The 121,896-nt window shown below is 38.7% G+C and overlaps 1 protein-coding gene and 1 pseudogene across 1 annotated transcript; both read left to right on the top strand.

Annotated features, from left to right (window-relative positions):
* Positions 1 to 693: 693 nt before the first annotated feature.
* On the top strand, positions 694 to 91,030 carry LOC101603562 (BRCA2 and CDKN1A-interacting protein-like). The gene is made up of 2 exons (XM_045154128.1): positions 694 to 775; positions 90,049 to 91,030. Exons 1-2 carry the CDS (start codon positions 694 to 696, stop codon positions 90,966 to 90,968), a joined length of 1,002 nt encoding a protein of 333 aa, XP_045010063.1. The 3' UTR covers positions 90,969 to 91,030.
* A 23,179-nt stretch (positions 91,031 to 114,209) lies between these two features.
* Positions 114,210 to 115,553, top strand: LOC101598650 (annotated as a pseudogene).
* The last annotated feature ends 6,343 nt before the right edge of the window (positions 115,554 to 121,896 follow it).

The raw sequence follows: 121,896 nt of genomic DNA, 5'->3' as shown, positions 1-121,896 counted from the left end.
AAATGTTCTAAGTAAAAATTAATGTTCTTATATTTTGGAAGAAGTTAATGAAAGCCAAGATGCTATAGTAGCTGATGGACAGGGCAGCTGTCATCATCTCCCAGACCTGAGCAGACACTGCATGGTCACTGGCACACTGTTGTGTTCATAGACCATCCCTGCAGTACCACACTTTTTCCAAAACACACATGAATCACCCATTGTCTGGCCTTCTCCTAGGGAGCAGCTTTCCATTATGGATGGCAAAACCTGTGTGCTTGTCAACAGTGAGAAGGGAAGTGGCAGGAATCAAGTGGCTTTGAATATTTCAGACTTGCAGCAATGCTCAAAACATTGCAAGAAGACAAAAGCACTTTTGCTTGTGGGGAAGGGGGAAATGCTGTAGCCGTTGGGAGTCAAGCAAATAGTCACAGACCTCACTAACGATAACTAAAAGCTTTTATTTCTCATCATCTGTTCCTTATAGTTTACTTAGTGGCCAGATAATGTTTTTCCTTAGTTTTAAAATGTATCTCAAGGATTTCTTGAGCATAATGACTATATGACAAGTGTATTCCACATTTTATAGAATTAATTTACAAGAACATTGCACTATAGTATAGAAGCTGGGTGTTTGAGATTGTTTCAGTTGCTTGTAATGTTTATTTCTGTCTCTTTGGCACTAGCCCTGGGGGATCTGCAGGTTATGGGAGCATGTGGCTCTGCACAGCCCAAGGTGCCCAGGATAAGACCACCTTGCTGGAGGTGGGCCATGGCTGTTTGTTGCAGCACGAAGGTGATAATATGTAGATACGTCTAATGTTTAATCCAAAATCAAAACTGCTACTGCTTTGGCTGACTTCAGTGCCTTTTGTGAGCCATTTTTAATTTTCCTCTATTTAGTTTTGTGGAATATTCAATGATACTAAATAGGTATAACAATTGTTTTCATTAGTAAGAATTCTGAATTGACATGTGAAAAGAAGAGGTGAAAAAAAGCTTTGTTCATATGATAAGAAATGGGTCAGAATATTGGAATTGATCTGAGGCCTTATCATATTATCCTGTATGTTTTTGTCAATACTCAAATAAAAACTAAAGTACTATATTTTCCCTTAAACTAAAAGAAAATCATCTCATAAAAGGTTCAGTTACACACATCTGCCAAGTGACTGACTGCCTGATGATTTCAAAGTATCTGAACAGCAGACAGAATAATAGTGTCAAGTAACCTGACTTTATGGAATGCCATGAGAAATCTGTTTCCATTTGTATGAGAGCCTCTTTCTTTTCCCCACCCACCAAACATGGTTGCTTCAGTGTATTCTGAAATCCATGTTCCTGTGATTGTTTTTGTCTTGCTTCAGTGGCTCTGGGTCATTTATCCATGTAATAGTGTGGCCTTCTGCTCCACTGCTTAGGCAGCCCTCACGCACCAGTGAATCTGCTTGATGGGATGCAGGCAGAATGCCACTTTATATGCTTTTGTGTTTTTAAATGAATATTTATAGCAAACAAAGGAGCAGACAGTTAAAGAAAGATGTAATCATTTTGAGTCAAATAGCTAATTAAGTTTTTATCATATATAATAACTTGCCTTCTGGAAGGCAGCTATACTTACCACTATGCCACAACACAGATTCACTTACATTCCATACTCCCATCATTTGCCTTATAGAACAATGTGTTGAGCTATATTTGAATAGGCTATGCATCTTTACATACTTGTTTATTAGTAAACCAAACCACACTCTCAAATATGGTTTTCAATTCTTATCTTGAAAGCAGTATTTGCACAAAGATGTAGGTTTAAATATATTCTGAACAAGAAATTTTCAGCTGAGGAACATTGTCACAAAGAGTATCATATAAAGATATTCTGAAGAAATTTTTGATGGGGTATTGGGGAAATTGGGCAAAAAAATGCATCAAAAGTCTATATTATGTGCAGACTCATAATGATGATAAGAGAGTTTCCTAGTAAGGAATAAAACTGATCTATGCTGGCTGACCAGGAAGCACTTGTAACCACAAGGACATATTCATAGAAGGTATATGTGATGTGAATCCAATGCCATTAAAATACTAATAGTGAAAATAGGGATAAATTTTTACTCTCATAAAACAGTGGAAGAAATTATATCAAATTATTATCATAAGCAGTAAGATAACAACACATTTCTTTCTAGAAAGATTTCAAAATAATTTTGTTTTAAGATTTATTTTACTATGATAACAACTGTGTTTATTTTTTCATAAGAGATACCAACTTGTCATGCATACAAATAATTCTAACCTCTCATGAATACATGGCCACCAAAAAGTGAGTTGTAAGTAGAACAAAGCAATTTTTACCAATGGAATGAAGGAATAGAACCTTCATTATGATAGAAATATTTGAACTTGTGGCTTGGAGGAATTCTTAAGAGAGACAATGAAGCCAACTTATTATATCAAAGATGGAGAAAATGAAAGATTGGTTGGGTTAAAGTATTTCAGCAGCTCCTACAGTCAGTTCATGAATGGATGTCAAAAGAAGTTGGTCAGGACTCATTAACTTAAAAACCCTAAACAACTGTTTTCATTGTTTATATTTTATGACTGTACTGTGTGATCCTGGAATAGGGTGTTGGAAATGAGTCATGATTGCTCCTTATATCCCTGTGAAAAGGGAGGCCTTTCAGGGTACCTTTATTTGCTCCTGATGAAGAGCTGCTGCCTCAAGAAGGCAAGCAGTGTGTCCCAGGCCACATGTCAGGTCAGTGCAATGTGGCCAATTGTCAAGTCTGTGTTGGGAAATTTTTAGCATAGATGAATAAAATTTTTCCTCAATGAAATAAAACCTTGAAATAACAGTTGACAGTCAACACAGATTCTGCTATTTTGGGATGTTAAAGATTTGACTTTTGAGATTGAAAATATAGACTAGATTATAAAGTTAGGAAACCATAAAACAGAAACATAAAAAACACAGTTAATCTGCTCTGCATAGAGCCTAGCTTTGTCCACCTATGAAAACTATACTCAATTGCCTATTGATATGCCATATACCATTTTATGAGAAAGATACATAAAGGCTGTTCTGCTTGCGTTATTAGTATGAAAAAGCACAGAGATCCACAGAAATCTCACATTTGCATGATGTAGCAGTGACCACTCTGTGTAGAAGAATATTTTACTTATATGTTCAAAAGTCAAAAGTAGGGCTGGAGAAATGATGCAACAGTTAAGGTACTTGTCTGCAAAGCCTAAGAATCCAGGTTTCACAAACTGAAAGCTAGATTTACAAAGTGGCACATGCATCTGGAGTTGGTTTGTAGTAGCTAGAGGTCCTGCTGTGCCCATTCTCATTTTTTTCTCTCTCTCTCTTTCTCTCTCTCTTCCCTTACAAATAAATGAATAAATAAAATATTTTCTTCCATTAATTCAATAAGAACCATTTAATAAGCTAAATCACATTATTCAGACTATTTCTGAGATAATCTAACCCTGGATGAACTTAATGGGACTTGTGTGTTTTTTCTTAATATATATATATTTTTTTATTTATTACAGAGAATGTGAGATAGAAAGAAAATGGGCACACCAGAGTCTCTAGAAACTGTAAACAAACTCCAGATACATGTGCCACCATGTGCATCTATCTGGCCTATGTGGTACTGTGGAATCCCACTTATGTCCTTTGATTTCACAGGCAAGTGCCTTAGCCACTAAGCAATTTCTCCAGCCCTTGTGATTCTTTAACAGATCTTGGTATGATTCACAAGGAGGAATTTTGCTTTGTTTTGTTTTGTCTCCTCTAAACATCTTTTGAGACACTTTGGCTATAGGGCAATGGATTTTGGTGAGGGAGTCTCTTACAAAAACACACATTCATACTTATAGCTGTCCTCCTTGGTGGGCTGGCTTGAAGTTCTTACTTTATACCAGGGAAGAAACTTGGCACTCTGAGGAGATTCTCTTATCATCTTAGTCATTTCCAGGATTGTATACACATTTCTAGCAGATGTGAATGGAGCCAGGAAGCAATCAGCATCCTTTAAGCATAGCACTGCCCAGGGTAGTTGTTTATATTCCACCTTGAAGTGAGCTTGTAAGATAGTCTCTGAGCTGCTCTATAGCCTGGGTGTGGGCTGGGAGGACAGGCTAGATGTACCAGACCCGAGAGTTGCCTTTACAAAGTTACTTATAAAGGATAACAGCTATGTTTCCTCCTGAGTTATTTAGGGAAAAATAAAGCACCTCTCTAGTAATGCTGGTGAAGAGATGAGTGAGAGTTACATTAACCCTCCCCTCAAGGAGAATCCACTGTTCCTGTCAGATTGTCTGTAGAAGCCATTATTAGTACCAACCCGAGACAAGGTAATACCTTAAGAGAACGTGGGGTGAATTTCTCTTAATCTCTAGTGTTTTGTGGATGCACAAGACTGGGGTTCATTTGATGTGTCCTGACAGAAGGCTAATGTTACTCATGATGAAGACTGAAAGAAGATGCTCCAAGACAGGCTCAGAAAGGACTTGAGGAGTGAGGAAGCATCCAGGGACTGTGTGTCAGAGGAGCAGGGGTGTCTTCCAGGGAGCTTGTGATATACTTCTTGCAAGCAAGCAGTCTAGGCAGAAACTAGAATGAATCAATTCAGGAAATATGCAGTTGTGGAACAACAGCTAGTGGTGACTAGAAAGCTTGAGGGACTGACTCTAGAAGATAAATTGAGACAGATTATAAAATTCATTTAGTGACTGTTCTTAACAAGCAAAATCTAATAAGCATGAGCTAAACTGATTTAGAGTGGCTCATTTGTCTTTTGACCAGGATTATCTTCCACATTACTTAAGGAATATGTGACCAAATTATAATTACAAATGGAGATATGGACAGTTTTCTTTTGGTGAACATTGCTTAGTAGGATATAGCTATCTACACAGAATTATCCATGGATCTTTTTATGACTATTATCTGTATGCATTGGAAATAAACAGATTAGACATTATTAATTTTGCTGGTAAGAAAACAGAGGCCCATAAAACTTCTGACATTCCTAAAGCCATGGGAAAAAATGATTGGTGAAAGCAGAGGAGAACCAAGGCTTCTCAGTCCAAGAGCAGTATCATTTCTAATTAAGCTGTGCCCTCTGATATTACTTTAGCAAGAGTTCTTTCTTAAGCAAGCATTTTCTTTCTCATTCTTTTCCCAACAAAGAAGGAGAATAGAGACAAGTTGAGTAACAGGGTCACTTGGTACTAACTACTAAAAAGAAATGTTTGGATAATTTCTCCATTTATAGTAGGCTGGATTTCCCCCCTTCTGTCCTTCACTACCACTCTTACTAACTAGTCTGTATGTAGGGCAACCCTCTCTAGTTTACTGAGTACTGCTGAGCCTACCTTTTAATAGTATATATTGCAAAAAGTCTATATTAGTTTAGTATTAGCATTTAGAGAAAAAAAATTATCACAGAAGAGTATTTGTTTTCATTTAAGGTCTGGCTTGTCACATCTATCCCAAGAAGCACTAACTGAAATTTATTGTGTCTTTTATGAGACCTACAAGAAACAAATTAGTTTTGAAACCTTGAGTATGGTATTTTTTTGGTGGGGAGTTCTCATTAATTTATGCAGTTTTCAGGGCTGGCAGCAAGCTGCTTTATATATGAGTGTGCATAGTGTAGAGTGAGTTCTTCTATGGTATTATAAGAGGGTAGGTTTTAGAAATTCATGATGACAGAGATGATATGCTCTTGTACTTATTTTCTCTCTTTTCAGAGATTTATTTTGTTAAAAAGGAAGTCTGCAGTGTGATCTCATTCTGTTTAATGGCAGCTTTCCCTGATACAACACATCAATTTTGAATGATTCAGAATCCCTTTCCCTACAATGCATAAACCCATTAAGCTTACAAATTCTGGCAGATGGCTGACAAAGCCTTAACTCTACTACACATTATGCTGTAATTAAGGAACTATGGACACTAGAGGTAATCATTAGTTTTTCCTGACTCACATCTAGCTGGGACTTAGCTGCCTACTACATTTGGTTCTTAATGACAATGTTGGGAAGTTTCCATGTAATTGAAATTTTTCCCTTTGAAAAAAAGGATGTGCTAAGTGATCCTGTGTTCTCACAATGAGCTGGTAAGGGAGAGATGAAAAGTTATACACTGACACAAAGAAGAAATAAATAGACAATTATATAGCATATTTCTGTGCTACTCTGCAACTTTGTACTATAGAACTAAAGTAGACAGTTCTTGAACACCATAGCATGAAGTTAGCAAGAGGCCTGTGACTATTTTGTTAAGGTATATTCCTTAATAAATCTATGAAAACATCTATGCTTTTGCTACTCTCAAAGCTTATTCATAAGTCTCTAAGTCTGGAGGACTTTGATGGGGCAAGGCTGCTCTCTGGGCTCCAGGGTGCAGGCTACACCACAGGTTGGATTTGGAAGATTGTTTATGGATACATAAAATTAGACTAGATGAAATATTTATATTTTATCTTAGTCGATAATTACCATTTAGAATAGGTAAGCTTTAGAGCTTCTAGCAACCACAAAGCCAGTGAGGACTGCGTCAGGGAAGTACTTCTACTGGGCCAGCTGTGCCTCAGCCAGCAAGCATAGCATGACAGAGAAGGCATTCCCCCAATACTGGCCTTCCGTAAACCTAAATCAAAAAATAATGACAAAAAAAAAAAAATCAGAAGGAGGGGGTAAGTGAATGGAAATGGCAACCCAGCTCTAGCTTCAGGTGGAAACTGGGAACAGAGATCAACCCAAAGTCCCAGGCACTGCCATAACCCACTAGGAGGGTTGTAAAGCTGATTCAAAAGACCAGCTAGCAGAAGAGAATATTGGGAAGATTCAGGATTCATCAATACAACAAGAAAAGATATCCCAGTGCCTACTATAAGCCATGTCACTTCTACCACATCTGCCACGGGCAGGAGTCATTGAAGAAAAACTAAATACATAAATACTGTACTCAATGCTAGACTGACAACCAGCTCCAGGGAGATGATGACTGACACTATGATCACTCAAAATGCATCAAAGCCGAAATTCTGAGGCTATAGAGAACTCAACACTAAATCAGACTTATAACATGCCTGCCAAAGTTTGGGGAATGTTGCTAAAGAAGTTGTGGAAAGATTGTAAGAGATACAGGGTGGATAGGAATATCCCGAGGAATGGTCCTTCCACCAGGAAGTACTACTGAGGTCTTCAGGACCCCACAGTGTAAATCCTAATGCTGAAAATATAGTCAGAAGCCTATATCTAGGAAGAACTTAGGTCCTAGAGGGAAAGCTACTGTTGCAGGTTGACTAAATGTATATGTTGTGCCCATCAAATTTCCTCTAAATATTTATGTTTATTACTATAGATTAGTAAGTAGGTTAGTGCTACTCTCACCTTTGGTCAGAGATTTGTTTTTATTTATTTTATTGTATTTGCCAAGGATAATGACTACTAAGGAAAAACAACTCATTAAAGTTCTGAGACCAGGTAAATGTTGAGCTCTCCGCTGCAAATGAAACATTCTATCATGTCCTCTGAAGCCCAGGGAAGATTAGGGAAGAGGGATTGGAAATAATGTAAGATGGAGAGGGTGGAAAAGAACACTTTGAAATTCTGTCTTCCAGATATAAAGTAGATATTGAACTTATGACTTCTCAGTGACTATTTGAGAACTTCTTTGGAGGTTCTAGCAGTAGAGTACAGCTACTGGTATATCCTTGACCAAAGACCCATCGTCCTCTATTTGGAGAAGGTTGTCCTCTTCCACTGAGCATGCAACTTCAGGAGGGACATACATGGAGTGGTAGGGAGGGATAGGACAGCCACCTAGACAGCCAGATCAGCCAAATCAATCCTGGCAATCAATTTGGTGGCAGATGTCACAGCAAGATCACCCTTGCATCCACTATAATGATTTGAACAAGATATGAGTAATTTCTAGTCCATCAAAATATTGGCATGGATGACAAGGGAAGGCAAAAAAGACATCAAAGTAGAAGAGAGACTAGTAGGAAAGAAGAAAGGGTCTAGTAGGAGGGAGATGGTATGACAGGGGAGTGAGATTATGACCAAATTTATTATGAACATGTAGAGAAATTGTCAATTAAAAATCCAATAAAATGTTTTAAACTCTGATAATAGAGATTTAATCCACATTATTACTCTAAAGCATCTGGCATATAAGCATCTGGCAAATGTTTGGATTTTGGAATAATTTTTACTCAAATGCTTGCATGCAGAGACATAGAAAGGAAGATGGCTACTCCTTGATTTTCTTCTGCATTACCATCCTTAAAATTTTTTTTCTGTTGCCTCCATTTTATTGCCATCCATTGCTCCTGCTCTCTTTTCTAGAACAGATTTTTTTGGCTATGTCGTGCCTAGTTTCTACCCCATTCTTTTGTATTTTACTAAAACATCTAGTATTTTTATTATAACTTAGGAATAGGAATGTTTATTCATCTTATTGAGGTAGTTCATTTGGCAGTGTCATTTCTTTCCTTGGTATGTCATGCTTTGAATCCAGTGCATTGTGTGTCAAGATCTGAGATATTGCCTTGGAATCTGGTCACCTTCCTGGTTTAGAAAGTTTGTCAGTCACAGTTCTTAAAAACACCCTGTAAAACCATAGTAGAATATACAATTCTAACATGCCTAATAACTTTAGAATAAAGTACATTTGAGTGTTTTTTCCTCTCATAGACATTATAGAAACCACATGTAAAATTCATGTCAAGCAGCAATCAATGCTTTGGCAATGTAAGCATTATAATGGTTTTCCTACAAATTACTGAAATTTTGACTCCAGGTTTTTTAGATTCTCTTATTCCCTAAAGACTATTAGAGAACAATCATAGCAAATGAACTTTTAAAGTAGTCCTAGTGCTAAAAGATTTACCCGAGAAACAAAATGCTGCCTCTTGTTCTAAGTGCTCCTTCAGATAACATTACATCAGTGTTTGGGACTTCAACTATTACAGTCTGTTTAATGCTTACAAAGTTTTGGTAGTTTGAATGTTAAATGTGCCCCATAGCCTCATATGTTGATGATTAAGCCTAGTACTTACTCCCCAGATGGTGGACCTTTGCAAGGGGAAGTCTTGATTGAGGAGGTATGTTCATGAGGGTCAGTCTTGGGGTGTTATAGCCCAGCACCATTTGTCATACTCAACTCTCCCTACTGTCTTTCTGTTGTAGTGGAGATATTATACCCAGCTGTCTGCTCCTGCAATGTGTTCCCTGTCATTAAGCAATGTACCCTCAAAACTATAAGCTGGCAATAAACTCTTTCCTTCCATAGACTGCTTTTTATCAATTATTTCTTCCAACCAATAAGAAGGTGACTACTAAAAAATTTATTTAATGGACTTTAATTCTCAAATATGAACAGCATTTTATTACTCCTGTTGTAATCAGTTTCATGTTGCTGCCAGAAAACAGCAAGCTGATCAAGAGCAGCTTGTGGGAGGAAAGGGCTCATAGTGGCTTACAGACTTGAGAGAAAGCTTCATGATGACAGGGGGAAATAATGGCATGGACAGAGGGTGGGCATTACTTCATGGCCAACATCAGGTGGACCATAGCACCAGGAGAGTGTGCTAAACACTGGCAAGGGGAAGCTGGGTATAATATACACTATCCATCCCCAACAATATGTCACCTCAGGGATGCTCTGGTTCCCAAATTGCCATCAGATGGGGACCTAGCATTCAGAGCACATAAGTTTATGGTGGACAACTGAATCAAACCACCATAAATCTCAATTGCCAAAGTTGATGAAATACAGCTGGACTTGTGTGTTGGAAGATCTTACCTTTAAATGTGACTAACCATGAATGTAAAATGCTGTCTTCATGATGAAACTATCTGAATGGCCTTTCAGTTTTTAATTAGGGGATGTTTTCTCTACCACTGATTATCTGGGACTGGGGTAATAAAGAATAAGCCTAGTTCATAGGGGACCTGAGAAAACCAGCATCAATCAAAGTGTTAGAAATGAAAGAGTAAAGAAAAGATGAACAAAACCCCTAGGACTGTCTTTGCAAATGAACTTCAGGAGAAAATGAAGTTTTGCTGTAAATACGGCAAGTCTTCAAATGTAGCCTAATAAAATTAAAGGCAAGGCCAGGTAATATAAACCACTGTTGAATCTTTCTTTTATTAAAACTGGGCTAGAAGAAGTAATGGCAATTTATCAGTTGCAATAGTTACTTTGGTCATTTACTGATGAAAGCACTTTTAGGAAAAGCCAATGTTTCATCTATTTTCCATTTCCTCCAAGTTCTTCCACTTGCAGCTGCTAGAGAAGAATAAATACAAGCTGTGGAGAGGATAAATCCATAGCCTATCTATTTATGGATTCAGTTGCTCTGAATTATTGCCATGAGAAAAATTTTAGATTATTAGAGCCTTAAGAGAACATAGAAACAAACATGTTTATGATTATATGAACTGGAAAAAAAGAATTTGATGAGATAACAATGACTGCATGAAAACACTTTGTAGCCCAGATGTAAGAGATAGAAGGATACTAAGTAATTCATAGTTGGAAACAATAAACTGGTAAGGAAGAAATGACGAAAATCTTGGGTTATCGCTATTCACATTGGTCTTTAAATCAGTATAAGAAGCTCTCAAAAGGTTTTCATAACTTCAGAATTTCAGGCCCCAGAGATACTAAATCAAATTTTAAAATATAATGAGATTTTCAGTGGGCCATTTAGAATTTAAGAAGTTCTGGTGTTTAATTAGCCATTAAACTGGGATAGGACCAAAGGTTGAAGATCTATAAAGCCCAGAGGCCACTCGCAATTCCTCAATGGGAGTTGACAGAGACTATCCATGTGAAGAAACTCTATGTTCTTGTTGGTGAATATAGAACCATTTGGACTAACAGATATTCATACAAATTTAACTTACGTAAAATAGTTCTCTCTTTCAAAAGCTAACATTTATGTACAACAGAATAAAGGCGTTAGTATTATTTGTCATTAAAATGCTGTTTATAAAATATAGGTTGTCTAAGGAAAGGCAACATTAATGAACACTAGGCATAGAGTCCCTGAAAGATGAGATACAGTCTTTCCCAAGCAAGTCACAAAAATATCACCAGGATACAGATCTGCTTGTAATCAATGTTATTAATAGCTGTAATATAAGCCTATTGAAGTGAGTTAATAAAACCAGAACCTATTCATTGCAAATCATAGTTGACTGTGAATCCTAATCCACTTATGTGTTCATATAAAATAATTGCATTAAATTCTATTTCATTCATAAATAAGTTTTTATTTCTGCAAAAGTATGGACTCTATTTTTGTAGAATGGAAAACTTTGGCAATATGTATATTAACTCCTCTCTCCTCATTTCCTTCAGCTGTATAATGTAATAACTATAGTACTTACACTTGCAATGTTTTAAGAACTATATAAACTAGTATATGCTACTGCCTCAGAAGAGTATTTCTTTTTCTTATTTTCTCTTTGTTTGTTTGTTTGGGGTTGGGTCTTGTTCTAGCCCAGGCTGACCTGAAACTTACAATATAGTCTCAGGTGACCTTGAACTCATGGCAGTCCCCTACCTTTGCCTCCTAAGTGCTGGAACTAAAGCTGTGTGCCACCATGCCTAGCCTTCAGAAGAGTATTTCAAGGAGAAGAATTACAGATAAGAGGATGTATCCAGAAATCACATTCAGGTACTGACCTTATGGGACAGAGAGTATAGGTCACATGGGGGTAGTGAGGTACACTAGAAGTCACTCAGAGGCCAAAGAAAGAGATCACCTTGGGGATGATTACTGGCTGTCACTCTGGTGCCATCTGTGTGTGTGTGTGGTGGGAGTTTGTGTATTGATATTCACTCTGGAACAGAGAAAAATATCACATTGGGAGGAAAGCACTAGCTGCCACTAAGAGAATAGAGAAAACACTGAAGGGCTTTTGGACTGGCATCCACTCTGGAATAGAGAGCAGAGGCCACAGTAGTTTGGGTGCACTGGAAATTACTCTGGCAAAGAGAGTAGAAATCACCAGAGGTTCACTGGGAGTCAACATGGCTCATAGAGCAGAAGTCACATTGCAGATGTACACTAGGCGTCACTCTGGGGTCACCTGGGGTGGGGGGATTGTGCACTGTCATCCATACTGTGACAGATAGCAGAGGTCACATTTGGGGGAAAGAATGGTGTTTATCCACTGACAGACAGCAGATGTCCCACTGAAGGGGATTTGTCTGTATTCACCCCTGGAGGGTGATGTGTATTGGTATTCACAATGGCACACAAAGAAAAGGTTGCACTGGGGATGTGTGTACTGGCAGTAATTCTGAAATTACAGCAGGGTGTGGTGTACAGGCATTCACTGTAGAAAGATTTCTGTTGCAGTCAGCTCCATATTTCTGGAATGAACATACAAACCAGAGCCAGTTTATGGGATAAAGGGATTTATTGCAGCCTTACAGATCCAGGGGAAGCTCCACAATGGCAGAAAAAGCTACCTCCCTTAAAAAGATCCAAGCAGAGAGAAGAACCACTACCCAGCATCATAAGCAAACACAAATGGGCAGCAAACAGCAAGGAATTCCAGGAAGAGCTTAAGCTCTGTATACCTTTAGGATGGGAATCATATCTGCCCCTAGTGAAACCTCCTCCAGTCAGGAGGCTGAAGACAAGCTTTTATTAGTCTATTGGGAGACATACATACAAATTACCACATTCTTTCCCTGGCTCCCAATAGATCCACAACCATCTCACATTGTAAATTGCACTTAGTCCAACTTAAAAGGTCCCTATAGTCTTTACCAATTTTAAGACTGTTCCGAAGTCCCAAGTTTCATCTGAGATTTAAAACTATCTCTTATGTGAGTCCTGTAAAATAAGAGCAAATTACATGCTTTCAGTATATAAGGGCACAGAATAAACATTTTTATTACTATAATGTATAACAAGGAGAGACTGCACCAACACAAAATCAATAACAATCAGGTAAACATCAAATATCTGCAATTCAAGTTCAATATCTGTAAACATTGACTGGCATCAATCTCTGGATTTTCCAACTTTTCCCCTCCAAATGGGTTGATTTGCCAGGGAAACCTTCCATCTGAAGCCAACAGTGCCCCATGGTAGCACTTACATAGTCCAAGTAGGTCCAACACATCTTTAGCTCTCACTACAAACCAAGTTCATTGTCCAATGGCTTTGCTGGTCTCTATCAGGGTCCCTGCATCCTACCTAACATGCTGCATGTCAGCAGCAGCTTCTGGAACCATATGCACATCATAACCCAATCCAGAGCATTTTCCATACTAGATGTGCAAGACACAGCCATGTTATTAATCCATGTACAAAATAAAATGTGACGTTGAAGAGCAGGTTCCTTCCTTTCAGTCATCTCCGTTCAAAAGAGTTTTCATTTCTACCCTTCAATATTTCCTCACGCATCAATGAAAAGTAGTTGGGGGATCCTGAATGGTGGTAATATACTTAACAATAGTAGCTTTAGCAACCAGTCTTAGTGCCAGTAATTTAAACTTGCTTGAATTTTTTTCCAACTTTAAATCTTAAATTTCTCAAATCTATATCTTCCGCCAAGCAAGTTATTATTTTCAGATTCAACCTTAGTCAAACTCTCTGGGCATGGGTACCAGAACACAGCCAGCCCTTATACCAGTAGCCCAGTTCCAACAAAGTTCTCTGCAGACTTTCTTTCCCCTTTGAAAAATCATAAGCAAAACCTTCAAATACAATTGTCTCTTTACCTATTATTTTAAAATTCTCATCAGAATAACCCATAAAATGAGGCTTACCACTTTAGAAGTCAACTTCAGTTTCAAGTACAAAGTTCTTTCCAATTCCTCTAGCCAAGCCCCAAAGTTCCAAAAGACTAAAATCCACGTGGTCAGATTCATCACAGTCACAACCCCACTCTTGGTACCTACTTCTATAGTAGTCAACTCCACCTTGCTGGAATGAACTTCTAAACCAGAACAGTTTATAGGAGAAAGGAATTCATTTCAGGCTTACTGATCCAGAGGGAGTTCCATAATGGCATAGGAAGCTGCCTTTCTTTCACAGATCCAAGCAAAGAGAGAAACCACCACCAGCACTACAATCAAGCACAAACAACAAATAGCAGAGAACTCCAGACAGAGCTCAAGCTCTCTGTAACTTTAGGTTGGAAATCAGATCTGCCCCCAGTGACACTTCCTTCAGCCAGGTGGCTGGATACAAGCATTTTTAAAACCTTGTCTATTGGGGACATACATTAAAACTAGCATATTAGCTTAGGCCAAATGGGAAGTGTGAACTTTCAGTCTCTCTGCAATAGAGATCAGAGTTCCACTGGTGGAGATTCACAGGCAGTCACACGAGGACACAGAGCAGAAGTCACACAGGGATGTGTACTAGATGTCACACTGGGACGGACAGAAAACAGACAAAACAGTGGGGGAGTACTCACTGGCTGTCACTCAAGCAGAAAGTAGACATCACAATGGAGCAAACACTGCCAGTGACTTTGGTATAGACTGCAGAACCATACAAAATGGGAGTGTGCTTACAGTCCTTCTCAGTTAGAGAACAGAAGTCACACTGGTGGTGGGGGAGGTGTGTGCATTGGCCATCACTGTAGGCCAGAAAGCAGTATTCACACAATTTGTACATTATCCACACTGGGTAGCATTTTAAGTCATTATAAATAAAGTTGAGGCAGGATAGAAAGATAGGGAAAATTTTACAAACATGAGAAGAAAGAGGAGCCTCTCACCCTGGAGTCTGGTAAAAGCCTTTCATCAGATGAGAAACAAGACTTCCAGCAGAATCAATAGGTGCCTAAGGACTTTTTCCCTTTCCCAGATATAAACCTATGACTTTCCAAGAATCTCATCTAAAACCACATTGGTAGTAAAAGCAATGCCTTAGATCCCTTATGCAAAGTAGTTGCTCCATTCCTGCTTTTACTTTTTCAGATTATGGCACCTCTAGAGTTACCTCATAGTCTCAATTATGGAAGAAGGAAACACAGAGAGAAGAAGAAAGATTTCCTTTGAGAATAAGACCAATAGAATTTCAAAAGGTTTTTAAAATCTTATATATAGTCACCACTAAGGCACTTAAATGTAAACCAGGAAAGTAACTCTTTGGAAATAGAAAAGCTATTAGTTATCTTTGCTTCCAGGAATCATATCCATTTTCTTGGATCCTTTTCATTCTCACTCACATTTTAAGTGAAGACTATATCCACATTAGTTCCTGAATCAATAGCAATAGTCACAATAGTATGGCTAAATTTCATTCTTTAAAAATTGATTGAATATTAATTTGTAGTTTTATGTATCTCATTCTATACAACAAAAATCCTGGGTTGCAATTTAAGTTTAGTAAAGTTGCAAATATTTCAAATCAGCTAGAACTTATTAACAGCAAAAGCATATTGTTAAAACTAGCTTTCATTCATTTTTTCCTATTCACTTTACAGTGTTTTCAGTGTGCATTTTTCTTTTGATACTTTTTTCTCTTTTATTGATGGAATTTCTATAAGAAAATGTCACAAAAGATACAATTTGTAATAGACAATGGTGATAATCTTCAAAAACAAGGTATTTTAATAGATCTCCTTGATGAGGCATCACAAACAATAAATAATAAATTTTATTCACTCTATTGGCTGGGTATCTAAAAAATTTCATTCTAAGATTTTTCTGTTTTAATGTGTTGCCTAAAAACCAGTCATGTCCTTTTCATCTTCTGTATCCTACCTGTGAAATTTGAACCAAAACATAAAATCACAAGTCCTACAAAATTCCCACCTCTAGGTTCTGTAATTACTACCCTGCAGGATAAACATTTCTGACCCATTAATTTAGTTTCATTGGAATTAGTTGGGAAAATTAATGAGAACTGGGGTCATGAAGCATAATGAGACCACTATAGATAGAATGTTTTGTCTTTCCCTGAATATAAGAATAGGTGAATGCATTTCCTGATTTCTCCTCAGCCTAGAATCATGCTAGTCAGCCTTTTAGCACTATGAAATTTAGTTCAAAAGTGATTTTCATTCTGGAGCTGTCTCGGTTGGCAAGTCATAAAAAATTAGTGGAAAGAAGTGTTGGGTAGAAGAATGATTTCTACTTATGGATTCTTGGCCTATGCAGCCTATGTTTGGTAAGAACAGCATGACAAAGTCTCAATTAAGTCTGGGACCAGGAGGGTGTAACTGTACTAAATTCCTGCATGCTTCCTCTGCTGTTTTCTTTTTCATTAATTGCTCTCTGGCTTCCATAATAATCTGAAAAGTAGACAACTGGCATCCTGAAAATCAATGGCTCTTATATCTTCCCTAAGCACTCAGTGTCAAGTTCTCAGAAGACATTTGTATAAAATAAGCTAATTCTTTGTCAATGACAAAACAAAGGTTCAGAGTGGAACAAGCAGGCAAAATTATATAACTGACTATGTCCTCTTTCTTTGGTTTATATCTCCATTAAGGAAAATAGTTATTCAAATAGTTCACTATTATTTGTATAAATAATACTTATATTTTAATGAGTTTTGGTCTCAAACTCATAATTCTTCTCTGTCTGAGCCCTGAATGCTGGATTATAGGTATGTGCCACCACATCCAGTTGTCTAATATATTAATTATCTATAATACTATCTATACTTTTATTATTATTTATTATATGATGTCATAAGAAAACAGAAAAGAGGGATGGTAACATGAAAGGAAACATCATAAGATCTACAAGCATTTACATATGAAAAGCAGGAGGACAGTAGGCACATGTTTTGTGCTCAAGAAATGTTTGATATATGAGTAGAAATTTTAAAAGTAGGCCTGATTGATGTTTCTATTCTCCAGGAGTTAACAAGACAAAACATTGGTGTTATAATTAAATGCCAATGTCATTTAAGTCTTTCCATTTTGTAAACTATAGGTAACACTCTTGTTGCCTACCATTATTATATCTTCTACTGAGGATGAATAAAACACTCAAATATTAAGTGCTGCTAAGGATGTAGGAAAACTGGAATTCTCATCTATTGCTGGTAAAAATGTAAAATTATGTGGCAACCCTGGAAAACATTTTATCAGTTTCATGTAAAAGTGAAAAACTACATTGATCATACCTAGGAAGAACACTTATAATTACCTTACCAAAAGAAATGAAATTTTGTGTTTCCAGAAAAACCTGTATGCAAATGTTCACAGCAGCTCTATTCATGACACATCCAAGATGTCAAATAGCCTGAATGTCCTTCAGGGAATGCATGGATAAGTAAACTGCTACCTCCATAGGAAGGAAGACTATACTAAACTGAAAAAGAACAAACTACTGGCCTATGAAACTGAAGGGTTAATAGCCTTCTCTGAAAACTAAAGGGAACTAAAGAGTTAACTATCCCTAAAGCTCAAGGGCAATAAAAATGGAAAAGAGGCATTTGGCCTCATTAAGTTTGGCATCTTTCCCTGATTGATGTACTCCCCTTAGCCTAGATGGCCTTGAAGGACCAGAGACCACCTGAATATTCTTGACTGAAGAAGCCTATTCTGAACAAGGACACAAACAACTACAATTTTCTTATCAACTGCACCTGGTACCATCTGCTTTTCTTAGGATCCTCCTTATAAGCTTGCACCCTGGCCTGGCTCAGTGCTTCAGCCTTCATCCTATGGGAAAGCTGCTGTCCCTCTCTGTTTTCTCTAAATAAACAGTCTGTACAGACCAAGTATGGTGTTCTCCTTTCCTTTTCTCTTACACTTTTCTTACAGAAACTACTTGAATAGATCTCAAGGGTGTTATGTTGAGTGAAATAAGACAGCCTCAAAAAAATAATTAACCTATATAAGATGATACTCTCAAAAAGCATAGTGCTTGCCAAAAGTTTGGCAGTAGGGGGCTACATGTGACTTTAAAGTAATATATAATAAAAGAGATTTTTTGAGCATAAAGAAACTGTCCTGTATCTTGATTGTACTGTAAGTGAAATGAGTGGCAGTTTATATTGCCTATATGGTAGGTTGATCTTATGCTATGATCATTTAAAAAAATGCAAAAAGATCCATTCTTATTGGTGACTAGTAGATGAAAGGGAAATGTAAAAATGAAATTGGCTATGCCTGATGGCTAGTGCCTATAATCCCAGCACACTAGAAGCAGAGAGGAGAGATCTTTGTGAACTCAAGAGCAGCCTGGGTTACAGAATGATGTATAGGTCAGCAGGGCTAGAGTGAGACGTAGCCCCAAAAACAAGCAAACAAACAACAACAACAACAAACCAACCAACCAACAACAACAGCAGAACAAAGAAAATGGAATTGTCACCCCTGCCCTCCATAGGGCACATCTTAGTATGTGTGCTTTTGGGGCTATTTATGCTATAGGAACAGGGCAATTCAATAGTCAGACATCCTTGCTTTATGTGCCAGGTACTACAGGTAGGTATATATCTTGAGTTTGGTTTTCTGCATTTTGAGCCCCATGACACCCAGAGAGAATATTCTCTTTCAGAGAACCCTTAGAAATCTTTAGATATTTTATGTGTTCCTGGAGCTAGCAAAGTGATGCAAGAAGCAGATAGCCAGTATCATTTTATTTCTTACCTTTCTACAAATATTGGAAAATTTTATATACAGAGTCACCAAGTACATTGCTCATTATGAGAGGTAATTTGGGATCATCAAATACATCTATCTCACACAAATACTTCACATCATTGGTTATCAGTGCTTGCCTTCCTACCAGGACAGTCTTTAACAGACTTGGAGATTGAAAGCTTGCTCCAGATAACACCAAGCTCATGAGAGATATACCCTTCCAATTCAGTTTCTCTGGAACCATTCCTGGTACCACAATTTGTATTAGTCAAGGTTTTTCTAGAGAAACAGAAACAAAGACTGATTATGTATTGTAAATGGGATGTTTTGGATTATTTTACAGGATGTGGGCTGGCTAATCCTAAAATGTTTGTCTATAGGCTGGAAAGTCCATGAGGTTAGATGTCTCAGCAGTCCCAATCTGGCACTAACACCCGGGGAATTCCTGGAGAGCCATTGGTTTCACTCCACGTTGAAAGATGAGTTCCAAAGTCCATGAAGGATAGAAGCACCAGGGTAGATGCAGACATCAGTGAGCAGCATGGGTAGCCAGGCAGAAGGCCTCCTGTTCTCCCTGTGTTGGGGAGTTTCTTTATAGATAGTCCAACATCAGAAGAGCTGCCCAGTCTAGGGGAACGATTTCTCTCTCTCTCTTTCTCTCTGTCTCATTTTTTTTCTTGGAGGGGGGGTGGGTCTCAAGATAGAGTCTCACTCTATCCCAGGCTAACTGGGAATTCACTCTGTAGTTTCAGGGTGGTTTTGAACTCATGGGGTTCCTCTTATCTCTGCCTCCCAAGTGCTAGAATTAAAGGTGTGCACTACCACACTTGGTTAAGGCTTCTTCTTTCTATCAGTCCTCCCTGGAAATGCTCTTACAGACCCACTGGAGGGGCACATCTCTTATTTAATTTCTAACCTGCTTTAGTTGACAATAGAATTAAATACATGCAATCAAATTCTCACATCACCAAATGCTCAAACATAAGTGGCGAGAAAATCAATCTAATAAACACATGTACTTTAAATCCATTGAAAAACATTCTTCAACATGATCATTATCAGTTTGACTAGGATTTTAGTTTCTTGGACTACAATTTGTACCTTTCACTGTTTGTCCTCTGTATTATAGCCTAATACTTTTGCTCTACTTTTCCACCTTGTAGTTTGTCACATTCCCCTAGTTGTCATGTCATTATATGATCTGACCAATTCTTTATGAGTTCAGTCATTCTTGAGTCTGACTGCACATTGAATCACTTGGAAATATAAATTGAGTTTGTTGGACTCTACATAAGTATGTATTTAAAGGTACTCCAAATGATTTAAGTAGGTAAAGGATCATACAAAATGCTCCACGTTTATAAATGGGATCAATCTCTTCCATTTTCTAGCCAGCTAATTCTATTTCTAATTTTCTATCCAATAATTCTCAGAGAAGAAATAGAATGTCCCAGGCAAGAAGCTACTGGCTTTGGAGTCTGATCTGGTAATGCTTTGTCACCCTATCTGGGAGTGGTCTGCTCTATGAGTTCAAATGCATTATAGGTCATAGGATAAACATGAGGTTCAATAGATTTTTCCTTTTAAAAAATAATAGCTTTATTAATACATAATTTATATGTAAAATTGAATGTATTTAATGATAATTTAGTGACTTTGGACATAGGTATGCCTTGTTAAAACCCTTACCATCATCAAGGTAATAGACATATCTATCAATTATAAAATTTTTTGTGATTTTGTTATTTTTTTTTGTGTTGTGCTTATTTTCTATGTAGGAAGAACATTAAACAAGAGATTTTTTGCTTTTTTAAGGAGTCTTTTTGATTTGGTGTATGTGTGGTATCTGCATAGTGCATATATGTGTGTATGTCCTGTGGACATGTGTGCAGAGGCCAGAGGAGGACAACGGGTGACCTCCTTTATTGTATTTTTAAAATTTTTCTTTTAATGAAAGAAAGAGAGATAAGGGCAGATAGCTGCAAACGAGCTCCAGATGCATGTGCCATCTTGTGTATTTGCTTTATTATTATAATAATGGTTCCTGGAGAATTGAAGCTGGGTCCTTTGGCTTTTCAGGCAAGCGCCTTAACTGCTAAACCATTTCTCCAGCTCCTTTATTATACTTTTACCTTATTTCCTTGATATAAAATCTCTCACTGCACCTGAACCTTCCATACTTTGATCAGACTACCTGACCAATAAGTGCCAGCAATTCTATTTCCACCTCCCTCAGCACTGTGATTAAAGGCATGCAGTGTTGATCAGCTTTATACATAAGTGTTGGGGATCAAAATTATGTACACTTACCTTCCATGTTATCTTTCCAGCCTTCATTAACACGTTTTTAAGTGTACAGCATGATATTAACTCTAGGTTCCATGCTCTATAAGCAGATCTCCAGAACTGACTCACCATAAAAAATGGAAACTCTTCACAATCTGTGGGTTTAAATGTCCCCTGGCTGATAGCATTATTGGGGGATGGTGCTACTTTTAGGATTTTGGGCCTAATAGATGGTAGTTAGGCCACTAAAGGTGTGGCCTTAACAGCATCTCTCTTTCCTACTTTTTACTTTGTTTATCCTTGCATTTATCATAGCAACAGAAAGCTGACCAGCACACTATTTAAACAATATTTCCCCATATCTTTCATACTTCTACAAAGAAGAGAAAGATTATGTGAGAATTTAGGCTTCTGGTGAACTGGAGAAATGGAGAATGTATTCTAGCTGCATACATTTGCATAGAAGAAAGATTTACATTAGTCACTGTACATTTCAGTACCAACAGTATCACTATCTGAGGTGTCTATGGATCAGACAATAAAATATGGGCATTCTGGCTATGAAGATTCTGGCATTTTGCACAGGTTATATGTTTTATGCACATGGAAAGAAAGTCATAAACTATATTTACCATGTCTACCGTCTGTCGTGTGTTGAGAAAACTCTTCTTTTTGACTAAGCACCCTTGTTTGGGCTGATTTAGCAGTAATTAATCTCCAGGCTAATTATGAGCACTGTTGTCATTTTGCTAGATGTAATTAAACTGCATAGCTGGAGAAAGGTTGGAAACTATGGTTTCCAAGAAAATTCTTCCCTGCAACTTGGCAAAAGCTCAAGAGTAGCAACATAATCAGCCCATTAAATAAAAGCTGGAAGCCCGGTGTCCTTCAGGATGCATTTACAGGAAGAAGACAAATGTATGTTCACAAGAGACACCTGGTGTTTTGCTGCTGCCTTGTTGGAAAGACTTTGGAGTCTTCTAGAGGTTTTCTTTCATTAATCCTTTTGATGGCTTTATTAAACCGAAAGCAATGAAAGCAATTAGGTCCCTTTCAAATAGATGAAGTTATTATCATCATCATAAAGGTCAAATGCCTTGTCAAAGGACATAGTGACCATGAGTCAAAAGAGACTTTAACAATATATTTCCTTACAAGACATGAACTTTACCTATATAGACTCTTATAACAACTCTAAATAAGTCTGATAGCTGTACTAGCAGATTTTCCTATATCCTTTGGTATATAAATTCTTTATGTTTTGAGAGGGCAGAATTATATTTCAGATTTTTAGTTCAAAATGAACAAAGGCACCCTCCAAAACATACCAGACTATGCTCTTTGGTAGAAGAAAATGGTGAAAGGAGTTGGGGGGGGGGGCGTTAACAACAAAAGTGTGAGCAGAGCAATGCTAGCCTGCCCTATTAAAATGACATTATACAAAGATGGACTAGGTATAGAGATATAGAGAGCTGGGTGTAGATATATGATGTAAAATTTTTACTTGATGTTACCTCCAGTCTGGACTTTCTTAGGTTCCTTCCCTGGCTCCTGCAACCATGTTCTTGAATTTGGTTTGCAAATATTTGTTTTTGTCTGAATTTTTGCACCTATGTTCAAAAAAGAAGTTGGTCTATGATTTTCATTTTCTCTTGTAGCTATGTTTAGTTTGGGTAGCAGGATGAGACTTGACTTTGTCAAAAGAATTTGATCATGTTTCTTAAGTTTTTATTTTATTTTATCGAATCATTTAGGAAACATTAGTGTTAGTTCCTCTTTGGGTGTCTGATACAATTCAATAATAATAACCTGGGCCTTAATTTATTTTAGTGGTTTTTTTATTACTACATCAATCCACTGTTTGTTATATGTCTGTTTATATAATTTTCTTATCTTAGTTTAAGTTTTGTATGTCATGCACACCTAGAAATATATCCATTTCTTTTGAATAGTTAAAAATACTCGAATATAAATTAATGTATCATTACTGAATTTCATTAATATCTGTATAGCTATTTTTTCTCATCTCAAATTTTATTAAGTTGGGTCTTTCTCCTCTTTTGTTTAGTTAGTTTGGCTAATGGCTTTTCATTTTTGGCTATCTTTACAGAGAACCAAGTCTTTGTTTCATCAATTCTTTGTAATTAAATATATATATATATATATATATGTTAATTGTTTGAGAAAGAGAAAGAGCAAGGGGGGAAGGAGAGAATGGGTTAATGGGCACACTATAGCCTTTAGCCACTAAAAACAAACTCCAGATACACACACCACCTTGTGCATCTGATTTATGTGGGTACTGGGAAATTGAACCTGGGTCCTTCGGCTTCGCAGGCAAGCACCTTAACCATTAAGAAATCCCTCCAGCCCTCATTCTTTGTAATTTTTCAAGTTTTAATTTTATTAATTGCTGTCCTAACTTATTCATTTATTTCTATTAATTTGGGGTTTGGTTGGTTCTTTTTTCTTCAGCGTTCTGAGGGGTATCATTAGGCTACTCATTTGAGATCCCTCTGATTTCTTTTTTTATCTTTTTCTATCTTACTCTTTCTTTCTTTATTTCTTTGAGGTAGGGTCTAATTTTAGGCCAGGGTGGTCTGGAATTCACTATGTAGTACCAGGCTAACCAAAATATGGTTTTGCTTTTTATCTTTCAGAATGACTTGTCTATTGGTGACAGTCAGGGATTAAAGTCAGCCACTATTGTTGTTCTGGATTAATCTGTGCTGTTTTTGAAAATAGGTACTCCCATAGTCAGTGTAAAAAGTAACGTCCTTTTTCACTTCTGATTAATTTTGAAGTATATTTTTTCCATACATTAGAACAGAGACTCTTGCTTATTTCCTAGGATTTTTTTTTTTTTTTTTATGTAGTGTATCACTGTAGCCCAGGCTGATCTAGAACTCACTCTGTAGCCCCAAACTGGCTTTGAATTCACAGTGATTCTATTTCTCCAGCTTCCCAAGTGCTGAGATTAAAGATGTGCACCACCATGCCTGGTCTAGTTCTAGCTGTTAGTTGTTACCCTTTTGCATCAGTTTACCTTAACATAGCATCTGTCTTTTTGTTGGAGACAACATATAGTTGAATCCTTTTAATCCAATCTGCTAGCCTGTGTCTTTTGATTGGAATATTGACCATTAATATCCACAGTTATAACTGACAGGTGTATATAATATCCTATTACTTTGTTTGATTTTATAGTGTTATAATTTTTTATTCTTGTCTCACACTGCTTATTTTTACCTATGGACTCATGTATATGTTTGTCTTTCTCTTCAGTCTAAAAAGTCCCTTACTGGAAATTGATCCTAAAAGCTCCACATCTCAGTTCAGAGGCTCAACATGTTTATAGCTGCTCAATTCATAATAGCTAATAACTGGAATAAACCCAGGTGCACATCATTGGACAAATGGATAACCAAGATGTGGTAAATCTACATGATATAATTCTACACGGCAGTAAGAAAAGGTAACATAATGGTATTTGAAGACAAATGGTTGAACATGGAACAAATCATACTCACAGAACTCATACAATCAAAGAAGGACCATTGTCCCATAGTCTTACTCATCTGCAGTTCCCAACCTGGATCAACCCGAGTTGCTGACATACCTGATAGGCATCTCAAGGCCTGGGTAATAGAGAGGGTAGGATTTTAGGGGAGGGGAAAGGTAAGCTGGACACAAAACAACTCCATTTGAATTGGTATCATAAAACTCTATATCCTGAAAAATAGACTAAAAGTTTGAACCCTCAATAGGATCTGAGGGGGAGCATCTGAAAAGAAGGGCCCTGGAAAGGCTGAGATGAAGCCTAACCATAAATTTCCCCTGTTTCTTTTTTTCTTTCTTTTTCTTTTTCTTTTCCCTTGGTGCTTGCTTATAACTTTGAGTACCCGGATGTGGTTAACACCCACAATGAGCTGTTGGTAAGAGAGATCTACAAGGTCTCCCAAAACAAGGCAGACCTGTCAGAGCACTTGATTACCCACTAGAGGTTAATGGTAAAGCCTTACTGCTAAAGACACCATATGCTGTTGGCATGGACATAGAAAGACCAGGCTGGAATCCAGAAGACAGCCAGAACCCAGAGAGTGAATCTGTCTAGTGCTGGAAGGCACTGCATGAGCTACTGGGGGAAAGTGGCTAACATCTGCCTGAACAACTCGAGGTCTAAGCTACTCATATGCAAATAACCTGACATAATGCTCACACAAGTACAATAGAGACACACAGCCATGGTGGGTAACTGCTCTTGAATTGGCTAATAGATCTGCTCAATGGAAAGGAACCCATATCTGGAACTGGGAAACAAGTTAGAATTATATCCAGATAATGATTTTTCTCTCCAATGTCAAGCTCCCACTAATCTTGGGCTATAAGAGGTGCTATATCCACTAAATTCTTTCTAAATTAATAATGCTTACCACATTTAACCTGTGCTGACTTCACTTTCCACTGGAGAATCTGTTTCTCTTTATCAGACAGGAATAAGACCTGAGGAGATAAACAATCCAGCACACTGCACCCCAGCCTCAGCTGAATCCACAGAAGAATTGGGGAAATGAGCAAGAGTGCTGTTTTCTTGGTGAACCTGATATCAGGACAAGGGTAAAGGAGAAAGACACTAAGGGTACTCAACACCTACCAAAACAGAGATCCAGAGGCTCTTAAGAGCCCATAACAGTATATTTAAAACACATCCAACATGTCTCAGGAAATTTTGTGGAAGAGGGAGTGGAAAGATTGTTAGAGCCATAAATTGGGACATTATGCACAAAGGAATTGCCTCTCCTCCATAATGTACTGCTGCACCGACAATGCCTGACCTACAATCTCTATGTGGATGACCTGCATCCTCAACAAGGGGGCCCCCCTTGGCAAAGGAGTAGGGATGAGGGAAACAACGGTACCAAATTATGTTGTTTCCATAACAAGTATGTCCATATCTAATAAAAATAAATTAAAAAATAAAAGGCCATAAAATAGTAAAATGGCAATATTATTTTCCACTTTGTCACCTGTCCTGCCCCATGGAGACTTGACTGAAGCATTCATGACCCCATGGTGAATAGCAACTAACCTAATGAAGAGGGGACATAATGGAGTGGAGACAGAGGAGATAAAAGAAGATTACCCAAGGGGAATATAACTACCATGCAATTTATTCATACAGTAAGTACCCAATTAATAAAAAAGAGATTCTGTATCACACATTGGATGCCAATTCAGATCATATGCAGTCTTCTTTAGAATCCTGACCCAAACATCTAGGCTATTCCCACTTAACTAGCACTATAATTGTGTCCTAAAAAAGAGTATTCCACCAATTTTTTAGTCACTTGCTTCAGACTTGTGGGATACATGGTAAAATAAGTGAATTTGGTTAGTCCACTGCTAAACTTTTTCACTCTGAAGTGAGTTCCTTCATCAGAATAAAGACTGTGGAATATCATGGTATTAGATAAGATATTCTGTAAATCCACAGATGATAGTTTGGACAGAAGCACTTAGAGTAGGTAAATTAAAACCATAAACTGAGTAAGTATATATTCTAGTAAAGACACTTCCCTTTCCATGATGGAAGTGGTCCAGTGTAGTCAACTTGCCACCAGGTTCCTGACTAGTCACTCTAAGACACGGTGCTGCATTGGAGGCTCACTGTTGATCTCTCTTGCTCACAGATTTGTAATTTAGTAGCAGCCATCCCCAGGTCAGCACTGTTGAATGGAAATACATATTGTTGAGGCCATGCATTACTTCCATCCCTGCCACCATGGCTACTTTTTTCACTAGTTGTGGTCCTTTGAATGTGATAGTTTGAATGTATGAACCTATAGACTCAGTCATTTTTTTTTGATTAAACTTAATACATGAGCCCCTAGAAGGCAGATCCTTACTAAAAGGGGGTTTGTCACTAAGATGTGTTTGGGGGGGCAGATCTGAGTCCAGCCCTACTAGGTGTGTTCAGCACAATTGGAGACCTGGCAATTCACGCCTATTGTTACTGTCTTTCTGCATGGATCTATGAAAGGGACCAAGCTTCTTTAGCCACTCACAGTGTTCACCTGGACTCTATATGCCTGAAATAAAACCCTTCCTCCAATAAACATAGTCTGGTTGGATGTTTGTCCTAGCGAGTTGGAGCTTACTGCAACACTGATCCATCATGAAATAACAAGGATGGTTGGGCAAAGGTGGTGACTACTGTGCACAGAATAATTCATTATGTCTACTTAATTACTGAAATTCCTCTCTCTACTGAGGTTCCCCCTTAAACAATTGGTTTTATAAAATTAATTAATTAGTTAATTATGTGTATATGGATGTCAATATATTTTGCTGCATGTATGGAGGTCAGAAAATAATGTCAAGGCGTTAGTCTTCCTCTTTGTGAGACAGGGTCTCTCTTGTTATTGCATTACTGCTGGATAGGCCAATCTAGCTGGCACAAGATCTCAAGATTCTCTTGGCTCTATCTCCCATTGGCATAGGTGCATTGGGCTTACAGACACATGCACCCCTTTGCATTTGACTTTATGTGGGTGCTGGGAAATTTAATTCAGAGTGGTAGGCTTGCAAAGAAACACTTATAACCATAGATCAATCTCATTAGCCTTGAGGCTACTTTTTGGTGAGAATTAATATGGAACATGTAGTGGTTTGGAAGTAAAATATCTTGTATAGCCCCTTGTGTTTGTAATTAAACCTAATACTTAATCTCTAGCTGATGCTATTGTTTGGGAAGTTTATGGAGCCTTTGGGAGTTGGAGTCTTTCAGATGGAAATGTGGTCACAGGAAGGGAAACTCGGGATATTATAGCCCAGCTGTGCTTGCTGCATTCAGCCCATTCTTTCTACAACTTCCCTGCTGATGTGCAGATGTAATGCTTAGCTTTCTGTTACTCCTATGCCTTTTCTGGCACAATGAAATGTACCCTTGAAACTGAATGCTTATAATAAGACCTTCCCTTCTATATGTTTCTTTTGCTCAGGTGCCTTGTCCCTGATATGAGAAGGTAATTACTACAGAACATAGGAATCTTTCTATCCTTTGCTCACTTGGTGGAATATATGAACATATGCTTTCCCCTCATATTTTCTCACTAATTTTCCAATGTTATTCTTCCAAATCTTCAACTCTTGAGCCACATAGTTGGCCATATTCTCTGCCTTAGTAAATGACTTGTCTGATCATTTTCATTTCCAAGCAAAATGCACAAGCAATGCACTGCCTGAAGTTCTGTCATTGTGAAGACTTTTTTTTTTTTTCTTTCACTACTGTGGTGGTTTGATTCAGGTGCCCCCCATAAACATAGGTGTTCTGAATGCTAGCATCCCAGCTGTTGGAGATTTGGGAATTAATGCCTCCTGGAGGTAGTGTCTCATTGGGGGCAGACTTATGGGTATTATAGCCAGTTTTCCTTTGCCAGTGTTTGGCACACTACCCTGTTATTATTGTCCACCTGATGTTGGCCAGGGGCTGATATTCACTCTCTGCTCATGCCATCCTTTCCCCCTGCTATCATGAAGCTTCCCCTTGAGTGTGTAAGCCAAAATAAACCTTTCTTTTCCCCCAAGCTGCTGTTGGTCAGGTGTTTTCTGCTAGAAATGCAAAACATTGTCCCAGAAAGCAATTATAATGTTCAATATGTCAACTTTTGGATAGTGTCTGCGTAGCATGAAACATTTAATCCTCCCCCCAAATCACTAAAATTTGAGTCAGTTAATCATTATTGTGGAATATTTGATAGATGTAGGTGTAGCTACTTTCTACCTATTGGGGCCTGCTAAAGGATCCAGATCTGCCACTGACACCTCTAATGCCATCAGGTTCATTGGGTCATATGGCACAAATGTCAGAGCAGCCTACGTAGCTGTCTGGACCTGTTAAAGGGACTTCTCCTGTTTTGTGCCTAATTCAAAACTAGCAATTTTCAGAGTCAATTAGGATATGGGCCAGAGTAGCACACACAAGTAACAAATACACTGTTCCCCAAATCCAAATGTATTCACTAGGTGTTGTGCTTCTTTATTGATGGTAGTGGGGTCAGATGCAACTGTTCTTCACCTTAGAAGGAATATATCTTCATACCACACACTGTTGGACTCCTAGAAATTTTATTGATACAGAAGTCCCTTGAATGTTGGTTGAATTTATTTTGGCTCTTATGATGTATATGCTCTACAAACAAATCCAGAATGCTGATACTCCTCTAAGTAATCTGTATTTTATAATATTAATGATGACTAGACATTCATTTTATAGGTTTTTCATGGCAAATCCACTCCAGTTTCCCAATGTCTCAGAGCATTTGAGTCAATTCATCACCTTTGAAGCAAGAGATATCAGGTAGCTCTAGCTCATTCAGTATTATATCAAAGGTATTTCTGTTTTACAGATCTGGTCACAGCCTGCAGCAGCAGCCTCTCTCTACTTCTTACTGCTGCTTTACAGAGCTATCAGGCACCTGCTGTGACTCTGTAGTGTTTCCATACAGCTTTCAGAAGGCTTTTCTGTAGAGCTTTTTCATCTTCTAAAAGCTTTCAGCATCTTTTTTGCCTGTATGTGTGTTGGGGTGGGGGTTCCATTCATGAGTGTGCATGTGTGTAGAATTCAGAGGTTGACTACAGGTGTCTTCCTCCATCATACTTTATTTCATGTACTGCCTCTCCTAGTTGAACGCAGTGCTTTACCACTACCCCCATGCTCCCCTGTCGCTGCTTCCTGAGTGCAGGTCACCATGGTCACTTGGAAATTCTGTGGGTGCTGGGGGCCTGAACATAGATCTTCATGCTTGCATGACAAACAGTTTATCACTGAGCATCTCCCCAGCCCCAGCTTCTAGTTTTCCTCAAAGCTTTTTTCTTTTCCAAAACCTTCAGCTGTTTTATTTGTTCAGTGTTCTGAGAATCCTAGCACTCTATGGTGAGTATGTGAACTGAAGTCCCAGAAAGTAGCTACACCTACATCTATCAAATACTCCACAATAATGATTAACTGACTCAAATTTTAGTGATTTGGGGGGAGGATTAAATGTTACATGTCCAAAGCCAAATTATCTTGGGCTATCTTAGGCACTTTCATGGCCATTTATTACTCATCTCTGTATGTGCTAACATCCCATGACTATTATGTAAATCCTTTTTGGAATATAGATTTTAGTTTGCACTAATCTAAAAGCTAAGAATATCAGATAGCATCTGAGACTCATAGCAGAGATTTCCCCTCTTGATGTTTCTGCCAGTGTATTTGAAGATGCCTCGATTTTATGATCTTTTTTGTTCTGTGACAATAAAAGCTTCATCAAAGTTTTCACATGTTGGAATATGGGATTTGGGGAACTTGAGTCTGTTTCTGGGCCATGTTCCTTCATGTTTGGTTTCAGCATAAACTAACTCTTAATTCCTTTGAGGTGAAATGTGTACTTTTCCCCCATTATTGTTACACTTTGGTCTGTTTCAATTAGTCAGACTTATGGAGTTTTGGGACATCTATACAGTATCAGTCTTCATGGCTGGTCCATACCTTGGATAACAATATTACTATGTTACTTGTGAAATAATGATAGCTTATATGTAATAATTACCTTATAAGATCTAGTTAAATAGATAAATATGCTTTCCATCAATGATGACAATCCTCTAGTCTCCACCCTTTCTCACTCCCATGCATTGACTGGATATTACAGATGTATGTGGCCATCCTCAGCTTTTTATGTGGATTCTGAAAAATTGAGCTTGGAAGTCTTGGGTCAAAGAGGTCTTCATGCTCAAGGAGAAAGTGCCTCTGACTGGTCAACTATCTCCCAGCCCAAGACAGAACTTTTAAGAGGGGCCAATTTTCAGTTGTTAGGCCACTGACATTTGGCCTCTGAAGAAGACTTTGGGACCCTTGCCCCATTCTCTCTCTCTTTGCTCCATGATGTGTGATGTAGACAATTTTTTCCCACTTGCACACTCCCCAAATTAATGTCAGCTGGTTACTATACCAGAACCACTAAAATTTTGAGTAAAAAAATCTTTTCTTTTTTATTTTAATTATTTCAGGTAATTTGTTAGTGATGTAAAACTGAGCCAACTCACTCCATATCACCACTTTCTATATCTCTACATTGGAGTCAAACCGCTTACTTTTTAAATTCGTTTCCACATCTGTTCCTCATGAAGTCTTGGTGAAAAAGATTAAATAAAGCCAAATGCAAAATTGTATACTAGCACTTGTCGTGGTTAAGAATTATCAAGCATGATTATTTGGACATGAACTTTTTCTTATTTCTGTTCTAGAAAACACTATGTAAGGGCAATTCCATTCTCCCCTCCCACCAGAGTTGATTGGAGCATATGAACAGGCAGGCCACCACTTTTCTTTATATTCCACATGTGATTTTCCAAGGATGTAACTGTAATTGAACAGGAATTTACTTCCAAGAAAACAATTCATAATTATAGAGTATAATATATTTGCAGGGAATATGAAAATGAAAAATAGAAGAAAGCTGTAAGACTATATCTAACATTTGTTTTCATGTAAATGATTTTATTTTGTTAGAGTTACAAATTCCAATGAAACTTTTTGTTCAAAGACATTGACCCTGTTTTTTTTGAATACATAAGAATGTTGCTAAAAGTTAAGCAGTTTATTGCTAGAAAAATACAGACCATAAGAGGAATCTACCCCATAGAGCAGTACCTAGAACAAAAGAGTCACTAAACAATTATGAAATGGATGAAAGAATAACTAAGCTTGATGTGAATTTCAGCATGACAAATATGGTCTTATGAAATAAGTTGAATACATAAAGGTAGCCAGTTTCTTTCAAAATTGGTAAATGTGGGCTGGAGAGATGGCTTAGCAGTTAAGCGTTTGCCTGTGAAGCCTAAGGACCCTGGTTCGAGGCTCGGTTCCCCAGGTCCCACATTAGCCAGATGCACAAGGGGGCGCACGCGTCTGGAATTCGTTTGCAGAGGCTGGAAGCCCTGGCGCGCCCATTCTCTCTCTCTCCCTCTATCTGCTTTTCTCTCTGTGTCTGTCGCTCTCAAATAAAAAAATAAAATAAAATTAGTAAATGTAAGCTTTATTCTTTTGTCTGCAAGAGGTAAGACCAAGTTCATTCTGAAGTTTTAAGGTTCTAAACCACTGATTGGAAGCTCCACATTTGAGGACAAGAACTCTTCTTGCCTTGAGACTTGGCAAGCTTTGACAAATATTACTAAATATTTAGCCATGATTCATCTACTTCCACTCATGTTTGAGACACATTTTTTTGCTACAAGTCCATACTTCTGCTTATACCCTTTTGTGTAAGCTACCTGTCATCTGGTTGGGTAGAGAAAAATGACCAGAGTGCCCTTATTCATAGGTCATAGGATCAGTTCCTTTACTTAGTCCATAAGTAAAGAGATGAATGACATTATTGCTTTCCATACACAAGCAAATGGAGGAGTCTTTCTGCTTGTTTGGTTTTTTTGTCCCATGCTATCTTCAGAACCAAGATATCATAAACATTATATTTCTAACTTCCTTTTAAAAATAGTGTAATAAATCAAAATACCTGTTTATTCCTCCCAGGTAATGTTTTATTCATTTGAACTTTTCATCTGAGATAAGAATATTTTCTAAATAATACTTTGGAAATTTGGGGGCAGAAAATATCACTTACTTTATGACTGACTTGAAATCAAGTAATATTTTAAGAAAGAATGTTATAATGTTTATGTAATCATAAATTTATAATGAAAAGGTAGCTACATTAATAACTAAGTGTGCTATATTTTTATGCCAGTGACCTGTATATATTAGTTTCATGCCAAGTTTAGAATTGAATGCTGTTCTTAGGTCACTAAATAATTATAACACCAGATAGTAACCACAGGCCAAAAGCCTCCATCATCCTTATAATATATCACAGGAAAGCACAACTAGAAGGTAGAGGTGAACTAATAAAACTCACAGATGAAAATGATACTCAATCCAGGTGTGGTGGCATACATCTTTAAACCCAGCACTTGGAAAACAGAGGCAGGAGGATTTCCATGAGTTTGAAGCCAAAATGAGACTACATAGTGAATTCCAGGTCAGCCTGAGGAAGGCCCTACCTCAAAAAAACAAAAGAAAGCTACTCAATAAAATTTAAAAATGAAACATTATCAAAACAACCCCATAATAATGCTGATGAAAGGACACAATTAAAAAAAATCTAGTCACATTACATATCTAAATAAAAGCCAGTGTATTTAGGAAAATTATGATGAAACTAAGAGAAGACATCCAGTACTCCCTGATTCACCTTGAATGTATAATTTAGGAAGTTAACTATGGATCGTATGTATACAAATGACAGCATTTCTTTTATGTATTATACATCCACACACATGTGCATATTTGGTTGTGTGTACAAGTGAGTGTACATGCTTGTAGAAGCCAGAAGACAACCTTTATTAAATTTTTGTTTATTTATTTATTTACTTGAGAGCCACAGACAGAGAGAGAAAGAGGCAGATAGAGATAGAGAGAGAGAGAGAGAGAGAGAGAGAGAGAGAGAAGGGGTGCAACATGGCCTCCAGCCACTGCAAACGACCTCCAGATGTGTGTGCCCCTTTGTGCATCTGGCTAACATGGGTCCTGGAGAATCGAGCCTTGAACCAAGGTTCTTAGGCTTCACAGGCAAGCATTTAACCACTAAGCCATCTCTCCAGTCCAGAAGACAACCTTTTTTGAGACAAGGTTTCTCACTGGACTGGAACTTGCCAAGTAGACTAGATTGGCTAACCAGTGAGTCTAAGAAATCTGGCTGTCTCTACCTGTCCAGCACAGGGATGATAAGCATATATACCATCATGCCAGGTGTTAGAAACTTCTTGTTGATGGAACAAACTACCTGACAAAAATCCTATTAAGGGAAGAATGGTTCTTTTTACCTTACAGTTTCCAGTTATATTCTTTCATGGCAGGGAGGCAGAGTGAGTGGCAGGACCTTCAGGCATTTGGTCACCTCCAACACCATGAGGAAGCAGAGAGGGGTAAGTGCTGCTGCTGGAGCAGCTCTCCTCTTTTTTGTAGTCCAAGACTCCAGCCCATGGAAATGATGCTACCCACCGTTAAGATGGTACTTCTTATCCTAATTAGTTTACTGAAGAGACACAGACATGCACAGAGGTTAATGTACATAAACCTTCATAAATGATTCTAGATCCTGTCAAGTTGAGAATCAATATAAACCATCACAAGTCTATCCTTTGTCAACTTGACACTCAAACATATAATGGTTTAGTCACAACCCTCCATTTTTATCTGTGTATGTTCATGGCCATTTCACAATGCAAAATAGATTCAGTCCAGCTTCAAAAGTTCTTACATTCGTTAACAGTTTCAATACTGTTCAAAAGTTACAAGGCAGTTTCTCATGTGTGAATTCTGTAAAATGAAAACAGGAGTTATGTACTTCCAACCTATCATAGTCCAGAATAACATTGCCATTCCAATAAGGAGGAATATGGGAGTAGGGGCATAGCAAGTAAAGATTGGACTATAAGAAGACTGAATCCTAGAAAGGGGGGGAAATCCTAAAACTCTATGTCTACTATCTGGGACCCATCATGAAATCATCTGGGCTCTAAAAGTCTTGGATAGCTTTGTCCCTTCAGCTGTGCAGCTTGTAGATTCCTTCATGGGCCTCAGTGGCTCTCTGGAACTGTAGCAAAATTTTTCATAATTCCATATGTCTTTTATCATTCATTCTTCTAAGACTAGTACCACATGGGAAATACTACCAACTTCTGCTATCATCTTGGGATGAAGCCTGGAACATGGAGCACATCTATAGCAGCATCCATATGATGACTTTGGGAAACACACCTCCTGTAGCATTCTTCTTCCCAAGCCCTTTTCTGTCATGAGAATTCACATTCTGTCTGGAGCTTTCAATGTATTGGGTCTTTCCCTCGGAGCACATTTCTCTATAGTGTCAATGCAGAACAGTAAGTTTCTTTTCAATGGTTGTATGGTGAATTTGAATATAAAATGTCCTTCAATTTGTTTGTGATTAAGTCCCATTATAATTTCCAGCTGGTTGAGCCTTGTTGAAGAAGGTGTGTCACAGGGGGAGAGCTTGGGATTTATTAGTCCAGGCCTAGTGGGTGTTCGCTAACTAGCTACTCTGGATGCTTCTTCTCAGTTGATGTGATATTCAGCTGCCTGGCACACTTTCCCCATTATGAAGAAACTTCCTTTCATAAGCTGCTTCAGGTTGGATATTTTAGCCTTTAAAAAAAGTAATAGATGGATGTATTGTCAGAGGAAAATATACAGCAGAAGGATAAGAAACATGTTATGCATAGCACAGAAAAAAGTTTTGCATTCTGAACAGTGAGCCTGTGGTTGCTTCAGATGCAGTTATTTAAATGATTATCAGTTTGAGGATGAGTCAAATTCTCTGCACTGGGTTGATGGAAGAGTACTGATTATTTTTGAAGGGAGGGGACTTGAAGGAAGAATGATGAAGGAGTTTTCTCCTCAAAGTTGCATACTCCCTGAATTAACATATTTGGAAGTGTCACTCACCTTGTACTCATTTTTGGACTTATAACAAATGCAGGAAAAAAAAAAATGGACCATTGAATTGCAACTTGGTCCTGGAAATGGCCACTAGGTGATGTCAAAGCAGGGTAAAGGCCGCTGCATGGAAACCATGGGGGGCATGGCATAGAGCAGTGAGGATAAACTGTAAATTACAGTGGAGACACCATGTTGTTGGAGATGCCAGAACTATGGGGTGTTCATTGGGGAAACCTCCTGGCTCAAGTTGATCTACTTAGTCTGCAAGAAGCACAACTGGAAAGGTGAAGTTGCCTGAGCCTATTGTAGCCCAGAGGCTTTTACCAGATGCCAGACATGTAGACATGGAGCTGCAGGATTTGATGTTTTCTCTGCTGACTTTTGATCTTGCAGTGGTCCAGTCTTACTTTGTTACATTTTTGTTTGTTTGTTTGTTTTTTCAATGTAGGGTCTCACTATAGATCAGGCTGACCTGGAATTTACTATGTAGTCTCCGGGTGACCTTGAACATGTAGAGATCCCTCTACCTCTGCTTCCCAAGTGCTGGGATTGAAGGCATGCACCACAATGCTTGGCTGTTTTTTTTTTTTCTCTCTCTTGATACCTTTTGATGTAGGAAGTTTTCTCTTTGTCAATATGTGTTTGAAGTATGTGATCTGTGTTTGGATTTTACAAGGCTGACAGGTAAGAGACTGTCTTGAGCTCAGAAGAGACTTTGGACTTTTGAATAGAACTGGTAAAGGCTATGGGTATTTTTCAAAATTGGTCTATGATATGGCTATGAATCTATGGAGGTCAGGGGCAGAATGTGGTTTGAATGTAAATTTTCCCCAAGTGTCATGCATTTTATATTAAATTTCTTACTTAATCCCTAACTGATGAGGCCTTTAGATGGTCTAGCACTAATGGAGAAGGTGTGTCACTGAGGAGAGACTGAGATTTATTAGTCCATCCCTACTGAATGTTCACTAGCCAGCTCACTTTGACTGCTTCTGCTTAGCTGATGTGAAATCCAGCTGCTTTTCATGCATGCTTTCCTACTTAATGAATTGTCACCTGGAAACTATATGCCAAAGCTTCAGTAAGCTGCTTCCAGAAGTGAGAGAATAACTTATATGTAGCAATTTCTTTAAAAATTGTATTCAACGCAGCTGCAGTGTCTAAGACTGATATTTTAAATTTGCTTGCTTTTATTTCATGTCTAACTTTATAGTTTTTATGTCTTTTTGCTCTGTATTTTCCTTTCTTTCATTACAAATCTGAATCAGGGTGGCCAAGAGAAACCATGCTACATATGCAATGCTTTTCCATTGTGAAATTTCCTCTGTTCCTTAGTTTTAAGTTCAACTTTGTTTAAGTTTTCAGAACATGGGCAAGATATAGCCAATTTCTTTTCTACAATATCACCTGAACTGCCTATTCTAGCTCCCTAATAAAATCTCTTTTCCCCTCTGGAATCTCATAAGACAAACCTCCAAAATCCACATTTCTTTCAGCTTTCTGGTCTTTCATGCTTCCAACAGAATGAACCATTAAATTCTGTTTACAGCATTCCACGGGTTTTCTAGCTCAAAATTCCAAATACTTTCACATTCCTCTCATGAAATGGTTCCCAAAGACTATATGGTCAGATTCACTACAGTAACAGATGCAGTTCTCAGTATCAATTTCCTCTATTAGTTGCTTTCTTATTATGGGGCAAACATCAGTTTAAGGTAAGATGGGTTGCAGCTTGCACTTCCAGGTTTTAGTCCATCAATGCAGGGAGGGAACTTGAAGCAGCTGGTCACTTTCTGTACAATGAGTAAACAGAGAATGATGAATGCTACTACCTGGCAAAATCTCTCTGTTTTATATAATCCAGAACCCCAGCCCATGGAATGATGCTTTTTCAATCAAAGTAGGTCTGGCTTCCCATCTTAAGTAATTAATCAAGATAATCACTCACAGACATGTATAGAGGCTAACATAGCCTTTATAACCCCTCACTGGTGACTTTAGATACTATTGTGTTTACAATCAATATAAACTATCACACCCAGCTTTTTTGTAGGTTCTGGAAATTGAACCTATGTCCACATGTTTTCAAAACAAGCATTTCAATAACTGAGCTATCTCCCCAGCCCATTTTTGGAATTATATTCTTACTCTATGGAGTAATGGATGATAATGTCTAAAATATCCCTCATAAATAATTTCATTAATTAATGAAGTACATCATTCCAATAATAATTGCTGACTGTTTCCTTGGGGCTAAAAGTAGAGGATTTATAAGCAATTGACTCAGGTTATTCAGAACATTCTTTTTCTGTTCATAAATGATCCAGGTTAGTTATGTACCTTTGAGAGAGGAATAACATTTCAAGGGCCAACTTAACATTGCCATAAGGAGTCACTTTTAAGTAACATGTTTCTTTTTTGATTGATGATGAACTTTCCACACTTAATTCTGGTATGTCAAACTCATACTGCATACTTCTTAGCTGATGGCAGTGTATGGTTTCCTGCTTTCTTGTCTTTGAATATTTCCCAGATCTTATCATTTCCCATGAAATCATGAGAATACAAAACTTAGGCTGGCTTGTTAGTACTTTTGTGTCCCACTCACCAATGAGAAATATGTATTAGTAGAAGAAAGGACAATGCAATGTGCAATAGAAGAGCCAGGTTGACTGATACTTGGACTTTAGAATTAGTCTAAAGGTTATTCTCTCCCTTAATGCCACAAAATTACCAAACAGTATTTCTGCAATACTTATCACAATCATTTTCTGAGATTCCGTTGGAATAATATGAGCAGACATGTTTTGGTAGTTGTAAAAATCTGTAATTGTGAAGTGGGGCTATTATTATTCTCTAATGGAAAGCTCCCTGAGGGCTTATACTTTTCATAAACCTCTTCCAGCTGCCGACTTCATTTCCCAAACTCTCTCCTTTGGCTCTCCCTCCTTTTTGTTCTAATTACATCCAGAAGGAAGCCTCCAGTAGGAATTAAGGAGCTTTAGTACCTTAATATACCATCTGCTTCATCCTCCCTCCCCTCTCCAACAAATGAAGGTGTGTCACAGCCTCAAAACCTTATGTTGTTAGTACACAGGCAGATGGGAATGATTCAGAAGAGAGATTCTTTTGTATGGCACCAAGGTCATCTGGACTTGGTGCTGCTGCTTTTTGGGAGCCAGATAGTGACTAGAAGGTGAAAAGTCCTTATGTTTAGAGCCTTTGCTATGGACCCCACTGGCTCTCATTCATCCAGGCATGCATTAATTAATTGTGTTTCATGTGTTACCCTCAATGTTAGATGTTATAAAATTTTGCAAATACAAACAAGTCTTTTCCTTTAAATGCTCACAATCTAGCAGAGGAGAAAAATACAAGTAGTTGGGTAAGTAGGGTGGCTTATTGTGCAATAATAGTGATATAGCACTGGACCCAGTTTTCATCAGGAAGAGTATTAGAAGAAATGAGCTACCCTCCAAATGTGGGTTTCTCAGAGAGTGGAATGTACTCTCAGCTCTCTCTGTGTTTACCAGCAAAGGGAGATGGCATGTGGAGCATTATTTGACTGATATACCCAATTCTACATCTTTTTTTCTTTTCAACTTATATATGCTATGTATAGCTTAGGATTTACTTATGATAGCATGACTAGTATATATGTTTATATATGTTCATATATGTTTGTATATCTATATCTATATCTATAAACATATATGGCATATATATTCTGTCCTCCTATTCTGTGTGTATGTGTATATATATATATATATATATATATATATATATATATATATGGCAATCATTGTCTCTGTATTTATAGTACATATATAAAACTTGTTTAACTTAGAGGATAGTGGATCAGGAGTAAGTCACACATTACACACACAACTTTTTGAAGATGTGAGTACAAGTCTCACACAAGGGATTGTGCATGAATCAGTTCTATCAATTGAGCTAAAACCTGTGTGTCCAAAGGGATTTAAGAGCCTTCAGTAGGTTGCTTAATTATGTTCTTGTAATTCTGAAGAAGAGGGTCTTATGAAATAGCCCCCTTGAGCAATATAAAATAGCTTTCCAATATAGAGGCTCTCTAGCAGTAGATAGCTAAGGATTGAATGAACTATTCTCTTCCCTCCCTTGTGATCTCCTGTCTACTATGCTCCATTGTTCAACCATTGTGCAGAGGCCAAGGATCTTGTAGATCAGAGCACCTGGCAAGGATAGAGAATATGGAAAGTAAAGTTGACTTACTGTTTGTTGCTGCTATAACAAAATACCTGAGGCTAGGTACTTTATGAAGAAAAGAGGATATTTGACTCAACTTTTGACATGGGAGCATCCCAACAGCATGACAAAATCATTGTTTTAAGATTCCCCTTGGCTGAGTTTCAACATGATGGAGAAGCAGAAAGGGCAACTATTGTGCAGAAGGGGTTGGTTGCATGAAACTTTTCCCTAGGGAAATGCAAACACATGACTACCCAGATAGGGCTCATGAGACAGACCAAAGTATGATTGCACCAGAACTAGTTTTGCAGAACCAATTAGTTTATTGGGTTTACTTAAAATAGAGAGCAGGGTGATGGGTTGCACTCAGTAGCAAGAATGACAGAAAAGCAGCTCTATCACTGAAAAGACCACTCCAGCAAAGCCCAACCCAGCATAGCCCGCCCAAGTGATGAATCATGAAGCTCATGTCTGGAGCACACTGCAGGATTTGCAAACACCTGGGCTGGTGGGAGAGTTTCCTTCCCAGCAGTTATCTAACCTTCATATAACCTTAGTGAGAGGGTCTTTCAATCTTTCTCCAAGGCTCATTGATCTCCTGACTCCCTCCTTCCTTCAAATAACATTGCTACAAACAGAGTTTGTCCTTCAACAGTTTCTGACTAATGTTAATCTTGGGGAGTGGTTGTGTAACCTTTTAAATTTCAGCTTTCCCTGAAACCTTGACCTCTTGACACTCTTCACCCATTGGGAGGAAGTATTTCAATTTGGAAGAATTTGCTAGCCAAAGGGCCCCATTGAGACATAGGGCACAGAAGACTTGGAAGGCATACCAGGTTTTCTCTTTCTTTATAACCTGTTCTTGTGGAACCTAGTCTACTTCTATCAGACTCAACCCATTCTTCAATGCTGACAGTAATCCACTTGAGGACTGAGCTTCTAGGATACAATTACCTCCACATAGGATGAGCCTCTGAGAGATCCCAGAATTGAAGTCAATGCTACCATATGAGGGAAAGAGATTAAGCCTCAAATATGCAACATTTGTAGGAAAAACCACTTTCAAGTCACAATACAGGGGATCACCATTACTGAGAAATTAGGGGAAGTCAGCAGAAAATGAAGATGTGAAAATATTTTTGTATATTCCAAAAGGTCATGATATGCACAACCTTGTACATTTCCTGAAAATACAAGCTTATAAGAGTTTTTGATTTTGGTTCTAAATATCAAACCCTAGTCTTTGTGTTTGCTACATAAGTGCTCTTCCACTGGATTTTACCCAAACCAACAGCACATTAATTTTGTAGAACTGTTTCTTTCCTACCTGCGATTCTTGGAGAGACATTTAAACCAAACATTTTGATCAACTGTTGTAGTGTATCAAAACTTTTGCTGCTTTTCTTTCTTTTTTACTTTTATATTTCTTTTTCATGGGAAGTTTGGCACACATCTCAGCAAAGAGCAGAATAATAAGCTCCTAGCTTATCTTGTATCATCACTTGCCAACTCATGACCAGTCTTCTTTAGCATTTTTCTTTATCTGAGCTCCCAATTCTATTATTTTGAAATATATCTCCAAAGCCATACTTCATGCATTAAGTTTTGTATTGGGCCAAATATATGCTAAAATAGGAATTTAAAGTTGTTGACAAATTTTACAAATGCACATAATTAATTTTGATAATAATTGCCCCCCATTAACCTTGCTTTCATTCCTTTCTCTGTCTCCCTTATGCTAAACACCTTCTTCTTCACAACTAATCTCTCTTCTATTTAATCACTCTCTCTTTTTCCCTCCCTCCATTCATCTCTTTCTCTCCTCCTCCTCCCTGTCTCTCTCTGTCACTTTCTGTGTCCAACTGAGTGTAATTAGGGTTGTTCGCATGTATACAAGTGAGGGATTATTTACCAGAGCATGTCCATCCTATCAGTGAAAGTGAAGTGAGGCCACAGCTTCAGTAAGCCAGACCATATTGTTTTTAGGTTTGGGAACTCATTGTGGGAGAGAATATGGAATAACTTGAAAATTTGGACTAGCGAAGCTTTACAGTGTTGTAAATAGAGCTTAACTGGCCATTTTGGCAAAAGTTTGAAAGGCCAAAAATTCAGTGAAAAGTGTGGATTGTAGAAGCTCAAATAATTAGGTTTCAGAGAGAAGAAATAACTTATGAGGCACTGGGCAAGAAGCAGTTCTTGTGATATTTTGGCAAGGAGCCTGGCCGTATTCTTCCCATGTCCTGAGAATCTGTGCAAAGTGGAATTTATAAGTAATGGACTGGTGTTGTTGGCAAAGGAAAATGCAGAGTAGAATTTTGTGTAAAATGTAAAGCTTGGAACAGAAGGAAGTATGAATGAGCTTTAGAGAACATACAGTGGAGCTATTTAAGCTTTAATTATTACAGAGTTACAACCTTTGAGAATGGGCCAGCTGCTCTATACTGGGACAATAGGAAGAATGCTGATTCTTTTTAAAGTTGGGAGCTTGAAGAAAGAAAGCTGAAGAAGTTGCCTATTCCTCAAAGTTGGGCCCTCTTCCCCTCTTCCCCAGATGACAAATTTGGTGGCATCCCCACATGGTACTGGTCTTGGAAGTATGACAAATGCAGGAGGTTATGAACTGAAACCTAATTCTGGAGATTGTTGCTCACATATGAAGATGTTAAGAAGGGTTACGGTTCCTATATACTATGGTGGGTTTTGGAATGAAACCGTGAATATGAAGTGTAGGTTGTGGAGGAGATTTTAGCTGTGTGGTGGATCCTGCCAAGGAAGAAAACAACTGGAGGGGCCCAAGCCTTTTGGATCCCAGACAATTTTATCAAAAAGCCCAGGGGCTCCAAATTTGGTGGGTTCTCTGCTGGTTTTTGATCTTTATTCACTTGCCATGTATCCATTCTTCCTTTTTGGCATGGGAACACTTACTCTGTGCCATTATGTGTTGAAAGTATGTAACTTGTGATTTGATTTCACAGGGCTCACAGATAAGAGACTTAATATGGCCCCTTCATTCTGAGTCTTTCTGAGTTTTGATTATGAAAGGATATTGGATTTTGTTGTAGGCTTTTCTGAATCTATTGAGATAAACATGTGAATTCTGTACTTGAGTCCATTATACATTGTATTGCATTTATTGATTTATGTAGATTGAACCATACCTGCATATTTCAGTTAAAGCCAACTAGACATACATGGGGGATATTTTTGAAATGTTTTGAATTTGTTTTGCAAGTATTTTATTGAGAATTTTTGTTTCTATGTCTATCAGTCATATTGGTCTATGGTTTTCTTTTTTGTTGTGTATTTTTGCTTTTTCTATTAGCTTCATGCTAGCTTCATAAAAGGTGATAGGGATTGTTCTTATTTCTATTTTATGAAATAAAAATGAAGCATTGGTTTCAGTTCCTTTTTATTGGTCTGGTAGAATTCTGCAATGAATCCATCTGGATATGGAGTTTTTTAAACTGGGAAATTTGTTATTGCCATTTCAATTCAATTGCTTGTTAAAGGTCTTTTAAGTAATTTATCTCATCTTGATTTAACTTTGGTATATTATATACATTTAATTTTTTTCATTTCTTTGAAATGTTCCCACTTGGTGGAATATTGGTTTTTATAGTATGTTCTTATTATTATGTCAATTTTGTGATATCTGCTGTAATATCTCCTTTACCATCTCTGCTTTGCAAGCAAGTACCTTTAATCACTGTGTCATATTCCCAGTCTATGAATTGGACTTTTGAGTGATGTTAGGACTGTTAAGAGTATGAGGAGTCCTGGAGACAGACTTAATACATTTGGAATTATATTAAAGCTTGAAACTCTTAGGATCAGAGATATTGTTTTATTTCAGGTCTTAAATGACCCTGAAAGGCTTCTTCACTAAAATCTTGACTGGTGAGAACTGTAGAATATTTTGAGGTCTGGGGGTAGGAAGTGAGGCTATTGGGGATGTGATCTTTAATGCACTATTGAGACCCCTGTCCTTTTTTTTTTTTTTCTTTCTTTTTTTCTGGCAGCTATCACATAAGAGTCTTCCTCTGGCATGTTCCTCTACGGTACTGTGTTGCCATAAACCCACAGCTACAGGGCCAAGAGGTCATGAACTGAAACTATGAAACTATAAAAATCTTTCTTCTTATCTGGTATTTTGTTAGGCAACAGGAATCTAACACATTTATATAACTATTGATTGTCCTATAGTTTAAAGATTCTGGAATATATTTTTTTACCTCTCTTTTAAAATATTTTATCTATTTTTTCTTTATTAGTTATGTACATACTCAGTGTATATACAGCCATGTTGGTAACATCCTTAGCCTCCTTCTGTCCTTCCCCTCCACAGGGGCCCTCCTCATTGGGGAATGTGGGTCATTCATTGTGGGTGTAACCATCAATTATGGGGAAGAGGCAATGTCTCTGTGCATAATGTCTCAACTTATGGCTCTAACAATCTTTCCGCCTCCTCTTACCTCTCTTTTATAAAGTTTATTTATTTACTGAGGTAGGGTCTCACTCTAGCTCAGCTGACCTGGAACTCACTCTGTAGTCCCAGGCTGGCCTTAAACCCAAGGTGACCCTGCTATCACTTGCCTCTCAAATACTGGGATTCAATATGTGTACCACCATGCCTGGCACCTCCATTTTTTTCCTAAATTTTTAAATTAAATTTTTTAAAATTCTGTTAATTATTCACCTTCTGCTTCCTCTTGAGAGAACATCAGGAAGCTACTATGGGCACCACTGGTGATGTAGAACATTGTGTCCTTATGATGGATGTCATACTTTCCATATATAATATTCCAACACAGGAATGGGCCTGGGTTGGGTATCTATTTTCGTTTTGTTGGCTCATATTTTAATCATTAGTCACTATTATGTTGCCTTGATTTATATAATCTTGTAATAATTCTTCATATCCACTGATTGCAATTGTTGCAGTTAGCTTCATGGTACTGGCACCAAGTACCCAGCCAAAAGCAGCTAATTGGAGGAAAAAAATCCATTTTCCCTTACAGGCTGATGAGGATACTCCATTATGGCAGGGAAAACAATGGCATGAGCAGAGGCTGGACATCACCTCCTGGCCAACAACAGGTGGAAAAAGCAGCAGGAAAGTATGACAAACACTGGCAAGGGGAAGCTGGTTATAATACCCATAAACCCTCCATAGTAATACCCCTCCTCCAGTAGGGATCCAATTCCCAAATTGCCATCAGCTGGAGATCAAGAACTCAGAACACATAGTTTATGGGGGACATCTGGATCAAACTACCATAGCAGTACTACAAAAATATATGTCTATTCTTGGCCTGATTTTTATATAACTTTTAATTTATTTTGTCAATTTTCATGAGAGAAACAAAGAACGGAACATACTATTGTATATGGGAGTTAAGAAAGATCCTAAACTGTAAGGTATATTTGTTGAGAATTTTGAAAAAATTCTGGAAGTTTGTGACCTGAAGATTACATAAGGCTAAAGCTTAAAGCAAACAGTAATAAAATATGGTTTTCTCTTTATTTCTGCATGCAGAATTTAGAGCACTTGGTTTAAAATAAACGGAACATATATTTCTCCAATATTTGATGTATCAAGCATAGGACCATATTTGTCTCTTTGATGTAGTTTTATATTTATTTTTAGAATTTCCTTTGCAGTATCAGGTACTTGCATGACAAGGCAATGTTAAGAAGAAATGAAAATTCCTGTCAGAGTATATCTCAAAAATTTGCATCATGAACTCAAAAGTTACTTCACTGATGGACTAGAATCAATGGCTAATGACTTAGATATTGCTGATGAGGGATATGGCACCACTTTTGCTGAATCACTATCTGTTCAAAAATAAGAGGATATAAATGCTTAGGGGTGGTTATCTGCTATATGTCTCTGTGCAACAAATTACCTCAGACTTGTATTAGCTTAAAATACAGCTTTGTGGTACAGTTGCACAGATCCCGTGAGTCAGGAGTCCAGGCATTTTACTAGGTTTATTCTACTCAAGCATTACTAGGTTTTTATGGAAATGTTGGTCAGACAGCATTTTCATGTTGACCCTCAGCTACAAAAGAATTTACCTTCAAATTCACTAAGGTTGTTGGCAGATTTGTTTCTTTGTTTCTGCATGACTGAGGACACCTATTTTTTTGCTGTCAGTTGGAAGCTACCCTGCGTCCTAGAGGTTAGTAGTGATTCTTTTCCGCATGGGCTTCCTTATTAAGTCATCAAGGACAAGCTCTGATTTCCACACTGCCTAATCCTTTGAAATTTTCTTGCCGGATTCAACCAATGCCATCTAGTATAACCAGCTTTTTTATTTACTCAAAATCCACTGACTTACATCTGTGCAGAAACCCTTCACCTTTGGCATACCTGATTTGTTTAAACAAAGTTCTATTCTTCCCATATTCAAAGGGAAGGGGTAGTATACTGTGACTGCCAGAGGGCAGGAATCATAGGGTCATCTTGCATCTTTTAGCCATGGAGCTGGAATAAAATGGAAAGATAATTATCCGTGTTTACAGTTCGACTCACCTATTTCCTTCCAAAGCAAAGGGCACACTCTTTACCTGGTTGTATTTCTGAGAAGCAGTAACATTACCACTGAAGGAACAGAGGTTGGGAATTTGAATCTGAATTTCATCCCTTTAAAAGAATTAGATATGAGGGATGTAGATATCTGGCTCCTATAAGCAGTCAGCAAGGGTCTTGCAATCCGCAGCCCAGAGAATGAGCCCTGATTTTCTTTTTCAAACCATGACTTAATTGTGATTAGAAGCTTATGTTTAGGGTCCAGGCTTAGTGACTTGAAACATTAAGAAGATACATTTAGTACCTACACTTAAGCCTGCTCCTCAGAACGTGAATAAAAGGAGTTGTGGGGCACACTGTTGGCACAAGCACTGGGCAAATAATTGTCATTCTGGCCATGCTACAATTCACCAACACAGGTAATTCTGTTTGTGGCCTTTGTACTGAATGTCTCCCTTCACCTTTGTGGCTCCTGCCCTAAAGTAGGGGGGGGACCCATCCCTCACAGCAGGGATGAATGCCTAATGGCAAGAGAAAGACCAATTAATACTTCCTCACAGCTAACCAAACATTAAAGCAGCCTTCAGCCTGGGATAGAACACCTTTTACCATTCACTGCTCCTCTGCTGGAAAGCCAAACACCTTACAATTTGTGTTTAATTATACAGGAAAGAGAAATCTGTGTCTCCAGGAGAGCCTCTGAGAACCTGTTGGGAAAGCTTTCAATTTTAATTACAGAAGAATACTGGCTGAGGCTATGTTGAAAGGGAATTACCTTTGCTTTTCTTCTGAGTTTGCAAAAACAGCTGGCCAAACAGAGCACCACTACTGCTCTGTTTAGGCAACCTGTGCAGGGTCGCTGCAAGGCTGTGCTGGGGTTCATTTTGCAAATCAGCTTGAAAGATTTCTTTTGAGCATAAGAAAGCTAATTTAAACATTGCCTGTGTACGGAAATGCTAATCCCTTTCATATGTCAGCTGTGTCATCAGAAAAGCAGACCTCTTGTGCTGGTGTGCTTGAGATGAAAACCAATACTCTCTTTATTATTCAAACTGCCAGCCCAGAGACAACAGGGAAGAAGCAAGAAACAAATCATCCTAGTGACACCCTAATCTTTCCTATTTATTTTTCCTGACAGGACTTTGTCTCAATGCTGAGTTCCATCCTCCTGTCCCCTTTTCCTAGGAATTGCCTCCTGTTACTCTTTATGCTAATTGAAGCTGGGCCCAAAGCCCTCAGAGGCTTGTATCTTCTCACTTGAGTGATGCTTCAGTGATACACATGGACTTAATGTTACTGAGGCAGAACTGAAACTTCATTTGATAGCTAGTGGTTTTCAGCAGTTCTGTGGGCTTTAGGGATGCAGCATGAGGTAGCTTGCTAATGTCCTGTGAGGGAAAACAATAACACATTTCATCACTGCATTCATGTGTGAAGCATCCATTAGTGCACTGAAGGTATTAATGACATTATGCTTTAAGCTGACTTGTGGAGCATGACAGGAATTGCAAGGTCAGATGGGAACAGATGACATGATGAACAAATATTTCAATGGCCTCATTTGCCTGCAGGTCAAACAGTGGGTTCAAGGAATGAAGGGGGTGGAGCATGGAAAGAAAGCCTATTGTGATAGCAAAAGAAGAAATTGCATGTGTGTGCATTTATGCTCAGTTTTAAAGAACTACAAGGACTGGAGAGATGTACAGAGAGAATAGCCTAGACAAATAGAAAACTATAGGTAGAATGATAGTTTGATGTGGATAAAAACTGTATAGATTCCAGTCAGATAATACTATAGGCAAAATTTCCACCAGAGAATCTCACTATCAAACCAGGATGGAGACTAGGTTTTGCATCTTTGCCTAGTTTGATCATAAAGAACATGAAGTTTATAAACAAGATTTTTTTTAAAATTTTTTATTTATTTATTTGAGAGCGACAGTCACAGAGAGAAAGACAGATAGAGGGAGAGAGAGAATGGGCACGCCAGGGCTTCCAGCCTCTGCAAACGAACTCCAAACGCGTACGCCCCCTTGTGCATCTGGCTAACGTGGGACCTGGAGAACCGAGCCTCGAACCGGGGTCCTTAGGCTTCACAGGCAAGGGCTTAACCGCTAAGCCATCTCTCCAGCCCTAAACAAGATTTTTGAAAGTGGTGCAGCCATCATTTACTACCTAGTGGCCTGTGGCATAGAGATTCAGGTTCATTCAGATAAACTTCCAGACCAGACACAGTTATGGAGGAAGGGATTTATTGAAGCTTACAGATCCAGGGGAAGTTCCATAATGGCAGAAGAAGCTGGCCTGCCTTCACAAGCCCAAGCAGAGAGCGAGAGAAGCACGATCCAAAAACCACACAGCACAGCACACTTCAGGAACTCCAGCTAGGCACACTTTGCATATCATTAGATTGGAATCTCAAACCCACCACCACACCTGAGGGCTGGACCCTAAGATCCACCCAGTGACACTGGCTCCAGCCAGGTGGCTGAAGATCCAAACCATAAGCTAATAAAACACTGAATATATTGGGGGCCATAGATTTTAAACTACCACATGGACAAAGATAGTTATGGATTTGTTGTTGTTTATGTCTATTATCCTAGCATAATGCCTGATGCTTTAACAAAATAAATACTTTATTTAAAGATATTATTTGCAAAATGAATGGGCTTCACTGTGATATTTTCATACATATCCATAATGTTCTTTAATCATATTCACCCTCTTATTGTTCTCTTTTTTCCCCCTCCTTCCTTCATTGGGACTTTAATTTGAGTTGGAGGAATAGGTAGCATTAAAAGTTAGAATAGGGCTGGAGAGATGGCTTAGTGGTTAAGCGCTTGCCTGTGAAGCCTAAGGACCCCGGTTCGAGGCTCGGTTCCCCAGGTCCCACGTTAGCCAGATGCACAAGGGGGCGCAGGCGTCTGGAGTTTGTTTGCAGAGGCTGGAAGCCCTGGCGCACCCATTCTCTCTCTCTCCCTCTATCTGTCTTTCTCTCTGTGTCTGTCGCTCTCAAATAAATAAATAAAAATTAAAAAAAAAAAACTCAAAAAATAAAAAAAAGTTAGAATAGGGCTGGAGAGATGGCTTAGCGGTTAAGCACTTGCCTGTGAAGCCTAAGGACCCCGGTTCGAGGCTCGGTTTCCCAGGTCCCACGTTAGCCAGATGCACAAGGGGGCGCACGTTCGTTTGCAGTGGCTGGAAGCCCTGGTGCGCCCATTCTCTCTCTCTCCCTCTATCTGTCTTTCTCTCTGTGTCTGTCGCTCTCAAATAAATAAACAAAAAATTTAAAAAAAAGTTAGAATAGTGGTTCTCATATTTTTCTTTCTTGATACTGGTTACACATGTGTAAAGTTAGTACCCTTGTTTCTATGTGTTATTTTTCAAAGAAAAGATTGAGTTATCCCTGTTTACATATCCTTGCTATGAAACACCCTAGTACTATGTTCTTCATTCCCTCAAATATTTTTCTCTTCTTTAGATGAAAGGAGCAATTCATGAATTCCCTAGCATATAACATCTGAGCTCAGTTTAACTCAAATGGAAGAACCAATCATTCCTTAATCAAGGTCCCAAACACTGAAAATGTGACTAGAGGAACCATGTCAGTGAATTAGCAGCAAATTTGGTTGCTCCTCTTATGCATGACCACTCAGACTAAGAAAGTGCACACACTATAATTCATAGTGACATGAATCATTAAATTGGTCCTAGAAGCTGAATGGTAGAGTTACTGTTTAGGTTTTACTTTGACAATAAAGCATACACAATGCATATGCTATTTTTTTTTTTTTTTTCTGCAGCAGCTGAAGGCTCAATGTGGACACTGAGTTTTGTAAGGTTGACAGCTGGGTGTCATGAATGAAATGTCAGCTATCTAGATCTCAGGGTGAAAAGTAGACTACAGTTGTTTTCCTTACTAACATTTGTATCTTCTTTCAGAGCCAGAGAAGACATTATCACTGTTCAAAGGCAAAGTGAGGGCTGACGTCTAGCTAAATTAGCAAGGGAGATAGCTTGACATGCTGAGAGACTCAAATGTCAATTTGGAGTATCTCAAATGGAAAACTACACACAAGAAGGCTATTGCAATATTGGGCAGGTTTTATTTTTTGGTTTTGTTTGAGAAGTGGCTGACATATGCTGTACATTACTCTTACTGACTAGGCATTAAGTAAATTTTGAAAGTAAAATAATTAAAATATTGTCAGAAATCTCAGGCTCCCTAAGTACTTGGCTAGTCAGTTAATATGACATTAGTCTCAAGACTAAATAGAAAACACCTATGAAGCTTGAAGACTTTTTTTTGCCCCAATTAGCTATAAAGTACGATGGAACTTTTCCAGTGGTATTTTAACATTGCTATTTATTTATTGTAGCCCCTGGCTCCAATTAATGTTGGAAAAACAGGAAGATAATGAATCAGGATAGCAAGAAAAAGCCAGGGATGCTATGAATGCAAAATTTTCATGCCAAACTTTGTTGGAACCAGGACTACTTAGAACTTGATCCTGCCTTCATCAGTCCCTTCCCTGTATCTATGGATCTTCCTTCATGTCTTTGAAAACCAGGCTATCTTCTCCAACTAGCTGCCTGACCCTTTAGCCATGAGGAACTCTTGAATACTTATGAAACCTGTGTCAATTCCACTGGAATATAGGTCTTACTGGAAACCCATGGCAGAACTTGACATGAGTATTTAATAAATGGATGCTTAAATGCAAAAGAATGGAAATATGTAATGTAGAAGTATATTTACTTTCTTAAGGAAAACAAAAGGTTTCTGAAATAAGATCTCTTTCCTTATTTATGGATATGAGTAAGATTTAGCCAAATGGGCACTATCATCTGAGTGCTTTTTGATACACATCAAGCAATGAAGTTGAGTTATTGCCATCTCTGATTGATAACACTTGGCTATCTGACATGGACAGTGAAGCTGATACAGCCAGTGGTTTAAATGGATTAAAATACGGGTACTGGGGTTGCTTCAGAAAAGGTGAATGGCTTCAAGGGGGGGAAGCTTGGATTTATCCTGTCCCCAACCTGCCCACACCCTATCCATAGGATGTCCTTTTGATGCTCTATCATGACCTTTCTATGAGGGAGATGGCTGATGAGATGGCAGTGAGCTAATGAGTATGGATGGCATTCATTAAGTTAAAAACTATCTCTGAATAATTTGTGGAGGGAATATTATCATGTTCCTTTCTGTGGCAAAGTGGTTTTTGGTTTTGTGCAGATCTTTGATTTTGTGGAATTCCTATCGTTGTATAATTTGTTGACAGCAGAGACATTTTTGCATGTTAGAAAGGGATCCTCTTTGTGGTGAATATAGACATAAGGGGCTAATGCGACTCTCAAAGAGCAATATTATTGAGTAAGTGCCAGTGGAAGATAGCAGAACAGGAGCTCAGGAAGTCATGGATCTTGCATTATCCTGGGTACAACAGTAACAGCATAATCAATAAGTTGTGAAATGATCTTCTTTGAATTAACTGACTCCAGAATGGGGTGGGATGATAGGAATGATATTTGCACAACAACATCATCTACTGAAAGTTTTTTTAAACAAAGATGTACATAGGAACAGCCATACACCCTCCCAGTCAGGCAAAACTAGCCAAGGGGAGCTTTCCTTCCTGTTGAGTTCAAGGTCAGACATGACCTTTGTAGAGGTTTTCTTAACATAGAACTTTAAACCATTATAGGAGGAAATCTACTTAACATTCCCACCAATATTCTGAGCAGACAAACCCTAAAAATAAATTGTAGCATACCAATAAATTGATGGCTTTAATTTCTGAATAGCTTAATAAAAATTGAAATTAGGGGTTGAGAGGTTGTTTCAGCTCTTAAAGACACTTATTTGCAAGCCTGCTGGTCTAAGTTCAATTCTGCAGTACTCATGCAAGCTAGATGCCAATGGAGCACATGTCCGTGATCCAAATATGCCTATGTCAATGAGCGGCATACCCAGGAAAACCTTGAAGCTTGTGGGCTAGCTATACTGCCACACATGAGGTGATTCAAACAACAAGGGAGACTATCTTCAGAAAAAGTGGAAGGGGAGGACAAAGACCTCAACAGTATGCTCTGATCTCCATGTATATATCCTGTGATTCATGTCCTCCCACATGAATAATAATCATAATAAAAATAAAACTGCAGTAAATTACAAATAGCTCTTTTTCTTCTAATGTTTCCTTACAAGTTCTACATGGATATCTTCTATAATCTAGCATTTCCAATTTATTTCTATCTAATTTTATATGATCTTAAGAATTTTTGAAGAGTGTAAAAATTCATTTGGATTATAAAATATTCTTGACTTTTGTCTTCAGTATCAGATATTTCCTAAATGAACACCTATTTCATCTGAATTGTGAAAACTTAAAGGAATCCTGTGCATATTTTGTTGGCTATTTCGTTATGAGAATCTCTTCATAATTCTTTAGAATTGGCTGAAATACGTATTTAAAGCACATTGAAATTCAAAAAAATTAATTCTACATTTGTAGATTTCTCTACATTTATTTTTCACAAAATACTATATGTTGGACTGAAAAATGAGATTTTCTTCTTATTTATTACTAAAATTTTCCTGATCGACCCTCTTGATTCTAGATCTCAACAATTATTATCACTTCCAGGTCCCCTTGCTGCTTTCATAGAAAACAAAGCTACATTAAATACTATAAAGTAGGTTCATATTGTAATGAAAACATTTTTCTTTTTCTCTCCAATACATCACAGAACTAGCATTACATACATATATTATAAGTAGCCATGGCTTTCACAGCTTATTTACTGACTATTGCTTAAATTCAGGTGGCTAAGCACAAAAAATTAACCATATTCTTAAATTGAGAAGCAGCTGGCTTTTTAGCCTCAGGATCTAAGGCCAAAACTACATTGTTACTATATTCTACTTGCTTCTGGTCCAGACACTTCAGAAGTGTCTATGCAGCCCAACGTGAAGCTTAATCCCCAGTCCCAGCCAACAGGGAAGAAAACAATTCTCCCTAGGCTGCTTCTCATCTTTCTACATGCTTCTTTAGAACTGAGCATGTGACTTTTTTTTCCCTAACTCTGATGTATGAAGCAGATGTCTTTTCATCCACACAGTCGGTAGAATGTGTTGCAGTGACTGAAGATTTTGGTAGCCTATTAATGTTTGGTTCAAATGATATCTTACAATTATTTAAGAAGGATTTGCAAGAGCTGGAGCAAGTCCTGGACTCATGGGCACTTTGCTGAGGTTCATTTTCATTATTTCGGTTGTGATTTTATTCCCAGAAATTCTAAAACAAACATACAACTAACCTCACTGGGATGGTTTAAACTCTGATAATATGATACCTGAACTAGAGAGGACCTCATTAATGGACACCCTTGGTTTGCACTGAATGGACACTATTGGATGTAGGTGGGGAACTAGTGGAGACCTCTGCTTTAAATTAGAAACAATGGGTTCTGGTCTAGGAAGCACTTCTAAGGATGCTTAGAAAGGAAAAAATAGCTACCTGTGCATTGGAACAACTAAGTGCAGGGTAAATGGCTACATGAGACACAGGCCAGTGATGCCTGAAGAGACAGGCCCACATTCCCTGATCTAGGAAAGGAACATTTGCCAGGTTGTAGCTGAATGAACCCAGACTATGGCTCTGATTAAGGGTGGAAAGTCATAAGTAGAGTCAATATCCCAGGTATGTTTCTCTTCTTCTTCTTCTTCTTCTTCTTCTTCTTCTTTTTCTTCTTCTTCTTCTCCTCCTCCTCCTCCTCCTCCTCCTCCTCCTCCTCCTCCTCCTCCTCCTCCTCCTCCTCCTTCTTCTTCTTCTTCTTCTTCTCAGAAATATGGTTTATTTTAAGGATTAATTAAAGGACTAAAAAAGCTTTGGCCTAAAATTATGTTGAGGAAGGCACTTCTGTCTTGAAAGACACCTCTCTTTCTGTTGTTTAACTCCTAAAAACAAAAGGGAAAGTTACTGTGTAAGGTCTGCATGACTAGTTTTTCAGCTTTTGATGTTTTGTGTCATTAACCTGTTTAACAACTCAGAGAAAGGAATATAAACATTCTACTTGATTTCTTTTCTTAGGGTATACTCAGATTTTGTATACTTATGTAATGTTCATAATCCCTTTGTCTGTTAATATATGTTGTTTTGTCAAAAGAGACAACATATAACTCATATATATCGAAGTGACAAAAACTCATGGTCACATGAATGTTTTAATTCATTTTTTATGCTAACAGCTTCTTTTTTCCCCTTTTTTCTTTTTTACTATTTGTTGTGCAGCAAATTAGAATGTGTGAATATATGAGTGTTGGAGGTATATTAGAAGGTCTGAAAAGTATATACGTATAAACTTGGATTAATTAAGTTCTCGTCTGTTACTGGAAGAAAAAATAGAAAGAACTCTCTACAACTTAGGAGTGAGAAAAGATTTCCTGAACAAAACCCCAGTAAGCCCAGGAAATTAAACAATCATTCAACTAATGGAATTTCATGAAGTTAAACAGCTATTGCAAAGAAAACATACCATAAGCAGAGCCAAAAGATTAACCACTGAATGGGAAAAAATCTTTGCCAGCTATACCACTGACAGAAGCCTAAGATCTAGAATCTAAAAAGAACTCAAAAAAATTAACTAACTAAATAAATAAAAACACTCCAAAATCGGGGCAGAGAACTGAATAGGGAGTTGTCAGAGGAAGAATTACAAATGGCTAACACACACTTAAGAAAATGTTCAACATCCCTAACCATCAGGGAAATGCAAATTAAAGCAACTAGGAGATTCCACCTTACTCCAGGATGGCAATCATTAAAAAAATGTGAACAGGCTGGAGAGGTGTCTTAGCTGTTAAGAGCTTGCCTGTGAAGCCTAAGGACCCTTGTTCTAGACTTGATTCCCCAGGACCCACGTTAGCCAGATGCATAAGGAGGTGCCCATGTCTGGAGTTTGTTTGCAGCGGCTGGAGGCACTGGCACACCCATTTTTTTCTCTCTCTCTGCCTTTTTCTCTGTCACTCTCAAATAAATAAATAAAAGTAGACAAAAATAATTAGAAAAAAAGGGTGGTGGAAAGTTCGTTAGCGCCAGAAGTTTGGACATTATGCCCAGAGGCATTAACTGACTGCACTTTCCTCAATGCACAATCCACAATCCACAATCCACAATCCCCATGGGGATAAACGGCCACCCCAATGAGGACAGCCCCTTAGGAGAAGGGGCAGGAATGAGGGAAAGGATGGTAACATGTGTTGTTTCTATATTAAGTATGTCCACAACTAATAAAATAATAAATCTATTAAAAAATCTAACAGCTAGAAATGTTGGCTAGGATATCCTTACGCCTCACAGGCAAGCACTTTAACTGCTAACCCCTCTCTCCAACCTTTGATGTCATTTTGAGAGTTTTTTTTTTCTCCCAAATTATGCAGATCTTGTACAGGTAGAAACAGTCACTGTCAGATCATATATACAATGGCGATTTTGTGTTTGGAAGACAGTGTTCCAAAACACTCTTTCCTATTCTTTAGCTCTTACATGATTTCCATAGCCTCTTCTGCAATGGTCCCTGAGCCTTGGAGGGTGTGAGAAAGATGTTCAATTTAGTGCAGAACACTTATTTGTCAGTTCTCACTATTTTGATGAGTTTTGAGTTTTCATTGTAATTAAGAGAAGTTTCTCTCATCAAAAGTGAAATCAACATTAATATATGGACATGAACATAAATATTTAGAGGGGAATTTGGTGAACATAATATATTCATTCCAAAACAGTAACAGCTTCCATCCTAGGGCTTCTGACCTTCCCATCTATATCTTTTGACTAGGTCTTCAATATCAGTCTTGAATTCTTGCCCATGGAGTGGGTCTCAATTCTAATCACATAGCAGTTGGTTTCCTTCATAACAGACTTGCTACTATTGTACTACTGGGCACACCCTTCCTGGCTGGCCACGTGTGCAGCATGTAAGGCCCCAAGCAGGCTATATAATATTTTCCAGCACTATGATAGCTAGTTGGTAGAAAGAAGTGTCCACTTCAGCTCTAGCTTGACTCCTATGTCCTACAAACAAAGCATTGCTGTCTTTAGCAATTCGGTAGACTTAAAATCTTTAACATAGTTAATTTAAGTTTATTTTTAAAGACAGCAGACTATTAATATATTTTACCTGTCATAATTGCTGGATACAATATGCATGGTGTGGTGGTTTGAATGTGAAAGTATGTCCCCTATAGCTTCAGGGATTTTTTTTTTTTAATTAAGATTAAGCTTCCTGCTTACCTCCAGAAGAGGAGGTGACACTAGGGAGCAATCGTGTAGTTCAGCCCTAAGATGTGTTCAGAACCAGTTTGAGCTCTAGCTCTTCTTGTTTTCTGCCTGTTTGTGTTTGCTAGTTATAGGATTTCCTCTCACTCAATCTCTCCTCTCTCGCTTTCCTGTGGATACTAGAATAAGTCAGCTTCTTTTGTTGTGATAGAACTTCCCCTGGAACCTGTAAGCCATAAATAAACCTGTTCCTCACATAAGCTGTCTCTGATTGGGTGTTTGCCCCAGCAACAAGAAAGTAACTGCAGCATATGCTTTCTGTCTTTCAAATACAGCTTCCTGAATTTTAATTTTAAAAAGCTTCTTAATGTTTTAGGACAATACATACAATAACAGAGGTATGAAGAGCAAGTGTGATTTTAGCAAAGCAGGTTAAGAGAGAAACTATCCATTTTTAGATAAGAGAGGAATTTGTAAAATAGAGACTTGTTCCAGATTGAGATAGAGATGGAAGTAAACTATAAAGTTAAAGTATGTTTTCAAAAGGTTATGAGAGGTGAACCAAAAAAACTATAACATTGTTAATTACTATTAAATGTTACTAAATTTCAGAGGTCAAAATACCAATACTCTAAAATAAAACTAATGCCTGGTTTTCTGCTTACAATAATAAGATTTTGCTTAAATATAGTTTTGTTCTTAGTAATGTTAACAAAATGGCTTAAAACAAATATTTTATGCCTTATATTTTTATTAAATGATGGTTTTTAAACCTGTTATTAGATTTTATCCAAATGCTAAGCTTGTGTGTTTTCCCAGTAAGTAAAGCCTTCTTTTTTTAAATCTTTTTTTTTTTTATTAATTAGTTTTGTATTCAGCAAATACAGTCTGCTTGGTACCATTATTAGGCTCATCTGTGACCCCCCCCTTGGCCCCTCCTGGTTGAGGTATATGGGTCATGCATTATGGAGTTAGCCCACAGTTATGGGTAAGATAAATGTCTCTGCATATCATGATCCAACATGTGGCTCTGACATTTATTCTGACCCCTCTTCAACAAAATTTCCCTGAGCCATGTTGGGTTCATTTTTGGTCTGTTCATGGCTAGAAGTTGGAAGAGTCAGTCCCCAGATAGTCAGCGGGTCTAGTGCCAGAAGGTGCTATATGGGCGACTGGGGGAAATAACCAATATCTACCCAAGCAACTCATGGTTTAACCTACTTAGTAGCAAATAACTTGTTGTGATGCCCACACAAGTGCAATAGTGGCACACAGCCATGGTGGGGAACCAACTGCTCTTGATTCAGTTAACTGATCCCCTCAGTGGTACGGGTCCCATAGCTGGAGCTGGAAAACAAGTCAGAACCATATCCAAACATAAGTCCACTCTCCATTATCAAGCTACCACCATTCATGGGCTACAAGAGGGCCTACACCTATGAAATTCTCTATAAAAAAAGTAAAGCCTTCTTTATTTGCATAGAAAACTTAATTTAGTGGCTAGAATTTTAAATTTTTTAATAAGATTTGACCCATTATACAAAAAGTTATTAGTTATTCTAAATCTAAAATATATCCTTTTGGAAAAGATATGATATCATCTCATAAAATAAATACAGATGACCCTATAAAACTATATACTTCTCTCTACTATCTATCTAGTTAGCTAGCTACATTATGTCTCACTTTAAAGGAGATGGCTCTAGTTGTAATCTTTCTACAATGAGTAACTGGGAAATGAAGAAAAAATAAAGCCAGAAGAAAAAGGTTCAGGTAATTTCATCAAAAGAATAAGATAAGTGTAGCAGACAGCTTCAGGTTCACTGAGATGAACATCCAGACCAGTCACAGTTATGGAGGAAGGGATATTTTTTGAAGCCTACATATCCAGGGAAAGTTCCATAAATGGCAGAAGAAGCTGGCCTGCCTTCACAGGACCAAGCAGAGAGAGAAGTACAAGCCTAAAGGTCAAAAGCCAAAAGCCACAACACACTTCAGGAACTCCAGCTAGGTGCACTTTGCATATCTTTAGATTGAAATCTGAAACCCACCACCACACCTTAAGGTCCACCCAGTGACACTTCCTCCAGCAAGGTGGCAAACAAATAAAATACTGAATATATTGAGGGCCATCTATTCAAACCACCACAATATAAGATATCATTTCAAACACTTCCTTGTGTTTGGAAAGGTCCTTCTAAGCAGCTGCTATGCTATAAACGTCCATAGATAGTCTCTTGGATTCATATTTCCCACATCAAATTTCTGAGCACACATTTCTGAGCTTTCAAAATACTAGGTGATACTCATCTTTAACTGTATCAACAATTACGTGCTCCAAGTACCTGAACATTTCAACACTTATTTTTATTTCATAAATCCTTTTAAATTTAGATATTTTTAAAAGTCATTGAAAATATTTAAAAATTCCTTGATATATTTCTAAGTGATAAAATAATGATGATTAATATTGGCTTTAGTGAAGCAACAAATGATATTCTTTCATTCATCATTTCTGTTTCTATTATGACTGCTTATCCAGATCCCCTACCTTACTCGAACTAACACTTCATCTTTAAAGATTCAAGTTTTTTCTAATTATTCATTATAATTTGGATACAAAAATTTTAGTTTTAAATTGCAAAGACTAATTTTAACTCCAAAGGAACTCCATTCTGGGGTACCTCTATTTTAAATCTAAAATTTTAAACCTGACAACAAATAAACATTCCCACTCATAAGAAAAAAATATTAGCTAACTCCAACCAATTAGATTGCTTTGTTTATAAATATTAAAAGACAACATGTTTAAAAAACAGAAAAAATATATAAAGGACTGGAGAGATAGCTTATCAGTTAGGGCCCTTGCCTGCAAAGCTTAAGAACAGATGTTTGAATCTCCAAGGCCCACATAGCCACATGTAAAGTGATGCAAGTGAGCAATGCTGCACATGTGCACAAGGGGGCGCACACATCTGGAGTTCATTCACAGCTGCCGAAAGGCCCTAAAGCACCCATTCTCTCTCTCTGCCTCTCTCTTTCTCTCTCGAAAATAAAATAATAAAAAGTAAAAAAGACAACAAATTAAAGGTTCAAACGTGATAAAGTTACTTTGCTATAATTTTAATCCAATTTATTCTTATTAGAGATAATTAAAAATTTGGGCTAATGCTTCTCACCAAAATTATACAAAATACATTAATCTAACAATAACAATATTTATGGTGTTTTATAACTTGAGAGCTGATATGTTTCAAATGTGTATTTAACAATTTCTATGGTAAATTTATCTGGGAATTAAAACATCTTAAACAATATTCATATTCTAGTGCTAAAAAGAAATAGACAATATTACAATGACTCCTACTAAAGTCTGTTTTTATCTTTTCTGACTACAAACTTAAAAAATACTTTTTTATTAATGCAGAACCTAAAAATCATAATTTCTACAGTGTTTGAACTTTTGTTTATATCACTGTCACTAAAAATATTTGGTATATGAGAAGAGACAAGTTGTTTTTAAAGACACTGTTATATGATTTCTTCCATAATGTGACTGCCCATTTACTTCCTCAGGCAAGAATTTGGTGATACTAAGATAATGAAATGGAAATTTGCTATCTACAAATAAGCTTTATAATAATTTATATATTAAAGATTAATCTTTCCTAGAATCAGAGCTAGTGACTCTATAGGAAGTTGTGACCACAGATACAAATCAGGATGAAAAGTAATAATTTCTTTTAAATATTTTAAACATCAAATAAAGTATTTAATAAAGTAAAATAACTATAGTTACAGGGGGAAACATATTGTCAGTTTAGTTTAAATTACATATATATATATATATATATGTATATATATATATATATATATATAATTTAATATATATGCAACATATATTTAATGTAAGATTTTAGTTGATTAAAATATCTACTTCCTTCATCTTTTAATGTAACTGTTAGATTAGATTGGGTTGTTAATTATATTTCACTTTAAATATGACATTCCTACTATTATTTGTCACAAGTAAATGTTATGTCATATACATAGAATGGAGAAAGAAAAATATTCAAATCTGGATCATAATGGCTGATAGATTTTTTTAATGACTAATTGATTTGACATGATCCAGAAGTTTATTCTTTAATGGATTTACTAGCAGTTCCTCTCCACTGAAGATTGCTTTCCTGCATAACACCCAGCCTTGTCTAGATCCTAGGACTGACTGTTCCTAGCATTATGGTACATAAAATAATATTTATATTTTGCCTCTGCATGCACAAAAATATGATAGTTGACCAAAAGGTAGAACTGTGAACTAAAGTTCTAATAGTCCTTCAAGGCAGATTGACTGGTAGGACTTCTGTGACTGTGGAGAGATGCAATGTTGCAAATGCAGAACCAAATTATCTTTGCTATCTTTCTTTAAAAGATTTTGTTTAAAACTTTTATAAATATGGACAAGATACCATGACCATACCTTCCACCACTCCCTTTTCCTCCCTCCCGAATTTCCCCTTCATTGAATCCCTTCTTTCCAACTAGTCTCTTTTATTTTGATGTCATCATTTTTTCCTCCTATTATGCAGGTCTTCTGTAGGTAGTGTCAGCCACTGTGAGGTCATTAATATGAAGACCCCCTTTGTGTTTGGATGACAGCCATTGTACAGTCTTAGTCTTTCCTTTGGCACTTAATTCCTCTCACCATAAATTTTGCAATGGTCCCTAAGCCTTAGTGAGTGTGATAGAGACATCTCATAATACTCCACTCTTATTTGTTCTCAGAACTTTGGCCAGTTTTTGACTCATTCCAGTGGTCACTGCCATCAGAAAAGAAAAGCTTCCCTAACCAAAAGTGAGAGTAAAATTAATATATCCGCAAATCTAAGTCTTTAGAGGACAATTTGTTGGATGGGCATAACATATCCATTTAGCCAGTCAATGGTAGTAGGTACCCCTAGGGCTTATGACCCCTTCAGCCACAGGCTTTTGACTAGGTTTTCAGTACCAGCTATGAGTTCCCTCTAGGGGAGGAGCCTTTAATCCCATGAGAGAGAAATTGTTTTCCCTAAAACAGGCATGCCACCACTGTACCGGCTGGAACATTTGGCCTGGATAGACTGGCCAGATGTAAAATTTGCAGTGTTCACTGCTGATTAAGACCAGTGATGACTTTTCTCCTCCCAAAGGCTGCATGCTACATAGCTATTCCAAGAGCCTGACAGCTAATTAACAGGAAAGAGGCTTCCAACTCAGCTCCAGCTTGATTTTTCAGTGACTTGCAGTCTAACCACATGATGTCAGCAATAGGGTCCCACCATATACTTCTGGGGGGCAAACAAACTTTGGCAATTGCCTGTAATATTTTGGGGGCATCAGAGGCCTCCTTAGCCAACTTGTTATAAAATATATCTTGAATAATCTTCATTTGTTGCTCATCTCTGTGATTAACCTAATATCCTTGTGACTATCCAGTGATCACATGAAAACCCTTTTGAATGTACTAATAGACTATCAGCTTTTCTTTATTCCATTAAGGAGATGAATATTCCTCCTACCCCTTCCTCAGCATTTCTTCAGGTAAGGAAGGGGTGGTCTCCTTGGCAAAGTGATTGACAGGCTTACTTGGATTAATGGATTAACTGTTTTTAATTTTTTCAAGTATGTTATTTTTTTTAAAAAAATTAAGAACAAACTTTGTATGGATACACTATGTGTTGGTACCATCATTTCCTTTCTCCCTGCCTCATTCCACTGGGGTGCCCTCCTCAGTGGGGTTGCTTGCATTCCTCATGGTATAGTGGGTTAAGCCTTGTGAGACCAGCAGTCTTTTATTAGCAGAGGTGGGGAGCTGGGGACAGGGGGTTGTCAATGCCTGTGAGCATGAATTCCCAACCTGTGGCTCTTACAATCTCTCCACTCCCTCTTCCACAACATTCTTAGCCTTGGTGAGTGTGATTTAAATCTAATTCAGTGATGAGCTCTCAGGAACCTCTGGCTTTCTGCTTTGGTAGGTGTTGCAAATCCTTAGCATCTGTTTCCTCTACCCTGGTGCTGATTAAGGCTCTCCATAGAAGCAGCACTCCTGCTCATTTCCCCAGTTCCTTTGTGGTTTCACCTGGGCCTTGGCTGAAGAGTGAGAGATAGTTTACCTCCTCTGGACTTGCTACCTTCTGAAAAAGAGAAACAGATTCTGGAAGAATGAGGTCAGCATAGGTTAAATGGGTTAAGCATTGTTAATTTAGGGAGATTTTGATTGAACTTTTTATTTATTATTTATTTGCAAACAGAGAGAGAGAGAGAGAGAGAGAGAGAGAGACTGGAACCAAACTTGAGATGCATGTGTCATTTTGTGCATCTAGCTTTATGTTAGTACTGGGAGAGATAGATAGATAGAGAGAGAGAGAGACTGGAACCAAGCTTGAGATGCATGTGTCATTTTGTGCATCTAGCTTTATGTTAGTACTGGGCAATCTAACTCTGGTGAGCAAGTGCCCTAAACTGCTAAGCCATCTCTTCAAGTCTGGACTAACTCTTAAAGGGAGGAGACTATAGTCTTATATTTTGGGTAGTTTAGAATGTTTTCTCTCTGCTCAGGGCCAGAGGTAAAACTATTATATTATATTATAAAAATTCTATTATTTTGATGAAGAAGTAGCCTTCCCTCAACAAAACTGTAATATATCCACCCTCCTCCCTTAACAAAGGAAAGGGGAGATAGGGACCAAAGCTGATCATGAGGAAGCACTGTATCCTCACTGGTCTTTAAACTAGGTCAGGAGTAGAATACTATATCACAGTACAGATACAGAAGTAACACCTGCAAATGTCAGAGATATTTCTCTGAAGAAATTACACTTTTACTGTTTGATTCTTTTGTATCTCTTAGCTTGTCTCCAATAAACATTTATAGAAAGCTTTGCTATGGGTGACAATGATATATAGGAAAGAGAGACCTTAAAATTTAAAAGGTCATGTCTTAAAGAACAAAGGAAAAGTCCTTTAGCAAACATTACTGAGTACTTAGTCTGCAAAGAACCTTATATGGCATTTTAGAGCCAAGCACCTAATTTTGCTGAAGGAAACTCTGAATCATTTTGTGATAAAAAGATGTTTCAGTTGAGATAATCACTAGCATATATTTCAAAATGATGCTCTACCTAAGATATTTCTGCAGGTCTCTGGAGGTTTCCTGTGGCAAAACTTAGAGTGCCTTTTTAGGAGGCATGTTAAAGGTAGAAACACCAGAGAAATGTAACTGGAACCTTGCTGCATCTATCTTGGGTGGCTCTGGTGTATAGATGTTTCTGGGGGAGGTTATGTTACCAAGTCCCTTAATTGCAGTCCTACTTCATAATAGGTATTAATTGTCCAGATTTCTAACAGTTAGGAAATGAACTGAGTTTGGATTATGGTCCATACGCATGATATATTTTTTTAATAGATTTAAATCAAAACGAGGGTAGGCATACACATTGGAATCTGAGACAAAATATGAACTTTTGAGTTTTGAATTAGCTTATTTTCACTGCAATTAGAACTGAAATTTGTTAGGCAGAAAATTCCACTCACTCTCTCAGGCTGTCATAGCCCCGCCAGCTGCACTAGGTGTCACTATATGAACTTCTACTGGATGAAAGAAACAAGGAACTAAATCCATTTTCATCTGTGGGTATAGTCATATTCAGAACCCTTCTCCTTATGCATTTCTTTTATTATCTGCTATTTTTTAAGATTATGGGACACACATGTGCATTTCATTGAATGACTGGGTTATTTAAAGACTAATTCTCTGATTTGGAGAAACATGTCCTTTCAAGATAGCTAAAAGAATTCTCTTTGGACATGCTTTTAAGATAACAGTAGAAAGATAAAATTTTATTTCCACCAAACTAGGCCTTGAATGTCTTACACTGAGTCTTACAGCAAAATTTAGATCAAGTTTCATCCCAAAGATTCCTTCCTAGAGAAAAAAAAAGGAATTATCCTATCAGATACTAATGACACAATGCAAAATATTTTGGCTATAAGATTGCAAAAATACTACTCAATTTAAATTTTTTCATTGTAAATTTTCTTATACTCTATCCCATCCCATGCTAATGCAGTTGAAACTTTGTTGCCCCCCATAGATGTTGTGACATTTGTAACACAAGATGTCATATACACAAGACTAAGACTGCAAAGCGATCTTTATTTTATGTAATAATTAGTCACATTATTGGGGGATGTGTTTGCTTTATAAAAAGATCAGCACTGGGCTGAAGAGATAACTTAGTGGTTAAGCACTTGCCTGTGAAGCCTGAGGACCCTGGTTCGAGGTTCGATTCCCCAGGACCCATGTTAGCCAGATGCACAAGGGGGCAGTGTCTGGAGGTCGTTTGCAGTGGCTAGAAGCCCTGGTGCACCCATTCTCCCCCCTCCCCACTCTTTCTCTCTCTCTCTGCCTCTTTCTCTCTCTGACTGTACCTCTCAAATAAATAAATAAAAATAAGCAAAAAAAAAAATGATAAAAAAAATCAGCACAACACATACTTTGTATAAAGTTCTGAAAAATTTAGAAGTGGTATTATAGAAAGAATTCATACAGAACCCCTAAAAACAACACCAATCATTGCTATCCCTTAAGATTATGATTTTCCTAGCCCTAAAGTCCATGTCAAGTAAGTTTGTATTAAATAACTCATTAGCTTCTTGTCTTAAAAATATATGACCCACAATCAGTAATATAGTATGTGTTATAGAGAACCTTTATTTTCTGGCAAATGGTGAAAATGTAGTTTAAGTTTTGGATTGTTGTGATGTGTATATTCATTACCATAAGAAATCATAAGATCTGGGTGTCTGCAAATATTTTTTGAGTCAAATGAGTCCCTTAGAGCTAAATACAATATGGATGATTTAAATCTATCAAATTAGCAGGAAGCTATCAGGGATGGAAAACTTTAATTTAGAAAATGCAACTGTCAACTTTCATAGCAATTAGTATTACAATATAATTATAATTATTATAACAACAATAACATTAGCAATGTTAATTATAATTATTATAATAATCATTATTAGAGCAAATGCTTAAATATTATTACCTATATATTATTCTATGTGCTTTCCAGATATTGCTCCATAAAACCTCACAACAAACCATTGTCTTGATGTAGAAGCACGTTTCCAAGATACTAGTAGGAAGATAAGAATTTTACTTTCACAAAATTAGCCCTTGAATGTCTTGTACTTAGTCTTATAGCAAAATGGCAATGGCAGTACCAAGAAGTTACATTATTAGTCAGTAGGTGGCAAAGCATTGTGGCTCCACAGTCTCTGAATTTCCTTTTTTTAAAAAATATTTATTAGAGACAGAGAGAAAGAGAGAGTGTGTGTGAGAATGGGTGTGCTAGGGCCTCTAGCCACTGCAAATGAACTTCAGATGCATGTACCACCATGTGCATCTGGCTTACATGGGACCTGGAGAATCGAACCTGGGTCCTTAGGCTTCACAGGCAAGCACCTTAACTGCTAAGCCATCTCTCCAGCCCCTTGTTTTGTTTTTCATGAAGGGTCTCACTCTAGCCTAGGCTGATCAGGAATGCACTCTGTAACTCACATAGCCTTTGAACTTACCTCCAACCTCAGTCGTACAAAAGCCAGGATTAAAGATGTGAGCCACCTTACCTTGACTAACACCTGTTTTATGAATTCCTTGCCACCTTTTTACTCCTGCTGTCAAAAGTATCCTCAAGCTTTCTAGCTTCTGATATATCCCCTCTGTGTTGCAAGATCCTGAGAGTGATGTTATGGGTAGAATATGAATTAGATCCTCTCTCTCCACAATACTTAGAATATTTAATCCATCAAAAGTGTCTTAGAGGGTATCAATACAACCTAAATGTGGACTGTAATCTGGAATCAGTGGAACAATGGGTGGAGCTCAAGGTATCCTTTTGGATACCAACAAGCATGGTATTGATATGCAGGGAAAAAGAAACAAGCATCTGACAAGGCTAGGTTTGAATTTACTCAAGTTTATTTTTGCATGGTGGTGAAACACTTCAACAACCATCTGGTCTATAAGGTAATAGGGTCCAGAACAGCATTTCTCAAGAAATCTGAATGGCTTAGATGCTTGCAAAATAAAGCTTCCTATATTCTTAACCAGAGGCACCAAAAACTCAGAGGGACCCAAGAACAGCAATTTAATGGCCCTTACTTTTGGTATGCATGAACCACTAATTAAGAAGCACTGACTAAAAACTTGAGGGACACCAGTTTGACATACCAATTGAAGTGCAAGAAAGCTTTTGAGTTTGAGTGGGAAGAGAATGCTAAGAGTTTGGAGATGCAAATTTACTCTGAAAGGCAGGCTAGTGAGGAACCTTGAGGGATGGAAGAGCAGCATTCAGAAACAGGGAATGTGGTAGTTTGAATATAAAATATCTCTCATAGCCCCAGTGTTTGGATACTTAATCCCCATCTGGTGGCTCTATTTGGGAACATTATGGAACATTTAGGAGGTGGAGCCTTTGTGGAGAAAGTGTCACTGATTGTGGGACTTGAGGTTATGGCTCGGTCCTAATTAGTGTTCTCACTCTTGCTACTTTCTCTTTGCTGATGTGACAGTGTGATTCTGGTTATCTGTCCTGTCATGCTCTCTCTCCTATGACAAAACTTCTTCTCAACACTGTAAGTCAAAATAAACCTCTTTCATTCATTAAGCTGCTCTGGTTGGGCTTTTTATCTCAACATTGAAAAAATAATTGATATAGGAAATTGCTGCTTAGATTGGGGCTATTGCTGTGATAAAACTGACCATATAATTACTGGAGTTTTGGCCTTGGTTTGAAGGATGACTGAAAATCTTTGGAACTTTGGACTAAAGAAGCCTTACTACACATCAAGCAAAGCTTAATATGTAATTCTGATGAAAGTTTAAAAGACCACAAGGCTGAGAGAAATGTGAATTATGGTGGCATGGTTTATTATGTTTCAGAAGGGAAAATCACTCATTGGATACTGGGCTATAGGTAGTTCATGTGATATTTTGGCAAAGACACTGGTTGGATTTTGCCCATGTCCTGAGAATTTGAACAAGTTACATTTGAAGGTAATGTACTAATGTGTTTGGTGGAGGAAATTTCAAGGAAGAAATAAGGTTGTCTCTGTAGCATGGTACCTCTTCACTGCTCTAACTCATACCTACTAGGAAAGAGACAAAAACACAAAACATATATAAAAATTAAATATATATATACATATATATATATATATATATATATATATATATATATATATATATATGTATGTATAAAGTTTGGCACAGAAAGAAATTTAACCACACTGAAAATGTCAGGCCTGGAAACTTAAGTCACTTCAACTCTAATTGCTGAAAAGTTTCCCAGGACTAAGGGTGAGCCTAATTCTCTATACTGGGGCAACTGGAGGCATTCACTAGTGTAAGACTCAACCACTGAAGGCTCAAGCTGTTAGGAATGTGAATTCTTTTGAAAGAAAAAGTCCCAAAGAAAGAGTGCTGCAGGAAGTATGATTTCCTTGGTCTGTATACAGAGGCTACAGCAGCTGTGTTTCATGAACACCAGGCTTCATCCCAAGCAGACAGCAGAACTGGCCAGCATTACCCACGTGTTTCTGTTGTTATAAGCATGAAAAAGATAAGCTAAAGAGGCTCATAGATTGCAACACAGCTCCAGAGAACCATTTAGCCCAAACAATGTGAGGCAAGGTCAAATTTCCTGCAAGGAGACCTTGCGAGGCCACTCCATAAAGCTAAGATGCTGAACCACAGGTTACAATAGAGACCCCACAATGTTGGAGATGCCAAGACATTAAGCTATCTACCAGGAAGAGCTGTAGACTCCAAGCAGATTTTTCTCAGGAGAGGAAACATTGTTGATGAGGGTTCTCCAGCATTTGGAATCCAAGGGATTTCCTCACAAGTCCCAGGTAGCAGACATGGATTTTCACGAGTTGGTGTTTGCCATTCTGGATTTTAGTCTTGCACTGGTCTAGTCTTGCTTTGCTGTGCCTGTATTCTTCTCTTTCAGAAATGGAATGCTTATTCTGTGCCATTATATGTTGGAAGTATGTAACTTGTTTTAATTTTATAGGGTTCACAATTTAGTGACTTCCTTGAGACTCAGATGATAACTTAGGCTTTTGTGCAGTGTGAGACCGGTAAGAACTATGTGGTCTTTTTAAATTAAACTGAAAATATTTTGTATTATGAGGTGGCTAGAGGTCAATAGGGTCAGTACTGAAGTGTGGTGGTTTGGCTGTGGAATGTCCTCTATAGCCTCAATATTTGGATAGCCATTCTCCAGCTGGTGGCACTGTTCTGGAAGATTTTGAAACCTTTAGGAGGCTGGAGCAGTGTGGCATGGAGGTTGGGCCTTGACGTGCCATAGCTCAGCCCCAGTTGTTGTTCTCACCTACTGATGGGACACAAGCTCGTGCTCCTCCTCTGCTTTCCCCACCATAATGAAACTTCCCCTTGAGACTGTAAATTGAAATACTCCCCTTTCCTTTCTAATCTGCTATTAGTTTGGTATTTGGTCCCAGCACTGAGAAAGTAATTGATACAAGGAAGAATCAGAACTATAGAAAGAAGGGTGGGAAAAGAACTGTCACTCTATTTTGATGGCATAAAGACAACTATTTTAGCAGAGCTATGAAGAAAAGTGAAAGATGCATTTGGAAAATTAGGCATGAATGAGCGGTAATATAATGCAAACGCAAAGAATGAGTATTAAAATAAAATGATGATGTAAAGGGTCATTGTTGCAAGAAATTGGCTCTACATTGGGCAGAAAAGGGCAACAACACAGAATGGGAAAGAACATAGATTTATAATCTCTTCCATGTTATCTTTTTAATAAAAGTAGTATGGCTTGGTATAAGGGGAGCATTCTCCAGTTTTTCTTTAATATATTGGTTATGATAAGTAGAAACTGACTTTAAGATAACCTATTTTCACTTAATTCTGATGATGTCTCTGTAGGCTAAAATATGTGGCCCAACTCCTCTGAAGTTTTTCACATCCAAATACTGTAAGTCAAATCCTGCATGGCAAAAAAAAAAAAAAAAAAAAAAAAGAAAGAAAGAAAAAGAAAAGAAACGAAAAGAAAAAAAATGTTTTTGCAAGTAGGATTCATCTAAGGATTTTGAGATAGAAGATTGTTCTGCATCAACCAAGTAAGTAAGAAATATAATAACAGATGTGCACATAAGACAGACTTCATATGTTTATACCCTTATACACAGAGGATCTTTATTATAGTCCTATATGACTTGTTACAAACTGAAGGCCTCAGAAGTGTCAGAGAATCAGAAAGTGTTCTTTTTTAAATTTTTTTTGTTCATTTTTATTTATTTATTTGAGAGTGACAGAGAGAGAAAGAGGCAGATAGAGGGAGAGAGAGTGAGTGAGAATGGGTGCGCCAGGGCTTCCAGCCACTGCACATGAACTCCGATCACGTAAGCCCCCTTGTGCATCTGGCTAACATGGGTCCTGGAGAATCAAGCCTTGAACCTGGGTCCTTAGGCTTCATAGGCAAGCACTTAATCATTAAGCTATCTCTCCAGCCCCAGAAAGTGTTCTTTTAAATCTCCAGGTGTGTGGCAATTTGTTATAACAGCCATAGGAAGCTAATCTATCATCTGTATGCATGGCAATGGAAAGAAAGGATTTTTTTCATGTCTCCTGGGCCTAACCCTCCCTTTCACTGTGTGGGTTAACAGTCAAATCCTTGAGAGATGTACTTTCTTTCAATAGCTCCATTCCTAACTATCTTGACAGTTTGGAAGGAATTAAAGCACTTTTCTTCCCCCACAGACACTAATGGGGCTTACTGTGTGATTATAGCAGTGTTTTACTGTACTTTTTTGGGTAAATTGTGGAACTCATTACTGTAATATTTGAACAAATTTAAACCCCTAATTCATAGTCCTCTTTTATTCCTTTGTCCCTGGGTGACTAACTGTAGACATTGTATAATGAAGCCAAATAAACTCCATGAAGTGTGTAATGCCTACTTAATTCCATTCTTCTTCTCTAAATCAAACACTCTACTTTTCTTTCTAACAAGAGTCAGTCATTTCACACATCTGATAATAGCCATTTGTCCACATCTAGTTATCTGGAGCTGATGTTAGTAGAGCTCAATTCAGTTAGATTGCCCAGCCTTTAGTGATTAATGGAAACAAACCTTTACCTTTGAGTAAAGATCCAAAGTAGAATTTATAATGTCCCCTGTTCATAGTGATGCATCCCAAATTTCTTGGAGACTTTAAGAAGAAAACATGAAAATAAGTAGAGATATTTGCTACACACACACACACACACACACACACACACACACACACACACACACAGTCTCACATAAGCATATGTCATCAGAAAATAAGAGATGGAAATAAATTATGTTGAAACATTTCTTTCTTAGGATACCAATAACTGAACTCATTGTTTTCTGGAAGTGTGGATGATTTAGACTGAGTTTGAATTTGCTTGAAACCTCAAGTTGGAGAGTTAGAGATTTGCACAGTTAGCAGATGGCTTTCCTAGCATAAATGGCATTGTGATACATTCACATAATCCCAGCACTCCAGACATGGAGCCAGGAATGTTAAAAGTTTTAGTTAGTATTTAGCCCCATCAACAAGAAAGTAACTAATAAAAGGAAGGACTTGAACTGTAAAAAAAGAATAGTAGAAGAACTGTCACTCTACTTTGATGGTATAAATATTTCAGCAGAGGTACGAAGAATCCTTTGTCATACAGCAAGTTGTGGGCCAGATTGATATATATGCCACTTTGTTTTAGAAAAAAAAAAAAAAACTTACTCAAGTTAACATTTAAATAGATATATATTCCTCACTGTGCTTGACCTTTGCTTTACTTTAATTCACATGAAACTTGAAAGAAAGAGAAAAATATTGACTAAAAATAGAGCAATATTTTCCTTGTTCTATAGTAAATAGTTTCCAGATCATAATTACTTCTACTTGTTAGATATTAACAGCCATATTTTAAAAATCATTAACCAAGAATCTTAACTAAGTGTTGATTTTTTCTGCTGTCTTTATATTTTGCTCTATAATATACCTGGCATAACCAAAATTGGGCTGAAATCTCAATTATGTTTTATACAAGTCACTGATATGATAGTGGCCAGGAAAACTGGAATTATGAGTTCAGAAGAAAATGCCAATTGTCTGAGTATTCATGAATTCAGCCCCAAACCCTTTTAAATCTACTCATCACTATTCAGGAAGCATAATTCATGTCTCCATCAAGAAAGCAATTGCTAGGATAAATTTTCCAAAAACGTGTGTCTGTGTAGGGGGCTCCCTAAATGGATGTATGTCTCCAGACTCCATGTGCTTAAATCACCAGGGATCCTTTCTCTGAATTACCGTTATATCCCTAAAGTCAAAATAACTCACTGAGTGAAAATGGCTCTTAAGCTTTCTCAGTCAAATTCAGACAGCTCTTTTTCATTTTACTTTGCTTAAGTGTTTTCTGTAGCATCACACGCTTCTGATGTTCCTACCTTCCAACTCCAGTCTGAGGAGTTCTGCAGTATGTTAATAACTGTGAGTGGACTCGGATACACTCTCTGATTATGATTTCAAGCTCACAAGCCAGAGATGCCTTCTGGTCTGCCTCACCTCTTCCTTATAAACTCAGCAAGAACAGTGATGAAAGAAATAAGGTAGGGTGTCTCCATATCCTATCTAATTAGGTATTCATTATACAGAAAGTAACCTAAATATCAGAATGACCCAGCCACAAAACAATATTGCCAGAAAGCCAAATGCAGTGTGTGTTCACCCACTGTATTAGCAGAATATCATTCTTGAATGAATTGATTGCTTTACATAGGAAAACCCACACCAGTGTGCCCCTGGAATGAGAAGATGTATTGCAGGACATGGAGCCTGGGCTCAGTTTTCCTTGTCGCCTCTTACCTTTGAATCCTGTGAACACTCTAAGGAATTTTGAGGAACACTTCAGCCTTCACTTTCCAAGCTTTCATTGCATTCTTCCAATCACCTGCTCTTGAGAACCCCTCAAGTGCTCCAGTGCATTGTCACAAGTGTAACATGAAAAGTGTCCTCATATATCCCATAGGTGAGAGAAGTCCTGTGTATGCACAGTGCTGTCCAGAAGAAGGAGCACGGGATCCAGGGCACTGCCTTCCTAGACTGGTGCATTCTCCTACCTCAGCTCTTCACAAGGAAGCTGCATTTGGAGGAGAGACAGGCTAGAGGTCTTCTAAGCAAGGCTTAGAGCTGGTCTCCAAAGTGTTGAATAACAACACTGAAAGATAATAGTTTTCTTGAGAGCTTATCTGCTTTATAACTCAAAATGCCTCTGCCTCTGCTCTTTTTTTCACTCTTTGTCAGGAGCCACAGAGCAAAAGCCTCTCCATTTTGCCTGGGCCTACTCATAAGTTGACTCATTACTCAGAAAGCTGGATGGACTCTGAAGCCTTGACAAACATCTAGCGTGGTCTCCTTCTTGTGTCTGTTTGCCTTTTCACATTCAGGTTACCTTCCCCTAGGGTCCATGTTCAACTCCCCGCTGGCCGGGGCAACTCTTGTTCCCCTTTCCTTTCCTCTTTTTTCTTATTCTTTGTCACTGTTATGTAAGTTCCCTTTCCTCTCTGGTTAGCAGTCCTGGAATCTTGTGCTTAGATGCATACATATGTTTAGCTCGAGCTCTTCATCTCTATGGAGTGCAGCACTAGAACCTTGAATTCATTCCCTGACCCAGGTAAACCATACAGCATTTGAAGATTTTTTTTTCTAATTTTCCTCCTATAAATAAGCTTTTGGGACTTGAGTTTCCAACTCTGCCATTTGCCTTATTGTGAATGTAATTTTTTCCTTTTATGAATATAAGGTCTCTTTTATTGGTTCTGGTAGCACGGGACCTATTTGACAACATATCATCATTTGACCTGCATATTTTTAGGAGATGGAAGGTTTAAAACGCACAATAATAGAAATGTAAAACCTTTTTCTTTATGTAGATGATAAAAAGTGATAAGGGAGAGACAGAATTACTATCTCACAAAATGAGAAAAGATCTAATTTTAAAATCCTCTATGGCATTCAATTATAGATAGCACAAGACAAAGATATATTGGTAGAAGCAAAAATATGTACACTCATTGTATATTTTGATATTTTTGTTTCATTTCCTAAATGGAAGGCAGATGGCCAATTTAATTTTTCTACTTTTAAATGAAACATGTGGGTTTTCAGAGGTTTCCAAAGAATGGGTGACCTGAATCTGGGCAACTCATTGGCCTGTCTGATTCTCAGATCTCTCTCTATGAGGTTTTGTTTGTCTATCCTCATGCTGATCAAAACACTACCCAAGCTCTTTATTCAGCTTTGCTGAATACCTGACTCAGTGCTGCCCCTACTCTGCTGCTGAGCTCCATCTCTTATACTTCATTTTTATAATACTTATAGTTATCTGCAATTATGTTGCTTATTCTCTTTCCCTCTGCCCTACTAGATTCTAAGCCTACAATAATAGTGTTGAATCGTCACTCTACCCCAAGACACCCTAGACAGTGACCATGAGTGTAAAGATGATCATAAAACCACAATATGCAGGTCTTGTGGTTGACTTTGTAACTTCCTTCATGCTATATTGTCACTTCTCATTTGATGTTATCAAAAAAGCCAAATCCAAAGACCATTTAAAGTTTTTAATATTTTACTCTTTTAAGTGCTATAAAGATTTGAAAATTTAGTGCTGGAGAGATGCTTAGTGGTTGAGGGGCCTGCCTATAAGCCAAAGGACTCAAGTTCAATTCCCTAGTACCCATGTAAGCCAAATGCACAAGGGGGCACAGACACCTGGAGTTCATTTGCAGTGTCTAGAGGCCTTGGCATGCCCATTCTCCCTCTCTTTTCTCACAAGTAAATAAATATTTTTAAAAAGATTTGACAATTTAATACTAAGGCTGATAAATTATTTAATAACCCAAGTACTGAGGCTGTCTTACCTGCTTGGATTTGACAGAGCCAAACAGTTACCTATGTATGTAGGTGTATATTTTCTTTTATTGTTCCTTTTCCTTGCCTTTTCTATTATATCACAATATTTGTTTTTCTTGGCATACAGAGAAAGAATAGGAGAGATAAAGAGTTACCTTTAATTTAAATAAAGGGCTAAACAAGACATGGTAGGAAATGCAGGGAAGACATTTAGAAGAGAAAAAAAGTGAAACACTAAAGACAAAGCAGTGAGTCTTTGAGCTACTCAGCTGTACAGAGCTGTGAAGAGTATGTGCAAGAGTCCTTTGAAAAGTATAATTTCTCTCCACTTGCTCACACATAAACCTAGGCTTCAGGTTTGGGCACCAGGTGGTCTTCTCAGTGTTTCAATCTGATTTTATAGCTACATCCTGATGAAGACCTTTCTCTTTTCTTCATTGCTTATAATGGGGTATTCAAGTGTGTGAAAACATAGTGCCTAGGCATCTAAATATGCAATACTCTTAATAATTTTTACACAAATCTTCTGATCTTATATCACAGCCATTAAAAGGGGAGCAAGAATATTCTTGGTTTGAAGAAGATGGGATGGGATAGGGTCAATGGGAGGCTGATCATTGAAATGGCTAGTAAGAGTAAACTTTTCAAGATTTTCATTTATCTTGTTTTCCAGCTTCAGTTCTTGAAGAGTTCAGGTACAATCACAGCCGTCTGTTATGACAGGAAGTACCATCTGCTGGAGCAGTCTGTAAGCAATATAACATCTCTCCAGAGAGAGCTTAGCATTCAATTCACTAAGAAAGATGGCAGGAACTTGTAAACAAAGGACAAAACTGAAGCAGTGAGGAGGGGCTGTGCTCTAAACATTCAATATGTTTCTTTATAGCTGAGAAACCCGGAATGCTACACAACCCTGGCAGAATTCTGTAATGTATTGCTTCTCTTTTTCTCTTTTTCTCCACCCCCCTTCTAGTTTCTTTCATGACAAGGCACTTCCCAGGGGCCATGAGGACTCCTAGTGAAAAAAAAAGTTTCAAGTAATAATTTAAAATATTTTATAAGTTCTGCACTTTGAATATAGCAATGTGTTTTTTGTTATTTTATTTATTTTTTATTATTAGATATGAACATATACTGTATGTAAACATCACATGTTTGTACCATCCTTTCCCTCCTCCCTGCCCTTTTCTTAAGAGACCTTACTCATGGGGGATACAGATAAACCCCATGGGTATTGTGGGTCATGCATTATGGGGCAGCAGTCAGTTGTGGAGGAGAGGCAGTGTCTCTGTGCAAAATGTCCCAACTTGTGGCTCTAACAATCTTTCTGTGCCCTCTTCCACAAAATTCCCTGAGCCATGCTGGGAGCATTTTAAGTCTACTTCAGTGATGGGCACTTATGAACATCTAGATTTCTGGTTTGGTAGGTGTTGAGTGTCCTCAATATCTTTCTCCACCACCCTCATGCTGATATCAGATTAATGGAGAGAGTGACATCCTTGCTCATTTCCCCAGTTCCTCTGTGGTTTCACCTGGGGCTGGGGTGCACTACACGGGGTCATTTATCTCCTCAAGTCCAGTTCCCACCTGAAAAAGAGAAGCAGCTTCTCCAACTGAGAGTGAAGTCCGTACCAGTTAAATGGGACAACTGTAACAAGCAGCTTCAGGTTCACTTAGATGAACTTCCAGACCAGGCACAGTTATGGAGGAAGGGATTTATTGAAGCTTATAGATCTAGGGGAAATTCCATAATGTCAGAAGAAGCTGGCCTGCCTTTATAGGTCCAAGCAGAGAGAGAGAGAAGCACAAGCCAAAAGCCACACAGCATAGCACACTTCAAGAACTCCAGCTAGGCACTCTGTATATTTTTAGATTGAAATCTCAAACCCACCATGACACCTCAAGATCCACCCAGTGAACCCTCCTCCAGTCAGGTGACTACAGATGCAAACTACAAAGTAATAAAAAACTGAATATATTGAGGGCCATCTATTAAAACCACCACAATAACCATTATTAATTCAGACAGAATTATAAGGCTTTAGACACTTATATAGTGTTAGGTTACTGGAAGCTTGGCAATGGAAAGCAGAATCATTATCTGGATATGATTCTGATTTGTTTCCTAGTTGCAGATATGGTTTCTTTTCTACTGAGCAGATATGTTAGCAAATCCAAGAGTAGTTGGTTACCCACCATAGCTGCATGCCACTATTGCACTTGTGTGAGCATCATGTCAGGTTGTTTGCTTCTGAGTCTCTTAGACTTTGAGTGGCTTGGACAGATGTTTGCCACTTGCCCCTGGCAGCTCATGTTGTGCCTTCCAGCACTAGATGGGCTAATTATCTGAGGACTGGCTCTCCTCTGGATTCCAATCAGGTCTCTCCATGGTCCATGTTGACAGCAATTGTTATCTTCAGCAGTAGGGATTTACTATTAACCTCTGGTGGGTAATCAAATGCTCTGATAGAAGTGTGTCAGTGTGTCTTGTTTGTTTTGGGAGATCTAGTAAGTCTCTCTGATCAACAGCTCATTGTGGATGTAAACCACATCCTGGTACAGGGAATTACAGACCAGCACCATGGGAAAATAAAAAAGCAATATCCAGAGAAGAAAGAGAAACAGGAGAAATTTGAGGTTAGGTTTTGTCTCACTCCAGGTCCCTACAATTCAGGTGCTCCCTCTAAGGTTTGCTTGAGGATTCCACTTTTTAGTCTGATTTCCAGGATATAGGATTCTATGGTACTAATTCAATTTGGGTTCAGATTTTGTGCCCCCTTCCTTGCCCTTCCCCCAAGCCCTACCCTCCATATTGTCTAAGCCTCAAGATGATGTTTTGAGGAAGAAAAACCCAATAACAGATCAAATACTGTGAAAAGCAAGACATTGCAATGTGAAATGGGATCTCAAGAGAAGAACTTACATTTTTTTAAGTTTTGCTATTTTGTCAGAATGGAAACAACTAACAGCCCCACAAATTTATGCACATCTTAAATTATTTGAAAATGTCTCAGTGTACCCTGCAGATAGTCCTCAAGAAGCAAATCTGCATTATTGCAAGATCAAAAGCTTAAAAAATGTGATCTCTGTTTTTCTGTAGTCCAAATTGTCACTGATTTAAAAAAAAATAATGGAGAAAACAGCTATTACTGTAGAGTGGAGAGACAGCAATATTTTGATTTAATTCAATTCCTTAAGCAACATAGGAGTTCAAAGACTTCCAATGAATAAATAATTTGGGGTCAAATTCATATTAATTAAAGTTTTTAGCTTCCTACTCCATTACATACATAGAATGCATAGTCCTAGGAGATTGTATTTTTTAGCTATATACTTTACAAATTATTCCGTGTGCAATTTTATGATTTTTATAGGCTAGCAAAGCAGTGACGCTGACTGTTGTCTAAGCCCTTAGCCTGAAGATTTAGACTGTACTGTCCTGAGTTATAAAATTATAGGGAAACCCTTCCCCATTACCAGCATCTCTGCCCTCAAAAGACAAAAGTATAACTCTTTGTGTCTTTGAACAAATGAGTAATGCTGTGAATATGTATAGACATGTGTGCATGGGCTACCCTTTGATAATTGTTTTAACAGAAAGTCTTTGTTACGTCATCAAAATAATATTATCATAATTAAAGCAAGTGTGATGATTTCTATTGATTGTCAGGTTGTCAGGACCTGAAATCACCTGAGGTATTATGTAAATTATGTAAGCCTCTAGGCATGTCTCTGAGGGATTACCTTAATTAGGTTAATTTAGGTGAAAATGCCCACCCTGATTATAGTCAGCACCATTTTATGTGCTGGTTTCACAGATTGTGTTTAAAAATAGAGAGATGGCTAGTATCAGTATTTATTCCTCACTGTGTTGAATGTGACTGGCTGTCTTAGGCTCCTACTGTTATGCTTTCCCTGTTAGGATGGACCATAAATCTAGAACTGTTAGCTGCAATGAACTCTTTCTTCTTTAAACTGATTTTTGTCATGTATTTTGTTCTAGCAACCAGAAGTTGACTACTACAAATTTCATTATTTAAGATTTCTGCCAATTCATTAGAGGACCATTTAGCAATACATAGTGAATGGTATTCCACTAGATTTGTCTGTTTTCTGATCTTAAAAGAACTAGTCATCTGATGTATAGCTTTTCTTGTAACTCTAATGGCTTTCACTTGGGAGGAATGCTTACTTTACAAATCAGAGCGTGTCTGGGAAAGAATGCACACTAAATCCTTCCTGAACTAGAGCAAGGAAACTGTGGTATTGTCAGTACAACCCCTGCAGGAGTTTTGACTATTTTAGTTTGCTAGAAGAGTGCTTGAAATGGTTATTTACCCTTTTAACAAACTTATGAAATAAATATTTCTAGAGACCAGCTTGACCCTGGTTACCCAGTAATCAGTAGATAATTTTGCTTTCCACCTGCCTGACTTTGTGTGTCTGTCTGTTTTCTATAAGTGTAATTTAAAGCCTTCTTAAAAAATATTGTAGATATGGTTATAGCAATATATAGTAGAATGGTATTCAGGAATTCTTTGGTTCCTGATAATGATTCTATAAAACAATATGTACACACACACACACACACACACACACACACACACACACAGTTGCATGATGACAACGTAGAACATTCTTGGTATCTAGAACATAATTTGTTACATGACACTGCTTTTCATTATAAGTCAAATTTCCATTTAAAAAGTTAAAAATAGCATACACAAACAATTGTGAGAAAATGACTCTAGAATAGCATTCATTCATTCACTGGATTTTTCTGTAACAACCTATGGCTGCTGAAAGCAGCATTAACTATTCCAAGTGGAAGTGTCTACCTGAACTAGAACTCTCTTTTTTACCACTTAATCATGTATTTAAACTAACAAAGAAGTTGGTTTATCTAATTTTGGTTGACCCACTGACAGCCCTTCCTTTCTAGCCTTCCTTTGCCTAACCCCACTTTAATTTTTCTGTCTCCAATATCCTGCCCTTCTACTTATATATCCATTGTCCTCTCTCCTTAAGCATTTTCCCCTTACATTCATCATAGTTCCTTTCTACCTTGCTGACCTCTACTGACTCTTACTCCATATATATACAAATCTAATGTTTAGGATCTGCATATATGAGAGAACGTGCAATGTTTGTTTCTCTGAGCCAGGATTACCCCACTAAGTATAATCTTTTCCAGATCTATCCATTTTCCTGCAAATTTCATAATTTCCTTTTTCTTTACAGGTGAATAAAACTCCATTGTGTATGTGCACCACCACATCATTATTCATTTATCAGTTGATGGGCTGATTCCATTTCCTAGTTATTGTGAATAGAGCAGCTATAAACATGAGAGAAGTATTTCTATATTAATAGACAGTCCTTGGGGTATATGCCCAGGAATAGTATAGTTTTAGGCCATATGGTAGTTTAATTTTTAGCTTTTAGAGAAACTTCCACACTAATTTCCATAATGGCTAAACCATGTTACATTCCCCCAAACAGTAAATAAAGGCTGTTCTTTCTCTGTATCTTTGCCAGCACTTATTGTCAGAGTAGTTTTAATTTGCATTTCCTTGGTGGGCAAGGATGTTGAACATTTTTAAGAAATATGTATTGGCCACTTATATTTCTTTTCAACACTCTCTATTTAGTTCCTGCGGTGGTTTGAATGTAAATGTATGTCCCCCATAGCTTTAGGTATTTTTAATAAAATAATTTAATTACTTATTTGCAAGCAGAGAGAGACAGAGAAAAAGAGACTAAGAGGCATAGAATTGGCACATCAGGGTCTCCAGCTACTACATACAAAGTTCAGATGCATGTACCACTATATTTCTGGCTTTATGTGGGTACTGGAGAATGTAACCTAGATTGTTAAGCTTTGCAGACAAGCACTTTAACCATTAATCCATCTTTCCAGCCTAGTCTTAGGTATTTTTGATTCCTCTTCCTATTTAGTCTTCAGCAGATAAAACCCTGCTGTCAGGGGTATGTATAGAAAGCCAGTTTGAGATCAGATTCTTTGTGCTTGCTGATGTCAGTTCTGTCCATTTGCTGTGAATATATGATGGAGTGAGCCATCTTCCTCTGTCATGATGATGCATTCCCTGGAATGTGTTGTAAGCCTGAAATAAATTCTCCCTTCCCATAAGCTGCTTCTGGTCAGGTATTATCCCAGCAACAAAAAGTAACTGCAACAGTAAAATTGGTACCAGGAGTGGATTCATTATTGTGACAAATATGACCATGTGGGTTTTGATCTTTAGAAATGTGTTTATTGGAGGAATGTGGAAGGACTTGTTACACTGTTCTGGAGAAGCCTTGCAGAATTGTAAGCAGAGGTTGAGGGGCTGTTCTGGTGAGAGTTTGAAATGCTAAATGCAGATAATTGAGGACTATGAAGACTTGGCTTATTAAGATTCAAATGTGAATGAGAGAACTTTCTTGGGACTATGATACTGGTGGAAATGCTGGCTGTATCCCAGCCTTTCCCTGAGAATTTGCGCAGGTTGAACTTAATAGTAATGTACTGGTATGTCTGACAGAAGGTATAGGACAGAAAGACACAAAAGATGTATGGCACATCACAGGAAAAATTCAAACAATTTTGAGTTATAGGCAAAGAAACTAGATTTATATTACCTAAGCTGCAATTGTTAAGTAGATTACTGTCAGACACTGCCAGGCACAGGCTGGAGCCTTCAGAACACGGGTCTGAGTTGCCAGACATGGCTGAAGACCCCCGGGATACAGGAGGCCACTCACTCTCCAAGCCCAGCACATCTGAACTTGCTTTGCCCATAGCCCTGTGACCTTTGGCCAGTTGCCTAGGAAACTCCTTATCAGCCAGCAGCCTTCACACAGCCCATCCCCCTGCAGCCCTCTACCCACCACTATGTAGATCACCTGACTCTCTTCCTTTGTGCTGGAATGAATGTCCCTAGGCATTGGCTAGCAACCTTTGAACCCAACAGTCCCCTTAGGATCCTCTTCCCAATCTCAACTGCTTATAAACCCATTTCCCTATTGAATAAAGGGAGCTGTTCACAGAGACTGCAGCTATAAAGATGAACCATGGTTTTCTGTGGAGACCTGAAGATATTTTCGACATATGAGGACTGTATAACAACTACTATGGAGAGCTGCTGGTTCAGAATGGAATTTTTCTTGGGCTGTGAGTATATCAGCTGGTGGGGGCGGGGAGTAGAATTCAAAACTCAGAGACTTCTTTATCACTGGTTATGGCAGTTGGAACTACAGATGTTTGATGTTTACTTACTGGTTATTTATACTGGACCACTGCAAATTAGTATCAACTTTTTGAAATGGAAATATTTACTCTGTGCCATTATGCGCTGGAAACATCTAACTTGTGTTTGGATATTACAGGACTTACAGTTAAGTGAAAGACTTGAATCTCAGATGAGACTTTGGAGATTTAGTCTATTCTATTGTTTTATGTATGAGGTTTTGTGCTAGTACCATTCTTTTCTTATTATAATGAGTGTGTAATATACCATGAAATCAGGAATATTGCCATTTGTGGCATTATTTCAATGTTTTTAGGATAGTTTTAGCTGTCTAGGGACTTTTGTAGTTCCATTTGATTTTTTTTTTTAATTTTTAGAAAACTTTATTAACTAAAACTTTGTATGGACACATCATATGTTGGTACCATCATTTCACTCCTCACTGTCACCACTCATTTTAGGGCTTTCTTTTAGTAGGATTGCTGGTATTTCTCATGGAATTGTGTGTTATTACTTAGCAGTCAGTCATTGTGTAGGTGGGTGGGGGAGGGAGGAAAATATGTCCGTATATTCCCTACCAACCTGTAGTTCTTAAATTCTTCTGCTCCTTCTTTAGCAAAGTTCCCTGAGACTTGGTGAGTGTGTTTTAAGTCTACACCAGTATTGAGTTCTCAGCAAATTCTGGATTTCTGCTTTGGTATGTTTTGAGTGTCTGTCTCCATCACCCTGGCTCAGGTTGTCAGGCTTGCCATGGAAGCAGCACTCTTTCTCATCTATCCCATTCCACTGTAGTTTTATCTGGGCCTCGGCTGTTGTGTGTCAGGTGATTCATTTCCTCCCACAGGGAATTAGCGATCTTTGTTTTGTTGATAGATTTTTGTTGTCCTCAGTTCTCACTATTTTCTTCTTTTTAAATATTTTGTTATTTATTTATTTGAGAGAGAGAGAGAGAAAGGGAATTGGCATGCCAGGGCCTCCAGCTGCTGCAAATGAACTCCAGATGCATGTGCCACCATGTGCATCTGGCTTATGTGGTTCCTGGGAAATCAAACATGGTCCTTTGGCTCTGCAGGCAAGCATCTTATCCACTAAGCCATCTCTCCAGCCCGTCACTATTTTCTGAAAAAGGAAACTGATTCTCCAATGGAGAATGAGATCAGGATAGGTTAAAGGGGATAAGTATTGGTATTTTAGATGGATTTTGATTGGTGTAGCCTCATGTTTGGACACAGACTAGGAGGAGCTTCTTAATGGAGTCCATATTCATGGTCTCCATAGGATTTTGACTTGGTTCACAGTTCCAATTATGGGTTCCACTGAGTGGATCTCATAGCCAGAGAGCTGTTGTTTACCAACCTAGGCTGTGTGCAACTGTTGTACAGTTGTGTACATCTTGTCATATAGCACTGCCCCCTGCTTGCTCTCAACATTATAGGTCACTTTCCTCCAACAGCTCATATAGCATTTTTCAGCATTATATGGGCTAACTATCTGGGTATTACTTCTTCCAAACAGATAGATCTGTTGATGTTGTGCATCAGAAGCATGTGGCATCTTCAGCAACAGAGTCTCTTACCTTTTACCACAGGAGGGTAATCAAGTGCTTTGACAGAAACCAGTCTTGTTTTGGGGCTCTTGTAGGTCTCTCCAATCAACAACTCAACATGGGTTGTAACCAATTTCTGGTACTAGGAGTTACAAGCCAGAGCCAAATGTATTAGGGTTATGCTTCATCCCACCCTCTCCAAAGCCCTGCCTACCAGATGATTCCTCCATGCTTCTATTGAGGGTTATATCTTTTAGTCCACTATCCAGCAAGAAGGTTCTATGATAGTAATTCATTTTGGATATGGGTTTGTTTTTGCATATATTTCCCCACCCTTCAGTTCCCCTCTCCCCAAGCACTTCCATCCCTCTTATCTGCCCTTTGAGTTGTTTATCAGGTATGCTTTCAACTCAGTCTGTTCCAGTTTAGGAATCACAGATTAGTGAGAGCATGTGGAATTTGTCTTACTGTGCTATGTGAGTTCACTTAGCATAATATGCTCTAAGTCTTTACATTTTCCTACAAATTTCATTATATTTTTTTCCTTCCATCTGAGTAGAATTTCACTTAGTATATATGTACTACCTCTTCATTATCCATTTGTCAAATGATAGGCATTTGGGCTAATTTCAGTCATTAGCTATTGTAAACTGAGCAGCTATAAACATGGTTAAACAAAGATCACTGCAGTGAAGAGTGGAGCCTTTAGAATAGGTGCCCAGTATAGAAGAGCTGGCTCAGTTGGTGGCTCTATTTTCATCTTTTTCCATATTTATTTTCATAGTGGTCGTACAACTTTGCACTCCAACCAGCAGTGAATGAAGTTTCTTCTTTCCCTGCATCCTTGCCAATATTTATGTCATTTGATTTTTTTAATGACTTGTATCCTGACTGGAGTAAGGTGGAAACTCATAGTTGTTTTAATTTGAATTTCCCTCACAGTTAAAGATGCTAAACATTTTTTAAGGTATTAGCCATTTGTATTTCTTCCTCTGAAAATTCACTATTTAGGTCTCTGTCTCATTGTGTTGATGGGTTATTTGATATTTTATTGCTTAGTTTTTTTGTAGATTTTACATATTAAGCCTTTGTTAGTGGTATTTTGACTATTTTTCTCTTTTTTAAAGGATGGTTCTGAAATTTTAATTGAGATTGCAATGAATATTAATATTCCGTATAAAATCAGATATTCTGAAAATAATTAAGTTTTCTCCTGCCACTAAGACTTCAAACACTGTATTCAATAGCAGTGGAGAGACTGGACATCTTTGTCTTATTCTAGAACTTAGTGTACATGCTTAGAGATTTTATCCATGTAGGATGATGTTGGCTTTAGGTTTGTTATATATAACCCTTTATTATGGTGAGGTATGTTGCTTCTATTCCTAATTTACCTCTTTATTTATTTATTTTTTGTTTTTTCGAGGTAGGGTCTCACTTTAGCTCAGGCTGAACTGGAATTCACTCTGAATTGTCAGGGTGGCCTCGAACTCATGGCAATCGTCCTACCTCTGCTTCCCGAGTACTGGGATTAAAGGTGTGTGCCACCGTGCCAGGCTTGTCTTTTGTATTTTTTTATGAAGGACTGTTGAGTTTTGTCACATACTTTTTTTTTTTTTTTTTGTATATTGAGGTGATCATAGGATTTCTGTCCTTGAGTTTATTTACATGACCAGAAGCACCTGATGGGAGAAAGGAATTTATTTTGGCTTAGAGTCTTGAGGGCAAACTTCATTATAGCAAGAAAAACGATAGCATAAACAGAGCCTGTACATCACCTTGTCATGACAGGTGGAGAGATGGCTTAGCAATTAAGCGCTTGCCTGTGAAGCCTAAGGACGCTGGTTTGAGGCTCGATTCCACAGGACCCACGTTAGCCAGATGCACAAAGGAGCACACACGTCTGGAGTTCGTTTGCAGTGGCTGGAGGCCCTGGTGTGCCCATTCTCGTTCTCTCTCTCCCTCTGCCTCTCTTTCTCTCTCTGTCACTCTCAAATAAATGAATAAAAATAAACAAAAAAAATATTTTTAGGGATGAATAGATGGCTTACTGGCTAAGACATTTGTCTGCAAAGCCAAAGGACCCAGGTTCAATTTCCCAGGACCCACATAAGCCAGATGCTCAAGGGGGTGCATGTGTCTGGAGTTCATTTGCAGTGGCTAGAGGCCCTAATGTGCATTCTCTATATGCCTCTTTTTCTTTCCTTCTCTCTCTCTCTCAAATAAATAAATGAAAACATTTTTAAAAAATATATTTTAAATTTTTATTTATTTGCAAGGATAAAGAGAAGGATAGAAAAGAGACGGAGAAAAAATGGAAGAGAAAAAAATGAATGTGTGCACCAAGGCTTCTAGAACCTACAAATGAACTCCAGATTCATGAACCACTTTGTGCATATGGATTTATTTGGGAACTTAGGAATCAAACCCAGGTTGTTAGGCTCTGCAGGAAAGATCCTTAACCTTTCTGCCATCTTCTCAGCCTATCTTGCTATTAATTTCAAGCCTTAAGGTATTGTGGTTGAATAAAGTAAAAGAGTTATTTCAATTTTCCTGAAGTTGTTGAGGTCTGAGAGTGTTCTGTTATATGATCTATTTTTATAGAAAATTCCATGGGCTACTGAGAAGTGTGCATATTTTGTAGAGCCTGTATTAACTGTTCTGTAAATCTCTGATAGGTCCATTTGATCTATTGTTTAATTTAGCGCCTATGTTTATCTACATTTTTATTTTATTTTTGAGTTGACATGTCTATTGGTGAATTTGAGTGTTGAAATAATCTCCTGTTCCTCTGTTGGTATACCTCTGACTTTATATCTAATAGAATTTGTTTTATAAAATTAAGTACACCTATGCTTGATACATTTATATTTAGAAATGTAACATCCTCTTGGTGGATTGTTCCCCTAAGCAGTATGAAATGACATTTTTTAAATCTTTTTAGTTATTTTGTTTTGAAATATATTTTGTTGCATGTTAAAATAGCACTGCCTGCTTGTTCCCTCTTGCATTTTCATGGAATATCCTTTTCTGTCCTTCTTTCTTCCCTGTAAGTCTCTTTTTGATGTTGAAGTGAGTTTTTTGATGATAACAAATAGATGGATCCAGTTTTCTAATCCAGTCTGTTAGTCTGTGTATTTTATCTTAATACTTTTGTTGTATTTGGTGTCTTATTAGTTTTCATTTGGTTTTCTTCCCCTTTCACACATAGACTCTTGAATTTCCTTCTCTTTTCACATAGAAGAAAATTAGCCTTCTCTTCTATGTGAAATACTCCATCTGATATTCTCTGAAATGCTGGCTTAGTGCTTATGTATTTTTTTAAGCTTAATTTTGTCATGAAAAGTTTTTCTTTTTCTTTTTACTGCTAATTGTGTTGAAAATAATAGTTTTGCTTGCTAGATGTGATCTTTCAATAATTTAAATATATGATTCTAAGCCCTTATGGATTATAGAATTTACATTGAAAAATTAGCTGTTATTCTGTTATGCCTGCCTTTATATTTGACCTGTTGTTTTTCTCTTGCTCCTTTCAGTACCTTTTCGGTGTTCTGAGTTTTTTAATGTATTGAACATAATATGAGAGTGAGTTTCTTTTTTGATCATCTGGTGTCCTTTTTGTCTCTTGTGCCCAGATGGTCATCTCTTTCCCCATACTTGGTCAATTTTCTTCTGCAATTTTATTAAGAATTATAAATAAGCCATTAATCTGAGGGTATTCTTCCCTTTGCTCAAACATTGGCTATATTCATGGTATCTCAAATGTCTCTCATGTTCTGTTTATGTTTTTAAACAATATTTTTATTTGTTTATTGGAGAGAGAAATAGACAGAGAGAAATAGGAAGATGAAAAGAGATTTTGTATGGGTATAAAAGGGCCTCCAGATACTGCAAATGAACTCCAGACACATGTACCATGTTCTGCATCTGGATTTATGTGGGTACTGGGGAACTGAACCCAAGCTTTTCAGTTTTGCAAGCAATGCCCTTATCCACAAAGACATATGTCCAGTCCTCATATGTCTTTTGAACATGTAATTGGTTTTGACTAAGAATTATGAATTTCATCCTGTCTTCAATGCCTAGTAGTTTGTCTTCTACTTGAATAATTCTTTTGGCCTAAGTTTACATGAAGCTTTTTGCTAGCCAGTGCTTTTAACTTCTGAGATACATGGAACTTTTTTTTTTCCATTTTTTATTTATTTATTTGAGAGCAACAGACACAGAGAGAAAGACAGATAGAGAGAGAGAATGGGCGCGCCAGGGCTTCCAGCCTCTGCAAACGAACTCCAGACGTGTGCGCCCCCTTGTGCATCTGGCTAACGTGGGACCTGGGGAACCGAGCCTCGAACCAGGGTCCTTAGACTTCACAGGCAAGCGCTTAACTGCTAAGCCATCTCTCCAGCCCACATGGAACTTTTTATTTGACTCATTATGCGTTTTATTTATAGCTTAATTTTATTTTTGTGTTTCTTTAGAATTTATATCACTTTATTGAATTCCATTTTCATATCCAGGTATGATTTCTTCACATCGAGCAAATAGACAGATTGTAAACATCAGACTCAGGGGTACAGAGGGTTTCTGGGGATAAACTGCTACCTGAACTCACCAATGCCCTGTTGGTGGGAAGTAGGTAGGTAGGGAACAGACAGGATGTGTTTGTGTGTGCATGCTTGTAAGAATGTATTCTTAGAAGTCATTTAGGCATTTATTTGTGTCTTCTTTGAATTTATTCAGGGTTTCATCCAAGTATTTATGTTTGTCTAATTTGAGTTCTTTGCATATATTTGTAATCTTTCTTTTTTCTTGAGTTGTCAGGAATTTCCTTTTGCAGCTACAATGGGGACCCTGTACCATGGGATTGATAGTTCTTAGGGGAGATATATTTGCTTAATTTTTAAGTTAATCTTTTTGAGTTGAGATTTACCCATATAGATATATTACTTGGTCATATTTTTCTGGCATACCTGTTTTATGTGAGTATTTGGAGTGGTTCTTGGTGCTGTGTGTGTGTTCATTTGTCTTTGTTTTTGTGTGTGCTGCTTTGAGTTTAGTCTTGTAGATACTTGGTTGTGCTTCTTAGATGGGTTAGGTGGGGTGTTTTCTTATCAGCTGCAACTACACCCAGTGTCTTATAGGAGTTCCCATGTCATTACTGAATTGTCAGCAGACTCAGGGAAACAGAGAGGTCATTGGGAAGAAACTGGTACCTGAATTCACCAATGGCCTATTGATGGGAAGTGGACAGGTGGGGAAAAAAAAAGGATGATGGTATAAAGCTGACACCTGAATTCACCGACTGATGATCTACAGGAGCTGGGCGATAAAGAGGCTATCAAAGGAAACCTGGCACTCAACTCACTAATGTGTGATCTATGGGAGCCTGGGTAACAGAGAGGATTTTGAAACAAAGGTAGCACCTGAAATCACTAATGGCTGTTCTGCAGAAGGACAGAGGAGCCCTCTCATTGTTATTTACATTAATCAACAAAAGTAGCCATTCACAGATTCCCCTGAATAACATGAGCCATCAAGAATCACAGTCCCTCATATATTAGTGAGATAAATAGATTTATGACTTCCATGTTAAAAATCTATCCATACTATCCAAATTTATGAGCAACAATTAAAAAAAATTGTTATATGAATTTATGGAGCTGTCCTCACACTTCGAGCTCAGATTGTCTGTGATTCTTTCTATTATGCCATGGCCTAAATACTATGGAGAAGGTGTCTTCAGTGCTATTGTGAAATATGCTTGAGCTCTGGCTTACACATTCCTTCCACATTAATGATTCCTTCATTCAGAGAAATTACAGGTTTTTTTTTTTTTTGTTGTTGTTGTTGTTACCTTTGCCTATTTGCAGGGTTCTTCTAAGAGGATGTTATGATATTTATTTTATAGTAAATATTTCTCATGCCTTATTGAGGCACAATATCTGGAAGCTCCTGAAATAAAATTTTTCTCATAGCTCCCTCTTTAACACTCTGTTCACCCATAATTCTCACTCATTTTTGACATGTACTCCATAAAGACTTAAATAAAATAAGGCTGAAATAGGCTAGTGATTTTACCTAGCATGTATATGCAATGCAATTTTTTTCTAACTTTGTATAAAGGAATTCCAAAACGATATTGGCTTTTCTAAACCAACTTCCACATGCCTTAATTCTTAAGAAAGTGAGTAATTGTGATCTCAAATGCTAGTACTTCCTGCAGCATTATTTAACTTTGGGCATTGAAATATAGGGAAACTAAGAGGATTTTCCATGCACCCTAAATAACTCGTGTGTTAGCATCCTATTGCAGAGGTTCTGGCACTGAAGTCCACATTATTTTATAGAGTTACTTGGCAGTAGATTTGATGAAGGAATTTTCCTTGGTAATCCTTAGATAACATTAGAAGCAACATCAGAATTACCTGATTTTATAGCAGTTTATGAATTAGAGAGAATTTATGGTGGTTGAAAATATCTAATAAAACTTTTAACACTGCACTTCACTCAATATACTTGAATACAACATTACTATATTGTGATGGTCTAAGCCAGTTGTTTGTTACCTACTCCAGTATTGTGATGCCTTCAGGATATTTGCAAAAGAGGCTCAGTCAAATATTTTGTAGAGAGGCATACAACTTTAAAAGGGGTAACTTCAATAAGCATGTGCATTTGAATACAAAATCTAGAGAGTTAAATCAAATCAAGAAAAAGGCAAACATAAGAATGTTCTTGGCGGCCGCCGGCGGCGCGGACGGCGAGCGAGGAGGAGGAGGAGGAGGAGGAGGAGGAGGATGACGTCGAGGACGAGGACAGTGACGAGGAAGACAGTGACGAGGACGAGGACGACGAGGTCATTGACGAGGAAGTGAATATCGAATTTGAAGCTTATTCCATCTCAGATCAAGATCATGATGGAATTAAGAAGTTATTGCAGCAGCTTTTCCTTAAGAGTCCTGTGAACGCAGCAGAACTAACAGATCTCTTGATTCAACAGAACCATATTGGGAGTGTGATCAAGCAATCAAATGTTTCAGAAGACAGTGATGATGATGTGGATGAAGATGAGATTTTTGGCTTCATAAGCCTTTTAAACTTAACTGAAAGAAAGGGTACCCCGTGTGCTGAACAAATTAAAGAGTTGGTTCTAAGCTTCTGTGAGAAGAACTGTGACAAGAGCACAGTTGAACAGCTGGACAAGCTTTTAAACGACACTGTCAAGCCTGTGGGCTTTCTCCTTAGCGAAAGATTCATTAACGTCCCTCCGCAGATTGCTCTGCCCATGCACCAGCAACTCCAGAAAGAACTAGCAGAGGCACACAGAACGAACAAGCCTTGTGGGAAGTGCCACTCCTACCTGCTGATTAGTAAGACATTTGTGGAAGCAGGAAAATCCAGTGCCAAGAAGGGGCACAACAGCCCAAAGCAGAGTGTGCTGATGTTCGCAAATGCCGAGGAAGAGTTTTTCTATGAGAAGGCCGTCCTGACGTTCAGCTACTCAGTGCAGGAGGAGAGTGACACGTGTCTGGGAGGCCGATGGTCTTTTGATGACGTCCCAATGAAGCCCTTGCGGACCGTGATGCTAATTCCAGGTGAAAAGATGAATGAAATCATGGAAAAACTGAAAGAACATCTATCCATCTAGTCCATTTCCCCTGGACAGTGATGGGTTTGTTTTTACAGAATTACAAGAAAAGTCAGTGGAGATTTATCAAAAAAAACCTCATGACTTTATTCAGATTCAAGTCCTCTACAAAACGTAGGGTTCTGTTCCATGTGTCTATGACACATTTATGAGATACTTTTTTAAAAATTTTTGGTCAAATAATGATTAAAAACTTAAGAAAAAAAAGAATGTTCTTTAATATTTTATTATTTTAATATACATATATACATCTATCTATCTATCTATCTACCTATCTATTCTTCCAGATTTTATTATAGGTTAAAATTTTAATTTTAAGAAGTTGAACAGTAATCTCCATGTGGTATAAAAGAAATATCAAAGGCTATCCTGTCAGTTTCTCCAATTATTTAGTTTGCCATTTTACATTCTGTTGGGGAAATAAGAATAAGCAATTCATTTTTGAAAGAGAGTAATCTTGCTTTGATGGGGCTGAAGAACTATTTGAAGTCAAGTAGTAGTAGCAGAAAATTTATATTCATAGATTGTGTTGTGGTTTCTAAGTGATTTTTCCATATGTAGCAGACAGCTTCAGGTTCACTGAGATGAACTTTCAGACCAGGCACAGTTATGGAGGAAGGGATTTATTGAAGCTTACAGATCCAGGGGAAGTTCCACAATGGCAGAAGCTAGCCTGCATTCACAGGCCAAAGCAGAGAGAAGCACAAGCCTAAAAGTCAAAAGCCAGAGCACACTTCAGGAACTCCAGCTAGGCACACTTTGCATATCTTTAGATTGAAATTGGAAACCCACCACTACAACTTAAGATCACCCAGTGACATTGCCTCCAGCCAGGTAGCCAGCAGATGCAAACTACAAACAATAAAGAACTGAATATATTGGGGGCCATCTATTCTATTCAAACCACCACACCATATATTTTATTTACACCCATAGAAATCTTGTGACATAGGAATTCTCTTTCTGTGAAATTCACAAAACTCAGGCACATTGAGATTCAGAGTTGTGGGCAGTCACAACAATTGAACATGCCATCTGGGCCTCAAACTAGGACTGTGCATGCTAAGTCCATGGCTCCTTTTCTGGTATAGCTGATTCTTCTCATTTAATCCTCATGATAAAGTGATCATAGAAAATTTGCTCCAGTCTTCTACTTTCTACAGGTAGAAGAATGCAGTACTGTTTGTTTTGTCCTTGACCATAGACCCAACCTACATGAATCATAACAGTTGTACTTACCTTCTTGTTGATGAGACAAAGCACCCAATAAAATGGAACTGATGGGAGGAAAGTTTTTACTTTGGCTTACAGTCTCAGGAGAAAGCATGACATGGGCAGACACTGGACATTACCATCTTGTGAAAAGCAGATGGAAAGTGGTAGCAGGAAAGTCAGATATACTCTGGCAAGGGAAAGCTGGCAATAACATCTTTAATAAAATAAAATCTATCCCCAAAGCACACCTCCTCCTTCAAGGCTCCACCTCCCAAAATGCCATAAGCTGGGGACCAAAAATTAAAAACACATGAGTTTATGGGGGACATATGATTCAAACCACCACAATGACATATAATCAATTTGAAGATGTTCTTGGCTGTTGGGACCAGTGACTAATTTACAGGGTTTTGTGGTTGTTTTTCTTTTGCAATGCTGTCTATCTCTTATTGTGGTGGAACTGCAGGCTCACTTAAGATTTCTGTTAACTTACTTTGAACTGGCTTAAAATAATATTGGTGTCAGGGCAGTATAAAATAATTGAAATTCATCCTCCTGATATTCTTATTGAAGGAATATTGTGGGGTTTCAAGTATCATAATACACTATGGCATTGGGGACTAACTACAACAATCTTATTTAATTGATAGTCCTTTGAATTCTCATTGTTTCTTGTGCCATTGGTGCTAGATAAGAGAACAATGGTGAGATGCAGATATGTTTTTATCAAAAACCTGTCTCAAAGAGAATATTATAGTTCAAGTCATGTAGAATTAATACCAAATTTATGACCAAGAATTGATCTCATATTTATGCTTCTTATTGTGATGATCAGAGTTTGTTTTTTTCTTTTTTGTTCCTTGTATTAATCAGCTTTTAGCTTTCTATGGTTTTAAGAAAATACCCAAGGTAATTAACATGTAAGGTGTAGAGGTTTACTTTGGCTAGTGATTGTGAAGTTTTAAGACCAAGATTTGGGGTGGGAATTCATAATGCTTAAGGCTTCTTATGATGCAGCTCATCATGATGGGAGATGATAAAACAGATGTATTGCTCACTTTATCAGCCAGAAAGTAAAGAGTAAGAGTGAGAGCAGGGGCCACAGTCCCTTTCACCACCATACCCCAAATGATCAAATGAACTGCCTTCTAAATATCGCTCACATCTGACCATCAGGTCCTTGAGGACCAAGCCTTTTAATATATGAGCCTTTTGAGGACATGTGTGCAAGTCATAGAGCCCCCTTTATGCCCTTTCTCTCCCTCTCTCTCTCTCAATCTTTCTCTTTTTTTTTTTTTTTTTTTTTTTTAGGTAGGGTTTCACTCTAGCTCAAGCTGACCTGTAATTCACTGTGTAGTCTCAGTGTGGCCTCAAACTCATGGCGATCTTTCCTATCTCTGCCTCCCGAGTGCTGGAGTTAAAGGTGTGCACCACCATGCCTGGCTTCCTCTGCTTTTTGCCATGGTACTAACATTGACTTGTTGGTTCTTTAAGATCTGTTGAAACATGCTTTTTAATGAATTTGTCCTTTAGAAAATAAATATTAAGGTATTGTTTCTTGTGCCTTCCTTCATGCTGGTCTGTATTTCTCTTAATGTTAAATGTTTCACTTTATTTTTGACTAAATCTCTTGCTGGTGGCCCAATCTTAAAGATACAGCTTTGTTTTTATCTAGGTTTCTAAACTTTGTTTATATATATAATATTATATAAATATATATAAATATAAATATTATATATTATACATATTATAATATTATATATATAAATATAAATATTATAAATATATATAAATATATATAATTTCCTTCTTATTTATTTAAGAGAGAAAGAGAGAGAGAGATTGAGAGAGAGAGAGAGAGAGAGAGAGAGAGAGAGAGAATGGGTGTGCCAGGGACTCTAGGCATAGCAAAAGAACTCCAGATGCTTGCCCAACTTTGTACATCTGGCTTACATGGGTACTTAGGCTTATAAGCCAAACAGTTTAATAGTTAAGCTGTGGCTGAAGCATGTGAACTTTTTATTTATTTTATTTTATTTTATTCATTTATTTGAAAGAGGGAAAGAGGGAGGAAGGGAGAGAGAGAGAGAAAGGTAGAGAATGGGCTCACTAGGGCCTCCTGTCATTGCAAATGGACTCCAGACATATGCACTACCTTGTACATCTGGTATATGTAGGTACTGCCAAACCTGGGCCCTTAAGCTTTGCAGGCAAGTACCATAACTACCAGGCCTCCTCTCCAGCCCCTGAGTTCTTTTTTTTTTTAATTATTTGCAAGAAGAGAGGGAGATAAAAGAGAGACCAGTAGAGAGAATAGACTCACCAGGGCCTCTAGCAACTACAAACAGACTCCAGATTTGTGTTTCACTTTGTGATACCTGGCTTTATATGGGTACTGGGAATTGAATGCTGACAATTAGGCTTTTCAGGCAAGCACCTTAACCACTAAGCCTTCTCTGAAGCTCAGTTTATGAACTATCTCCAATATTCTTCCTCTTACTGTTTTCGCCTTTATAACACTGCATTACCACTTGATGTCTTTCTGTAACCTTGTAAGAGCATTAGTCACCGTGGCCCCTGTCTTAGGTTGTCCCCCTCTGGGGATCTTACCCATCATTGAGTACCAGGTGTTTAGCTCACTGAGCCACTCCACGGCCTGTCTTAGGTTGTCCTCCTCTGGGGATCTTACCCGTCATTGGTCACATGGAGGGCAGGGGAGGTGGCAGTGGGTCATCTGAGGAACTTAATTTCTGAGTTGTCAGCCTGTGATATCTCGACCTGATGAGGTTTTATTACCTCTAGCCGCTGGTGAATAAATTGTGTAATTTTGTTAATTACACAAGGCCTGACAGTGAGGTTAAGGAGGAGGGACAGGAGAAGGAGAAGAAGGAGAAGAAGGAGGAGAAGGATGGGGAGGGGTTCAGGTAGAGGGAGGATGTAAGGTAAGAAGTCATGTAAGCCCGTCTGTAGCAGGTTGTCTTGGGGGTCCCGTCGCCTCCTCTCCATGTCTTCCTGGAGCCTCTTAATCTTGTCCTGGACGATTCCCAATTTACTGGCAAAAAAGCAGCATTTTTCCTGTAAAAACAAACATATGCCTCTCCTTTTGGCTGTTAGTAGGTCTAGTCCTCTCCTGTTTTGTAGGACTACCTTAGCCAAGGAATCTAGCTTCCAGGAATGATATCTACATCTGGGATTAAGGTGGCTGGGGCACAAGGGCCCATCCAATTGCTGGGCAGAAAGTTACAGGCCATTTTGCCTCCACAAACATAAGCCATTCCAGAAGGCGGGCAGCGTTGAGCACTGGGCTCAGTTTTGTTAAAATTACAGAAGGAAATATGAATGTATCTCACATCTATACTGGAATTATTAGGAGAAGGAAGGGCCCAAATGCCCAGAGGAAACATTGGGAAAAGCTGGACGGAGATGGGGAAGGTGGCTGAGCAGCTTTTTAAGGTCGTATGGACAACTGTACTGCAATCAACCAGAGAGGCCCAGATTGGAGGCAAAGCCAGCAATCCTCCACAAGGGAGGGAGTTATTTAATTTAGCAGGGTAAAGGACCATTTTAGGAACAGTCCTCAGGGGTGGGACACTCCCTAGAGAAGTGATTGTCAGTGTCCCCTTGTTCAGACAAATATTTTAGGTTCCTCACTGGTACCCAAATGGGTCTTTTTTCATCTTGAGGGAAGACACATCCAAACCCTCTCCCTGCTGTGAGGAGCGGATCAGGCCCTCTCCAGGCCCCAGTCAATGGGTCCCTCCATCTTACCTAGATAGAACTGTAGGTAACAGATGAGGACCAATGTTTTTGAAAAGGGGATAATTGTTTATTTTCTTTAGAAAAGTTTAAAATGTTTAGGGTAAATAATGCCTTTTTTAGTTGGTCATGTGGGGGTAAGGATTCCCCCTTTTGTTTTTGTAATTTGAGACTTGAGAGTTTGATTATATCTTTTAACTATAGCTTGGCCCTGGGGTTGTATGGGATGCCTGTGGAATGTGAAATTTTCCAGGTCTGGAGAAAATCTATAAAGGCCTTGCTTATGAAGCAGGGGCCATTATCTGTTTTTATTTGATCAGGTAGCCCAAGAGTGGCAAAACATTGAAGCACATGACTAATGGCATGTTTAGATTTTTTCCCGGCATGTGCTGATGCCCAGCAGGCACGGGAGAAGGTATCGACTGAAAGAAAGATATATTTAAGCTTTCCAAATGGAGAATAATGTGTGACATCAATTTGCCAAAGATGATTAGGGCGGAGCCCTCGAGGATTGCTTCCTGTATTTTGAAGGGGGGGTACTTGGAGGAAAGGCTGACAGGACTTACAAGTCTGGACAATTTTTTTAAGGTTCTTGACTGGTACCTGTGGAAACCTGTGCTTGAGACCTCTCCAGTTGACATGGGTCAATAGTGGAAGCATGTAGCTTCTGTAATAGTATTACATTGAGGCATAGAAGCCATTTTATCAACCAAATTGTTTCCTTGAGAGAGAAATCCCGGTAAGTTTTGATGACCCCTGAGATGTTGAAGAAAAATGGGATTGATTCTTTGTTTGAGTAGGGAACGAGCTTGAATCATCAGAGGAGATATAGGGTTGGAGTCCAATCTAATATGGGCCTCAACCAGGTTGGGTAATAAATTAACAACATAAAGGCTATCAGAAAATAAGTTAAATGGCTCTTGAATAGTGTCTAAAGCTAGAACGACAGCAAATAGTTCTTTGAATTGTGCTGACCCCTCAACCTCATGGGAGAGTGACTTTATGGGGATAGGCTCTTTTTTCTGTTTTAAAGGAGGGTAAATGACTAGGGAAGCCCCCAGGCACCCTCCATCGGTAAACACGGTAAGAAAGTCAGGGTTAGGTTGAGACAGAAAAAGCCTGGGGGGCTTCCATTCTAACCTGGAGAAAGAACTCATCCATTTGTGGGGGCCATAATGGCAATCAATTTTACCTAGAAATCCCTCGAGAGCCATAGCAACTCTGTTATTATTTCTCTGAAGCCAGGTGAAATCAGTTATCTTAAAGGGAGTGACAATAAGGTGAGGTTCTGTGCCAAACAACCGGACAGAGGTGTCTCTGCCTTTGATAATGCAATCAGCAACCTGGTTGGTTTTAGAATAAACTCTGGATATCCCACCGATTGAGAGGTGGATCCATTGGATGAGCTCACCTTTCTGGGCCAACAGTGCAGTACATAATGTTTCCCCAGAGAAAATGTAGAGGGAGATGGGCAAATTAGGATTGAACCTCTTTAAGGTCGCAGTATTTATAGCCTGTTGTACCTTATAAAAAATTTGTTGATGACAAGGGGACAAAATTACCTGAGAGGAGAAGTTAAGATCCTTTAGGGGGTCAAACAAAGGGGACAGCTCTTCAGTAGTTATGGGTATCCAAGGCCTCATCCAGTTAATTTCTCCCAAGAGCTTCTGGAGTTGAGGCAAGGTGTAAGAATCCTGAATATAAAGTTGTGGTTTAACAGGTGAAACTGTATCTAGAGTAAGGGTCAAGCCCAAGATCTTAAAGGGAGGCACAGTTTGAACTTTTTCAGGAGCTACTTTAAAGCCATGAGTATGAAGGATAGTTAGACATTGATGGGTAAGGTCCTGGAGTATGGAGGAATCTAGGCACCCAAGAATAATATCATCCATGTAGATATAAAACGGGGTATTGGGGAGATTGAAAAGAGAAGAGAAAATGGATGACAGGTAATATTGACAAATGGGTGGGCTATTAGTCATGCCTTGAGGTAAGACAGTCCATTCAAATCTCCTATCTGGGCCACAAAAGTTAATAGTGGGTACAGAGAATGCAAATTTTTCCATGTCTCCTGGATGGAGAGGGATAGAGAAGAAGCAATCTTTAATGTCAATGATAGTAATATGGTATATATTGGGAATAGCTGGGATCCATGGGAGTCCCCTCTGGGGGGTTCCGAAGGGGATCATGCGTTCATCGATCTTTCTTAAATCATGTAAAAATCTCCAGGACCCATTAGGCTTTTTTATGACAAAGACAGGAGAGTTCCAGGGACTAGTGGAGGGACGGATATGTCCGGCCTCCAACTGTTGATCAATAAGTATGTGGAGTTGGTGTAATTTAGAAGAAGGGAGAGGCCACTGCTCAACCCATATAGGGTCCCCCAGTCTCCACTGGATTTTAAATGGGGGGGGCTGGGCAGTGGCCCTTAGAATTGGGGGTATTCATTGGAGTAATTAGGATGACATTCCCTCCCTTCCTTAAACCATTGTTGATATATTTTTTTTTTTATTTAACAAATCATTATAAAAGGCCTTATGGTCAGTAGTGATGAAAGCCTCGGCATCTCCAAGGATGTCTTGCCCTAGTAAGTTAGCGGTGAGCCCAGTCACCACGAGAGGGCGGACGTCTCCCCTGTCCCCATCTGGGTCAGTCCAAGGGAGCCACGTGGCAGTCTCCCAGGAGGTGGATTGTCTGCCAACTCCCAGTAGGGGAGGGCCAGGCACAAGCTGCCAGGAGGGGGCACTTCTACTTAAATTACCAAATTTCGCCCCTGGCTCCCAATAGATTTATAACTATCATATATTATAAACTGTACTTAGTTTAATTTTAAAGGTCTCCACAGTCTTGACCAATATAAGATATTGAGATTTGTAAAATTAAACAAGTTAAACACTTAACATATAAAGGCACAGAGTAAACATTTTTATCTGGTATAAGGCATAGCAAAGAGACTAAAACAATGTAAATTGAACCGTCATAACCTAAAATTTGTCTCAGTGCCTGTAACTTGCTTGAGGTGTTTTAGATTAAAATCTTAAATCTCAGCCGGGCGTGGTGGTGTACGCCTTTAATCCCAGCACTCAGGAGGTGGAGGTAGGAGGATTACCATGAGTTTTAGGCCACCCTGAGGCTTCTTAGGGAATTTCAGGTCAGCCTGGGCTAGAGTGAAATGCTACCTCGGAAAACCAAAACAAAGAAAAAACAAATCTTTATTTTTTTTAAATCCAATATCTCTAGCTAAGCAAATCAGTCTATTACAAATTTAACCTTGATTAAACTCTTTTTGGGTCTGGGCAGCAGGCCATAGCCAGCCCTTATGCCAGTAGCCCAGTTCCAACGAAGTTCCCTGTAGTCTTTCTTTCCTCTTAGAAAGCTTATAAGGCAAGCCTTGAAGTTTAGTGCTGTCTGCACTTAGTATTTTTAAATTTTTATCTGAATAGTCCATAAAATTTGGCTTATCACTCCAGAAGACACCTTTACTTGTAAGTATCAAGTCCATGTCTATTTTTTTAAAGCAAAGTTTGCAAAAGATTAACATCCACATGCTCAGGTTCATCTCAGCTTATCAGACAGTTTTAAGTTTGCTGAGATAAACTTCCAGACCAGGTACAGTTATGGAGGAAGGAATATTTACTGAAGCTTACAGATCCAGGGGAAGTTCCATAATGGCAGAAAAAGCTGGCCTGCCTTTACAGGCCCAAGCAGAGAGAGAGAGAGAGAGAAGCACGAGCCTTTAGAAATACAAAAGCCACCGGTGAACTGAAGGTGAAGGGAAGAGAAATGGAACGAAGAGATGTCGACAAGTAAGTACAGGTTGTAGAAGCAAAGTTTAGTGCACTAAATAGGAAGACTACCTCATAACTTATGAGGGTACACTCACCTCCTCAACGACTGCCTCTCACGGGGTGCACTAGTCTGTCGAGGTCCCAGAGCCCCACGTTGGGTGCCAGATGCGGGGCTCCTTCCCGCACAGGTAGTGCAGAGGGAAGGACCAGGCCTGCTGGTTCCTCCCTAGGGGTTGAGGGGATGATGAGCATCGGACGACTCAGAAACCTTTCCTGGCCACTGGTGATAAACCACACTGAGTCGAGAGTCTTTGCAATGCAGGAACAACTCGCTTTATTACTCTGAGCAGTTGCTTATATCATGTTGGGGAGGAAGGCAGGGATTTTAGGGTGGGAGAAGAGGTAAGGGCCAATAGTAAACTTTAACTATTGAAATGGTAATTACAATTACCATGAGGAAGTAGCAGGCCAGAAGCCCTTAGGCATCCTGCTGAGTCATAGCTGGCCAGAGACAGGTCACCAAACTTCAGCTAGGCTCAGGAAGTTCCACTAGACCTCATGCCTGGGCCTTTCAGGGCCCAACATAACCCTGCATACCTTTTGTGTACATATTCTTTCATTAAATTTTTCTTGATTACTTCATTTGAGAGCCAGAAAATAAGTTCAAATAAGATAATCAAGGAATGTCCTTCACAACTCTTTATGTTCTGGCCGTAAATTTCTAACTTATCCACATATAAATGCAGTTGCATCACAATATCTACCATCTCTTCCAACCCACTGACATCCTCTTCAATCAAGGACAGAGATGGTAGTCTGTGCACCAGACTCATGGTTACTCCAGAGTCCAACTTAAACCCACCTTTTCTCTGCTCTCAATATCAAATTAAATGGTAAAAGTTTAACCAATTTTATTTGAACTTATCTTCTCCTGTTTAGATTTTTGTTTGTTTGTTTTTGTTTTTCGAAGTAGGCTCTCACTCTAGCCTAGGGTAACCAGGAACTCGCTATGTTGTCTCATAGATTTTGTTTTTTATTCTGGCCATTTGCTCCCTGAGTACAGGCTGTTTATAGTTATTGGATCTAGAAATCATTTCCTTCCAGGTCTTTTGGTCTGGTCCTATATAACCCAAGTATACCTCTGAGGCAGTAGATTGCCATGAAGTTCAAGACCAGCCTGGTGTATGCAGTAAATCCAGGAACATCCAGGGCTACACAGTGAGACCTTTTCTCAGAGAAAGAGAATGAGAAAGGAAAAGATAAGAAGGAGAGGAAGAGGGAGAAATAACTATTTTAAAGACAGTTAAGCAATGACTATGCCTCCTGCCTCCAGTTGATAAATGCGCTGGTAATCTGAACATGGCATCAATTGCTGATCAATAATATAATGTGGGAATAAGACTATCTGGTTTTGCCATTTTAATTTTATTTATTTTAATTTTTATTTATTTATTTGAGAGAGGGAAAGAGGGGAAGAAAGAGAGAGAGAGAGAGAAGGAGAGAGAAAATGGGCATGCCGGGCCTTCCAGCCACTGCAAACAAACTCCAGATGCATACACCACCTTGTGCATCTGGCTTACGTGGGCCCTGGGGAGTTGAACTGAGGTCTTTTGACTTTGGAGGCAACTGCCTTAACTGCTAAACCATCTCTCCAGCCTGGGTTTTGCCATTTTTACCCACTCTTTTGCTATGAATGGAAGACTGCGCCAGATTTGAAATGAATTGCTATCATTTATCTTTTTAAAAAATATTTTAATTTAATTAATTTATTTGACAGAGATAAAGAGGGAGAAAGAGGGAATGGGAGAGAGAGAGAATGGATGTGCAAGGGCTCCAGCCACTGCAAATGAACTTCAGATGCGTGTGCTCCCTTGTGCATCTAGCTTACGTGGGTCCTGGGGAATTGACCTGGGTTCTTTGGCTTTGCAGACAAACACCTTACCCGCTAAGCCATCCATCCAGCCCATGATTGCATGTATTTTAAGCGATTCTGATGAAAGCTTATATGGAAGATAAAACCAAAACTTTTCAAGGATGACCCATATTTCAACTCAATATGAAAATGAAGAGATATTGTTTCCATTGACATTGATTTTTCAAGCAGTATTTGTATGAACTCCATTAGAACATTTGTTGTGTTGATGGGAAATTTGGACAGTTTTCAATTGGTGGAAATAAAAATAGGCTAAATGGAACTCTTATAAAGTCTGTCACACTGTCCAGAAAGCTTCAGAATAGGAGATGATTGCTATGGGGTTGAAGAGGTCTATTTCTTAAGTCAGTCAAATGTGGTGAGTTAGAGTGTATTTGCTTTTTTCCTTCTTAATTTTTATTTATTTTTATTCATTTATGAGAGAGAGAGAGTGGGGGGAGAGAGAGAGGGAGAGAGAGAGAGGGAGAGGGAGAGAATGGGCATGCCAGGGCCTCTAGCCACTGCAAATGAACCCTTGTGCATCTGGCTTATTTGGGTTCTAAGGAATTGAACCTGGGTCATTTGGCTTTTCAGGATAATGCCTTAACCACTGAGAGATCTCTCCAGCCCTTGCCTTTTTTTGCATGCTAAGCAGGGGTTTGTTCCTTCATACAAAGGAAGTGCCTTGTTTTGTTGAAAAGTCAAACCTATCCTAACAATTTTTTAGCAATTAGATCTGTTCTCCCTTCTCTATCAATGCATTGCATGCAAGTAAACCTTAACTGTTTTACTGCCAGCACAGGTTCCCCACATGTGAATGAGAGACCAGCTGTTTACACCTAGAGCCTATAGACCCAAGGATCTATATTGGCTTTCTTTATTATTTGAACAGCACTGTTACTAATGCAAATATATCCCCCCGTGTGGAGCAGCATTAATTTTATGTTGTTTATGTACTTCTGCCATAAGGTTAAGCAATTCCTACTATTAAGCTTGATGAAATTGCATTACCTTAATGAAATGCACTTTACTGATAAAGAAGAATGTCACTTTCACAAGTGGAAGCACTGTTAGCAAATTTTTATGAGAGAATTCCCAAAATCATATCTTAATTGCTTGGACAGCTGTGTAGTTTACATAATGAGCAAACAATGCCAAGGTTTTCTATTTCTGTTGTCAGCTGTACTGGATGTTAGTATGCATGGTGGACCTTTTTGGGGCCTTTTATTACTTGATTGCAAATCATTCTTCATTGTTGCCCAAATTTATGGAAGGACATTGCTCCCTGAGGTGCCATTTCCTTTCAGGTCTGTAACTGAACATGACTGATGGCACCAGAGTAACAGTTGCTCATTACTGCGTTCACTGAGCTGTGATTGCTCCAATACTTTATGTTGGCAGACGTGTTTCCCTAGGAACAGCATCTCTGAGACAGAGGTCATTGATCAAACCCCCTCTGGCTGTTCCATTATGTGCAAATTATTGCTAAAAGCATAGCGCCTGCAAGAGAGGTGGTGTGCACTCATGGAAGATATTGGGAGGGAAGTACAAGGGGGGATGAAATGCAAGTTCATTGAAGCAGAGAAAAATTCCACCTAAATGAGAACAATGTTTTTATAATGTGATTAATAGGGAAAAGGAAGAAACCAAGTGACTTTGAAAAGAACATAATAGGAGAAGAGTTGGGTTTTTATCAAATTCTAGGATAACCTCTAAATTGGGTTGGCTAACAAAACCTTTACCTACTGCTAAGGCTAGAGAAGGAATGTATATGAGCTCTACTAAGAGCACTGATGTCTTAATCAGGTTATGATTAAGGCAATTATGGGCAATATACAGCACTGTCTTTGATCCATTTTTTGCCAAGTATTTATGAGGTGTTAGAGACATACAAGTTATACATCAGGTAAGGTTCCTTGACAATAGCTTCTCACAGCTCTGATGGAATTCTTGGTGGTCCTTTTCCCAAGCTGCAAAGAATGAGACCTGGTTTCCTGCTTAGTTGCAGTAGTAACTCTCTCCAACTGATTTCTGTTTTAGAAGAGATGGGTGGTCCCCAGTGTGGGTGTTTATTTCCTTTGCTAGTTTCAGCAAGGCTGAGATGGACATGTAGAATAGGTGGGATGGACACCAGTGCTGGGCCTTTCCAGACACAGGATACTACCCAATTTCTCCCACTGTCTTGCTTTTCGATATTATCAAGGCTCATCTTTCCATTATTAAAATTTTCATTGTGCAAACTTTCATTGTTTGGACCAGCTTCCCTTAGGAAGTGTAGCAGAGACTCCATGAACAACATGTTAATTCTTAGGTCATTGATATAGCCATTATTTCATTCTGGGGTCCTTCCTAAATAGTGAATTTACCCCTGAGTAAATTGATGTAACCTCTCATACCCCCCCAAAGACAGATGGAGAGGACAAAATCTTCAGTTGCGCATGTGGAAGGCACTGGGAGGCTAGGCAGAGTTCATGTTGAAGAGATCACTAACTTCTCTAGTGGTGGCAGAGTTGGCATCCCCTTTCTCTGGTGACAAATAATGAAAAAAGCATTTTTTAAACAAAAGAATGATTTTTCAAAGAGCTTTGCTCTTATACATATGTAAAATACAACACAAATATTTTGTTTACTTTAGTAATTAAATGAGGGAACTAGGAAGACATTAGGACCACTTTAAAGGTGAATCCAAATAGCAGATGTATTTATCAATCAGCAATATAGTTCAGATGAATTTGTATAGTATAAAGAGGAATTGTTTGTATTGCTATCAGTTTCTCATTGTTAAGCATAATCTCTACAGAGTTAAGAAGAGAATAGTTAAAACCAAAGGCATGCATCCTTATATGTAGATATTTCTATTGAAAGAATGCCTAGCTATAGGTTCCTTATTCTGTTTTTACATAATGGGGTCAAACAACATACAGCTCCATTACTGCTCTCAGCTAGCTTGCTGGAGTACTGACTCTGAATTCACCTGTTGAATGTCCAGGAGTTTCATTCTCAATCAAAACTGCTGGGGCTTACTCTGACCCTAGATGCCACTTCATGAACAATGCTTATTTCCTTTCTGTTTTTGGTTATGTTTCTGTACTTACTTGAACTTACTTAAGCTATAGTATCACACACTAAAATGCTAATAATCTTTTTAGCAAAGTCCCTTGATGATTTTTTTTTTCTTAGAATACATCTCCAGTGTCTCCCTTTTCTAAACTCCTACTTCACATTTAACCTTTGGACAGTTTTGTACTTTACCTGAGACTCCTGTTTCTGGAAAACAGTAACCTTTCAGATTACTGTTGGTTTCCAGAAAATAGTTTCCTGCAAGGAGCCACCCTTCTTCATAAGACTTAGATAAGACTGGAAAATAACCCTCTCATCTGTTTGAGTTGAGTCTTTCTACATTCCCAATTAATGACTCACTCATAAATGGTTAGCAGAATACTCTGTACTTAGTAGTGAATCTGGCACATGATTTACTAATGTAAATTGGTAAAACTTTGATTGAGCCATTTTACTTCATTCTGGTCCCTGATATTGGCTTTCCTCTAAGCATGGAACATGGAATAATCCCTTTAACATAACTATCAAGAGAATTAAATAACTGCAGAGCAAAGCATTCCCCAATGAACTGTCTGAAAATGTCGCTTACTCATCATCTTCCCCCAAACCCAGCTCCTTTGACTGTATGTATCCTTTCCTTCTTCACCACCTTGAGGTAGTCCATGCATCTTACTGTAGAAGCATTTTGCACTTGCTGGTGAGACTATAGACCAACTATGCCTATTTTAGCTCTTTCCTGGGATCTTCAGCTTGGTCTAAGAACCAGATGCACACAGGCAGATCAACAGTAAAAAAGCATTTAAATATTAATTTTCATATGCGCATAAGGACTTTCACAAGAATGAGAAGACCCAAATAAATAGTCAGAGTAGGAAGGTTTTATATATTTTAAGCAAAGTGACAACTTTTGTAGAAAATACACACTACAGAGGCGTCTTGGCTAGGGACACTAAATTCCAAGGGAGTGACTAGAGATATATGCAAAGATATGAAGGTTTTTGCAGTATCAATTATCAATCTCAGGTTATTCAGGCTGTCTTTTCCTCGAGATAAAGAGCAGGCATCTTTCTAACAAGAATTTTTATAGCTTGCTATTAGTAAGAAAGGGCAGTTCAGCTAGTTCTTTTTCACACTGCCACTTCTCAAGTGCCTTTGGCTAAGATATATTTGCACCTAAAAGGCATATTTAGGATAGTTATCTTCCTGAAGTTCTCCTACACCATTATAGTAGTTCTCTTCTCATGTTTCAGTAGTCTTTTTGAATAAAATGTCTGTGTTCCTAGGAGTGGATTTGTGTGTGTGTATGTACAAATGCATGTGTATCAATGCACACATGTGTGCTGAAGCCAGAGGAGGAATTTGGGTGTTTTCTGTCTTCAGTCATATTACCTGAGGTATTAACAGTAAAATTTGATTTAAAAATGAGGATATATGACTGGAGAGATGGCTTAGCAGTTAAGGCACTTGCTTGCAAAGCCAAAGGACCTCGGTTTGATTCCCAAGGGCTCACATAAGCCAGGTGCACAAAGTGGCACATGCATCTGGAGCTCGTTTGCAGTGGCTGGAAGCCCTGGCATGCCTAATCCTCCCTCTCCCTGTTTCTCTCTCTAAAATAAATAAAAACAAAACAAGAGAATATAAAGAGTTGATTTTCCATTTTAACCTTTCTCACTGTTTTCCTTTCAGCTTCCTCTAAAAATATATGGCTGGTAATCAGAAAGCATTGATGACAGGAAACACTGAAAAAGTTTTAGAATGCCAGAATAAGAGTCTATATAACTAGAATGACTTTAGCATACCATTGTATGTTTTGAGACATGGTATTGCTCAAGTGATACATTAAAAATTTAGTTCAACAAGGCTGGAGAGATGGCTTAGTGATTAAGTGCTTGCCTGTGAAGTCTAAGGACCCCAGTTCGAGGCTCGATTCCCCAGGACCCACGTTAGCCAGATGCACAAGGGGGTGCATGCATCTGGAGTTCGTTTGCAGTGGCTGTAGGCCCCAGTGCAGCCATTCTCTCTCTCTCTTTCTCTCTCAAATAAATAAATAAAAATAAACCAAAAAAAGTCTTGAAAAAAAAAAAAAAACTAGTTCAACAGAAGTATCTGAAGTGACTTGGAGAAGAAGAGAGAACAGGGAGGCTATAGACCTAGTTCAGTAGTTAAGTAGTTAAGTCTGCACTGTAATTGAAAAAGAAGATCACAGTGTCAGTTATTGAAAGATACTGGCTGAAACAAAAAATCTGAGGAAGCAAAAGACAACACAGGATTTAACAACTATTTTGAAATTTAGTTAGTATGACCTAGAAGATAAGGAAGACCAGCAGTAAAAATAGAAATTTCTGGGGCTGGAGAGATGGCTTAGCGGTTAAGTGCTTGCCTGTGAAGCCTAAGGACCCTGGTTTGAGGCTCGGTTCCCCAGGTCGCACATTAGGCAGATGCACAAGGGGGCACACGCATCTGGAGTTCGTTTGCAGAGGCTGGAAGCCCTGGTGCGCCCATTCCCTCTCTTTCCCTCTAACTGTCTTTCTGTCTGTGTCTGTCGCTCTCAAATAAATGAATAAAAACAAAATTAAAAAAAAAATTTTAAAAATAGAAATTTCTGGAGAAGATGTTATAAAATGGAAAGATGTGTTCAACTTTGTAACTGCTGATTTTGAGATGTAAATGACATGTTAAAATGAAGACATTTAGAATCTGATGAGAACATTATGGGTTCCACCCAGAATTGGAGATTTTTGAAGGTAACATGACTTGGTATTATGTTGATGAAGTTCTAGCCACATGAGCACATGTTTATTTAAAGTGTGCCATGAATGCTGGATGAAAGGACACTTGTGAGGCCTTTGCATTGCAGAATCTCTCAGTGTAAAGGGAAATGACAGAGTTTGAAACTGTACATAGGGGCTTGGGCAGAAAAAAAAGATGGCAATTCTGTCAAGAATGAGACATGCTGCATGAAAGTAGAGGGCTATAAATTGGTTCTATAAGATTTATTTTCTAATTTATTTTTAACAACATATTTTGTATGGATGTGTCATGTGTTAGTACTCTTTTCCATAGTACCTGCCCCATTCCACAGGGGACTCTCCTCAGTGGGGTTCAGATGTTCCCCGTGGAATTGTGAATTATTTGATGAGATGAGTGTGGAGGTAGTTGAAAAGTGCTTTGGAAGAAAAACAATTATTTATAAAAATTTCTCAGAGAATTGAAAATCCGTATAATGTGAATAATTTATTCCTGATTTAAGCTTAAGAATGAAATTGGGGTGGTTTCAATAAAATGTCCCCATCAACTAGTGTTTAAATACTTGGTCTTTAGCTGGTGGCAATTTGTGAGCACTGTGGGACCCTTGGAGAGGTGGAGTGATACATTAAAAATTTAGTTCAACAAGGCTGGAGACATGGCTTACTGGTTAAGCGCTTGCCTGTGAAGCCTAAGGACCCCAGTTCCTTAGTGTTAGGAGCACTAGTAATAGTAAGCAAAAATGGGGGCATTCACCTAGCAATGATGACATCGCCATGGAAACCAGGGTCCACAACCAGAGACCAGCTGTGCGTCAATATGTGAATGAGCTAAATCTAAGGCGGCTATTAGCAGCTAGAGTGATTGAAGAAAAAAATGGACATAAAAACCCCAGCAAAAGCTCAGAACACTGTCACTCAATTCAGAGAGGCAGACTCCATGTTCCTCTTTGTTTTGATACCCACTGTGAGGAGAAGAAGTCAGTGGGAGCCTACAGCAGAGCATAGAGCAGAGCAGACAGAGGAGGACCTGGATGCTGCCCACAGGCCAGGCCAAGTGACATCTCAGGTGAGGCTAGTTGAGGGGATAAAAGAAAGGACATGGACTAATTAACATGTGTGAAGAGTGAATAAAGTGTGGCATAAATTAACATAATCTGCCTCTTGACTATTTAATTCAGCACTTGTGACAGCTGGCATAGTTGGCTGGATACAAATTAAAGGTGGAACTAAATTATACACTTCTCACAGTGTACTTGGCATAAGGCAAACCACTACCTAGGCAATAGGCATTTTTCTGAAAGGGTTACTCACTGCCCCTAAATTGTGGTCCTCTGAAGACATCAGTTAGCTAGAAATCGTGCTAGAGTTCTAAGATTGAGCACTAGAATCTATTCATAGACAGTGCAAGTCACTCAGAAGGAAGCAAAGTGCATGGACACTATGATAGCATGGGCTTAATGGTCCTAAGACCGGGTGAACACAGGAGGCCACCCTGGATGAGAGGCAAGATTCCTATGATGGCAATGGCTTAACTGTTCAAAGACCAGTTAGCTGAAGAGGGCCCATGGACTTGGGCATGAGCAACCACCATATGGGAAATTGGTTTGCAAAAAGAATATTCAGTTTGGCTGAAAGAAAGTTTGAAACTCAAACCTCAGAAATATACAGTGCAAATTCCTGTAGCTGGTACTTCAGAAAGAAGTATGTGAAATTCATATTTAGTCTTGCCACAGATTGTACTACCTTAAGGACTGGTGGAGATAGAGTTGCACAGAGAGGAAGGAGCTTAAGTCACAGCCCGAATGGAGAAAAACAGAAGAAATAATTCAAGAAAAATTGCCTAGGTATGAGAAGGGGACTAAGATAGATATTTTGCTCCCTAAGCTAGAAGTTGTAGGACCAGTCATAGCTTGATCTGAGATCTGTGTAAAATTATAAATGATAGTGAAGAAGACAGAATGAAAGAAAAAGGACTGGCCAGAAAAGCATTAGAGAAATGTAAAAATAACCCGTTCTTGAAGGACGCCATTGCAGAATGGGGACGGACAAACCCCTGTGGCTAGCCTACCAATTTCAACCCAGAAGGTGGTAAAAACTCCCCATTGAGCCTATAAAGGACTAAAAATGGAAGTAGAACAAATAGGAGAAACCAGAACTTTAACTAGAATTACAAACAAGCAGATGAGAGTTTGCTCAAAGGGCAGAAAAAGATTTTACTAATGTAACTAGAATTTGGAGAAAAAAGAGATGACCCATTAATTCTGAAGTCAGATGAAAGGTGTAGCCTGGCTGGCATAGTGGAAAATCCACATATTTATGAATGTCTTAGCATGATCCTTGAGAAACACACGGAGGATCAATATTTGTTATTTGCTTGGGTAGCATTTGCTTGGGTCTACTACTTCTCCAGTTTAGATTTTGCAGCCTTTGAGGCTGAAGGCAGAGGAGGACTATGCAAGAAGCCATGAAGCTATGTCACAAGTTAGGGATTTATAACATGGGGATAATTAACCCACAGCAGCACCATTCATGCCAGGAATAAAGAATAGTGATGAAAGTGGCACCTCAGCATTCGAGGGTGACCCCATCAAAAGTTCTGGCTACATGCCACACTATAGCTGCAGCTACTGAATTCTTTAAACAAACAAGAAAGCAAGAAACTAATAAGGTGGTGACTTTAATTCCTAAGGCTACTCAGGCAAAAGCCACCTTTATGGTCCAAGAGTGCAGTCTCATGGTGTGAATGTCACCCAGACCATGTAAATGTCCTTGGTGCAATCAAGGACTGTAAATGCATGAGAGAAAAAAACAGGTGGGGCCCCTGGGGATCAGATGCTCCCCAGGGGGTCTTCAAGAACACCAGGTCATTTGGGGACTGCCACCCTCGAGAGGGAGAGGAGGTGGGGCCTTGTTATCAGACAGGCTCAGCAGGTGATGACCATGGATGCCCCTGCTGCCAGTCATGGTGTACCCCAGGGGGCTGCATGGGACCTCCACCCCTATGTGCAACTATGCTGTAAGATAAAGGCAGTCTTTCTGCTTCACATTTCTGCTGGACACAGAGAGCCAAGTTACAATAGCAACTAGCCTACCAGTCTGTGGAACTGGAAAAGAAATAGAAATTGAAGGTGTCCACCAAACTAGTCCGACAGCTTCCATAGAGAGAATAAATTTTAAAGTGTCTGATACCTCTATGCCATGTAATGCTGTTTTTATGATAGCTCCAGCAGACGTATTAGGGATAGACATGATAAATATAATCTACCCTCAATGGATATCATATAAGTGGCTAAAGGGGGCAGTGTACTGCTGAGTACTGTCCACCTGCCACCAGCATAACTACCAAAGTTTCCTCCCTGTTTTACTAAACAGTATCCATTGAAGTGGGGGCATGAGGGAATAACTGAGAAGTGAAGAAACTCCTTGAGGAAGGTGTTAGTGAACTCACCTAGTCCTTTTCATATAACAAGTCCAGTATGGCCAATGGGAAAGCCTAATGGGCTATATAGGTTCACATTGGACTACAAAAATGTAAACACCCAAACACCAGTGATATGTAGAAACTTACCTGAAGTGGAGGAAATTTTTTCACAAAATTAGGAATGCACAACATTTTGCAACAACGGATTTGTCAGGCATGTTCTTTTGCAATCCTAATAGAGAATATACTACATTCACTGGCAAAATAAGTGGTACCACTTTACTAGACTTCTACAGGGATATTGCAACAACCCAATCATTGCACATGTCAGTCTGTAGTGGATAAGGTGGAACATTCACCTGATATCCTGACGCTATCTAATGTGGATGACATAATTTTTTGTGGCCATATCAAGGAGGGAGTGTAGGAAGTATTAGATGCCCTAGTAAAAAATTTAAAAGCGGAATGGACTATTAATGATGAAAATGTCCAACCTCGCCCCCCAACTAGCATTAAGTACTTAGGAGTAATTTTTACTAGGGAAGGACCCAGGGTTCCTTCTGGTGTTATTAATAAAATTGATAATTTAAAACCACCTGAATAAAACACAAATGCAGCATTTCATTGGATTATTTGGATACTGATTCCTTCATATCACATATTTTGCAATTAATATTGAAACCACTGTATAATGTCACCAGAAAGGCTGCTGAATTCCAATGGGGAGAACAGCAATGACAAGCTTTTAATCAAGTATGTGCATATATATCTGAGTTTTGTCAGCTATATATTATACAACCTGATGATGACATATGTATGGATATGCTATGCTTTTTTTTTTAAATTATGGTAACTGGAGCATTTTTGCAAAAAAGCCCACAGGGAATTCAATTAACAGTGGCATTCTATTGCAAAAGGTTTCCATTTTAAGAGAATAAGTACTCCTTCTTTGAACAATTAGCATGGACCCTCTATGAGGCATTAAAGATGTTTAACCCAATATCCAGGATCAATGCCTAACAATCAGAACCCCAGTGCTACTGCTGGAATGGGTGTGTATGCCAGGCAAAGCTCTGGCTGGAAACAGAACAGAACCAAAGGTATTACAATGGAAATGGTACCTTCAGGAAATTATTAGGGACCATGACACATCAGCAAAGAAGAATATGCCTGGCTGGGTAGAGGAGATAGCATAGCTATCTCTTAGACAGAGATCATCATTTGCCATGAATGTCCCTCCCTCCAAAGAAGCATCTTTTGAAACATGGGGTTGGGGCAACCGAATGGGGCATAGGTGAATGCATGGTTCACAGACGGATCTTTTGCAAACATGGGGGGCAAGCTACACTGAAAATCTGCAGCCTGGAGACCATCTGTTGGGTATATCATGATGGATGAGAGGGTGACTAAGTCCATGAAGCATGCAGCCCTCCTGTCCTTGCAACAGTCAGCAAAGGAAGGAAAGTGGTTAATCTGTATTTACTCTAATTCGTGGTACCTGGTTAATAGAATAGTCTTCTGGTTGGCTAAGTGGAAACGATTTGATTGGAAGATCAATGGTAGGTATATTTGGTCTAAGGAAGATTGGATAGAGAATAACAAATTAACAAAAGATAGAAAAGTCCTTATAATGCATGTGGATGCACACATGGGTAGGCAAGATGCCACTAGTATTCATAATGAAACAGACCAATTAGCTCAAATTATGACCTTAAGGATTACAAATAAAGCCTCATAGCAGGTTTTAGATAATAGATATCTGTGTATGACCCTTAGAAATCCTAGGCAATGGAAGATAGTACAGTAAAATGAGTAGCCAATTAGTAGAAAGGAGTTAACAAAGCAATATAAGCTTTGGGACACTTGGGAACACACTCCATATTTACATGGATGCAATGTACAAAGCTCTTGGTAACTTGGCAGGAATGCAAAAGTATAATTGCCCAGTGTGAGGACCATCCTGGAACCAAGTTGAGGTTTAGGTGTAATCTTTCTAGTGAAAGATTTAATTATGCTATTCAGATTTATCTTATTGGCCCTTTATCTTCTTTCCATAATCATTGTGCATGTATTATAGGAGATGTATGCACAGGCATGGGGAGAACCAAGGCATGTGACAAACCAAATCAGGTCACAACCAATTATACATTGTGGACTTGGATTGCACAAAATGGGACCCCCATGTTAATTATTTTGGACCAGGGATCTCATTTTACAGGGAGTGTAGTGCAAAAATGGGCACATATGATGGCTATTCCCTGGGATTTTCTTTGCTATATAACCCGACAGCAGGAAGAAATGTAGAATGTTTTAATGGCTTTTAAAACATAAACTCCAGACGTTAGTGAAACCCCCCTTTAAGAAGGCATTGGAAATAGCCTGGTTTGAGTTAAATTAATGATATAAACAGCACAGAGCCTCTTGGATGAAGTATATGGGTATACAAATAAGTGATAAGCCTACAATGTTATTACCACACAAGATTACATGGTGCAATGCCAACAAGCCTCCCCAAAGGAAATGGTCACACCTAGTGATAGTAACACAGTTTGGACAACACGGGGAAAGGGCTATATACACATGATGAAATTAAAAGATATCATTGAGCTGGGCATGGTGGTGCATGCCTTTAATCTCAGTACTTGGGAGGCAGAGGTAGGAGGATCACTGTGAGTTCGAGGCCACCCTGAGGCTACATGGTGAATTCCAGGACAGCCTGAACTAGACTGAAATCCAACCTCAAAAAACCAAATTAAAAAAAAAAAAATCATTGGATGGCATTCATCATGAAAATAGTGGGACTAAATAGCTTAGTGTGTACAGTGACAGTAGTGATCCCTCTTCAGGGGCAGTATTCCTTCTGTGGTAGCAGAAAATATAATAACAAGACTACTCAGTGAACCCATACATGGGGAACCAATTATATACCCTCTGTATTATTGACACATTTCACAATGATATATGGAGCCTGTGGAATAAGACACCCCAGAAGGATGAAAGTGGTGCCTTTTTATATTCTTGCTATTATTATTTATGACAAGTGAGTTGTTGACAGTGACATCATTATCAACATGATCATCACCACATTGGCACCACAAGTAATACCAACTAAACCCCATCCAGAGTTAAAGGATCCTGAGGGTTTGGTCCCACAATATTGGAACCATTACCATGTTGGCCACAATGTTCCATATGCAAAATGGTCCTTTAGGGCTAAATATGCCTGTTGTCAACATGTGGGCTGCCATGTGCATTATTATTACTGTGAGCAGTATAGAAAGGCAACTGACCAGCATAGCCCGGTAGTCAGAGCTTCTCTTAAAGATATAGATAAAATGGGAGTAGCTTTGGCGGATATGGCTCCCAACGCGCTGGTGACGGAACCCGAGTATCCCAAAGGCATCCGGGCCGTGTTGTTGGGGCCGCCCGGGGCTGGCAAGGGTACCCAGGCACCTAAACTGGCTGAAAACTTCTGTGTCTGCCATCTGGCCACCGGGGATATGCTAAGGGCCATGGTGGCTTCTGGCTCAGAGCTGGGGAAAAAGCTGAAGGCAACTATGGATGCTGGGAAACTGGTGAGCGATGAAATGGTAGTGGAGCTCATAGAGAAGAACTTGGAGACCCCTTCCTGCAAAAATGGCTTTCTTCTAGATGGCTTTCCCTCGGACTGTAAGGCAGGCTGAAATGCTTGATGACCTCATGGAGAAGAGGAAAGAGAAGCTTGATTCTGTGATTGAGTTCAGCATCTCGGACTCCCTGCTGATCCGGAGAATCACTGGAAGGTTGATTCACCCCAAGAGTGGCCGGTCCTACCATGAAGAATTCAACCCTCCAAAAGAGCCCATGAAAGATGACATCACCGGGGAACCCTTGATCCGTCGATCCGATGATAATGAGAAGGCCTTGAAGATCCGCCTGGAGTCCTACCACACTCAGACCACCCCACTCGTGGAGTACTATAGGAAACGAGGGATCCACTGTGCCATCGACGCCTTCCAGACCCCTGATGTCGTGTTTGCAAGCATCCTAGCAGCCTTCTCCAAAGCCACATCCTAGTAACAGAAGGCCAGGAGAGACTACACCACTGCTCATCTCCCTGCGGCATGATCCCTGCTCCTAGGTGCTGGGCAGAGGGGAAGGGTGGTCAAGGGAAGAAGGATGGAGAAGGGAGGGTGGTGAGGGGCTCAGGAGCAGTATTTGGAAGAGCAGCCGTGTTGTAGTGAGTGGGATTTTATACACATAGGTGGGAATTTTAAAGTATCAGCAGAGAAGAATAATTTTTTTAAAAACTGTGATTGGAGGGTGTGGGTACAAATAGGAAGAGAGACAGTGTTATTTCTAAGCAATCAGGCTTTCATTTACTCTGGACTGGTGACAGTATTTTAAAGCCATTGCTCTTAAGGCCTCAGTTTTCAATCTAAGAACCTCATGGGATACCAGGCCAAGAATGTAGAAAGTCGGTTGTGATCCCAACTGTCTTACAGCTTGGAACCAAGCATCTGACTTATGCTTCCCCATACCATACGATTAAAATATCATCTCCGCATCTGAAAGAGATCAGAATATAATCATGGGGCTGTAGCTCAGCAAATCAAGACCATGGGAGTCTAGGGAGTCCTTTGCCATGACTTGCAACTGATTTACCAGTCCACCTGCTCTGATGGCAAAGCCTTCAGCAGCCACCCAACACACAACAATCCTGCTGTCTTGCCTTCTTTCATCCATGGTGTGTGGGGGAGCCCTTTTAAGCAAATGAACAAGGGCTGGGGGTGTAGTTCAGTGGCACATGCTTGCCTGGCATTACAAGGCCATGGGTCTAATCCCCAGCACTGCAAAAAAAGAAAAGAAAAAAATGATTATGATAATAAAATAAACATAAATGATTAAGTGTCCTAAGCTATATCATCCAAAGATTGTCCTCTCCATCCTCAAATTCCATGACTGGGATCACTCAACAGCACTGTGATGTATTATTTTCAATAAGGTGCCTTTCTTAACTAACCAAATGCTGCCTTGTTTGGCTCCTAAGTCAATAAAGTATGTTAAAAATTTGTAAAAAAAAAAAAAGATATAGATAAAATGAATATCTATGATAAAAATCCCTGTTGCCATGGTACTGAACTATGGTGCCAGGTCATGGCATCCTCTGCAATTTATGTCCTGAATATGCACAAGATTGATGTCGACACCAGATGCATCATGGAAGTTCACTGCAGTGGCGGCACTTCCAGATACACTTTTGAATGGGACAATGAAGATAGGGATCAAACTTTCACATGCAAATACATGGCAGAGACAAAATTTTTGTCAGCCTTCTTTGTGCCATGGACTAGACAGATGCCTGACCCTGTGATGATTTTTATGATTATGGTGGCAGCACAGACAATATGATTGACAATCCACTGGCTAAACCCACTGCTTATCCTTGGCCTTCCCATTGGGAGGCTAAACAGCCAATTGACAGTTTTAAATGGGTACCAATCTGTCACTATATGGCGCTCATTGCCCTAAGGAAATGTTTGCATTGTACCCAAGGTTGAACTCAACCAATTGTACTATTTTATGTGTAGCTGGTTTTCCCAATTTGCCATGTTATGGCAAATTGGAACAATGGAACTCAAAGGTAATAGATATGGATGTCACGAATGACAGCTTCTTACCAGTACCTGATTGGCGTATGATACTGACCATGGGTACCCAATATTATAAATTCTCAATTATCCTTACTGACCTGATACCACGACCTTATGCCGCTTATGATGTTGATTCTCAGATAACTTATAAATGCCTTGAATATGATACCTTAGGTATCATGTCTCTGTCAGCTCCTGGGTTATATAAGTCTACAAAGACTGAGGTGTACCCTGCAGCCCTATATGTACGTCACCTAGAGACTTTGCCTTTTACCATGAAAATCCTGTGGATCACACATAATGGGTTGATTATGTCCAAGGCTAGGTACTATTTATTTCCAAACAATATGACAGCTACTTTTATCAGCCCCAACCAGTTTCATTTAAGGGTATCCCACAATTTCCTCATGTTCTGGTCACAGGGAATTTTGAACTTATTGAAACCTTTGAACTCTCAAACTGTTTCTTCTGTCTTGTCTTCCAGATCTGAGTTTCTATCCTCCACATGGCTGACTCTATTCTTGAGAGCTACTAAAGAGTTTTGGGCTTGTCCAATTACATTTGCATTTTTTACTACTTTTCTATGTATGGTTTCCATCCCTCTGTTAATTTCCCTTTCACATCATTTTCTAATTTTCTTGATGTGTCTTGGAATTCATCCTCACATTTCTTTATGTCTTCATTTAGCATTACCAGCTGATTTTTGAGGTCCTCTTTTTATTCATTATCCTTCATATGTTTTAACTGGCTTTATGAAGAACTACTTCCATTTTCTTATCTATTAGGTCTAGTCTAGTGTTGACAGCATCTACATGATTATTGGTCCTTTGTTGCTTTTCTGCAAGTTCTATCAGTAGCTTGGTCAGGGTTGCATTTCTCATAGCTTTGTTTTGGAGTTCTGATCCTAATGTCTCTATGTTTTTTTTTTAATATTTTTTATTTTTATTTATTTATTTGACAGAAAGTGGGAGAGAAAGAGAGAATGGGCGCGCCAGGGCATCCAGCCACTGCAAACGAACTCCAGACGTGTGCGCCACCTTGTGCATCTGGTTAATGTAGGTCTTGGGGATAGAAGTTGGGTGCTTTGGCTTTGCAGGCAAATGCCTTAAGTCCTAAGCCATCCCTCCAGCCCTCTTCTATGTTTCCATTAGAGACATCCATTGTAGGACTAGGTGATCTTCTTGGATTTACTTGCATTTGATTTTTCATGTTGTTTCTTTTGTGCTGTCTGCCCATCACAGTGTATGGGCAGGGAGAGTAGGACTATGGTCTCAATGAGTGGGGGAAGTGATGCTTCTTCAGGGTAGCAGGAATAGGGGGGATCAGGGTTGAGCTCATGCATGGGCAGGCAGACAGGCAGAGCGGTCCTGAGCTCATGCCTGGGTGGCAGGTGGAACCGGGCCTAAGCTGGCACAGGTGTGGGTAGACATGTGGAGTGGGCCTGAGATGGCCTGAGCTACCGCAGGCATATAGATGGAGGGCCTGAGCTCACGCCTGAGCAGGCAGCCAGGACCTGAGTTCGCGTGGGTGAACTAGAGTAGCAGGCCTGAGCTAGTACAGTCACTGGTGCATGGGCAGAGTGGGTTTGAGCTGTCTTGGGTGGATGGAGGAGTGGGCATAAGCTTGTGTGCACAGTGGGTAGATGGACAGAGTGGGCCTGAGCTCATGTATGGGCGCACAGCCCAAGTGGCCTGAGCTCGTGCACAAGGCAGGCTGACAGGAGATTGGGCCTGAGCTAGTGTGGGCACAGGTGAATGGGCGGGGCGGGCCTGAGCTTGTGAGGGTGGCAGATGGGCAGAGCGGGCCTTAGCTCGCAAGTGGGCAGGCTGCCAGAGTGGCCTGAGCTCTCTTGCGACAAGTAGATGGGCAGAACGGGCCTAAGCTTGTGCATGAATGGCGGGCAGATGGACTGACCAGGCCTGAGCTCGTGCGGGTGGGCAGGCAGGCAGCGCTGGCCTGAGGTTGTGTGTGGGCAGGGGTAGCCCACGATTGCCTCTGGGCAGTGAGGCAAGTGGAACTATGCTGGTCTGGGCCCCCTTTCCTGCAGTAAGTGCGGGAGTATTCTGAGGCTGGGACTATGGCTAGAGCGGCTGCTTGGGGGAATTGGGGGACTGATGGGCTGGCTACCCGAGAGTGAGGGAATCCATGGATTCCCATTTTTATCCCTTCCGCACCTTCCCAGTGGTGATCTATTAGAGATTTCTCCCCCCTAAAAGACCCAGTGAACCTTTAATGCCTTGCCATTCCTTCTTGGGCAGGTGCGGTGCAGTTAGGCAGACGCCTACTTGACTGGAAGTCCCCCAACCAGTTTTGATTGAACTGGACATCAGTTGGTTGGGCATTCACAGTGACACAACCACACCAACAATGTTATGTTATCATAACATATAATGCTACCTACATGTTTGTACATGATGGCAAACAGCAGAAGCAATTATACTTTGCCAACTTGACTGTGCCAGTATTTTTTTGCAACAGAATCAACAAAACCTGTGATACTATATAAGGTTGCAAACCCTGCTCCCTCCCTTTATGAGCACTCCATGTTCTTTGATTCAGATCAAGCACGACTGACTGGAGGCATCATGGTTGCAGGTGTCTTCCAGAAAATAGAACTTTATGTGATACCATCCACAGTACAGCAGAAAATTCATCTTCACCTTATCCTGTACCTTTGGATGTACATATGAACATTCAGATAATGCATTATATTATACCACTTAAACAAGCGGATGGAAGAATGTTGCGCTGCTGGAACTCAGCTGTAATGCAGTTTGGATCTCTATTTGTTTCCTTCAAACATCTCCATGACTTCCAGTACTATTTCTATGTGATTTTGCCCCTACCTATGGTGGAAATGGGGGTCATGGATTTAGTGACTCATTCACCTTTCATCAGTACTCCCCATCAGTGATGAGAGACACCAGGGTTGAATGATTTGATATGGACCTTCCCAGTATCATTTAAAACTTATTATATCAAAGATGATAGTGATGCTCCTTGCATCCTAGAAAGAGGAGGATTCAACCAGACACATAAATGCTTTATAACCCATTACAAGCCAGCAGTCTTGCGAACAATGGACTTGCTAGATTCACCTTAAGTCACAGAGGCAATGATGTTGATTCCTGACCTATCCACTCTGGCAAGTCTTATAGTTCAACCTCATATCCAACCTGTGATAGTTAAGGTGTTGTCAACTTGATCTGTTTAGCAATTCACAGAAATCCCTTTTGGGTGGATCCTTGGGGTTGCTTCCAGGAAGGGTTAACTGAAGGAGGAAGTTCTTCCTCCAGAGTGAGCCCTTCCTCCAGAAAGCGCAGCCTGTTTAGAGGGGGTCTTCATATAAGGAAGCTCTGGGTGAAAAAGGCCCCTTCGTTCTTCCCACTTGGTTGCAGGAGCTGCTTGCTGCCTTCCAGCATGGATTGAAGACCAGCGTGGACTGAAGACCAGCATGAAATGAAGATTGCAGCAGCTCCTCAGGAAGCCTGAAGGTCTTCTGGCGCCATCTGAAGTGCTGGATCAGGACTGCTGAGTTATCTTGCCACGTGACTGAGCAGCTACCAGGTTCCCTGAGTCTAGGGCCTGCAACTGTTATTGGACTACCATAAGCTAATCCAATAAATTCCCTTTTTAAAATAATTCGTTTTAGCAGTTCTGTTCCTCTAGAGAACCCTGACTAATACACAACCCATTATGGTGACTTTTAATTTGAAGGACTGGTGCCACCAAAGGGGCTGTGCCCAGAAAAACCTCTTCAAGTATTTTCCTACTCTCCTACTAATAAATGGTCAGCAAGTAAGCCACTTCAATTCTTGGCAGTTGGTGCATTCATAGTGGGAGTGGCTTTAAATGCAACAGCCATGGTAGCACCCATACAGGCAGATATAAATGACATTAAATACCAGACATGGCAACAGGCACAAGCAATTGCAGCATTGTCAGATGCTCTGCAGACTACTCCTGCTTTAGTCACTCAAATGCAGAAAAAAGTACAACTATTGCAGGAATCTAAGAAGTCATATGTGAAATCTACTTATGATCCCTGGACAACTTATTTACACTCATTAAAGACACCAGATCCATGCAATAATGCACGCAGTTTCAATTATGAGTAAGCTAGAAACAGAACTGAACACTTTGTTTGCTACTGGCATGGGTGTGGAAACCCTGACATTCAAGTCCATTCTGGATGGCCACAAAACTTCATATTGTTAAAAATTTTTTAAATAAACAAAAAACTTTCATATTATGAAAGTGGTATATGTGTAATCAATTACCTACAGGTCTTTTTGGACAGAGCATTACCTGCATACCTTACTGTGCCATTACCGTGGAAGCTGGGTAATGCATTCCTTCAATCTATATGATCATACATCTGGGTGACCATTTCTAATGATTCCAGTACTATCCTTTGGATGATACTTTGCATCTGGAGGCTAATACCTACATAGCCACCAAACCTCTGCTTGCAGATTTGTGCCCATTGCAGATTTTTGGAGTCTTGTTGACCACCTTTTATGATACTGTGAATGATCTAGGTAACTTTGTATTCTCAATTTGTGGAACTATGCCATTTAACCTTACCACTTATTTTTTTAACATTACATCTTGGGAATACTCACCATCCTTATGGCAGTTACATGAAGGATGCCATTTGGCTTCTAACACATATAAGATGATTGCCAACTTCTCAACTAATTCCATGACTTGTATTTCCACAATTACGATACCACAATCTCATGTCTTTGACTCCATGACATATGAAGCTAACCAATTCAAAGATTCCAGATACTACAGGGAGGCAGAAGCTGCTATACAAAAGTTAACAGACCTCCTACAATATAACCAGAGGCAGTTTACCAGCATGGACAATACTATCAATATCAATACTTCCACAAATACAACAAACAGGTCAATCATGTGTCCCATGTAGCACATGTTTTACAAACCAGCACTCTGGCCTGGGCCTCTAAGGTTTGAGACATCAGACATTGCACCTTTTTGGACACAGTTGGAAAACTGGCATGCCTGGATACAACATGTATTTGGACGTGGAAAGTGCTTCACTGATTTAAACAACTTCTCTATGTGTGCACTTGTGTCGTTATATTGTTTGTTTGACAGTATTGATTTTTTTTTTTTTTTTTGCAGATGGGGATTGCACAAAAATATCGATAAGAAGACCAGCTGGTTCATAGATGCCCCAATGGAACATGCTTGATATGAAATAACTTTCCAAACACATGTTTTGTCCTGTCCATTTGGGAGCTAGAATTTTTTAGAGCATGTTGGAAACATTGCTTGGACTATGAGACTAGATGTATACTGCATTCATTGATGGGATACACTCCACCATTTACTTGCTATTTTTGTAAACAGAGATGGTTGGTGGTTAT

Source organism: Jaculus jaculus, chromosome 1 (genome assembly GCF_020740685.1).
Source record: "Jaculus jaculus isolate mJacJac1 chromosome 1, mJacJac1.mat.Y.cur, whole genome shotgun sequence".
Classification (NCBI taxonomy): Eukaryota; Metazoa; Chordata; class Mammalia; order Rodentia; family Dipodidae; genus Jaculus; species Jaculus jaculus.
The sequence above is the reverse complement of the archived record's forward strand: the minus strand, read 5'-3'. Positions and strand labels throughout refer to the sequence as shown.

Excerpts from the sequence above, each read along its gene's own strand:
- LOC101603562 (XM_045154128.1), top strand. The coding sequence starts at position 694 with ATGTGGCTCTGCACAGCCCAAGGTGCCCAGGATAAGACCACCTTGCTG. Across the intron at positions 776-90,048 it reads CTGTTTGTTGCAGCACGAAG|AATGTTCTTGGCGGCCGCCG; the intron begins GTGATAATATGT and ends GGCAAACATAAG.